The 144,179-nt window shown below is 45.9% G+C and overlaps 2 protein-coding genes across 2 annotated transcripts in view; both read left to right on the top strand.

The window, feature by feature from the left end:
• TMEM108 (transmembrane protein 108) overlaps window positions 1-24,717 on the top strand; it is a 748,210-nt gene extending 723,493 nt beyond the window's left edge. Inside the window, exons 4-5 of the mRNA XM_078664438.1 lie at window positions 18,374-18,528; window positions 24,384-24,717. Coding sequence (XP_078520564.1) covers window positions 18,374-18,528; window positions 24,384-24,503 — 275 coding nt within the window. The 3' untranslated portion in view covers window positions 24,504-24,717. The remainder of the gene's footprint in view (window positions 1-18,373; window positions 18,529-24,383) is intronic.
• Window positions 24,718-63,943: 39,226 nt separating this feature from the next.
• BFSP2 (beaded filament structural protein 2) lies at window positions 63,944-101,057 on the top strand. Its single transcript, XM_078664439.1, has 7 exons — window positions 63,944-64,505; window positions 74,757-74,839; window positions 77,663-77,819; window positions 92,701-92,862; window positions 94,920-95,048; window positions 98,465-98,685; window positions 100,611-101,057. The coding sequence occupies exons 1-7, from the start codon at window positions 64,053-64,055 to the stop codon at window positions 100,612-100,614; spliced, it is 1,209 nt and encodes a 402-aa protein (XP_078520565.1). The 5' UTR covers window positions 63,944-64,052; the 3' UTR covers window positions 100,615-101,057.
• The last annotated feature ends 43,122 nt before the right edge of the window (window positions 101,058-144,179 follow it).

Below are 144,179 nucleotides of genomic sequence, written 5' to 3' on the forward strand. Positions count from 1 at the left end.
TCTAAAATAAACCCCAGGTCTAACCAATACATCAAAGGTCCAATATATTCAACTAATACACACCCTACAGTTTCACATACTAAAGCATCATGGTTTAAATAACACAGAATTTTTAAATATCAGCCAGAGTAGGACTGGGTTTAGAGCCATTTACCTGCTGTCTGATGGAGATTTGCATATTCCTGCCTCAGTAGCAAGCTTCTTTCTGCCGCAAGATCATTCGTCTATTACAAATAGGTCCAGCTCAACCACTTTGTTAGATCTAGGAAGTCAAGACAGTGGGTGGATCAACTAAGTTCACAAAATTCTCCACAAGGCTGCACTAATACTCTGTGAGCCCTTAAAAGCCCTTGACATGGCTTTTGCCAACAGGATATCTTGAGGTAGGAAATCGTAGCCTGGGATAGGCTAGGCGGGGTAAACTTTGCTTCAGTTAAAGTTATTAAACTTGACCCACCTTCACAATGGGCAGGTTTCTCACAAAAATTAAAACTTACATAATTTATTTTTTTGCTTTGTTTTATTTTAGAATTTTGAGGAGTCACGGTCAATCGAGTTGAAAGTAGCAGAAGCTGCAATGTTCATCCATAAACCCAAAAGGGACCATTGAATTATAGCCCTATTTCCCTCTTCTATACAGTTGTTAACATCAACAGAGAGATTCCTGCCTCCAGGTGAAAATGGGCAATAGTGAAATGAGTCAATACTGAAACATTTCAGTTTTTTGAAGTGGCTCCTATCGACCAATAACTCCAGACTTCTTAGGCATAGAGTTGAGAAGGTTCATCAGATTGACTCACCTGCACCTGTTGTTACCCTGGAAGCTGAAAAAGCATTTGACCACTTTGGTCCGAATATATGACAATATAACGCGTGGTGTTATTACGCGGTAGGTAACAACGCAGTTGTTAGAACGACCGCGTTCTTACCACGTGTGGCTTTACATAGCAAGTCGTTTCTACGACTTGCGCTAGATGGCGCGCTGGACTTAGGAATAGTATAAATTACTATTCCTACTCCAGTTAGCTCAACAGAAGGGAAGGTGTTGGATTTAAAATCCAAACCATTCCCTGGTGTTGCTCGCCACCTAGCGCAGGTCGTAAAAACGACTTGCGATGTAAAGCCACGCGTGGTAATAATGCGGTCGTTGTAACGACCGCGTTGTTTCCTACCTGCGTGGTAACAACAGCGTTGTAACCGCTGTTTCCCCTTTGGTCCGAGCAATATCAAAGTAACGATGAGTCTCTATAGCCTCTTGATGGCTAACAGTGGTATCCTTTCCAAAGTTTTTGGCCTTGTAGAACTAACGAGGTAAGGTGGTTTGTTGTCTCATCTTCTGTTTAGTGGAAGGACATTCCTTTTCTTGCTTTCACCGAGGTGCCTCCCATATCTCTACTTATCCCTGTCTCTTTTTTGTCAAGACTCTACGAACAATTTGATACAGATACTCTTTGACTGTGGACAAATGTATTCGTTTTGGAGTAATATCTGACACGCCTTTTTGGATGCTTTTAAAATAGAAAGTGTAATCTCTACTGCTACAACCTGCTTAGGTTTATTTACATCTGTCGATTACTCAAATGACATCTAGAAAGATTTATTCTGGACATAACTTCTCCTATATATATTATTCAAATATATTACAACATAATCTATAATCATCAATAAAAGAGTTCTTATTTGGTGGATATAGGTCAAATATACGTGAAATATCTTTGCAGATAATTTGGAATGTTATAAAAAGAACTTGATTAGTGCTGCTAAACTATTATGAAATAAACTGAGCAGCTATAAATAAAAATAATAATACCCCGACGTTGTAACACTATTACTTTGAACTCTTAAAATCCGTCCGGGATACCCAACTGAACACCAGCCAAACAATTATCTACTAGTACTTAACCTCATTAGGTGGATAAGATATCTATAGATCAGGTGTAAGTTCGTCTGCTTCACCACCCTCTAAAATTACATTATACATTTAGATTTCTCCTATTCAAATGTGAATTCAACGAATGAAAAAAATTACATTTTAGATCTTAACATTAAAGATTTCATCTACTTACCGATTAAATGATAAGCCAACATTGTATTTTTTGTTAAATGTATTCAATGGATACTATCACTCTATAATATTTATGTTTCACAATTTAGAAGATGCTATATTATTTAATCCACTGTCAGATTACAGTCAATAAACATGATATTTGTGGCTTGTCTGGTTCAGTTTTTCATTTCTATACTATACTAAACCAATAAAAACACTTGAACAGAAAAGCTCTGGTTGAAGGTGGGCAGAGATGGGAAATTGTTCTGTTCTCAAATGTGGGTAATAGCCCACCTTAATCCAAGGCAACATAGACTTTCTCCAACGTGGATGCCTGCTGCCAAATATTCCACCCAAGAAAGGCAGAAGAGCTTGTGAGCCAGCTTGGAGAGGCAAGAGGGTGAAGCCATTTCATCTGACTAGTGGCCACCGCCAGATCACCCTCACCCATGGCCTGAAGGAGAGAATGGTGTTTGAGACGGTGATGGGTCTTTACCATTTCGCGTTTATGCCGTCTGAGCTGAAGAAGCCCGCGACAATTGTCAGCATGCATGGCAATCATGGCCTGGCTGCGAAATGGCAGGGCCCTGAAGTGCTCAGTCTGATGCAAATACCCACCCACAACTACATGCAAGGACATGATCATAAAAGAGTGCCAGGCACCAGGCGCTGACTTTGGGTGGGGGCATCGTGTTTGGAGTATATTATGGTTTTAAAAGCACCTGCTGCGTCATTCCTGGTCTCCAAGAATGTTCAGGCAGCAATAAAAATGTCAAGCTAACTCTGGTGATTAATGTTCTTCCTAGGGCGAGATCGGAGGTTTGCTAGTGGAAGTTTTGAGACATGGTGATGTAGTGCAAAGGGTTAATGTGCCTCCTACAAAGAACATGTACCATTCAGATCACAAAGTGCCTATAATGTAAATACATCAGTGGGTTGCTGCTTTTGTCTGAGAGATCCTTTGTTACTTGCAGTTTCTAAGTTATAATCCTAACATAGAAAAGTGAGCTATTAACAGTCATCAAAGAGCTGCTTGCAAACTGCAAAATAGACTACAGCATTATGGTTTTTTACCCACACTTTCGTTATCCTAATGTTGGAAAAAGTGTTCATTTGAATAAAAATCAATTCTGATTATTAAAGAGACCCCCAAACATGATGTTACATTTGAAATTCTTAGTTTGTGCTTCTCCAGACCAAGCAGTCAAACTATCCTGCCCACCGGTATGGAGGGCTTGACTCCTTCACCTTGTAGTCCTCTGTTTAATGTAACATTTCCTATACATTGATTCACACTCGTGTGATTCGTTGTCTCTGTGTAATGTATGTGATGTAAAGCGCAATAACACACTGGTATGAGTGATGGCTACGCTATAAAACTGATAAATGCATCTGAGAGAGAGTGGTTATGGAGACTTGAGGGGCGATGTTAAAGGGTGGTAGTGAGAGAATCCACGGCGGAGGTGGTAATTTGTGGGGCACCAACAAACATTGTCCACTGAGCTCCACCAGTGCTAAAGCCATCCCTGGTGACAGCAGTTCGTGTTGTTGTTGTTGGGGGCCTCTCATACATCAGTCAGTCCCTGTCCCCTGTTGGCCCGGGTCCCTCACATGATGTGAGTGGTCTGGAGTCTTGATGCTCTCCTGAGTTTGCCCAAGAAAGCAAAAGACACAGAATTGATGGATGCTTGTTTCCAGTCCAGGGAAGACCTGGTTAGGTAATTCAAGACGGACTGATCCCATGAGGCACAGGGTCAAGACTGATTTGCATATGGCTGAGTCTGAACTGAGGCGGCGAAGTGAGCTAAAGAGCGATGATGGATTCAACCCAGATTTGTGACTTGGGGTGAGTGTCTAAAAAGTTTCAGTGCTCCGTCCATCATCTCCTTGTGTTTGCTTTGTTCGCCCTAAGTTGGCAGGGTATGCCCGGACTTGGGTCCCTTGCTCACTTTGCCACTGGATTCAAGCTAGCCTGGCTGATGAGGGGTGTTACCCAGAAACCGGTCCCAGAATGCTTGTTTCAGGTTCAGGGAAGACTTGGCTAGGCAGGATTCAATCCAGATTTGTGAATGGGTTGAGTGTTTGAAAAGTTTTAGCGCCAGAGAGAGGGGGGGGCACCACACAGGCTGGCAGTAGGCAAAATGTGTTTTGTTTTTCTGCCGGCCCACCTAGCATCAGTAGGCACCAAAGGAGTGTGTTGTTGGGAACTCACACATCCTGTTAGGGCCATGTCCCGCAAGGCAGAGAGGCCCTTGATAGAGAGATGCTCTAGGCAGCATCATTACAATTTTTACAAGCGTATAGCCAGAGGGGCCAGTCTGAGTTACAAGCGTGAAGCCAGGGGGGCCAGTCTGAGTTACAAGCGTGAAGCCAGGGGGGCCAGTCTGAGTTACAAGTGTGAAGCCAGAGGGGCCAGTCTGAGTTACAAGCGTGGAGCCGAGGGGGCCAGTCCGAGTCGTCAAAGGCTGGAAGGCAGGATTCTGCCGGGCTGCCCAGCAACACAGATGTCCAGGCAGGTCCATTATGTTTTCCTGCCTCAGTTCGGGCCTCTCACATCCTGTTTGGGCTAGATCCCACGTGATTTACATGTTTCTCTCGTCTTCATCGCTGGATTTTGCTCGGGAGAAAGTCTCACTCATTGTCATTGTCATTGAAATGTCACTCATAATTACACTGAAATTATGAAAACCGTGGCAGCTATAAACAGGTTTTCATTGGCATAGGGCTGAATGGGGCCCTCTTGATGGGTTGGGAGCCCTGTGAAGGGTTGGGGTCCCTGTTGCCACAAGCGCTGTGGGAGCCCGTGTTACGCCACTGGATAGCAACGTTGTCATACTACGTGCTTAAAGTGCTTTGTCTTCCGAATTAGAAATAACCCGATAACGCCTGTACTCTGCTGCCCTCTACCGGTTTCAGGCTCCTTTTACAATGTTACAATGTATATTTCCGCAGCCAAAAACACAGTGAGGGTCTGACGCTGGATGGACCTTAAAGCCAAAATCAAGGGTGTGGGCCGATAAGACAGGGTTATGCGATGCCCCCTACACAAATGATATCCCACCAACATTCAAGATAAAATTGTGTGCAGTCTAGTGTCAAAAATAATTATTGTCAGCCTGGGACTTTAAGCCTGATTGCATTGTACTCTACTGCCATCTCCTGGGCTTTTGGTATATCACACTTATTTTATTTTAGATTTTATATTCCCGTAAAGCAGCTGAGTTTAGGGATAAAAACTATGTGAATGTGGATCTTTCTGGCGGGCTAGGTTTCTCATTGGAACACGTGTGAAGTGAACCAGTTTGTCATGCTAGAATATTTCTCTAAGGCGAGAAGATTGTCAAATTCTTGGTGATAAAAACGCACCTAGCAATAAATATTCACGCAATGTATTGATTTATAGGTTAATCTGGCATTGTGGCTGGTCTGACAAGTCAGTGTGGCTGGTCTGGTCAATCATTGTATGGAGTTTTTTTGGCTGTTAGCAGTTTTTTTTATTGTCTGTTTTGCTGTTAACGTCTATGATATTACCATCAAAATTGCCTGCAGCATTGCATGCATACTGTAGTATCAGCCCCGAGACATGGGGTGATGGGGCACCACCATGTAAAAGGGGCAAAAGGCAAAACCAGTGCACGCGGGCAAGCAGTTATTCGTCCTATGTGCAGACCATGTATTATTATAAAAGGCGGAGCTGAGGAGTCAGTACTGGACGAATGCACTGAGCAATTTAACTCCTGGCTCCTGTGCCTTTGTTAACCCGTTCCATGCTTGCGTCGGCCAACGCGCGACCAACTGCCGACGCAGCCCCGACCACTGTGTCGAACGCCCGCACCGCGGCAGAATGTCCACCGCGGTAAACGGGTTAATGCCACGTGTGTGATGCGCACATATGGGCTGCTAGACCGGGCCGACCTAGGAGCGGTCGTTCATCAGTTGACGAGTCTATACTGGCGATGAGGCGGAGCTCTCCTGGTGCACAATAATTATTTAAATCTATATAATGAAATTACTTCCCACCCTATTCCCCACAACCCACTATGGAACTAAAAACACAAAGTTAAACTTAAAATAAATTAATATCCAGTAAAATGTTAAAACATATAGTAAAATGACAAACAATTGTCATTAAAAACACTAAAATACATAACGTTATTAATAATTCTATATTTTTGTCAACTATATTTTTGTAAATGATATTTAAGACGTCGATATTTTTCTAATCGATATTACCAGTCAGTCGATATTCTTGTCAACGATATTTTTGTTGGCGATATTTCTTCCCCACAATATTTTTGTGGCGTCATTTATGTCTCTCGATATTTCCGTCAATATTCCTGCTCTGCACCGCTTTTGTATTGTATTGTTGCCTTTGTACAGCAGTTATGACCCCTTTGTGGAGCTCTGAACACGCTCACTCATACAGATAGCTAGCTACACTGTGTAGGGTGTGTGGTTGGAAGAGAGTTGTTTTTCTTTAGAATTTTTGTGGGAAGTTTTGTTGGTATACCTGACCAACACAGAGGTGTGATTATCATTTTATGGGACACAAATCCTGGCCGATTGATGTAATAAGAACTAACACATACAGGCAGCCTGTCCATAATGGCAACAGGATGGTGAGTGTGTGTATGACAAAAAAGAGGGATAATCAGAGAATGGCCAATAATCCACATGGCAGCATGCACTGGGCAGAGCTGGTACTGAATGACTGAAAGGATGCCAAAAGGGAAAGAAATAGAACTGCTAACATGAAGAGAAGACAGACACTTTTTTTAAAGGCAATAATTCTCTCTTCTCCCGGGCAAAGCCCTGGGGCCCAATGGCCTCCCAATAGAGCTCTACAAGTTAAAGCCGGACGCCCTTAGTGTACACCTCAAACACATGTTTGAAACCAGCAGAGAGGCGGGACTGTTGCCACTAGACCAACGTCTTGCAACCATAGTGGCAATTCCGAAGGAAGGGAAACCTAGACAGTCCTGTGCCTCCTATAGACCAATCTCGCTGCTCAACGCAGAGCCCAAAATCTTAGCCAAAACGCTTTCAAATCGGCTTCAATCGGTCCTACCCACCCTGGTCCACCAGGATCAGTCGGGGTTCATGCCCCGCCGCAACACCGCACTTAACATCCGCCGCCTCAACGGGGTACTCGGGCAACGCCATAAGTTACAAGACGATGCGGTAGTGGTCTCGCTTGATGCCACTATGGCGTTTGACACCTTGGAGTGGCCCTACATGATGGCAGTACTTCGGAAATTTGGCTTCGGACCCAACTTCATAGCTTGGATCCGCCTTCTCTATACGAAACCCCTGGCTCAGGTGCTTGTAAACAACAAGGTATCCGAGGTTTTCACCTTGGAAAGAGGGACCAGACAGGGCTGCCCTCTCTCCCCCCTCCTATTCGCGCTTTCCCTTGAGCCCCTCGCGGCCTGGATAAGGCAGGATGTCTACCTTAAAGGGATAGCCTGGGCGGAGGGATGGGAAGACAAGATCTCCCTATACACCGATGATATCCTCCTATACCTCTCCAAACCGCGCAGATCTATCATGGCGGCACTGGATATCTTCACGAGCTTCGGACGTAAATCCGGATTTCGCATCAACTGGAACAAATCTCACTTATACGTACTCCATGGCGACCCCCCACTACTCCCGGCCACTTGCCCTATCGCAATGGCGGAGGACGGTTTCAAATATCTAGGAGTCTTTGTCTCCACAGATAAAACCCTGATGTACGAAAAAAACCTACTCCCACCACTAAAACGGCTCCAAAGTGACGCTAAATCCTGGCAGCAACTTCCATTGTCGTTGCTGGGCAGAGCCGCCCTTTTTAAAATGATGGCACTGCCACGATTTCTTTATGCATTACAGAACTACCCCGACCTGGTACCCAATTCATATTTCGTAGCAATTGAAGCGGTGCAGCGTGCCCTCCTCTGGGCCGGGGCGCCCAGGATCGCACTGCGCAAACTCACACTGGGATGGTACGACGGGGGGATAGCCCTCCCAGACATCCGTAAATATTACTGGGCCGCACACCTCTCAGCGATAAACCAAGGGACATACAGTGATGGAGACGACCCCGGATATGGGATGGACAGGTGGTTACTGCCGGCGGGGAACTATGAGATTGCACTTTACTCCAAACCAGGTAAACACCAACTCGCGGGGCCGACAAAACACTCCGTACAGATATGGCACATTGCTCAGCAGAAACTCGGGTGGTCGGATATCCTCACTATGGGTACTCCTTTATGGGCCTCCGAAAAACTTGGGAATTTGGAACACACTAAGGGGTTCCATAACTGGGACCTGATAGGAATATCACAAATCAGAGACATCTGGGGCCCTAGAGGAATATATACATTTGCCCAGCTGCAGGAGACACACGAGCTTGCACGCACCGAATACTTCAGATACATGCAGGTGCGACACTCCCTGCAGGCGAACATACCACTGGGGACGACACTACCTCAGGCCTCCCCACTCGAGGGCAGACTACTAGACGGACACATGCCAGAACACGCCATCTCTCTCACTTACAAAAAATTAATCAATACTCCCCCTGACACGCTCCTTCCCCTAAAAGAGAAGTGGGTCGCTGACGGGCTTGAGATAGATGAGGAAGAATGGTCATATGCTCTGGCCTCCCCACGGGAGGTGGCGATATCCGCCCGACTAATCCAACTGAAAATATTGCATAGAGTTTATATTTCATGTACAAGAATACAAGCGATGGGGAGGGGTGGCGAAGGGTTATGCAGGAGGAGATGTGGTGGGACGGGCACCTTTTTCCATATACTATGGGACTGCCCGAAGGTACAGAGATACTGGAGACGTGTGGTGCACTGTATGCATGAGGTGTGGGAGGTCGAGATTCGCCTAGAGGCGAAGAGATGTCTCCTGAACATCTGGGAGCCCACGGACCTGTCTCCGAAGGGGAAGATCTGGGTAACGCTTGGCCAGATGGTGGCAAAGAGGAACATTGCTAGATTGTGGGGTGCCCCAATCCACCTAAGCTGGCGGACTGGCAAAGCGACATGGACTGGTGTATGCTGCAAGAAAAGACTGTATACGCAGCACGGGGGTGCCCTCGGAAATGGGGGGAAATATGGACATGCTGGAACGAGTTTAGAGGAAATATCTGCGAGCCTCCACAGGCCCCACAGACTGGCTCGGAAGACATAGACTAAAATTGATCCTTCTAAGCTGGGCATGTGAGAAATGTACTAAACTGTTGATGTACTATGGATGCCATTCAAACTCAAGAATGATGTACCTTACTGGCCACGTTTGTTTCAATGCTTTAATAAAAAATAATTTAAAAAAAAAAAAATTCTCCCTTCTACTAAACAAATACACCCATGAACGCAGAAGGAAGAGGAAGAGCAATCAAGGTTGGCAACTGGAGCAGAAAACTTTAAAAGCCAAAATCCCACCTACTACTGCTATGCCAAAGGAATCCACACTGTTGGGCAGGCCTTCGCACTCCAAGCCACTATGAAGCTCCCGAAGGTGGAAAAGCACCGTGCTTTTCATAAATCCCAGGTACCCTTGCTCTTCCTAGTTTAGTTTGGGAGGCACCCTCCACCTTCATGTCTAATGGTGAATAGCACTTCAGGGTAAAAAAGTGTGAATGTCATCATTACCGTCCTAACGCATGGGCAAGCGGAGTAGTGTGGCTCACTGGTTAGAGGCGGCAGACCCGAGAGCAGAGAACGGGCTGGGACCAGGGTTCGATTCCCGACATGGCAGGGTCTTGGAACAGGATCAGCGGACTTGATAATTCTCGCCTCGGTGCCTACTCTATCCAGGGACCACACTCGGTAACTCTGGGCATTAAGCTTGCCTCATCTCCACAACGGCCCCTCACAAACGTCAGGGATGCCTGGTTTCACCTTGGAGACTCCCAGGAGGAACTATCTCACAGGGAAAGCCAGGACGGGTTCCCCAGCGGTCTATAGCGCTACGAGGCCTGCGGTGCGGGTAGCAGTGCGCTTTACAAGACACACTTTCATTTCATTCATTTCAAGCTGGGCAGTTGCCCAGTGTCCCCACGAGCATAGGGGCCTCATGCAGATCAGAATTTAACACTAATTTTCCATTAAACATTTTTATTCCTGTGAGTGGTTGTGTAGGCAGGGCCCAGTGCACTACTTTGCCCGGGGGCCTATAATGCTGTTAAGAAGGCCCTGAATATCATAAAAGGAGACTTCTCCTGCTTCTATTGTTTCATATAGAACAGCAGCTTGTCAGGAAGGCCAAGGGCACACTTTCTGAACTTGAGTGCATGGGCATCATGTAGAGGTCCTGCAAGGTAGTAGCTGCTGCCCATGGCTTGCTCTTTGCAACTTTTGCCACTGTCTTTGTAACATTGACTTGGGCACTGCAGGACTGCACCAGCAAAAGAGTGTCAAATGGGGCATACAGTTCACTTTCTATTGCTCCCACCTCTCCACCAGCCCCTACTCAGCCCCCCAATAGCATCACAGCTGATTCTGATTTGCTGTTCATGAGCTAGGGAAGGGGCAAAGGGTTGGACCATTCTGTTGAGAGAGAAAACAAAACACAAAAACACAGATCTTGCCAGGAAGCCACACTGCCTAAGCTCGCTTCCAAGTAGGAGCCTAGCCTTCTATGGGTTTGCAATAGCTGCTGGCAGCTTTAGCAGTGAACCAGGCAGGAGCTCCAGCCTGTGCTGTGCAATGATGAGGGTGAAGGGCTGCAAGTGTGCATAGCTCCCTTTCTGCTATAGGATGGTGATGTATGTGTGCCAATGGGATCCCTAACAATGTTAATAAATGTGCTAGACTGTTCCCATGAGGAGCAGGGTCAAGACTGATTTGCATATGGCGGGGTCTAACTGGGGTGGCATGGTGAGCAAAAGAGCAATGGATTTAGCCCAGATCTCTGGACTGGGGGTGAATGTTTGATTTGTTCTGCATTCTGCCCATTATTTGTGTGTCTTTTGAATTTTTAACTCAACATCGGTCACTGTGTTTGATCTATGCAGATGTTTTTATTTTTCCTACAGAAGTTTTAGTGCCTGAATGTCAGCAGCAGCCCCGTCCAATGCTAGTCACTCCTACATTGAATGGGTTTTGTTTGGTGCAAGAGTAACCAGTGTTGTGCGAGATTACTGATGACATTTTTAGCTCCTCCCAGCACCATGGATGCAGCGGCCTTGTCAGTATGGTCAGTTCTTGCATAATGTAGGCCATGATAATATCCTGGTTTGCCCCCTGGATATCAAAGGTAGCACATCAAGGTATACAATTATGAAGAACAAAATATTGGATCCAAAATATTGAAATTTAAGTAGAGTTGATTTTCTTTACCTACCTTCACATATACATTCATAGACAATATAAGTATATATTCTTGGTACAAATATGTGGAGTATAGTAAATATATACTTCCCTTCTGTGCGCTTACCTTTCGATCTTTGGTTAGAGGTGGACGGACCTCGTTGAATTTCACTCCACGGAATTCTGTGTAATTACATGAAAAGTCTGCGAGATTCCGTGGAGTTCCATGAATGTGTGTAAATTGGCACGTCGCACTGTTCACACTGATATTTAGCACCAGGAGTCTGTTCTGTGCTGAAAAATCAGCACCAACTGCACCATGCTACGCGCAGCATCTTTCTCACCATGAACAAATGCTACCGCACGCAACCGCCTGCGTTGGGAAAATCTCACCGGGTGCCCTCCTAGCGCCCAAAAATCACACTAGGAAATGCAAATTCTCACTTGCGATCGACAACTTACCGTTGGCGAGCTGTGGGTGAGAAAAAACTCTATGCCAACAAAAAGAGAGATAGGGAGAGTTATCGACCACTCTTATTCCCCGGTTAAGTCTGTTGAAACAACAAAAGAGTGTCCTCTGGAGTCTGAGAGACCACAAATAGGAGCAGAAGAACAGAAACTGGCCTCACTTGGATCAGTTAAGAAAGCCCTCACTCACCACCTAGTGGTGACATGCTTCATCATTGGGCCCCACTAAAGAGGCTGAGTGCCTCTTTAGTGTGCTTCAACGCCAGATCTACTGCGGAGCAGGTTTTGTGAGTTTGGGCGTGCAGTGAAAGTAAATTATTTTATAGTGAGGAAGTTAAAAAGATGTCTTAAGTGTATCCAAAAATTATTTATTATCAGATCACTAGGACATATATTTAAAATTAGGTGTAGGAAAGTAGTCCACAATTAATTGTGTGGTTGTTTCCAGAGTTAGTTATTTGTCAGTCAAATTTGACTGAGAAAAAACTCTGCCACTACCCGATTGGTGTAATTTGACCGGAACTCTGCTTTACATGCATAACGTGGAGTGGCCAAAACTCTGCCAACTGGGCAGGCAGAGCATAATTTATTGCCTATCCCTTGTTTTGGTCTTCAATATTGTGTCCATGATATTCTTGTATCTTGATGTTCTTAGTCTCGATATTCAGACTGTAATGCAGCCTGCATGGAGAACGGGCAAAGTGCGCATGACTGGTTTGGGTGGCCCGTAGAGTGTCGACCAAACAGTTCCTGCACACTTAGAAGTGGATAAACCACTCCTCCCCTGCCCTGCTCGAGAGCAGAGCAACCCTGCTCGCAAAGCAGCACGAAGCATACAATGATAATAACCATAAGTTATTATTATTTTATGTTTCTTCTTCCTCGCACTGCTTAAAAGCAGTGGAGCAACGCTCCTCCGCCATAGCGGAGGAGCCGCCACTGACAACAAATCTGAAACATCGACACCCTTCCCAGTTATCCACCTAGGATGCCCCATATGTCCTACCTCTAAACAGATTAATCTGGCAAAGTTGATATAAGCCGCTGCAATGGGCAAATCTTAAATGCTGCTGAGATCCCCATAATCAGCAAAAACTCATCTCATGAAGAAACCTAATTATGAAAACTCAAGACCTCATTAATTAATGCTCATACTCAAATTTGTCAAACCTCAAAATAAAGCAGAAAAAAAATGCTAACTAGACATCTGTAAAAACACACGAACCCAAATCATCCACTCCACGAGCTTCAGTCAGGCTTGAAAAACTCAATAGGTATGAAAGCCATGCTGATGTTACTCATCACACCCTCATCACCACACTTGAAGAAGACTATTCGGCGTCCCTAGTCCTCCTTTATTGGTCTGTAGCCTATGATATTGTATCTCACCAGATGCCTGTCAGATCGGGCAGGCGGAAGGTCCTTGAAGTAGATTTCAGTGAATTAGATTGTTAATCTCAAGCCAGTTAATAGATCTTTCTATGGACTTTCTGGACTGGCATTAAACAACTATTTCTACAGTTTTCACATAGTTACTCCTTACTTTTTTATTTTTTTATTTTTACAGAGTATTATATAGCGCGAACGTGATCTGAAGGTATCAGGTATCAGAACGCTTTACATTAGCACCAGTTGCGTTACACAAGTAATGAAATGAAATGAAATGAAATTGGGTTTTGTAAAGCGCGTTGCTACCCTGAGGCCTCGTAGCGCTGTGGATAGGTGGGGCCGGATAAAACCGTCAGGTTATTGGCTGAAGAGGATAGTTTTCAGACTCTTGCGGAATTTTTGAAGATCGGGTTCACTGCCAGTGTGAGCGACAGGGAATTCCAAGCAGCGGCAGCGTTCCATGAAAAGGAACGACCACCCCACCTGGCACGTTTAATTTTCTTAGTTGAGGCCAGAAAGGTTGTGCTGGAGCGCAGTGATCTCCGTGGGTGGTAAGGAGTGACTAGGGAGCTGATCATTGCGGGGGCTTTTTGCCACAAGGCTTTGTACATTATGCACATCGCCTTGAATCGTATCCTGGCCTGAATAGGCAGCCAGTGTAATTCCTTCAAGGCGGTGGCGCCCGAGTGTCTTCGGGTTAGTCCAAGAAGAAGACATGCTGCCGCATTCTGGGTTACTTTAAGTTTTTTTATCGTGCTGACAGGTGCACCTAAATAAAGGGCATTCCCGTAGTCCAGACGGGACAGGATAATGGCCTGGACCATTATCCTTCGGGCGTGACAAGGGAGGAGGGGGAGAACTTTCCTCAACATTCTCATTAGCCCGAAGCAAGTGGCGGAGAGTTTGGTGGCTTGCTGATTGAAGCTCAGGGTGTCATCCAGCCATACGCCTAAGCTTTTAATCTGTTCTTTTGGCTCGGGGGAGGGGGTGCCCATGCGTAACGGCCAATCAATGTTGGGTCTTGGTACAGCTGTTTTTCCCAGGAACATTAGCTCCGTTTTGTCCCCATTCAGCTTTAGATGGGACAAGGCCATCCATTTTGTTACTGCTTCTAGACATCTGGCCAGTTTGTGGGGTGTGTCTCCTGGCTGGTTCATGGCACCACTAGTTGGGTGTCATCAGCGTAGGGTACGATTCCAAATCCATAAGGATGCACGATCTTTGCTAGAGGCTCCATATATGCGTTAAAAAGTGTGGGGCTTAGGGAGGACCCCTGGGGCGCTCCCTGATTGAGGGGCCAGATTTTAGACTGCGTGGCTCCCTCCGCCACCTGAAACTTCCGATCCTTTAAGAAGGACCGTAGCCACGTAATGGCTTGTCCTGCCACTCCAAGCTGTTTTAGGCGGGAGATTAGAATGTTGTGGTTCACGGTATCAAAGGCGGCACTCAGGTCTAACAACATAATTGCTGTGGTGCCGCCTTGATCCATGTGCTTCCAGGCTAGCTCTGTTACTGTGAGCAGGGCGACCTCTGTCCCCAGTTTTGGGCGGAAGCCTGCTTGAGAGTCATGGAGTAGTATGCATTCATTTTTGTAAGGCACGGGGTGATTAAGTGATTTGTCCAGAATCATAGGACGTTGCGCGTCTTTGCCGGGATTCAAACCCGGTTCCCCAGATCAGAGGTTGACCACCCTTGCCGTTAGGCCATTTCAACGAGTGCATGCGTTCATGTGCTAAAGTCGTCAAGATTCACCACCTTCAGTGCTGAGCTTAGACAGACAAGACTTAGATCAGTTGCTGTCTGGAGGGTGGACCTGGCAACAATTCAAACAAAAACATTTGGCTAGGGTCTCCCTATAGAAATACCATGTACATACATACATACAAATATACATTTATCACCTTCGCTGCGGCGGCTATTCCGCCGCAGCGCTAAGGGGGCTGGCGGGCCGCGTGGCGCTCACCCCTGGTGACGGAACCGCTCCGTCACCAGCCTCGGGTGAGCTGTGCTGATGACGGAGCGGTTCCGTCATGGCCCCGCCCACTCTATAGAACGCGCTGCGCAGGCGCGAAATCAGCGCCACGCAGGCACGTCGGGCGGGCCATGACGGAACCGCTCCGTCATCAGCACAGCGCCACCGCGGCTGATGACGGAGCAGTTCCTTCATCAGCGTTGAAGAGGTTAAACGTGCATACATTGTTACATCACAGAGTGTCTGGATCAGTGCAGCACCTCCCCACCTCGGATTGACCAACACCTGGGATGCTGCTGATGGAACATACACCATGTGCCTACTCCAATGCCTGTGTGCTGTCCCAACCCCAGAAAAACACACAGGTTTTTCTTAAGACGCTGAAATGTTCCTTGACCCCTTGATAAACATCAGGGGCACTTCCATCTGAAAAAGTTAAAGCTTTACAGGGAGATCTAGATCACTGGTGTCATTAGAACCAAATTAAAGTAATGCCTTTTAATCGCTGTTGCCCAAGACAAAAGACATAAAACAAAAACCCTTAAATAATTTAGAACCAGATAGGGAAATTTACTTTTTTCGTGATTTAGTCATGTACATTTCCACCTGGTGAAAAATCTGCATGAGTAACTTTTTTTTTCATAAGAGTAATCATTAAAATTAAACCTGTCATAGGATTTCAGAAATACTCCTGGACACACTGTGAATCCTAAAAACTCCAATTTGATGCAAAGTAGGATGGAAATGAAAAGAGTAGAGTTCTGACTTCTTCAAACCCTGCTCTGTGAATCAGGCCCAGTGTCAATATATTTTGTGGCGGGGCCATCATGTGGGGGCAGTCATGGCTCTTTACCTCTGGCACCGCACATTTTGAGGCCCGCTCTGTTGTGCATCTGTGCACCTGTGCATGCATCAGGCTCAAGTTGAGGCCTGAAGGGGGCCTTTTATCCCCATTCGATAGGGTCCTCCACATAGCAACTACTGTTGTGCAACGGTGATGAGGGAGCCCACCTTAACGCTCAGGTCCAGTTAGTGGGCCAGTGAGACAAGAGGAGTCCCAAGTCCTTGGATTGGTTTACTTGGTGTGGTGGAAGTCTTTGGGTGAAATTAAAAGTCTGCCTTATTCCAAGGTCATTATACCCTAATTACAGTCCTAATAAAGCAGAGGGGAAAGGAATTCTGTTTGTGATGAGTGCCCGTCCACCAAACTAAATCAAAGGTAAGGGAATGATTTAGAGTTCGGCAGATAGGATACTCGGTCACAGTTGTGAGGGGTATCCCGTCCACCGTAGTGCATTATATTCCATGGCACTTGTAATACAGCAGTCGGGATATCCATCACATTTGTGTTGGAGTAACCCATTCGCCAAACTCTAAATTAGGCCCTAAGGGGCAGATTTACAAGGTCAGGCGTATCTCTGCAAATCAGCAGGGATGCGGCAGAACACTTGCGACACGCAAAACCACCCGTGCGCCACTACTGATGCGCCGCATTTACAATGCGGCGCGCCGTGGCGCACAGATGGACAGATGCATGTCATATTTCCCGGGGTAAAGGCGGCGCATTGCTGGAGTCATATCGCAAGCGCGACGCTGCTCCAACAAGGCTCGGGGGCGCCCTATGCCTAACATGCTACGCCACTCCTTTTGCCTGCTTCAAGCAGGCGCAGGGATTTGACGCAGCATGGCCGTAAAAGTAGTTCAGTGAAATCTTGTAGATTTCACTGCGTCACTTTTACGAGGCGTACCTGCGAGGGAACGCCCACCCTGCACCGGAACATCCACATGAAACCTGACACAGGTTTCATGTGGCACAGGGCTTTACAACGTGACGCATCTCCCTAGATGCTCCACGTTGTAACTAAGGCACAACGTGGCACATGGTTTACGCCGCCGCTGCGTCACAGAAGTGATGCAACAGCGGCGTAAATGTGTCGCAAGGGGCTTGTAAAACTGCCCCTAAGTTTCCTGAATCATGAGTAGTGATTTTAGAAGCTTAATCTCAAACGACTTCTGCTGCTCTTTTAGAGGTGGTTTTTGCAGACACTGATGCATAAAACACACCTTAGAAGAGAAGGGGAAGTTCTACCCCACAGTCTCCGGTTGCAAAGAAGACAATTGTTCATGAAAGTGCTATGGAGAAGGCGAGGATTTGGCATTAAGTTTCATGAATCGCAAAAAGCGTAGGGCCTGATTTAGCTTTCGGCAAAATGGTTGCTCTGTCACCTTTATAATGGAGTAACCCATCCACCAAACTATAAACAATGCTCTTAGTGCCAAATCCTCTGTCTTCCCTCTTCCCGCAGCATTTGAATTAGTGGCTACATTTGAAAAGGCTCTAAAAGCTCACCAGCAGCTATCGGGTCACCCACAGCAGGGGCTCTGTTGGTAAATGCCGCTTCCTGGCACAGGGTAGCAGGCTATGGTACAGCCAGAGGACAGCAAACCCCTGAGAAACGAGAACTGTGAATGCATTTTGCCTTTATTTCTCTGTTTCTCACCATGGATGTCAATTCACCGAAATACCTGGGGTAGCAGAAGTGACATCACACACCCTTTGCCCACCACTTTCACTCACACACACATAATTACACATACTCACAAATTCACACATATACTCTCTCTCACACATAAACACACTCACCCACAAGCATGCACACAACATACATTTAAAAGCATTTTTACTTACCTCAGCTGCCATGGAAGGGCATGTTCCAGCTTATTGTACCCCATTTTTATTACACTATAAGGCAATAATATATTTTATTTATTTACCTTTGGTGTAATAAAAAAAATGACAGAAAATAAAGAGTGGAGCCCCACCTGCCCCTGTGTTCCTGGCACTGAATTTGCCACCTCTGATGCCAGGAGTCGCAAAGGCAGTGATAGGGATAACAAACGGCAAGCCAAGGGTCGCAGCTGCGACCCCTAAAATGACATCCATGTTTCTCACTTTCTTTGAGTAAGGTGTGGGGGGTTCAAATCCGATAGAAAATGTACATTTTCTCAGAATTCGCATCCTCTTTTCTGCCTTAACAGAAATGTCCAGTCCTATTTGGTATTTCCTTGCACAATTTCAGAATTATATTATAAAGACTGTTCTTTCTTTATGAGCAAGAAGAAGCGTTTCCAAGATGTTTGCAATGTTAGGGTGCAGTGAGTAAAGCCTCAATCTCTTTCTTTTGCCAGCTGTTCTGCTAACAGTGTGCTGTATGAGGAGGAAGAAGAAGGCGTCCAACCCTGAAAATAACCTCAGCTACTGGAACAACGCAATAACCATGGACTACTTCAACCGGCACGCGGTGGACTTACAGAGGGACATCCAGTCCCTCGACAACTCAGAAGTGAGAGCTTCACTATCATTAGTTCCAGTAGCATTAGCTGGAGTGACAGCGGCAGAGCAAATAGAAGTAGTTGTAGCAGTAGCTGTGGTACTTGCAGCAGTTATTAACATGTTAGTATAAGCAGTACTAATAGCAGATGTGGGAGTGCTCGTAGCTTTAACTATCCCTCTAGTGTTAGCAGTAGTAGTAGTTGTAGTAGTAGTGGTAGTAGTAGCTGTGGTATTAGTAGTACTACCAGCAGCAGTACCCAGCAGTATTTTTAAAAATTCTTTTTATTTGGAAATATGAGCATAAAACAGAGATGTCTATAGATACATACTTTACATCAATTAGTGAGTTCTATACAATACTCATGGCCAACAGTGCGTCTGGTTCCATTCGTAGTGTTTTCCCGGCCCAAACCTCCATATGATAACGGTGACTCCAAAGCCATTGGATCAGCCCCATCAACTGGTGTGCACAACATTCCCCTGCTGGCATTCCATTTCCCCCATACCTTTGTCCATTTATGGGGACATCCCCTTCCTTCATAGACCACCCTCTTCGCCTGCATACACCAGTCCATGTCTGATTTCCATTCCCCTAGTTACCGGGTGGACTGTGCTTTTGCAATATTTTGTTTGGCCACCATAAAGCTCAGCATTACCTACAGCCTGTCGGTGTTCATAAGGTTAGTTGTCTCCCATATATTAACTAGGCAGCATTTCGCAGAGGGTGATACGTTTTCGGTATACATTGCCATGGTACAAGATACAACTGCAGCCCAAAATTTCTGTAGTACAGGACAGTCCTACATCATGTGAAAAAATGTGCCTTCCCAGCCACATCCTTTAGGACACAATGGTGACTCAACTCTACCCATCTTAGTAAGTGTTGTACATTAATAATAGGTCCTATCGAGGATCTTGAGTAGCACCAGTCTAAAACAAGAGAGGATAGCTACTTCTTTAGGGTATGCCAACGCTTCCTGCCACTCATCATCTTCTACCTGCCCCAAGCCGTCTTCCCACCATTCCCGGGGCCTAATTAGGGAATCAGAGTAATTATTCAGAAGTTTGCGGTAGGTCAAAGAAATGGTTTTCTTGTACATCCGGTCATCAAGCAGTCAGTCCTCTAGTGGGAAAGCCTCGGGAGTATCTCTCCTTCCTGAACCGCCCCCATGAGGGCATGTCTAATTTGCAGGTAGCGTAAAGTCTCCAGAGGCTCTAGCTGATATTCTGCCTACAAATCACCAAAGGATTTCACTTCCCTATTTGCCCATAAATCACCCACTCTCAAAAGGCCGGTCAAATCCCAATTGTCAAAACCCTGGTGCCCCCACCCCAGCAGACCCAATTGTGCCGTGTCCCGTAGCTGTGTGCCCTGGGTGGCCTTGTCCCGCCATCCCGGCACCCCTGATAAGGTGTGCCAAAGTTTGATTGTTGAGGAAGTGGGAGCGAGGGGTGGTGTATGTTTTTTCCTCCATAATTGGCTCTGAGGTGACCCCAAGGTCTAATATTTCGCCTATCCATTCTATATGCAGGTTCCTCTTGTGGGAGATGGACCTAGTCATTCAGTACTGTTAGTTCTTATGCCCAATATTCGTATTAGAGGGCTAGGACTGCTATCCCATCATCATACCAGCTCTTTATCAATTTTGGTAGGGATATCCCAGGGGATCCCACATCCCAGAGGAGTGTGCAGACAACAGCGTCAACACTGAGAAGTATGGGGGGGGGGATCAAGTATGGTGTGTTATGGAGGATATACAAAAAGCAAGGCAGTGCCATCCTCTTAAACAATGACGCTTTTCCCAGCAGAGAGAGGGGAAGGCTTACCCAGTGTTGCACATCGCCTTTAAGGAATCTCAAAGGGGGCTCCAAGTTGTACTCATAAAAGATGGTTGGATCCCTAGTGACGAAAATTCCCAGATATTTAAAACCTTCCGCCACCACCCGGGCCCTACAGTCCCTGGGAAGGCGTGGGGCGTCTCCACTAAGCATGTATATATGGGACTTGTCCCAATTTGTTGTGTACCCGGAGTATTTGCGATAGAGTTTGAAAATGTGAAGTATTCTGTGGAATGTGGTAAATGGACTCGTCACATAGAGGAGGATTTCATTGGCATAGAAGGAGATCCTATCCTCCCAGTTTCCAGTCCACTTCAATCCTCTAATCATCGGGTCTCCTCTTATCCAGACTGCCAGAGGTTTCAGTACGAGGGCGAAAATCAACGGAGGTAGGAGGCATCCCAGTCTTGTACCTCACTTTAGCAGGAAGGTTCCGGACGTACTGCCATTCACCATTACCTGCGCCAGTGACTTTTCGTACAGTAATTCAATCCAAGTTAAGAATTTCAGTCCGAACCCCCGCTTCTCCAGGACCACATGCATAAATGGCCACTCTATCATGTTGAAGGCCATCTGGGCATCTAGCGACACCACCACAGCATCTTCTTGAATTGAAGGTGCCCATCCCAGTACTCCATGGCAAGCATCGCAGGTTGAGTGTGGTGTTTCTGCCAGGTATACAGCCAGGCCGGTCGGGGTGGACCAGCCTTCCTATCACCTGGACTAACCGGCTCACCAGCAGCTTGGCCAAAGTCTTGACCTCTGCGTTCAGTAATGATATCCATCCATAGGATGAGCAGTGGTCAGGAGGTTTACTGTGGATAACTATTATCTTGCCCAGTCTCTGGTCCACAGGAAGCTCCCCTGCTCCCAACCCTTTTGGAACATTTTCAGCAGGATGGGGGCAATTTCGGATGTTGTCAATTGGTACAATTCATTATGGAGGCCATTGGGGCCCAGTGCTTTCTCCACATTTAACAACCGGATTGCTAGTGAGATCTCGCCTTCTGTCAGGTCTTGTTCAAGGAGGTCTCTATCCGCCAATTCGAGGTGTGGAACCCTCAGATCAGCAAAAAATGTGCATGCCTTGTCGATAGTGGCCGTCGAGGAGGGTGAATACAGCTCAGCATAGTAGGCCAAAAAGGCGTCCGCTAAACCCTGTCTATCTCGGACACCAGCCCTTCTGCATTGAGTATTTCAAGCACCCATCTTGACATTGTCTCTTGCTTACCTAACCAGGCCAGGAGCTTGCCTGCATTATCCTCCACCTCGTAAAGCTGTGTTGAGTCGCCCTATGCCTGGCTCTGGCCGCCTTTTCCACTGTATCCTTATATTCCTTGCTTTTGATGGCTGATCGATGTGGCACCAGCGGGTCCTCCTCTGCTGGTAATTGGGCTTCAAAGACCTGAAACTCCCCTTCCAGGGACTCCAGCTGTGCTGCCTTATCTTTCTTATGTCCCATGATCAATGCAATACCCTGGCCCCTTACTACTGTCTTGAACGCCTCCCATAGTATCCAATTCGTTCTCCTTAAAGTAGTGCTCAGTGGCCTTGTAGAGGCCCTTTCGGGTTTGCGGCACTTTGAGTTACCAGGGATTGAGGGGTGCCAGGCGTCTCCTTTCCGGTTCCCAATGGCCATACGTTGCACATACCGAGGAGTGACCGGCGATTCCCCTCACCAGGAGTCGTACATTGCTGAAAGCTGAAACCTGAACAGGAGGTCCAAATATGTAATCAATGCGGGACAAACTTCTGTGTGCACCCAAGTAGAAGGTAAATTGACATGCCAAAAGGATGAGGATGTGCCATACATCCACCAATCCCAGTACCCACATAAATTCAGTCAGGGCTTTACTGGAGGTCTCCCTATGACGTTGGGGCCAGCGATCAATGTCTTTACAGATAGCTGCATTACAGCCGCCTCCCAGTATAAGTTTACCAACGAGTAGATGGAGTATAAAGGGCCCTAAGTCTGGTAGTGAAGGGACAGGAAGCCTAGGAGGGACATAGATCGAGGCAATGTTGTATAGGTGACCCTCCCAGTGTCCCGTAAGTTCTACAAAATACCCTTAGGCATCATGGGTAACCTGCCGAACAGTAAATGAGAAAGAATTACGAAGGAGGATGCCCACCCCTCTGCTTCCTCTCATGTATCCTGCATGGGCCACCAGACTATACCCCCTCGTATTCAGGGCATCATACGTTGTGCCCTGGATGTGCGTTTCTTGGAGGAGGACTACGTCAGGGAAAATCTGTTTCAAATACTGCAACACTGCCCCTCTTTTAATTTTGTCCCCTTGGCCATTCCAGGATAAAAAATTTAACTTATATTTCTCAGCTGCAGTACTCATTTGGAATATATTATGGACTTCAGGACAACCAATGCGGGAGGGCCCACCTGATCCAAACCTCACAGCAAATTACCCCATGGACCGAAGGGGGAGAAGCCTATATTTTGTGGACAAACTCAATGGGGACTGGAACAATTCAAATGGCCAAGTTGGACTCTGTAGCCGCAGAAGTTCATCTTCAGTGCCTTTAACCCCTTGCATGCTTGCAACGGCCGGGAGCCGTCATGCGTCACGGTAGGCGTGTGCGCAGGACAGCCCCCGGCTGTCTGAATCCCACCCACTCTGTAAAACCCCAGCGCAGCATGAGAATTCGAGCCACACGCAAGGGGTTAACACCCATGCTAAAAACAATCATGACTCAGAACTGTCCAACCCCCTGTTGCAGGGATTCTGCACATACACAGACCTATGTGCAGGATTATGGGACCTTGGTGTATCGGGCTTAGACTTCCTACCACCTTAGTACCCATGAGCCCAGGACCAACTAGCTATAGTGTTCCACTCGCTCTCCTACACAAACACGGAGAAGACAATGATTGGACAACTCAGAACACAACACTCCCGGATCTCTCAGGAAATGTGGTAACAAGACCCACCTTTTCGCTCACACTCTCGCTTCTGTCCACAATAAGATCTGACCGAGACACAAATATAGTTCAAAATGTGTATTTTAACCAACGTGCTCTAACATGCAGTATACGTGCCACAACAAGCAGAAAAATGCATAACAGTAATACAGTTAGCATCACAGCCAGTCCATACATTATGAAGGGAGATGTCATCTTATAAAAACAATGTAGAAAGAACTATAGTGCCTCCACTTTTAGATCAGTTTATTTCGTCAACGCTAATTTTTATCTAATAATATGAAAATGTCTTTTCACAACACTATAATTTTTCTTATGAATTAATTGTGCATTAAGAAATAATTGGCTTAAATATTTGTTTTATGCCCCTCTTCCATCTCTGTATGGATTGGTATAGTATTCTTTCAATGTTTTGCTATTTCTATGGTCGATGGGGCACAATATGCAAATGAGGCTGGGAAGAAGACCTGTTGAGGTTGCGTTGCCGAAATAAACGGATCTAAAAGTGGAACGCCGTGTGCAAATTCTTCGTGCCCACTGATCCGTGAGGCACCATATTTACAATATATATATATATATATATATATATGTGTGTGTGTGTGTATATATATATATATCTACATACATACATATACATATATATATGTGCATATATATCTATAGCGAAAGAGAGAAATAGATATGCATATATGAAACACTTGGTGTCTTTAGTTTACTATACCTTTCTATAAAACACTGTCTTTTAAGTCTCTTTCATTCCTTTACTCTTTACCTATAACTGTCTCTCTCTCAGTAATTCGCTTTCTCCTTGTCTATCCATATACCTCTCCCTGACTCTTATTCTTTCTCTCTCTCTCTCTCTCTCTCTCTCTCTCTCTCTCTCTCTCTCTCTCTCTCTCTCTCTCTCTCTCTCTCTCTCTCTCTCTCTCTCTCTCTCTCTCTCTCTCTCTCTCTCTCTCTCTCTCTCTCTCTCTCTCTCTCTCTCTCTCTCTCTCTCTCTCTCTCTCTCATTCTATCGCCTATGTTGCTCTCTGCTTTCTCCTCTTTGGATCTAGTATTCTCTCTATAACATTCTCTGTTTTTCCTAGGATCATCTATCTGAACCCCGCTCCCCGGCCAATGGTGACTACAGATCCAGCGGGATGGTCCTTGTCAATCCGTTCTGCCAAGAAACCCTATTCGGCAGAGACCACGTTTCTGACATATAACGCCGGCTTCCGCTTCTGCTCCTTCCCTTGTGTTGCAGTTCAGTGTCTATAAATTATACAAAATACTCAACATTATACGCATACTCTCTTTGTGTAATCCTGGGCCTGTCAGACACGTTCTCGGCTTTCTTTTCCTAAGAATTGTTGACATGTTTTTTATAAGTGTAGTCAGACTTTACAGGACACAATGTGGCTTTATAAGAAATAAAGGTATTTCTAAGCAAAACTGCAGCTTGACTTATTTTCTGCGCATCTCCCTTCCATAGTAATAATCTTGCCTATGAGCTTTCTTTGATAGTAGTGATGAATAGCTACACCAATATGCAACTCTATTAGTACTCAGTCCTCTGCCGGTACAACTCCCTCCTGAACTGCTGGACTCCGCCGGACCTCGAAAGCAAATCATAGGTCCTAAGAACTAGCGCTGGACTAATCTAGAATGGGTTATTCTAACTCCCCTACTAGTAACTGACCATCCTCTGCTACCATCCGATGGAGAACTGGGCCCGTCTTACCATTTATACTGCAAGGGACCTTTTATAGTTGCCTGAAAGGTAAAGAGGAGTTAACATCAATCAAACATTTCTGGGCAGATTTACAAGCCTCTTGCGCCACTTTTGCGTCACTTTTCCCATGTTAAAAGTGACGCAAAAGTGGCGCAAGTGGCTCGTAAATCTGCCACTTCATTTCACAATGTAATTTATTTGGCGACACATTAAGGACCAGGAATCGATAAGTAAGTTTAAATGAATTTTATTACAAACTAAGGACCAAACTGATAAAAATGAATCTCAAGAACATATTGTTGAGATGCAGAATCACCAAAGGTATAACCATACGATACGTCAAATAAAATTAAGTCTTAGTAGCATAAGGCATACCAGAAATTCAGTTGCAGCAATACAAAAGATAAGAAATAGAATTGGAGGATCAGTATACAGGTTTTGATTTCCCTGTCTATGCATGAATAAATCTAAAGTCGCCTAAACTAGTCCTAAACTAAAATTGAAAAGCTAGTGAAACCTAGCTAAATCAGGGAAAGCAGGAAGATGTCAGCATAGTAGAGACTTCAATGAGTTTCTTCAAATAAGGACAATGTATAGCATAAAGCCACACAATACAAATATGAGCAGAAAGGTCTAAACCGTTCAGAGTTCAAAGGGTATCTGCTCTAAAGACTATAGTGTGACCACTGATTAAACCCTCGGAACATTCAAGAATTCTACGTCATCAATTCCAGCAGTTTTCCCCCTTCTGACAGTATAAATTTGCAACTTCACTTGATTTTACCATCCTACATTTTGAACATCAAGACGACCTTGGAAGTCTCCCTGCTCCTGATATAACATGAATAGGAATCTTAATTTATTTGTAAGGGCCATACCTTTTTGCCAAAAGTTCTCCTCCCGGACCTCCATATTTCTAATATACAATCTGCATTTCACTAGCAATGAAATCATATGAACGCACCTGCAAAAAGAAAGAACATTACATTGCAAGCACAACTTTCAAGTTGACGGTTAAACATTAGGGACCAAGAGCCATATGTACCAAGCCTTTTTCCCATTTCCAAACAGGCAGATTCTCAGAATCGGCCCGTTTGCAGATTGGAAAAAGCAATCGCAAAATAGAGAATTGCAAAATTTGAGATTCTCTATTGTGCTAATGCAAATAAGGAATTGCTAATTGCGATTCCTTAAATGCAATTCTGGAAGCACCAGAAATTTGCTATTTGGCCTTAAGGAATTGCAAATTACCACCATCTTCAAGTTGGTGGTAATTTGCGATTTTCTTTAAAAAAGCACTTTTTAGATTTTTTTTAAGTGCCATATGTTGCACATTCATGCCCTTAGAGCACGTATGTGCAAAATGTGCACACATGCAGCTGTGTGTTATTTTGGCACCCTTGAAACCTTAAAATTGCATTCTCAATTTGCGTTTCTCTAATTGGTAATCTCAAATTGAGAATGTCTTGCCATTCATTCCTAGAGGCCTCATAGCCCATAGGAATGAATGGGAAGGTATTCCTTATTTGCGAATCTAAATTTGCAATTCTTAAATAAGGAATGTGTAGGATTCGCAAAAATTTCAGCAAATCCTACATACATTGCATTTTGCAATTCTCTAATTGCGATTCACTAAAAATCGCAATTTGAGAATCGCAAATCTCTTTTTTTATACATATGGCCAAAATGTTTAAGGAGGCCTTAGGTGAAGCTAATTTAGTAAAACATTCAGTGGGCATGCTAAATACATGGTTATATATGCACCTATGATTATAGAATAAATGTAAACATTAATACATACGTACACAATAAATGCAATTTCAGTAAGAGCAGTATAACACAAAGTACACAAGTATAAGTGTAAACGAGAACTACAATTTGTACATGATGATGGAAATATTAGAGCACACACCTACATGAATGACTACTTTCTACAGTGAATACAATCCAGCAGTATGTTTTTTGCTTCACTTTATTCTAATGATGGTAAGGCACACAGTAGATAATTTGTGTTTATGTAAGTAAGTATTGCTTCTTTGATGAAGTATAGGGGTGGAGCTTAAATTGTGCGTCTCAGGTAGTCTGATTGCTTGCAGAATGCAACTCAATGTTTACAACATAGCTTATATTTATTTTGCATTCACAGTTTCGAAAAGCTTCCCAAATATTTGCAAACTTCATAAAGGTCAGCTTTAAGAAGAATTTCTGTTTAAAATCTTTTGAAATACTATTTGTGCACTAAAACCTAGATATGCAGAGATCTTTTTCTGCAAAAACCTACATTTCCAGAAAAAATCTCCCAATTTAAAGGACATATCTTTTGCACCACTTGCAAAGTTTTAAATTATGGGGGCCTATGGACAAGCCCCTATCACCACCACAATGTCACTTTTACGACGTTGTGGTGGTGATAGGGGCATTGCTTTATTTACAAGGCAGCTTAACATGGCTTAACGCTGCGTTGTAAATAAGGCCCCCTTTCATACTATGCTTAGAGTGTAAGGAGTGGACAGTGGGTGTTGAGGTGGGCATTCAACCGCAACACCCATTGATTTTGACACTGCCCCTTATATTTACAAGACGATTCATGAAGGGGGTGGTGATGGACAGAGCATCTGAATTAAGCAGAACACTCCTACCCAGTCAAAAGATCAGGGCTTGATCCATCACTGTTTTTTAACTCACTGCACCATCCCAGTTCAGAACCTGGCTACATGCAAATTAGTCTGTCCCTGGCCCAGTGCATCATGGGAACAGGTCAGACCAAACTACCAAGCCAATTCTTCACTGGAATGGTAACAAGCTTCCGGGGACCGGTTTCTGGCATTACAGCCGTCTTCGGCCCGGCTTGCTTGAATCCTGATGGTGCAGTGAGCAAGGGACTCATGTCTGAGCATACCCTTCCACTCCTATAGTGGCCAAAACGATTCATAAAGTGGGTGGTGATGGACAGAGCATCTGAATTAAGCAGAACACTCCTACCCAGTCAAAAGATCAGGGCTTGATCCATCACCGTTTTTTAGCTCACTGCACCATCCCAGTTCAGAACCTGGCTACATGCAAATTAGTCTGTCCCTGGCCCAGTGCATCATGGGAACAGGGCAGACCAAACTACCAAGCCAATTCTTCACTGGAATGGAAACAAGCTTCCGGGGACCGGTTTCTGGCATTACAGCCGTCTTCGGCCCGGCTTGCTTGAATCCTGATGGTGCAGTGAGCAAGGGACTCATGTCTGAGCATACCCTTCCACTCCTATAGTGGCCAAAACGATTCATAAAGGGGGTGGTGATGGACAGAGCATCTGAATTAAGCAGAACACTCCTACCCAGTCAAAGGATCGGGGCTTGATCCATCACCGTTTTTTAGCTCACTGCACCATCCCAGTTCAGAACCTGGCTACATGCAAATTAGTCTGTCCCTGGCCCAGTGCATCATGGGAACAGGGCAGACCAAACTACCAAGCCAATTCTTCACTGGAATGGAAACAAGCTTCCGGGGACCGGTTTCTGGCATTACAGCCGTCTTCGGCCCGGCTTGCTTGAATCCTGATGGTGCACTGAGCAAGGGACTCATGTCTGAGCATACCCTTCCACTCCTATAGTGGCCAAAACGATTCATCAAGGGGGTGGTGATGGACAGAGCATCTGAATTAAGCAGAACACTCCTACCCAGTCAAAAGATCAGGGCTTGATCCATCACCGTTTTTTAGCTCACTGCACCATCCCAGTTCAGAACCTGGCTACATGCAAATTAGTCTGTCCCTGGCCCAGTGCATCATGGGAACAGGGCAGACCAAACTACCAAGCCAATTCTTCACTGGAATGGAAACAAGCTTCCGGGGAGCGGTTTCTGGCATTACAGCCGTCTTCGGCCCGGCTTGCTTGAATCCTGATGGTGCAGTGAGCAAGGGACTCATGTCTGAGCATACCCTTCCACTCCTATAGTGGCCAAAACGATTCATAAAGGGGGTGGTGATGGACAGAGCATCTGAATTAAGCAGAACACTCCTACCCAGTCAAAAGATCAGGGCTTGATCCATCACCGTTTTTTAGCTCACTGCACCATCCCAGTTCAGAACCTGGCTACATGCAAATTAGTCTGTCCCTGGCCCAGTGCATCATGGGAACAGGGCAGACCAAACTACCAAGCCAATTCTTCACTGGAATGGAAACAAGCTTCCGGGGAGCGGTTTCTGGCATTACAGCCGTCTTCGGCCCGGCTTGCTTGAATCCTGATGGTGCAGTGAGCAAGGGACTCATGTCTGAGCATACCCTTCCACTCCTATAGTGGCCAAAACGATTCATAAAGGGGGTGGTGATGGACAGAGCATCTGAATTAAGCAGAACACTCCTACCCAGTCAAAAGATCAGGGCTTGATCCATCACCGTTTTTTAGCTCACTGCACCATCCCAGTTCAGAACCTGGCTTCATGCAAATTAGTCTGTCCCTGGCCCAGTGCATCATGGGAACAGGGCAGACCAAACTACCAAACCAATTCTTCACTGGAATGGAAACAAGCTTCCGGGGACCGGTTTCTGGCATTACAGCCGTCTTCGGCCCGGCTTGCTTGAATCCTGATGGTGCAGTGAGCAAGGGACTCATGTCTGAGCATACCCTTCCACTCCTATAGTGGCCAAAACGATTCATAAAGGGGGTGGTGATGGACAGAGCATCTGAATTAAGCAGAACACTCCTACCCAGTCAAAAAATCAGGGCTTGATCCATCACCGTTTTTTAGCTCACTGCACCATCCCAGTTCAGAACCTGGCTACATGCAAATTAGTCTGTCCCTGGCCCAGTGCATCATGGGAACAGGGCAGACCAAACTACCAAGCCAATTCTTCACTGGAATAGAAACAAGCTTCCGGGGACCGGTTTCTGGCATTACAGCCGTCTTCGGCCCGGCTTTCTTGAATCCTGATGGTGTAGTGAGCAAGGGACTCATGTCTGAGCATACCCTTCCACTCCTATAGTGGCCAAACCGATTCATAAAGGGGGTGGTGATGGACAGAGCATCTGAATTAAGCAGAACACTCCTACCCAGTCAAAGATCAGGGCTTGATACATCACCGTTTTTTAGCTCACTGCACCATCCCAGTTCAGAACCTGTCTACATGCAATTTAGTCTGTCCCTGGCCCAGTGCATCATGGGAACAGGGCAGACCAAACTACCAAGCCAATTCTTCACTGGAATAGAAACAAGCTTCCGGGGACCGGTTTCTGGCATTACAGCCGTCTTCGGCCCGGCTTTCTTGAATCCTGATGGTGCAGTGAGCAAGGGACTCATGTCTGAGCATACCCTTCCACTCCTATAGTGGCCAAACCGATTCATAAAGGGGGTGGTGATGGACAGAGCATCTGAATTAAGCAGAACACTCCTACCCAGTCAAAGATCAGGGCTTGATACATCACCGTTTTTTAGCTCACTGCACCATCCCAGTTCAGAACCTGTCTACATGTAATTTAGTCTGTCCCTGGCCCAGTGCATCATGGGAACAGGGCAGACCAAACTACCAAGCCAATTCTTCACTGGAATGGAAACAAGCTTCCGGGGACCGGTTTCTGGCATTACAGCCGTCTTCGGCCCGGCTTGCTTGAATCCTGATGGTGCAGTGAGCAAGGGACTCATGTCTGAGCATACCCTTCCACTCCTATAGTGGCCAAAACGATTCATAAAGGGGGTGGTGATGGACAGAGCATCTGAATTAAGCAGAACACTCCTCCCCAGTCAAAAGATCAGGGCTTGATCCATCACCGTTTTTTAGCTCACTGCACCATCCCAGTTCAGAACCTGGCTACATGCAAATTAGTCTGTCACTGGCCCAGTGCATCATGGGAACAGGGCAGACCAAACTACCAAGCCAATTCTTCACTAGAATGGAAACAAGCTTCCGGGGACCGGTTTCTGGCATTACAGCCGTCTTCGGCCCGGCTTGCTTGACATTGTATGACATTGTTCTACATTCTGTCCATCAACTGTGTTTTTTGCAATTTCACCCAGAGTGTGCTGGGGATGCTCAGACATGAGTCCCAGGCTCTCCACACCACTGGAGTCAAGCTATTCAGGCTGAAGAAGGCTGATAGCCAGAAACCGGTCCTTGGATGCTTGATTCCGGTCTGGGAAAGACATGGCTTGGTAGTTCGGACTGGACTGTTCCCATGAGGCACAGGGTCAGAGCTGATTTGCATATAGCCAGTGTCTAACCCAGGATGGTGTGGAGTGCAAAAAAACGATGGATTTAGGCCCAGATCCTTGTACTGGGGTGAATGTATGACATTGTTCTACATTCTGTCCATCAACTTGTTTTTTTTGCAATTTCACCCCGAGTGTGCTGGGGATGCTCAGACGTGAGTCCCAGGCTCTCCACACCACTGGAGTCAAGCTATCCTGGCTGAAGAAGGCTGATAGCCAGAAACCGGTCCTTGGATGCTTGATTCCGGTCTGGGAAAGACATGGCTTGGTAGTTCGGACTGGACTGTTCCCATGAGGCACAGGGTCAGAGCTGATTTGCATATAGCCAGTGTCTAACCCAGGGTGGTGTGGAGTGCACAAAAACGATGGATTTAGGCCCAGATCCTTGTACTGGGGTGAATGTATGACATTGTTCTACATTCTGTCCATCAACTGTGTTTTTTGCAATTTCACCCCGAGTGTGCTGGGGATGCTCAGACGGTCCTTGGATGCTTGATTCCGGTCTGGGAAAGACATGGCTTGGTAGTTCGGACTGGACTGTTCCCATGAGGCACAGGGTCAGAGCTGATTTGCATATAGCCAGTGTCTAACCCAGGGTGGTGTGGAGTGCAAAAAAACGATGGATTTAGGCCCAGATCCTTGTACTGGGGTGAATGTATGACATTGTTCTACATTCTGTCCATCAACTGTGTTTTTTGCCTTATATTTACAAGGGCAGCGTAAATAGGAGGCAGCACCAAAATTAAGAGAAACAAGGAGGAATGCTTTATTTCTCCTCATTTTAGCTTTTTCCAAGTGTGCTGCCTTGTGCTGCACAAATGGAAAAGGCAAAATACCTTGGATTGTTTATGTACAAGAAGGTCCTACGTCCTACACATAAACAATCTTTTTTTTTAAATGCCATTTTGTGACTTTTATGTGTGCTGCATTAAGCAGCAGACATAGAAGTGACAAATTGGCATTTAAAGATTGTTAATGTACAGGAAGGGGGACCTTCCGGTACATAAACAATCTTTCCCTTGCACACATACACCCTTGCACTATGGTGCAAGGGGTCCTGCGTTGGCGATACACTGCTAAGTGAAACTAGAATGAAACTAGATCTTATAAAGCGAGGACTTAGCCCAAGGGCATGAAGGCGCTCAAGCAGACTATACATAATGGAGGCAGAGAGAGTTAAGCTGCAGACTGAGTGAAGAGCCATGTCTTCAGAGCTTTACGAAACAGTAAGTGAGAAGAAAGGCCGGAAAGATCATGAGGATGGGAGTTCCCAAGTTTGGCAGCAACCGTAGACAAGGCACGGCCTCCCCACCTAACCTTGCTGAACCTTGGTACTGTAAGCAAGTTCTTATCAGCCGACCTAAGATTCCTAGAGGGATCATAACGATGTAAAAGTGTCTTAATTCCCTCTAAGTGTAGCACCAGCGCAGGGGGGAACGCAAGACTGCACCATATCGTTGTAAATATGGTGCAGCCTTGCAGCTTTGTGTTAAGCCATAACGGCTAATGCCTCACTCTGCCACTTCTTTGAACATAAGTCCCTTAGGGCCAGATGTAGGTCGCCAAATACCGGTCGGTAACGGCCGATTTCGGCCGTTACCGACCGGTATTTGGTGATTGAAATGTAGGGGGTCTAAAATTTACAGAATCGGTAAATTTACCGATTCGCTAAATTTACCGATTCTGTAAAATACCGAATCGGTAATTTTACCGAATCGGTAAATCTAGATGTAGGTGGCACTGAAAACAGTGCCACAGGCCCTTAAGAATTCGTTATTTACCATGAAAAACTATTTCATGGTAAATAACGAATTCCTGTATACATGCACACCTGTGCATGTACACCTGTGCCATGTGACACACATACATGCCCTTAGGGCATGTATGTGTGCCACGTGGCACACAAGCAAAAATGAGGGGTGCAACAGGGTGTCAAAGTGACACCCTGTCCCCCTTGACAATTCGGTAATTTTACTGAATCTGTATTTACCGATTCGGTAATTGACATTGATTCCTATGGGCCTGTAGTAATTACCATCATACAGATTCGGTAAAAATTACCGAATTTTTACCTACATCTGATTTACCGAATCTAGAATACCGAATCGGTAAAATTCGGTATTCTAGAGTCGGTAATTCAAATTTACCTACATCTGGCCCTGAGTTCGTAAAGTGTACTCAAGCAAAACTTTGCAACTTTGCTCACACCTATCAATATCATGGATATATATCCCCTTCCTTCACTAAGGATGGTGTAACTACATGCACACTTCATTTATAAATCCAGTCTAGATATGTATTTTGTAAACCTTGGCAGTCCCTATTAATGAAGCATGATAAGCTGGCCTGGAGTGGTGGGGGTCTAAACCCTCAGCACAATTAACCAGTCATCTTGTTTATGATGGCACCAGACTACCTGGCAGACTGCCTCGTCGACTGTAGCTCAAGAAGGTTTCTTAAAATTCAAGAAAACAATAAGCAGTTGTGCCAGAACCTAAACTGCAGGTGTATGAATTCAGATCAGCTTCTTTAACTGAACCTTAAGGGTGGGGCTGATGAGAAGCCAAAAGCTAAACAGCTTGTTGGTGAATGTATCTGTGTCTGAAAAACAGACTCAGTAAACAATAAGCAGGCACTGTCAATGCACTTAGAGGTAATACAAATCATACCTAAAAGAAATCCAACATAAAATAAGCATGGGGTGGCACGCTGACAATACTGACTGAGGCTGGATTCTTCTTTGCCTAGAAGTTGCTTTGATTTTCAAGGATGACCTATTCATACGCTTGCAGGTGGGAGTTCAAGTTTGGTGCTCAGTCCAACCGGAGGAGCTAATCCACCTCTGTGAACTGTGCTAATGTCTTCCCCACAGGTTGTCTTGCATGGTGATGGCCAAAAGGGGTCAAGATCCCTAGTCCTCTGCCTGCAGGCTGATGGACATATATAACATGAACCCTGCCACCCTAACCTCAGAGTCTCATGTTGGCTGCCGCTGAAGGATGTACATGATCCCTGATTTCCATCCCCCCCCCCCCTCAGGGTCTCATGGAGATGATGGTCAGAGGTGGACATCATGGCTGGTCCTCTTTAATTCCTTATCACTCTGGATCGAGCACAGTGACGAGCGAGACTGAGAGCAGGAGTCACTGATGACACAAACCAGTCTCATGGTGCAGGGCCGTAATATTGCCTTATAGCCCGTCATAGCGGGATATACCGGCTATTAAAGTCCCGCTCCAGAGCTTTAACAAGGGAGCGGGACTTAAAGAGCCGGTATAGCCCAGCTACGAAGGGCTATAAGGCTATTAGAACATTCTGCCACTAGAGGGCAGAGTGTTCCAACAAATAAAACAAAGGCCTCTCGGAGTTCGAGGGGTTTAAATTCCCACGGGCTCCGAGAGGCCTTTGAAAACCACATTGGAATGTTGCTTTGCGGGCCTTCACTGGCCCATAGAAGCATGGAGCACTCCATTGTCATCAATGGTGATTGTGGTCCAGATGGCTACAGTTTGGCCAGACCCAAGCTTTGGCCACTGAAATATCAAAAATTGAGAATTTTAAAAGTAAAGAATATCAATTTAAAGAATTTTCATGTACTGACCTTCTTCGGTGATAAATAGCACAATGTTTCAGCGAGGTATCTTTGTGTTACAAGAAGTTATTGTAATAATGGACACTGGGTATACTTAGTAAATCAAATTGATAATCAATGTTAAGACCAAAAAATAACTGCAATCACTAAGGAAGGTATACTTAGCAAACCATGTAAACAATCGATGTGAACAGAAGCTACAAGGAGTCATGTTCATTGCAATTATGTCACTTCCTTTCAAGGTGGTTCTACTGTAGTCAAAAGATGTTAGTGCAAAAACAGGTCATACAAACACAAGAATGAACTTTGTGCAATATGGGCTCACTCAATGGATGTGATATGAATAAGGTTGCCCAAAAGTGCATATGTAAAAACACAAGGAGTCAGCCTGTTCAAATGTTGTAGAATATGAGGGAAATAGTGTCTGTTATTATATATGTGATCTACAATGTGAGGTATTTTGAGTCAAGATAGCTGGGCGCGGTGATGGCGTTTCCACCCCTTCATGAATGGTGGGTCATCATCAGGTCTGGAAAATTTCAAGCCTGATCAAGAAGTTTGGAGAAGTGGTGAAGAAAACTGAGGCTGCTCTGGATGTTCAGGAGGCAGCGTATCATGAGCTGCAAGCGCGAAGTGGAAAACAGCATTAGTTGCAACAGTTGGTTGGAAAAACAGTCTTACAGCCAGATTCATCAAGCGAAATGCGCTCGCAAAAGGGCCAGATTCTGGGAATCTGGCCCTTTGCAAGTGCAATTTTTGCATTTGGGATTCATCATCCCAAATGCAAAAATCGCTAATAAAGAATTCGCAAATTTGCGAGGATTAGCATTTAAGGAATCTCTATTAGAGATTCCTTAAATGCTATTCATGAAACATTTAAAAATTGCGAATTCGCAATTTAGGACCACTATTTACCACGAAGTCAAACCTCGTGGTAAATAGCGAAAACTTAGAAAAATGCATTTAAATGCATTTTTCTAAATTGCATGTTACACACACACATGTCCTTTGGACATGTGTGTGCACAACATCAGTGTAAATTCACATTTCAGGGGTGCTACAGGGTGTTCTTTGGACACCCCTGCACCCTTGAAATCGCATCCTTATTTGCGATTAGCAAATTGCTAATCGCAAATAAGGAATAACTCCCCATTCATTTCTATGGGCCTGTAGTCCAATAGAAATGCATGGGGAGTTATTCCTTATTTGCGATTAGCAATTTGCTAATCGCAAATAAGGAACATGTAGGAATCGCAATATTTTTTGCAATTCCTACATGAATTCCGTTTTGCAAGTCCTTAATAGCGATTCCTTATGAATCGCTATTAAAGACTCGCAAAACGGGTCTCTGATGAATCTAGCAGTTAATCCAGAGTAAAGTGAGTGCCATGAGTTGCAAAAGTTGTGACCTACTGCTTCAGACACTTTCACTGCATCCTAAGGGATGCTGACTCTCTGCCTTGAGGCGGATCTGTACCTTACACATCCCTCTGTCTGGTCTGTTCCCCGTGGTGAGCAGCCTTTAACAAAATATGCATGTTTTTCAAGTTATAAAAGGCATGATGTGTGGCAACTTACAGATGCTTCTTTACTGAATTGTTTCTTTTTAAGATTAATTGGCACACATCTTAAATCATATGTTTTTTTGTCACTTTGTGTCTTCAAAAGTGCCACCCACTGGGAGCTGTTGACGGGCTCTTGTTTTGCCTCACCTATTGCATTACATTTTCAGCGCAATTTTTTGTTCAGATTTTTTTCAGTTTAATGCTTAACTATCGCCCACAGTGTGTGGTCCATTGGTGCACTTACCTTTTTAACACCCATTTTGCTTGTTTACTGTTATCGTATACATGTGTCATTTTTGACAGTCTTTGGTTCGCTGCTTCCCTCAAATGTTGACAGTGCTCCTGACCCATTAAATAACCAAGCTCGTACCCATCTGGACTCATCCATGTACTGGCCAATAATATTCTATATTTAGTAGCCCTATCGCTCAACTCCTGTGGTCCCATTGCCGGTGTATTTTTAGCTCCCTTTATGTGGACCACTCATCATATTGTGAGCACCCTTGAGCACCGATCAGCTGCTTCTTATGTGTTGTGAAGCAGTATATGTTGCATATTTGCAAAGTGTGTGTTTTATCTTTTTTTTTCATTACTGTGTGATTAACTTGGTAGATGTAGTGGTTGTGTTCTCATTTGCATAGTGTTTTATCATGTGGGGTCATTGTTTTACATGGGTCCTCCTGCAGGAGGCACATTTAGGCACTAACCCCCAGATGCATCAAGCACCTATTTTGCAATTCCTTATTAGCGAAAAATAAAGAATCGCTAATAAGGAATAGCAAAATGGTATGCAAGAAGAAATCACTTTAAAAATAGCGATTTCTTAAAATTCCTTAATTGCGATTCGGAAATTGCGAGTCGCAATTAAGGAATACAGGCCCATAGGAATGAATGGGAAGAATTTTCAATTTGCGAATCGCAATTAGCGAATCGCAAAATGAGAATGCGATTTCAAGGGTGCAGGGGTGTCCAAAGGACACCCTGTTGCACCCCTGAAATTGATGTGTGCACATATGTTGCGCACACATATGCCCTTAGGGCATGTGTGTGCGCAATATGAAACTTTGAAAAATGAACTTTAGTGCATTTTTCAAAGTTTTTGTAAATTACCATGAAGTTGTACTTCATGGTAATTTGCAAGCCCTATTAGCGAAATCGCTATTTTTTAAACTTTAATGCATTGCATCTGAGGAATCTCAATGTGAGATTCCTTAAATGCAAGTAATCGCAGTTTAGCGAATTCTCAATATGCGATTTTTGCATTTGGGATGATGCATCCCAAATGCAAAAATACCGGTCCCAAAGGGGCAGATTCTGAGAATCTGCCCCTTTGCGAGCGGTTTTTAGCTTCATGCGTCTGGGCCTAAGAAGACTACTTCTTTTGTTCTCAAAATGAGAACTCTACTTCTCTTTATCCAGCTTCAGTGTCAGAGGAGCTGTGATTCAGAAATACGGTGCACTACTCCTCGGTGAATGAGTTTTCTGATCCTGATGGTTGACTACTCGCAGTGTCCGTCCTACTCTGTGAACAGCATTGTGTAATTATAACTGTATATCAATCAATCCGGGTTCTTATAGACGAACGCCCCTAATAACGAACCACCCAGTGGAGTAACGCAAAAAGATTGGCCCCCTGCAGTCTGTGAGGAGGAACCCCAAGTCTCCCATATCTCACAGGTATCCTTTGGCCTTTGGTTTAATAGGGCCCCTTTTGAAGGGCTGAGGGCCCCATAGAGGGTTGCAAGCCACCCCGCACTGCAGGGGCCTGTGTTCCACCCCTGGGACCACCACCGGGGTTTAGTTTATCTTAGCTATGAATGCCTTGCTTGATAGATAGGGCCTGAATCCTACGAGTTATTCTAGACGGGTGAGGCTCCAATGTGGATATTGGATGTACATCACTCCTTAGACACATGAAGCTTAAAAAGGGCTCAGAGAATGTCTTCTTATTTTATTTATCAAGCCATGTCAGCCATATAAGGTTAGACTGTTGTTTCATTAGCTCTGTGATTACACATAGGGGGGTATATTTACGAGCCCCTTCTGCCGATAGAGAGTAACTTTTGGAGCTGCTCCGGCGGCACAGATTACAAACTCATATCTATGAGGCCACGCAAAGCCACTATAAAATTGATACTTGTATAGCGCACTACTCACCCGCAAGGGTCTCCAGGTGCTTGTATGAATATCGCTGTGGAACCCATCCTGGCTTTCCCTGTGAGGTGTCCACTCCTGGGCACTCCCAAGGTGGAGGCCAGACATCCTTAGCGTTGTGGGGGCCGTTGTGGAGATTAAGCAAGCTATTGCCCAGAGTTGCAGAGTGGGACTCCATGATTGGAATAGGCACCGAGGCGAGAATTATCAGGTCTGTGGAATTTTGAGCCCAAGACCCGCCGAGGCGGGGAATTGAACCCTGGTCCTGGGCTAGACCTCTGCATCAGGGTCTGCCGCTCTAACCATTGAGCCACACTTCTCCACTATGCGTGGCTTTCAATGGCCTCAAAGATATGGAGTAACGAAAGGTAGCTCAGATCACTGTGTAGCCTTACTCTGCACTTGGGAGGTGTTGCATGGGCATTGCAGTGGGTTTTCCCATGCAATACCCATGGATTTTGACACTGCCGCAGATTTGAGTGCATGTAAACCTGGGAAAGCGCCGAAACCTTACTCCTCACAAGGTGAGGCATAACGAGGAGAAATTACTTTATTTTTCCTCGTATTTTCCTTTCAGCACACACACAGGAAAACGCCTCTTAGAGTTGTTTCTGTATAGGAAGGTGCCCCTTCTTGCACAAAAACAATCCTGCCAACAACACAGGCGCCCTTGCACCATTGTTCAAGGGTGCCTGCATTGGCACTAGGCTGCCGAAATGGCACCAGCACAGGGTGAAAGCTGACTTGCTGCTCTGCCCTATGCCAAATCCCCATATATGAGGGCCTAGGTGTCAAACAATGAATATTTACCACATACACTGTCGGATCATTCCCCGGTGGTAGTGGACCTAGAAATAGCAATGATGCTACCGTTTAATGTGGACTAGAAGTATTCCTCACAGTTTTACACGGCTAAGTACATAATGAGAAGGTTCTGATTCAGATTACTGAGTTTTTTAAACATAATCTGACTCTGTTTTCTATGCACCAGAGGCCTTTAAGGTGTATCTATAGAGTATGGCAGTGGCTAAGCACTATGGGGTCCTGAAAGATAATATACAACAAATACTTACACGAGAGGCTGAACTTGCCGCACTTGAAAAGCAGCATATAGATGAACCGACCCCCACTCCACACAAAAAGCAAGATAAACAAGTCGCTCAACGTAGAGACCGGGCTGACAAAGAGGTGAAAATCCTCTGCATGTGTGTCCTGGCACACCAATATGCGGAGGAGTAGCATCTTGGAAAGACCTTACCAGAGTTAGTTAGTACAGCGCATTATCGCCCACTGGCAATCGCTGTTTTACCCACTCAGGACAGGGAGAGAGTCTCATCCAGGCAAGAGATACTTGTTGTATTTGCATCTTATTATGTTGAATTGGCCTGTCAGATACCCAGTGAAATATGAGCCTGTCTGAATGATGTCCCTCTGGACTGGGTAGGTCATGAGCTTAGAGGGCCTCTCGAGTGACAGTGAAAATATTAAAGCAATTGGAAGCTTTCTAGGAGGGAAGGCTTATGGAGCCAGTGGGATCACTGCTGAGTTCTTTCAAAAGCCATCCTGAATCCCATCAGCAGGATGTCTATAATGAAGCACTTGAAATAGGACAATTTCAGTACTCCTTAAGACCAGCAAAGATGACACAAAGTGGAAATCTTATTGTTTTCTGACTTTGCATAATATTGAGGATAAAATACTTGCCAAACTTATTGCCACAAGGCTGCCCCCTTACATGGATAAGTTATTGCTACCCGAACATTCAGAATTGAGAACAGAGTGGGTCAAAATTGGCAAACACTTTGCGCGAGAACACAACAAATTTCTTTTGAGGTCAAGCTGGTCTTGACTTTCTTGGATGCTGAGAATGTCTTTGACTCTTTGGAGTGGCCCTTCCTTAAAATCATTTGATAGAGGATGGTACTGCAAAGGTACATCAAAAGCCTGGTGCAGTTGTTTAATACAGAAGCCAAGGGCAGGTTGCAGGTGAATGATACTCTTTCTGCATACTTCCTGATCAGTAGGGGCAAACTACAAGGGTGCCCTCAAGCCCCATTCCAATTTGCACTGACACCAGTAAGGTAAGGTGAGGCACGGTCACTACCAGCGAGGGATTTTGTTTTCTCCAGGAAGGTGTTACTATCACTCAACACGGATGACAATTTGCTAGTCATCACAAACCCCAGTGAGAACCTCCCAGATGTTGAGAAAAATTATTGGAACTGCTATATAATCAGAGCTCTCAATTAATTGGGACATAAGAGAGGTGTTCTCTCTTCCAAACACTGCTAGGCTTGATACAGAATGTCCCTTGAAATGGTGCCCCTCCTACATGATATATCTGGGGACAAAGGTCCAACGTGATGTACAAGGCTTGATCCAAGATAACTATGGCCCCACGGTTGACAAGTTGAAGTCTCTGGTAGAAGTCGCTGGATCATACTAACATTGTCAAAGGCAGGATGGATCGCAATCATATAAACAGTAGTATTATCCACATTGCTGTATCCGTCCTTAAACAGACCGCTTCAACCGAACTTCCATTTAAACAATAAAAAATGTTATAAAACAATAGATGATTAGATGATGCATTAAATCACATTTCATATGCATAGCAAAAAACAATTTATAGCATTACATTACTCAACTTAGATAATGTTGTCTTATGCTCAAAGACCAAACACAGATCCTAACCAAAAACAAAAACATTCTTAATTTCTGTGATGGACGCACTGGGGGGGGGGCAACCCATAGAAGAGAAGGAGCTTCACTCAGAGATAGTTAATATGGAGGAGCGTTTATTTTTATAATGTCAGAAAGCTAAAGGAAACAACAGGATTCTCGGGGTTCCGAGATGGCAACCAAAGTCTTGTTAGTTCTGGACGCTTTTTCTTTCCGGGTCCGGCCTGTCTAGGTCCTTTTAGAGCAGCGGTCCACGAGTCATTCAACAAAAGGCGTCAGGGTCAGAAGGCACTCAAAAAAAGGGAAAAGAGACCCTGGGTTACTGGCGCTACCGGTACTCCAGTTATGAAAGAAGGGGGGCGGGGAGTGAGGGGATCACCTACCACAATGTGAAAAAAACAAACTTCACTGATAAGCGCTCGTGTGTATTCAAACGGGGGGTGCGATACGGCTCACACACGCATGTCCCTTGACCACCCTCAACCACCTCTACCCCTTCCATCCCTGTGAAAAGACCAGTCCCCTTAATCTGGCCCGTACCTTGTGGAGCCACACTTCTCCGGTAGCGTGGCTAGGCAGAGCGTTGTCTCGTTGGCCTCCCGGCTTTCTCTCCTCCTGGGGTGACGCGGCTTCCAAGTCCTCTCTCCTCGATTCCTGGGGCGATGCAGCTTCCACGTTCTCTCTCCGCTGTACACCGAAGTCCTCTCGAGGCTCGCTGGACGTCTCCTCCTCTCCTGTCCCGGTCGCGCTGGTCTCTTCCGGGTGACGCGCTATCAGCTCCTCCGTGGCTCCCGATTGGAGGGAGATCGATGACGTCACCGGCGGAGTTCCCTCCTCCGAGAAGGCCCACGCTGCCTTAAAGGGACCGTATCTGTTCTGTACTCGGGGTGGAAAGGAATACGGGTTAAAGTCTTCATCCGACCCGTGGCAGGCAGGGACCCCCTGACACATCCCTCCCCCGGGATTTCCCCGATCGGGGGAAAGAGGAAATCAGGACAAAAAGTCAGCGTTCCCCTGTTCCAGGCCTTTGCGATGGCGGACCTCAATCTGAAAGGGTTGTAGAGCCAAAAACCACCTGAGGATACGATCATTGTGACCACGGTTCCTTTGAAGCCAAGTCAGTGGGGCATGGTCCGTATACAAAACAAAGGGCCTCCCCTCCAGATAGTACCTGGGTTTGTCTACACTCCAGCGGACCGCCAAACACTCCTTCTCTATAGTAGAGTAGGCCAGTTCTCTGGGGAACAGTTTACGGCTGATAAAAAGAACCGGTCTTTCCAACCCCTCTGAATCTTCCTGAGAAAGGACCGCCCCAATACCCACTCCTGAGGCATCCGTCTGGAGGATGAAGGGTTTTGTGAAGTCCGGAGAAATCAAGACAGGTGCCGTGGTAAGGACAGTTTGTAGTGCCTGAAAAGCAGTAGTTTCTTTGGGAGTAGGGGCTGGTAACCTAGGAGATGACTGGGTTTTTTTCAACAGATCTGTAAGAGGTCCAGCCATATCTGCGAACTGAGGAATAAACCTCCTATAGTATCCCATCAGGCCCAGGAATGCTCTCAAATCTCTTTTGGTCTTAGGATAGGGGACTTCCAGGATAGCCTTCACTTTCTCTGTTTGTGGTTCTATCATCCCATTACCTAAGACATAGCCGAGATACTTCACCTTTCTGAAGGCGACTCTAGTCTTTTTGGCATTTATATGGAACCCTGTTGTTCTTAGACTAGTGAGTATCTTCTCAAGATGTTTTGTATGGTCTTCCCACGTCTTACTGTAGACGACGATATCGTCCAAGTAAGCGGAAGAATATTGTTGGTGGGAAGACAAGACTGTATCCATTGCCCTTTGGAACGTCGCCGAAGCGCCGTGCAGATCAAACGGGAGAACAGTGAAATGATAGTGGCCAGAGGGCGTAGAGAAAGCTGTTTTCTCTTGGTCTGCAGGGTTTAGAGGAATCTGCTAATACCCCTTGGTGAGGTCTATAGTTGTGATATACCAAGCTTCACCAAGGCGTTCTAGCAGTTCGTCCACGCGAGGCAGTGGGTAAGCATCTTGTTTGGATACCCTATTCACAGCTCTGAAGTCTATACAAAAACGAATACTACTGGAGAACACCAGTTGCTATGTGAGGGTACAATCACCCCAGAGCACAACATCTGGTTGATCTCATCTTGGAAGGCACTTCTTCTGGCTTCGGAGACACGGTAGGGCTTTTGTTTAACTACCGTCCCGGGAGGAGTAGGTATGGACTGCATCGCTATGTTTGTTTTTCCTGGTTGGTCTGAGAACACATCTGAGTAACGGAGCAGAAGAGATAAAACTTCTTCTCGTTGTCCTTCTGTTAAGTCTGGGTTTATAGGAGTGTCATGAACAGTGTGAGGGGCAGTTGTGATGGTATGGACCGCTTGGGGAGGTTTTCCCAACCATTTTTTTAACAAGTTTATGTGGTACATCTGTGTTTTATTACCCTTAACTCGCAGGATATACGTGGTTTTACCGATTTTCCTGAGTACCTCAAAAGGTCCTTGCCATTCTTTCCTGAGTTTATGCGTGGAGGAAGGCAACAATACCAAAGCCAGTCACCAACGTCAAGTTCCCTCCATTTTTTTCCCTTGTCATAAAATGTCTTTTGTTTGTTCTGGGCTATGGCGAGATGATCATGGGCCAAAGTTCTAAGTTTATGAAGTCTAGTTTGGAGTTGTCGTGTATAGTCTAGTAAGGTCTCTGCCTCGTGTGCTCCTTCCTTTTACCAACTGTCTTTGGAGATTTCTAAAAGGGTTCTTGGGGTCAGACCAAACAGCAATTCAAAAGGAGAGGTGCCTAAACTAGCTTGTTTTTGGCTCCGAAGGACAAAAAGAGCCAAGGGTAGCAACTGATCCCAGTTCTTACCATCCCCAGACAAAAGTTTCTCTAAGGTGAGCTTTAGGCTACCGTTGTATCGCTCGACCAATCCATCTGTCTGGGGATGATAGACAGATGTTTTAATGTGAGTTGTTTACAGACCTGTGTCATTAAGCGTGAAACAAAAGGTGTTCCTTGGTCTGTAATGATTTCACGAGGAAACCCCATTCTAGAGAAGACCTCGACGAGCTTTTGAGCAATGGCTGACGATGTAGCTGCCCGGAGGGGATATGCCTCGGGGTAGCGAGTGGCATAGTCTACTAAGACTAAGGCATACAGATGACCCCTCGCAGACTTAGGCAACGGGCCTATAAGGTCCATTCCCAACCTATCAAATGGTTTACCTATGATAGGTAATGGATTCAGAGGAACCGCAGGTGGAACATAGGGGTTACGCCGTTGACAGATCTGACATTCTTGTCAATAGCATTGTATCTGTGCATATACTCCCGGCCAAAAGAAGTGTTGTAAAATGGCCTGCCCTGTCTTTTCTGCGCCTGAATGTCCTGCAAGTAAATGTGCGTGCGCAAAAAACAGTATCTGGTCCCTAAAGGCTACAGGTACCAGAAGCTGGGGAACTGCATCGGGTTTAGCCAACCTATACAACAACCCGTTTTTCTCAATGAAAGTAGGATAGGTTCTATGTACAGGGTCCTGAGCTGAACGGGCTATGTGCCAAGCGTTGGTGAGAGAGGCATCGTTTAGTTGTGCGGTCCTGAAATGGGTATCCCTAGCCCATGGTTCGGAAACAAGAAGATTGTCACGTGGAGTGCACTGTAAGGCGTCAGACATAAGGGCGATGAAGCCCGGATTGTCGGTTCCTATTATCACTGGTTCAGGAAGCGTAGCCAAAACCCCAACCACTACTTCTGTTCTAGTTCCTGCGGCAGTACAGAGGCTAATGGTAGCTAATAGATACTCCCTAACGTCCCCATGGACGCACCTTATGTGAACACTTTTCCCTGGCATTAGGCAGGACGAGGGAACCAATTCTTGTCTTACTACCGAATGTCTACATCCTGAATCTAGTAAAGCACTAACCACCCTCCCATAAATGTTCACACTCACATAGAACACTGGTCCTGTCTCCTGGGCGTATAGAAGAGAATGTGGGGCGTAGCTGACATCCATAGGTTCTTCTGCTTTCTCCTTTTGTTTTTTCCGGCAATACCTCGCTATATGGCCCCACTTGCCACAGTCATAACATTGAGGACCAGGGTTAGGCTGAAAGTCTGGTTTGGGTAGACGTGGTCGTGGAGGTTCTATCGGTACCTTTGGGTATTTCTTGTCGAGCTTTCCAGGTATAGTTTTACAGGTTTTCTCTGGTTCTCTTAAGGGGGGGCGTCCTTGGGCCCGGGCATAGGAAGTAGCCATTTCGATGGCATGTTCGAGAGTCAGGCCTGCATGTTGCTTCAGCCAATGCTGTGTCCCATAGGGTAACGCCTCCAAAAACTGTTCAAGATAGATCTTATTCATCACCTCTTCCATATTCCCTTCCTGTGGCTTGAGCCACAGGTCAGCAGCTGCTTTTAGCTTGTAAAAGAGGGTCTTGGGAAGATCTCCTGGGGTTCCGCGTTCCTGTCGGAATTTAAGTCTGTGGGTCTCTTCATCCACACCCAGACGGTCGAGGATATACTGTTTAACCACGGCATAAACAGAGGTGCCGTCCTTATTGACCATCTGGTAGGCGGCCTGGGCCTCACCCGTTAAAAGAGGGGCGAGGTAAAAGGGCCACCTGTCACCAGGCCAAGCACTGGCCCTAGCAGCTCTCTCGAAATTCAAAAAGAAGGCCAAAGGATTGTCCCCTGGTGTGAACTTTTGTAGAGGGACAACCGTTCCTGGGGGAGGGGCATTTGTCGAGCTTTCCAGGTATAGTTTTACTGGTTTTCTCTGGTTCTCTTAAGGGGGGGCGTCCTTGGGCCCGGGCATAGGAAGTAGCCATTGCGATGGCATGTTCGAGAGTCAGGCCTGCATGTTGCTTCAGCCAACGCTGTGTCCCATAGGGTAATGCCTCCAAAAACTGTTCAAGATAGATCTTATTCATCACCTCTTCCATATTTCCTTCCTGTGGCTTGAGCCACAGGTCAGCAGCTGCTTTTAGCTTGTAAAAGAGGGTCTTGGGAAGATCTCCTGGGGTTCCGCGTTCCTGTCGGAATTTAAGTCTGTGGGTCTCTTCATCCACACCCAGACGGTCAAGGATATACTGTTTAACCACGGCATAAACATAGGTGCCGTCCTTATTGACCATCTGGTAGGTGGCCTGGGCCTCACCCGTTAAAAGAGGGGCGAGGTAAAAGGGCCACCTGTCACCAGGCCAAGCACTGACCCTAGCAGCTCTCTCGAAATTTAAAAAGAACGCCAAAGGATCGTCCCCTGGTGTGAACTTTTGTAGAGGGACGACTGTTCCTGGAGGAAGGGGCATTTGTTCTTCCTTGTCCCAAAACCGCCATGAGTTGGTTTTGACCCTCGGCCAACTTCACGAGAGTTTCTGACTGTGCTTGTATGGCAGTGGTGAATGCTGTGCGGTCTGCTTCAGCCTGGGTGGATGTTTGTCCAATGGCCCATTCAAGTTTATCCTGGCCCTCCTTCATTTGTTGAATGAGGGTCTCCATCTTGTATCAGAGGACGGTAATGCTCCTATCTGGCTCGCCACTTGTGATGGACGCACTGGGGGGGGGGGCAACCGGTAAAAGAGAAGGAGCTTCACTCAGAGATAGTTGATATGGAGGAGCGTTTATTTTTATAATGTCAGAAGTCTAAAGGAAACAACAGGATTCTCGGGGTTCCGAGATGGCAACCAAAGTCTAATTAGTTCTGGACGCTTTTTCTTTCCGGGTCCGGCCAGTCTAGGTCCTTTTAGAGCAGGGGTCCACGAGTCGTTCAACAAAAGGCGTCAGGGTCCGAAGGCACTCAAAAAGAAGGGAAAAGAGACCCTGGGTTACTGGCGCTACCAGTACTCCGGTTATGAAAGAAGGGGGGCGAGGAGTGAGGAGATCACCAGGGACCGCTACCACAATGTGAAAAAAACAAACTTCACTGATAAGCGCTCGTGTGTATTCAAACGGGGGTGCGATACGGCTCACACACGCATGTCCCATGACCACCCTCAACCACCCCTACCCCTTCCCTCCCTGTGAAAAGACCAGTCCCCTTAATCTGGCCCGTACCTTGTGGAGCCACACTTCTCCGGAAGCGTGGCGGGCGGAGCATTGTCTCATTGGCCTCTCTGCTTTCTCTCCTCCTGGGGCGACGTGGCTTCCAAGTCCTCTCTCCTCGATTCCTGGGGCAATGCATCTTCCGCGTTCTCTCTCCGCTGTACACCGAAGTCCTCTCGAGGCTCGCTGGACGTCTCCTCCTCTCCTATCCCAGTCGCGCTGGTCTTTTCCAGGTGCCGCCCTATCAGCTCCTCCGTGGCTCCCGGGAGGGAGATCGATGACGTCACCGGCGGAGTTCCCTCCTCCGGGAAGGCTCACGCTGCCTTAAAGGGACCGTATCTGTTCTGTACTCGGGGGCGGAAAGGAATACAGGTTAAAGACTTCACCTGACCCGTGGCAGGCAGGGACCCCCTGACAATTTCCTAGAGGGTACTTTATCCAGAAAGGAAAATGTCTTGAACTCTCAAACATTACTGAAGAAAGAAATCAAATGCTTGCTAGAATTTGCTTGCTAAACTCCTAATAATACTGTAGTTGGGGAAAGGAGACCAATCAGAGATGGACCTGTATTAGTTGGGGAAGAGTTTTATAGATTGAACCCTAATGACAAAAGCATGTGCCCATTTCAATTAGCTGCATTTGAAATCATGCTAACAGACAGGAGGTATCTTCTTTGAGGGGGCCAACTCATACACTACTTACTTACCTACTTATGACTACTACCCCTCCTGAGGTATAGGCCACAACACAGGACTGTCCAGCCATCCATCTCTTTGCTGGGCTTTTATTTCAGTCTGACTCCAGGTTTAACCCATCTCCATTCAGTCAGCTTCAAGGCCTCACCGGCAGGAGTTTCTTTGCCTTCCACTTTTCCTTTTCCCTGCAGGGTTCCAGGTCAGGGCTTGGCTGGTAGAGCTTGATAAAAAAGAGGGTTTCCCTTTTCCTGGTTTGAGACGATAGATCAGACTGCAATGAGCAGTCCTACTATCAAGACGTAATTTACGGTACAGCTAGGAGTATAATCAGATATGAGGCACCCCACACAGTAACAAATTTGCACATAGAAGTTATTCAAAAAATAATAATATAGTTTCACAACAATTGGAACAAATTTCAGAACTCATTAAGTAATGAGACAAGTGGTAACAAAAAAGCAGATAATAGAGGTTATGTTGATTAAAATTATTCCATTTTATTATACTAAAGGATAATATTTTGCATTCATTGACATTCTGTTAAAACAGATTTTCACATACATTTTATTAAAAACATAACAAAAACTTTTTTTAAAAAGAAAAAGCACAATGCTTTTCCTTTTTTTTAAAAACAGATTTTCACATACATTTTATTAAAAACATAACAAAAACTATTGTGCTTTTCCTTTTTTAAAAAAGTTTTTGTTATGTGTTTAATAAAATGTATGTGAAAATCTGTTTTTATAGAATGCCACACATTTCAGGTTTCAATGAATATATTTCCCATCTAAGGGTTTTGGATGCACTCCTTACAGTTATGTGCCACTTTCTATCCAGGTACACGCCAGAGTTCGAAAGGGTTCCACCATAAAATAACCATCACCGCTGTCTAGGACTAACATAGTATTACGTGTCACAAAGACACTTTGGGCCCGACTTACTCTTGAAGTACGCCTGGTTTACTACTGCAATTCAAAAGTAAGCCAGGAGCACCATAGGAGTAAGTAATAGGTACTAGCAACAACAGTTTGTGAGCTAGGCCCCTTGTTTCAAGTCCTATGCCTGGTCCCTTTGGTCTATCAAACTAGTAAACATTCATGTGTAAAAGGAATGTAACCTAACCTAACAAGTGCCCAGGGCCGGCGCTAGGCATGTGCAGTGTGGGCAGCTGCCCAGGGCCTCGCGGCTGTCTAACTGTGATGGGGCCCCCCCACGAGCCCATCAACCTTTTTAAATGGTGCCATTGTAAGACTGACCGGTGGGGAGCCCCCTCCCTTGGGGTTTGCAGCCGTGGTGCAGTGTGCGAGGCCCACGGCGGGGGCTCCCCCCTCACCTCGGCCCGGCTGCCATGGACAGAAAGTGCAATATGACACCCCATCCCTTTCAGATGCTGCAGAGTGGGCAAGGCGGGTTTGTGGCCGCGATCAGCCTAATCGCTGCATCTGCATAACAGCAGTTAGGAACTGGCGTGAGGTGTGAAGTGAGCCCTGCCCCTGCATGAATGAAAGCAGAGCATCCTGCAGGGCTCACAACGCAAAAACAGAGAGTGACCTCACCACAAAAGGCGCTGCTCCTTCCATGAAGGGAGAAGACAGAAAATGGATAAAGGGCTTATTATTCTTTTCTTTTTTTGAAACTCTGTTTTTTTTCTCAAACAAGCACGTTCATCCAAAACAAATATGAAAGGAGTTAAACATAAATATTAACTCCAGTTATAAGCGCTGGTTGTTTTTTATTTCCATGTAATTTACATGAACCGAAGGTAGACTGAGCAATTTGGTCTTTAAAAGTTTAGTGGAGATGCTAACATTCAGTTAAGGGGAGGGATGTGGGGGTGACCCCACATCCATCCTTATCACCCCAAGGGGAGTGCAATGAAAATGAACCCTCCAAGATACACCCAAGTAATATAACCCCTCCAGCCACTCACCATTCATTGCTTCATGCATCTAAAAAGTAACACGAGAGCAGTTGTGTAACACAAAATGGTTGGGTCCATCTCTGCAGAATGTGATAATGGGCCCCAGAGTCTCCCACATCTCACAGATATTCATTGGCCCCCTGCCAAATGGGAGCCCCCCCCTGGTGGGATGGGGCCCTCAGAAGTGTTGTGGGCCCAACTGTGCTGCAGGGGCCTCTATTGCGCCCAGGCACAAGACGTGAAGCAAGGTAAGAGGCCGGAGAGAAGAGTTGTGAATAGCAGGGCATGTAGGGGAGAGGTGGAAGCTTGAGAGGCAGAAACAGCGATAGGAGGGTAGAGGTGAGAGAGAGATAAAACATGAAGGGGGAGATTTTCAAACCTTTTGCTCTGGTTTTGCGTCACAAAAGTGACGCTAACCAGCGCAATTTTCTTTTGCTGCTATTTTCTTTCCCGCGAAAGCTTGTTTTGCGCTGGAAAGCACCCTCTAAGTAGTGCAAAGCAGCGCAAAGCACTGCTTTGCATTACTTTGCGCTGAGGGGGTGGTGCATGGGCGCTCCCATGTAACCACCCATGCCCTTTGATGCAAAACCATATTTACAAAGATTTGTGAACTTGGTTTTGCGACAAAACTTAACGGCCGTTAAAAGGAGGTGCTAACAAGAGAAATGCTTTCATTTCTTGATGCTTTTACGACTTTGTATGCGTGCTGCACTGCGCAGCACGTATGCAAAGTGATAAAAGCTTTGTATTGTATCCAGCATAGTATTTTACACAAGAAGGGTACCCTTCTGTACAAAACCTATGCTACACTCATGCACACACCCTAGCGCTTTAGCGCTAAGGTGTGTGCATGGCGCACAAAGCTGAAACGAGTGACGGCGCAAGGGAAAGGGGAGGAGAGAGCCATGTGTTTAAAGATTTGGTGCTCTCCTGCTCCTTCCCTGTCGCGCACTGCAGCGCAGCCTCATGGGGGGAGGGCTGCGCTGCCTCAAAATCTTTTTTTCAAAATCTCCCCTAAAGAGTTGAGCATGGAGGGGAGAGGTGGACATGAGGGAGGACGAACCTGTGAACAAAGTTGAGGCTGAAGAGAAAGATGAAAGGCAGTGCTTGGATAGGAGAGGTAGATCTAAGAGAAGCAAAACCATCAGGAAAACTTAAGTGTCATAGAGAGGGAATGGTGAGTGTTGGATGTAAGAGGGCAAGACAACCAAGAGCAGGTAAGAGGCTGGGGTAGAGAGGCAGGGGAGAGGTAAATTTCAGAAAGGTAGAACCAGTGAAAGAAGGCTAGAGACTGCAGAGAGATGAGAGGTGAAGGGCTCAGCAGGTCGGTAGGAGGTGGGTGTAATATAGGCAGAATTTGTGAGAAAGGTAAGAGACAGTACTTAAGATAAAGTGAAGTGTAGAGCATGGAAAGGAGACATTGATTTATGAGACAAATAGTGAGACAAGGTAAGAGGTAAGGGGATCAGAGAAGAGAGGTATATGTAAAGGGGACAGACCAGCAAAGAAATCTTAGGAGGCTGAAGGAAGAAATGAGAGGAGAATGGCAGTACATGCATGGGGTATGTTGATGTAAGAGAGGCAGAACAATCAAGAAACCTTATACAGAGAAGAGAGGGAATGATGAGAGATGGATGTAGAAGGCCAGAATCTGTGGAAAAAGGTAAGAGGCAGGGGGGAGATGAGGCATACAGCATGGAGGAGAAAGGTGGATATAAGAAGAACATAACGAGAAAGAGAAGCAACAAAGCTGGGGATAGCAGAGAGATTGATGTAAAAGGGGCAGAATCCACGAAATAAGGTTTGAGGAAGAGATGAGAATAAGAGTAGAGCATGAATGGAAATAGGTGGTGTAAGGGGCAAAATCTGTGAGAAAAGATTAGAGTGTTCAAGAGGATGAAAATCGAGAGAAGGTGTAAATGGGGCAGAACCAGTGACAAATGTTATAAGGATGGGGGGAGAGGAGCAGTGAAGGTAGTGTACTTATAAAAGTCATAGCTATAAGAGAGACATAACCAGCAAGAGTACATAGGCAGAGTGGCAAGAGAGCGAAGTGGATGGAAGAGAGAAAAACCAACAAGAGATAGAGGTGAGATGAAGAGTCAGAGAGGTGGGGAAGGTAGATGTTCGATGTGCAGAACCAGAAAGAGAAAGTTAAAGGCTTGGTGAGAGATTAGAAATGAAGTGTAGCTCGGGGAGGTAGAGCTCGATGTAAGAAGGGCAGAGGAGAGAGGGAAGAAGGAAGGGGAGAGGTGTATGTAACGAAGCAGGAGCAGCAAGAAAAGATGAAAGGAAAGGGAAGAAGTTAAAGGCATGGCTGGATTTAGGATGGCATAACCAGCAAAGAAGGTAAAGACTGGGTGGAAAGTTGAGATGTGAAGAGTAGGGCAGGGAAGAGAGATGTGGATTTAAGAGGGGAGGAATCAGCAAGTGAATATGAGAGGCAAGGTAGAAAGATGAGAGGTAAAGAGTAGAGCATGGAGGTGTGAGGGTCAAGATGAATGTAAGAGTGGCAGAACCAGAGAGTAAAGGTAAAAGGCTTGGGCATTGGGGAAAGATAATGCGTTAAAAGGAGAGCATGCAGAACGAGGTGGATGTAAGAGGGGCTGAACCAACAAAAGAAGAAAATAGCCTGAGCAAGAGGTGAGGTAAAAAGTAAAGCACAGAGGAGAGAGGTGAATGTAAGTGGGCAGAATCAGCAAAAAAAAGTAGGAGGCTGGAGGAGAGGTAAACGTGTCTTTGAACAAGCATGTCCTGCTAAGTACATTAAGCCTTCTGCCAAAGTTTTCAATTACCTGTCTCTTTACTTTCCAAGTAGAAAGTGTGGCTTAGATTTGCGGAGTGTGTCATCCTTCACAAAAGTTTGTGATCTTCAACCATCCTCAACATGTCTGCGGAATTACAGCCTGCTCTCTGCGTACTCTTACTACTCTTGATCTTTCTATTAAATCTAGCTCCCATTTGGGACCCTTTCCTGCCCATTTCATGAATGGATATCTAAACATCATAGCCCCTGTCCTGATCTCCATTTGCAATATCGCCCTTGCGTTATCCTCTGTCTCAACCAATGTAGAAAAAAAAAAAAAAAAAACTAAAAAACGGTGTTTGTTCCTCTGCTCAAAAATCCTTAAGCAGGCTCAAAGCTTCTCAGCATCCTCTAACATCTCTTTGCTGCCCTTTTCTGAAAAATCCTTGAAAAATAAGTCAACTGACAAATCTGTTTCATATAAACTAAATTACTTAATCACTTGCTTGTTGTATTCTGACCTCTCCATAAGTTGTAAGCCTTTCTTGCTGTGTCAGACAGTTTGTGCCTGATTCTTGATCAGGAAGGCAAAGCAGCTTTGATAGTACTAAATTATATTGTTGAATTTATCAGTTTCCCATCCGGTGCTTTTTGAATCAACTGAAACAACCTAGACTTCAAGGTATTCCCCTAATGTGGCTTCAGCTCTATCCTTTCTGAGAGGCCTGGTCTCTAACCAAGACAATGTTTTGGAGTTGCATGAAATCAGTTGCTTTTTGAATAAAGACAAATTCATTAAAACTAAATAGCAAAACATCAGACATCCCATCTTTAAGGGGCCTGGTACCATACACACTGCTCTTTGGTGGCTTCTGGAGCTGGGCCAATCAACCACCATGGTTTTTTTTCGTCCTCATTTACCACTTTGGTTTTGTTTCCATGATGAAGTCCAGAGGTATAGAAGCGAGAAGCTGTCTCAGTTAATTGATAACTGGTAGGGCCCAATTTAACACTCGATGCTCGTCCCTCAGCTCCTCCAGCCTCAACCAACTGTAATCACCAGACAAAAAGCAATCTAAAGGTGGAGAGTTTTTCCACAATGATGTCACGCCCTGGATTAGGTCTAGGTGGCTTAATCATTGGACCCGGGGGGGAAAAAAAAAAAAAACCCGGACACTCAGTGAGCCCAGTTTAATAGTTGCCAAAACGCCCTTTTGTTTGAATTACCAGACCTACCCAGGTCTAATCTAGAGACCATCAATGCGGAGGTGTACCAATCTTCGATTGTAGGGGGCAAAGAGTCTTTCCATTTTCTACATATCTCCCTTCTGGCAAGCAAGATAGAGTAGAAAACTAGCTTCTTCTCTAAACTTTGGACACCATCCAAAATACCAAAGATGACCAGTGGAAGATCAAAGACTATATTCAAGTTCAGGGATAATGACAAAGTTCTTTTTACAGCCTCCCAAAATGTTGACAAAATGGGGCATTAAAAAAACATGTGACAGTCTGAAGCGGCCACCAAACCACACTTAGGGCATGCCACCAAGCTCCCCTGAGTAAACTTTGAAAGCCTTAGTGGAGAATAATAGGCTCTATGGATGGTGAAGATATGATTTCTACGGAGCCAAGATGGTTTCACTACATCCCACAACATTCCACAGGATAGGCTCCAAATCTCTTGCAGATTACAATCCATTATAGTGGACGACCAAAGCTCTTCCGGTAGTGAAAAAACACCATCCCTTTCTTCCATAATCAGCTTGTACCAGGTTGAAATTTCCTTTTTGGCAGAAGGTTTGTCTACCAAAAGAGATATTAGCTGGCTGTGTCCACCTAGGGGAAATTTATTTCCACGAGTTGAACGAGAGATATATACACGGGACCAGCTAGATATTTGCATATGCTTAAACCTAGCAAAGTAAGGGCCAATGATGTTTCTCAGGCATTCCCACGGGAGCAGTTCCCCCTCCATGAATAAATCACCCCAAACAGCCAACCCAGCATCCTTAATCGGGGCCGCAAGGCTTTCACTCAGCCAAGCCGGACTCTCGGGGAGATCCCATAATGGGGTTCTACTACTGTAGTACCCTACTTTAATAGTTTTGGTTAGCTGTGCCCACATTTTAGCCATTCCCTGCAGAATCTTCAGCTTAATTTTTTTTTTAAACTTAGGGTCTCCAAATTTGAACAGAAACCCTGATTGGCTGACACCTTCTCCTGTAAGAAGGGTGGAATACAAAGACCCTGCCCCATACTCCGATGGATTTTTTAAGAGCATTCTGGCATGAGACAGTTGGAATGCCCATGCATATGTCTGAAAATCTGGGGCAGCGATTCCCCCTTTTTCTCTACGCCTCCTCAACTTTTTCCAAGAAATCCTTGAAAGGCGCTTACTCCAAATGAAAGAACTAATATCAGACTGTAATTTAATTATTAATGAAGGATCAAAATATAACGGGATTGTGTTAAAAAGAAAAGAAATTTTGGGTAAAACAGACATCTTAATTAAGTTGACCCTTCCCAAAAATGATAAAGGGAGTTGTGCCCATGACTGTAAGAATTTACGGCATTCCTTAGCTACAGCTACAAAGTTTATATTGGCGATCTGATTGATATCCTTATCAATGTTGACACCCAAATATCTCATCTTATTTCCAGAACGTAATGTAATATTTGCTGGAACCTGATCTACATTCCATATCATCATCTCCGTCTTATCAGCATTGATCTCGTACCCGGAGATTTCCCCAAACTCAGAGGCCACCTTAAGGACTGCAGGGAGTGCAGTGTGTACCTCCGATGCATACACCAGAATATCATCGGCGGGTATACAACGTTTACCACGCAATTTTTACAACGCACTACCATTACAACGAAACTTTTACAACGCAAAAACTTTTACAACGCATACCATTACAACGCAAGATTTTACAACGCATATACCTTTACAACGCATACCATTACAACGTAAGTATTGGTAAGTATATAATTATTTTTAAAATTTTATATGTTTGGGTTTTTGGGTAAAGGGGTATTTTTAGGGTTTAGGGTCAGTTTTCAGTTTTTGGGTAAAGGGGTATTTTTAGGGTTTAGGGTTAGTTTTCAGTTTTTGGGTAAAGGGGTATTTTTAGGGTTCGGGGTCAGTTTTCAGTTTTTGGTTAAAGGGGTATTTTTAGGGTTCAGGGTCAGTTTTCAGTTTTTGGGTAAAGGGGTATTTTTAGGGTTCAGGGTCAGTTTTCAGTTTTTGGGTAAATGGGTATTTTTAGGGTTCAAGGTCAGGTTTCAGTTTTTGGGTAAATGGGTATTGTTAGGGTTCAGGGTCAGTTTTCAGTTTTTGGGTAAAGGGGTATTTTTAGGGTTCAGGGTCAGTTTTGGGTTTTTGGGGTAAAGGGGTATTTTTAGGGTTCAGGGTCAGTTTTGGGTTTTTGGGGTAAAGGGGTATTTTTAGGGTTAAGGGTCATTTTTGGGTTTTTGGGGTACAGGGGTATTTTGTAAAAATAAAATAAATTTATATTTAAATTAAATTAATTAAATAAAATTAAATAAAATTAAATTATATTATAATAATATTAATAAATTTATATTAAAAAAATTATTATATACTTACCAATACTTACGTTGTAATGGTATGCGTTGTAAAGGTATATGCGTTGTAAAATCTTGCGTTGTAATGGTATGCGTTGTAAAAGTGTTTGCGTTGTAAAAGTTTCGTTGTAATGGTAGGCGTTGTAAAAGTATGCGTTGTAACGTCATACATCCTCATCGGCGTATAGGGCCACCTTTCTCTCCCACCCCTTATACATGAACGATCTGATGTTGACATTATCTCTTAAGCACTGGGCAAATGGTTCAATGTATAGATTGAACAGGAGCGGGAAGAGAGGGCAGCCCTGCCTTGTTCCTCTCGAGATGTTCAGTGGCTCAGTTAGGGCGCCGTTTACCAAATTACGGGCATTGGGGTTCTGGTATAAGAGATCAATTGCCCGCTGCGTTTTTCCACCCACGTTGAACTTGGCCAAGGCCTCCGACAGGTAAACCCTGTTCACCCTGTCGAAGGCCTTGGTTGCATCCAACGTGAGGACCGCTAAGGGAAGGGACTCCAATAAGGTCATATCGATCGCCCCTATTAAATCATAAGTTAACTCGTATAACTGTCGTCCCTTCACGAATCCCTTCTGATCTGAATGAAGTATTTCAGGAGCCACCGTTGCGAATCTTTTAGCAAGTATTGTGGTAAAGATTTTGTAATCCACATTTAAAATCGATATGGGTCTATACGAACCACATGATGTAGGTGACTTTCCGGGCTTTAATATTAGAGTTATAGAGGCGCTATCCCAGGATGGTGGAGGGCGAGTACCGTCCTGTAGGATTTGGTTAAACAGCACTGTCAAGAAGGAGACTAATTCTTGCTCTAATACTCTATAAATTTCAGCTGGTAGACTGTCAGGCCCCGCCGCCTTCCCCTTTTTTGCATTTTGAATGGCCTTTCTAACTTCTCCCTCTGAAATTATACTATCTAAGAACTCACTCTGTTCTCTTGATAGGGCCGGAAGGGCGATTTGATTCAGCCATTCCCTGATTTGATCGGGTTCAGCAGTTTTATCTTGATGATATATATCCTGGAAGAACTCTCTAAAAGCCTGTCTTATGTCCAAATCTGAGGACCGTGGAACGTTATTGACCATGATCAAGTCTATATTATTACGAACTTGATCCGTTTTGGCTTTCCAGGCCAAATACTTCCCTGCGCCTTCGCCGTATTCAAAATGGGCGATCTTACTAGCATCCCATCTTTCTTGAATACGCTGGTTTAAGATTGAACTTAATTGGCCTTTTAAAGAAAGTAGCTTATTATGGAGGCATGACAAGAAGGTTGCCGAGGAGGCCAAGTTGGTATCAATGTCGTGCTGGACTTTAGCTATATTAGCTTCGACTGAGGCCACCGCCTCCCTATATTCCTTCCTTCTATAGGACACCTTAGAGGTAATGAGGCCTCGTAAAAATGCCTTTAGGGAATCCCAGACGATACCATTATCAGCTGACCCAACATTTTCGTTAAGAAAGTGCTGGACTTCAGTTTTGAGGAATAAAATATCATCGGCGTGGGAAAGCAAGGAGCGATCAAATGTCCAGCTCCTAGTTGAAGCATTGAAAGCCACCAAGAGCTCCAATACTACAGCCGCGTGGTCAGATAGATGTATGGGAAGATAATGGATGTTCTTTACTCCTTCAACTAAACGGTGACTGATCAATACAAAGTCAATCCGAGATTGATGATGGTACTTGTAGTTTCTAAACGAAACTCCCTGCTGGGTCCCTGACTTTTCCCTCCAAATGTCCACGTACCCGAACTGCTTCATTGCATTAAGCAAAAAAGTCCTGGATTTTGAAGGGATACTGGAACGGTTGTTTTGCGACTTGTCTAAAGTTGGATCGAGTACAATGTTGAAATCTCCCACAAATATTACTGGATCGGGAAAATATAGAAGATGAAAGAAGATTGTCTCTAATACTGAGGGGTCATCTTGATTCGGGCCGTAATAACCCCCAAAATATTTATTAAGGCTATAACCCAACTGCCACCTGGGTCCGCCATGGAGGTTATCAATCTAGCCTTTAGTTGTTTTTTAAAGATCAAGGATACTCCCCTAGTATTCGTGGATTGGGAAGTGGAAACCGCAAAGTCAATCCACCTATTTTTCTTTACCGCTATGTCTATTTCAGACTGAGCCAAGTTAGTTTCCTGGAGCAAGATGGCCTGTGCATCTATATCTCGAAGATACTGAAACAATTTTCTAGCCCTGGGTTTGGTCCGCAGGCCATTAATGTTCCAGGAAAATATTTTTAAGTTAGCCATAGCCATAGAAAAAAGAGACCAACCAGAATTTCACCCAATAATGACACTGATACCAAGGAATGCCGTTATGCCAGTCTAACCAAGACAAGCTCAGCTGAAAATCATGAGGCACCAACTGAACTTCATAATAAAAAATCATAATGTGATGACAAATGAGGACTTTTTTTGCTTTTAACCCCCCCCCAACCCGTCCTCTCCCCACATTACCTCCCCCCCTCCCGTGGAGAACCCTTGATGTATCTAACCGGATCAAATCCAGTAGATGGCACCCCCCTACGAACCCCGGCTGGCCCACCCGGACCCAACCCGAACCCGATACCCCAAACCAAATTTTGGATACCCTTGTGACCTACTTATGTGCAACTAGATACTACATTTTTATGTTTAATTTTTTCATTTATGTGTTTATGTGTATATATTTTTTTGATAAGTGTATTTTATTTTTCTCATCAAGCATCTTTTTTATTTTATATCTAGGTGCCGTGAATAAATGGGGAAGAGACCCCTACTTACTCCATTTTACTCCATTTTCCCGGGGGTACCACCTTCCCCTATACCGAAGAAGCCTTATTGCCCAACTCCAACATAAGCTCATCCGTTGCCTGCACTGTCCTGATGTTGAACATTTTATTATTGTGCATCACTTTTAATGCAGCGGGAAATGTCATCTGAGCTGTTGCACCCACCTTCCTGAAGGCGTGTAGGCGCCTACCAAACTCCCACTGCCTCTCGAGTGTGACCCTGGCCAAATCTGATCTTATGAGAAAAGAAAACCCCGTCCCTGATAGGGATTTCTGTTTAAGGGCTAGGTTGAGAATTTGCTCTTTAAGAGCATATGTATGGAAATTGACCAAGATCTTACGCGGTTTAGGCCTTTGTGGATTACGTCTAAAAGGTTCTCTATGTACCCTTTGAATGTCTGTGGCCAGCTCCTCCATTGAACAGTTAAGGCTTAATGAGTCTTTTAGAAGCCGAGTAACAAACTGTTTGATCTCTGAACCTTCTGTTCCTTTGGGCACATTAAGGACACGAATGTTACTGCGTCTGGCATTGTTTTCCAACACCTCCATCCTGTCCAGAAGGGCTTGATCTTCTCTCTTCAGCTTAACAACGTCTTCCTCGACTTTATCCACGTGAAGTGACAACACCCCCATGTTCTCTTCCAGTGCGCCAGTTCTTGATGCCAGGCCATCTAATTTGGTATCTAGAGATTCATAGTAGCTCCTTATCTCTGCTTGCTTAGCTGAGGACTCCTCAAACCCTCTCTTTATATTCTGGGAAAGAGTGGAGAACATTGCCATCAAAGATGCGGCTGAGATGCCAACTATAGGGTCCCCTGGTGTCAGACTAGGAGAAGCAGATATATCGCATTGCGGCTGTATAGTACCCAAGAGCAAACGCTCTTTTGTACCTTCGTTCTCTATGGGATCTTCATCCCTTCCTCCAGTTACCGACTCCTGATTGGAATCAACTAAAGTTGCCGAGACCACAACAGCACTGACAGAAGTTCCTGACTCTACCTGCTCTCCCTCCTCTGTACTCATACCTCCCACCAGGCTGCAGGAGCTACTCATGAGCTGCCTCTCTTCATCTAACACTAGTGATGAGCTGCTTGTTGCTAAGGAGGCAATCGTATATCCTGGGGACACTAAGGTATCAGCAGGAGTTTCAACAGTGGATAGTATAGGTGCCAATCCTTTGTCGGTGGGGGCTGAGGCAATACCCACTATCAAGGCCGGGGCCGAGGTCAAGGCCAGAGTATCCACGGGGATAGACGCAATAACTGGTGCTATACTCTTCTGGGGTATCTGCCCTATCTGTACTATCTGCACATGCTCCGTCGTTGAGGGCAGCCATATCCTGATTTTTTGAAAGGTGCAACACTTGTGGTAAAACCTTGAAAAAGGAACGTAAAGATGGGGTAATTTTAGAGCCTGTTTCTGCTGCAGTGTTAATAATTTTGGCGTTCGCCGTTGTTTTAACGCTGTTTGAGCGCGTACACTTAGCCTTCACCTCTGTTGATAGAAAGGAAGAGGGTCCCTTATACGTCAAAGGGGCAGCCTTGGATAGCGTCTTATCTAACGTCTTCCCCCTTTTCCGAACACTATGCCCCTTAGATCTATGTTTAGTCTGGCGGGAGGAAGAGTTTAGTTCTTGGCTACCCACCTCTTGAACACTCCCCTTACCGTTTCTGGGACCCCCCTCATCAGCCACTTTTACGATGGAGACCAACTCCCCACAGCCCCTCGTAGAGACTCCGCTTGACACGCGCACCAGATTGCGTGCTCTCCTACCCCTTCTCAGCTCCAGGGCGGCTGAAGACCACTGCCACAAAACCAACGGAGAATTCTTGTGGCTCGACGGTTTGTTCACCTCCTCCGCTCTGCAGCCAGGATCGAGACCCGAAATGCCGAGAGACGCCGCAGAAACGGGGTCACAGCATCCAGGCATGGAAATGCTGAAAAGACTCCCCGCCCGGGGAGATGCACAGGAGCAAGAATGTTTGCGCAAATGCGTAAATATCTCAAATCGCGGCAAACTTCGATTTTTTTAAGAACGGGCAGCATACTCCGGTATTCTGGCTTCAGTTTCGTGCATTTTCTGTCGGATCGGATTGAGTCAGGTCGTCGGGTGGGACACAGCGGGAGCCCGCTTCACGGAGCACCACGGCAGCTCAGCCGTCTGCCGCCATGTTCTCCCAAGCCGGCGCTCACCATGGTTGTGTCAACAACAAAATCTTTGATTTATTTTCCAATGTCTTCTCTCTGTGTCTGGACACACAGTGTGTTATCTACTTCTACTACATCCATATGCAATACCAAATCCTGCATTTTCACCTGTCATTAAGCAAGACTATTCTACAGTCAATTATCTTCTCACAACCAGATTATGCAAGTGTTCCCTGTCTTCTATGCGTTTGGTACCCTTCAGATCATTAAGAACAGTGATAGGATTCTAATCTGAGGCTGCTCTAGATACTCTTTCTGCTGATTACCGCAACCAAATGATCTATCAATTTGCCATTGTGCACTGCATAAAAGTGTCTGCTCATTCTTCAGCACTATATTAGTCCTTCCGTTTATTCCAGAATTCTACACTCTGTAACAGCCATGCTCCTGTGCCCTCCTAAAATTAGGAGGAAAGATAGTGGAGGTAGATCCTTCTCCTTTCTAGCTGCACAGGACTCGAAATGTCTCAGTCTTGAGCTACGGTAATCTTAAATCTTCTGGGGAAAAACGTAAAACTGGCCTTTCAATACATTAGTATAGCCTGTACCTTTTCCTTGGAAATTCCTTAGCGCCAGGTTACCCTCTTGGTGTGGTATTTTCATTCATCTCTTTCCATAAAACAATAACTAAATAAATTTGCTTTATCTGCACAATTTGGTGTAATTTAACAAAACAAACCTGAGGAAAGGGGAAGGAGAAGAAGCCCAAATATGTTGTAAACGTAGTTTGAAGGAAGGCCTATAAGTATCTGCTCCAACGTGTTTTAAAGTTTATCATTTGTCAATAACTGTCCAAGAAACTAGAGCCACTAGAACACTAGTTATCCTGTCCCAAATAGTATTAAAATACATTTACCAAGATGCTGCACAGTGTCAGTCTGGTCATGCTCCCAAAGATAGCCTGATCACTGTCAAGTGCAGAATGACAATGGGAAGGCCTGGGCAGCACCAGATGGAGCGATGTGAGGCTTGGGAAATTACTGCTTTTTAGCAGTACATTTTAAATTAGTCTTGCTTTGGTGGTGAGAATAAGTGGCAGTTTACAGTAAAAGGGGGATGCAGAGGGGAGCTGACTTCGGAGCGAGTGGCTCATTTCCATAGAGTACATCATCACACATGGAGCCATTAGCCAGTCACTGAGCCTAGGTGAGTGGGTGGCCAGTAGTTTTAGGAAGGCAAATATAGTATTGGCGATTGGAAGGACCAAAAGTTTTTGATTAGGTAGCCTGGGGCATGACTGGAGTAATTTATGGATAATGAACATGGTCTTTCAAGGGTCTTGCATTCAATTGTCTCTTTAACCAAGATCCAGTGCATTTACCTGAGGGTAAGTGCAATTTGGTTGTTACTTCTTAGGATAAATTTGAGTCAAGCGACGTGTCTGGACCCATCGCAATTTGGCAAGTATTTTCTCAGCTATTAAGGATATATGACTTAAAATGTGACTTCAAATCTTTAAAAATGCAAAGGTCAGGGATTCTGGGAGAGTTATTTTGAAAGTCAAACACCGCCTCCCCAACCTATTCCACATTGCTAGATTTCATTTCCTTGTAAGGGAAACCTGCATTGAGTCTGCTAAAATAAATCCCTCTTATTTTGTTGCTTTAATTTACTACTTGTCTGTTTTGTGACTGGCTCCCATTGTAGCTTTTGGCAGTTTTTTTCCCTGGATACACATTCTTGTCCCTATTTAGCCATCTCATCTTTATATCTTTAAGTTAGTTCTGCTCTTTTCATCTCTTAAAAATGAAGTTTGAGAGTAGTTGCCAGGTTTAGGCATTTAGTTTGTGGGAATGGTCTAGCTTTTGGTGCTCCTGCCACCCAACCTGTGTATGTTTTCTGTGCCATTTCATCCTCTTATTTGTGCTTTCTGTTTACTGGAGCATTTTCAGGTCGCTCAGCTTCTTGCAAATCTATTTCAACAGTGCCAGAAAATGATTAGTCAGTGGACACTTCTTATGATGTAACTTGCTGTGATACGACATATTATGCAAATTAGAGGGGCCTCACATATTCCTATCCTGCCCGGGGCCCCACGAATCCTTGGACCGGCCCTGCAAGTGCCAAGCTCTGTGACCCATCGACAGACTCAGCAGAGAGTCCAAGAACTGACCAATCACAGTGCCGCATCTGTCTACAGAGGCACTTTGTGAGTTGAGGGACTGTGGATCCTGGCCACACTGGGTACGTCATTTCCGGTGCGTTGAGAACTAGCACCTTTGCATGACCTCGAAACCCACTATCAAACTAAATATTGAAGGAATTCTGTGAAAGCGTCACAGTGAACCTTTCACAGAGTGGCTTTAAAAAAATTGCTTTCGTCTTCGCATAGTTGGCCACGACAGTCTTTACAGCTACCAGAGCAGACATCTTCGTTCTGCTCTAAACTGCCGAGAAAAGTACTTTCTGTCAGCTGTTGCATTGCAGCTCATCGCTGTCTCGAAAGTCTGCACGTTTGAGGCCCGTGATTGCTACATTCCGAATAACTGATGCGCCACATTCTTTGAACATTTGACTGCAGCTCAAAGTGATGTCAAAGGGGCCTTTGTTCTCATTGGGCAGTGAGGCGCACTGCCAGCGACACGTGACGGGCACGAGGCAGACGGATCATTCCTGAAGCGGGAATCTGCTGAGACAGGAAAAAGCACCACACAATACATTGAACCCCCCAGTGATATTCACCGGCGTCCCTGGGCAACGTTCTAGAAACGCAGATGACCAAACAAAGCTCAAAGAAACAAAAAAACACAGAATCTAGCTATCTTCATCAAAGCTATGGTGTGAGTGGGAGCAGAGCATTGCTAACGCGTAGAGGGTCAACCAGCTCAGTGAGGTTGAGCCAGGCTTCGTGATGCCTTTACCACGGCGTAGGTCTTCATTCTTGGGGCAACAGCCCTCCTCTTCCACAGAGAGCGCTGGGGCATCCAACCGTAGGGTCAGTCTTGGCTATGCCACAAGTACTTCCAGGTCCCCTGGCGTTTATGTCGGGAGTGTTCCCGCTGGGGGTATTAGCAGTTTAGGGACCCGCGTGTCCCGCCGGGCCCTTGGTATCAGCAGCGTCTTCATGCAGGGTCTGCGCAGCACCTGCCCGGCGCTGCCCTTATCCCAGAGCCTGGAGAAGGGGAGAGGGGCGACCTTCGAGAGCCTCAATGGGTGCCTGGTTGAGTACATCGAGAAGGTGAGAGCGCTGGAAGAGGTCAACCGGGAGTTGGAGGAGCACATACGCGTCTACCTGGATAAGAAGTCGTCCAGTGTCGGCAACTGGGGGTCCTTGAGAGAAAATTGGGAAGGTATATACCACCAAGTAAGTAACCATGCCTTTTAGTCAACCAATGCAGAGAGGTTATAGTTTAGAAGACCATGTCACTGCCATCATGTGATGTAAAATGTTGGTGATTCAAAAAAGTTCTCCTAAAGGTCCTGATGCATGCATTAGCTTCTTCTTTCTTTTTAGCAGAAATTGACCGTTTGTTTACTAGTCACCCTTGCAAGCCAAAAACAGGCATGACAATAAAGTTCACAAATCAATAGCTGAAAACCACAATAAGGATTTGGATGTGATAGTCTATTTGGGTTACAACACAATTAAGTAACAAAGGTTGCATATTGTGGACTACTACTGTGAGGGAAAAGGGGACGGTTGATGGTGACAACCATGTTATTCATCGTTAATATTGGGGAAATCATTCTTCCTGGTTGAATCTTGCAGGGGAAAAATGTGCAATCAGTCAGTTTTTCAATCGCAATAACAACTACATGTAGGCATTAGAACGAAGCCAACTCTGGATTTAAAGGTACTCGTTTCGGCTGAGCTTTCTACCTACAGAATAATTTGACAGACCATTAAAGACTGGTCATGTATGCCCTGATCCTCGCGTAAGAGTCCACTAGCTGCCAGTGTACCACATCTCATCCACGTGGTAATCCTGAACTGTTATGGTTGCCTAGATGCTGGTGGGGTGAAGGTGGAAGAGACATGGTAAGACTGCCCTACAACTTCTGTGGACTTGGGCACTTGCTTTGAATTTTAAACCTGGTACATTCACTAAACATTTTCAACATACATAAAACATATGTTTTTTAATGTCTTTGTCAAGCGCACAACTGGTCTATGGACAATAAACTTGATCTTATAATGTCACAGAGAGGGAACACTGCCCTTTATTGCCAAAAGCTGGTCTTCTGACAACCCATCTACTGCTTATGATGTCATAGACAAGGACATCTCTGCTGGGATGGCAAGATCAGTCTACTGAGAAGAAGCTTATTGCCCGCGACGTCATATACATGGAACACCATCCTGTGATGACGACAGCAGGTCAAATGACAATCCTCTTGCTTCTTGTGATATTGTAGAAAGAACACTGTCCAGCGCGACAGAGAGCTGGTCCGCCGACATGAACTCTGTCCTTTGTTGCAAGGGCTAGACTACTACCAACCCACTTAACGGGCAAGAACGGGTGGGATGGCAACCCACTTACTGCTTGTGATGTCACAGATAGGGAACACTGCCCTGGGATGGCAGGTGCTGGTCTATTGATGTCCCACTTTTAGCTTGTGATGTCACAGACATGGAGCAGTGTCCTGTGATGATGACATCTGGTCTATTGACAACCTACTTATTGATTGTGATGTCATAGACCGGGAACAATGTCCTGTGATGACGAAATCTGGTCTATTGACAACCCACTTAAAGACGGTGATGTCATAGACAGGGAACAATGTCCTGTGATGACGAAATCTGGTCTATTGACAACCCACTTAAAGACGGTGATGTCATAGACAGGGAACAATGTCCTGTGAAAGCGAGAGCTGTTCTACTGACAATTCCTTTACTGTGTGTGATATATTTGATAAGGGGCACTGTCCTCCCTTTCCACCTCACCATTCTTTCTCTACTTCATCTATCTATAACTTGTATCTCATCTCGCTACATCACCAATTTGTAAATCTCCATCCTTCTCTCTATTTAAATGCTCTGTCTATCTCTCTTTCTGATAACAGCTATGTCACCTCTTTCTAAGACCTTGTACCTATTTTTCTATGCCTCAACTTACTTTCTGTCTCATGCTTCTCTCCTTATGTCACTCCACCTCTTCTACCACACCCCTCTTTCTCTACCTTTCACTACACCTCTGTGTACCAATTCCATCTCTCTTCACTCTGTCTACCTCACCTCTGTGTTCTGTGTGTACCTATTCCAACTCTATCTTTATTCTGTCTACCTCGCCTCTGTGTGCTTCAACTCTTTCAAAACACCTCTCACGTTAATCATCTCTCACTACTACTCTCACTACTACTCTATGTGCCTCCCTTTACTCGCCATCCTTCTCTCTACCTCATACCTACCCCTCGCACCTCACTGCTCCGTTTGCATCTCACTTCCCAGCATCTGTCCTTCATCTACATCACCCCTTTCACAAACATCTTACATCACCTTTCAGGCTCTACCGCTCTTAACCCTCTACTCTCTCTCTCTCTACTATACCCCTTAGTGTAGCCCACACCTCTCTACATTTCCTACCTCGTTTCTCTGTCACTCTTCCTACCTCTACCTATCTCTACCTCTCTTTCTATACCTACTTTTCCTCCTTCTACCTCTCTGTGCCATTATTTCTGACTACCTCAGCTTTCTCTCTTCAGCTCATGTCTCTCCTTCCCCTGATCTCTGCCTCTGTTTCACCTGTCTCATTACATCATTCTCTTTACCCCTCTGTCTCTCTCCTATTTCTTTCCACTCTCCGTTATTCTTACTCCGCAGAATTGGAGGTCGCTTTTTTGCCAGAGACACGTACTCATAGGCAAAGAGGGGAGAGAAGGCAGGTGAAGTTAATGAAGAAGAAAGTTATCAGATTTCACATAATGCAATCAAGAAAATCCTCAGAGAAGGGCTTCATTCATTTCATGAAGCTTTATTCGGTTCAAGTAGATGACCATAAAAGCACAAACAAGATACAAGATGTTAAAACAATTATGACGTATTTCATCTCATCATATCATCAAAGGTAAATGTTAAAATAAATGGACATGTCAATAAATATTACAATTAAAAAATCATACTTTTCCTAGCGTTGATGCATTGATTTAAGAACGTCGCAGTATAAAAACAAATGTCTGCCGACTCCATATTAAAAATTAAATTCATGGCATGTGTAACTGTACATACACCATATTTAACAAATAAAGGTTTCAAAAAAGCAATACGGAATTGTGTGTACAGTTTACATAACAACAGGAAGTGCACAGTGCTCTGGGTCAATACATCATCACATCTGCAAGGCCCAGACGGATGTTGTTTAATATTAGGATGGGCAACTAGATGATGGACCATCCCAAACCGAAGCCTAGTTAACACAAATTTGTGAGAATTCCTAGTTACCATATTTACTTGTATTTACCAATATGCGGCAATGAAAGCTATAATTTCAAATCAGCATCCACTCAAAATCTACCAATTTTTTATTTACCATGTCTTTGACGCAATTGTACGAAAGGCAGGTTATTTACTGAATTCAATCTAAAATATTGCTGTTGCAAGACAAAACAAGCGTTTGCAATGCAATCGGTCTCGCCTTTGGGACCTTATATGTATTTAGCTATGCAGCACATTAGCCTCGGTGCTGAAACATCTATTGTTCTTTAACATGGAGGGAAAGTAAGCACCAAACTGCGTGACACCCAGGTATGGGAACAAGTGGAGAGAAATATTGCCTTTCAAGGGCTCAGACTAAACTTCCCAGTATTTATTTATTTTTTCAGCTTGTAAAGCGCGACAGCTACCCAAAAAGGGTTTCCCGGCGCTAAAAATGAAGGCTAGCGTGGAGTACGGTAAAAGGAAAAATTACTGGTTAAATAACCAGGTCTTGACTGCCCTCCGGAAACGGTTGAGACAGCGTTCTGCACGAATGACCAGAGGGAGGGAGTTCCAGAGCCTAGGACCCATGAAGGCGAAGGACCTCCCGCCCATCCTGGCAAATTTAACCTTGGGCACACAAAAAAGTTCTTGGGTGGATGATCTCAATATGCGGGTAGGGGAGTACGTTGACACCAAGGATTGAAGATATCTTGGTGCCGTGCCTGCTTTTATTTTATGCATGTAACATAAAGCTTTGAACTTCACACGATTCTCCACTCTGAGCCAGTGGGGTTCCCTGAGATGTCGTGTCATGGGTTCATTCCTCTTGCAGCCACAGAGTAGACGCGCCGCAGCGTTTTGGATCATTTGAAGGCGGCGGGTAACCGCCTTAGTGACCCCCAGATAGAGCACATTACCGTAATCCAACCGGGAGGTCACCAAGGCGTTGACTACGGACCTCTGAGTTTCCGGTGGCAGCATCCACAGTATCTTACGCAACCAGCGCAAGATAGAAAAGCAGGTGGCCGCTACTTTCGTCACTTGCGTCTGCATTGTTAGGCCCTGATCTATGATGAACCCCAGGTTGCGGACGTGTGTTGATGCTGAGGGGATAGGCCCCATTTCCACCGGCCAATGTTTGATGCCCCACAAGTCGGGCTTACTCAAGAGAATAAGTATCTCTGTTTTTTCTCCGTTGAGTTTCAACATATTTTGACTCATCCAGGAGGCTATTTCGCTGAGCCCAGATTGAAGAAGAGAGGTGGGGGACATATCTGATTGGGTGAGGGAAAAGACTATCTGTGAGTCGTCCGCATAGGAAAATAACGTGAGGCCAGCACGTTTTGCAATAAGAGCTAGTGGGATGACATACAGATTAAAAAGAAGAGGGCTGAGAATAGAGCCCTGAGGGACTCCAAATGGAGAGGCATGGACTTTGGATGTCGAGGAGTGGGAGAAGACTTGGAAAGACCTGTCCGACAAAAAAGATTCAATCCATTTCAGAGCCTTTCCACCGATGCCTAGAGAGCTCAATGCTCTAAGTAAGATGGTGTGGGAGATGGTATCGAAGGCCGCACTGAGATCTAATAGAATCAGTGTGGCTGTGTCCCCTCTGTCAAGCATCAGGCGGAGATTCTCAGTGACACCCATGAGAGTCGTCTCCGTCGAGAAACCTGGGCGAAACCCTGATTGTGAATCATGCAGCAGATTGTTGTTTGCGACGAACCTTGCCAGATGCTGGTAAATGTGCCTTTCCAAGACTTTGGAAAAGATAGGGAGTAGGGAGATTGGCCTGAAGTTGGCAGGGATTTTTGGATCTGCCATTGGTTTCTTTAGTAAGGGAGAAACCATGGCGTGCTTCCAACATGTCGGAACGCTGGCCTGATGTATTGAGGCATTGAGCGTGGAGCAAATCCTGTCAAGCTGAGGCTCTTCCAACAGTCTGAACACAGAGACTGGTAAAGGGTCGTTTGGGGAGCCAGATTTAATTTTAGCCAGATGTAACGATAACGAGGATGATTAAGGTCCGGCCATTCCTCCAGTAGTGTATATGAGACCGGCAACGAGCTCTTGGGGCTCTCGCTGATGTCAATAAGAGGGGGCCTTTTGTCTTTGTGTTGTTCAGCTATATTTAAATAGATTAAATATGTAACTGCACTCGCTACTGCTGCAGAAGCATTAGAAGAAGTCAATCATCCAATCAGTATATTTGTAGAGCTTTACTTGTCACCCTTGAGAGTGAGAATATAGTGAGGTTCATATCCACTATACTGACTCCGAAATATTCCGGAATAGTGAAGGCTCATAAAAAAAAGTGAGGGAGACAAAGATGCAAGAGGGTGTAGAACAAGCACAGAGCTGGAGGCCAAGTGAAATCTATGTTATTCTTATGGCTGGAGACATGGGCAGGCTAAGGAGGCCCAGCAGTCCTCATCTACTGGCGGAGTCTAAAGTAAGATTTGGAAACAGCATGTTCATGGCTTGGTCATCGACGCTGTCCACAATAGATAAATTCTACAACATAGGGCCCGATTATGATGTTGGTGACCAACAGTTGGATGCAGTCTGCCCAACATCTGCCATTGGGGTCCACCTGCAGCATTACGACGGGCGGAAGTATCAGGTGGAGGGACTGTCCGCTGCGCTTACGACAGGCTTGATGAGTCCATCGGCACGTCAATCAATCAATCAAGCTCTACATACCTGTGAGGGTCTCAAGGCGCTGAGGGGGTGTGGGGGGATGCTGCTACTGCTCGAAAAGCCAGGTCTTGAGGAGTGTTCTGAAGGTTAGTAGGTCCTGGGTCTGCCATAGGAGGATGGGGAGGGTGTTCCAGGTTTTGGTGGTGAGGTGAGAGAACAATCTGCCGCCGGAGGTTGCTCTTTGGATGCGGGGGACTGTGGCGAGGGCGAGGTTGGCGGAGCGCAGCTGGCAGTTGGGGGTGTAGAAGCTGAGTCGTCTGTTGAGGTATGCTGGTCCGGTGTTGTGGAGTGCCTTGTGTGCATGGGTGAGGAGCTTGAAGGTGATCCTCTTGTTGACGGGAAGCCAGTGTAGGTCTCTCAGGTGGGGTGTGATGTGGCTGCGGCGAGGGATGTCGAGGATCAGGTGTGCAGAGGGGTTCTGAATGCGTTGAAGTCGTTTCTGGAGTTTAGCCGAAGCTCCTGCATAGAGGGCATTTTCATAGTCCAGCCTGCTGCTGACGAGGGCCTGGGTGACGATTCTTCTTGTTTCGGTGGGGATTCACCTGTAGATCTTACGGAGCATGCGGAGGGTGTCGAAGCAGGAGGACGAGACAGCGTTGACCTGCTTTGTCATGGAGAGAGTAGAGTCGAGGATGAACCCTAGGTTGCGTGCGTGGTCGGTGGGTGTTGGAGCTGTTCCCAGTGCGGTCGGCCACCAGGAATTGTCCCAGGCCGAGGAGGTGGAGGCGAGGATGAGGACCTCCGTTTTGTCCAACTTTAGCTTCAGTCGGCTGTTCTTCATCCACTCGGCAACGGCTTTAATTTCTTCGTGGAGGTTGGTTTTGGCTGTGTGGGGGTCCTTGGTGAGGGAGAGGATCAGGAGATGATGTTGAGGTCATGCAGTCGGGTGACATGGGTGAGCGGTGCCATGTAGATGTTGAACAATGTTGGGCTTAGGGATGAGCCCTGGGGTACGCCACAGATGATCTTGGTGGCTTCGGAGCAGAAAGGGGGAGGCGGACGCTCTGGGTTCTACCGGAGAGGAAGGAGGTGGTCCAATCCATGGCCTTGTCTTGGATCCCAGCGTCGTGGAGTCGTGTGCGTAGGGTGCGGTGGCAGACAGTGTCGAAGGCGGCTGACAGGTCCAGGAGGATGAGGGCCGCGGTTTCTCCTTTGTCCAGCAGGGCCTGATGTCAGCTGTGGCGGCAATTAGGGCAGTTTCGGTGCTGTGGTTGCTGCGGAACCCTGACTGGGACGGGTCCAGGATGCTGCTCTCCTTGAGGTAGCAGGTCAGTTGTCTGTTTCCGGTCTTCTCGATGACCTTTGCCAGGAACGGGACCAGGGAGATAGGCCGGAAGTTCTTGAGGTTCTTGGGGTCAGCCTTGGGTTTTTTGAGTGAGGCGTTGATCTCGGCGTGCTTCCAGCTCTCTGGGAAGGTCGCTGTCTCGAAGGAGATGTTGATTAATTTCCGGAGATGGGGTGCGATTGTGGTGCTGGCTTTGTTGAAGATGTGGTGGGGGCATGGGTCTGACGGAGATCCGGAGTGGATGGTGTTCATGATTTTGATGGTGTGGTCGTCGTTTGTGTTGGTCCAGGAGAGCAGGGGGTCGGTGTGGATGGTGGCCGTGGGGACGGAGGTCTCAGTGGTTGTCGGGCGGTCATGACGTTGAAGCTGTCGTGGATGTCTGCGATCTTGCGATGGAAGAAGTTGGCCAGGGAGTCGCACAGGTCTTGCGAAGGAGGGATGTTGTTGGTGTTGGAGCTGGGGTTGGAGAGTTCCTTCACGATGTTGAAGAGCTCTTTTCTGTTGTGTGCGTTGTTGTCTAGGCGGTCTTTGAAGGAGGCCCTTTTGGCGGATCTGATGAGGTGATGGTGTCTGCGAGTAATGTTCTTTTGTGCTGCGTAGCTGTCCTGTGTCTGTTCACAGTGCCATTTCTTCTCTAGGTTTTGGCAGCAGGTTTGCTTGGAGGCCTGGAGGTCTTCAGGGAACCAGCTGGCTTTCTTGCTGGTGTGTCTGTTGGAGGGTTTCTTGATCGGGCGAGAGTGTTGGCGCAGTTGTCGATCCATTGTCTGAGGTTGCGGGAGGCGGTGTCGGGGTTGGTGGGGTCGTCTGGTGGGCTCCGGGCGAGGGTGGTGGTTAGCTGGTCTTCGGTGACATTGCTCCAGCAGCGGCGGGGGTTCTGTTGGGTGCGGTGGTGCATGGTGGGTTTCCGGAAGGTGAAGTGGATGCAGTGATGGTCGGTCCAGTGGAATTCGGTGGTGTGGTTGAAGGTGACATGGGAGCTTGCGGAGAAGATGGGGTCAAGCCTGTGGCCAGCAGAGTGGGTGGATGTTGAGACGAGTTGTCTGAGTCCGAGGTTGGCAAGGTTGTCGATCAGGGTGGTGGAGTTGCGATCTTTGTTTTTATCTCAAGGTGGAAGTTCAGGTCCCCGAGAAGGATGTAGTCTGTGGAGGCGATGGCTTGTGTGCTGACGAAGTCGGCGATGGAATCGCTGAACTGTGGCCGGGGTCTGGGGCGTCTGTAGATTAGGGTTCCTCTGAGGCTGGTGTTTGGAGCGGTGTGGATCTGGAAGTGCAGGTGTTTGGCGGTGCTGAGGGTGTCGTCGGTGTTGGTCGAGACTGAGAGTGTTCCTGTGGACGATGGCGATTCCTCCTCCTACTCCATTGGTGTGGTCCCTCCGGGTGATTTTGTAGCCACCCGGGTTGGCTATGGCGATGTCTGGTGCAGAGGAGGGGTTCAGCCAGGTCTCCGCCAGGAAGGCGACGTCAGGGGAGGTTGAGTCGAGTAGGTCCCAAAGTTTAACGCCGTGTTTGCGGGCGGAGCGGATGTTGAGAAGAATGCATCTGAGGTGGTTGAGTTTTTCCCGGTGGGTGCGTTGGTGGATCAGATGCTGGTGAAGCTGTAGTTTCAGCAGGAGAAGGGTCCTTGGGTGTGCTTTGGGGCGGCCAGGGAGCAGGTGTGCGGTCGTCCAGTGTTGAGTGCGTGGAGGGTGCTGGCATCGTAGCGGAGACAGGTGTTGTGGCGTTCACCATAAGAAGGGGAGGTGGGAGGGATGAGCGGGCGCACGAATGGGAGAGCGGGCCGCAGTGGACACAGCGGCGGGAAAAACAGGGGCAGGAACGGCGAAAGTAAATAGAAGAAAAAAGGGCACAGGGCACAGAAAATAAACAGGGAACAAGGAGGAAAGTAACAAATAATACAGGAGCAATACAATTACAGCAAAAACGGGTGCAGGAATGGGAAAGGAAACAGCAGGCAAAGGCACAGGGCACAGAAAATAAACAGGGAGCGAGGAGCAAAGAAACAAAGAATACTGAAGCAATACAATTACCGAAGGAACGGCGAAAGGAAACAGCAGGCAAAGGGCACAGGGCACAGAAAATAAACAGGGAGCAAGGAGGAAAGAAACAAATAATACAGAAGCAATACAATTACAGCAAAAACAGGGGCAGGAATGGCGAAAGGAAACAGCAGGCAAAGGCACAGGGCACAGAAAATAAACATGGAGCAAGGAGGAAAGGAGCAAATAGACAAATAATACAGAAACAGGCAAACAGGGTACAAGTGTGGAAGGAAAACGCGAGAAGAAACACCGTAGGCAAACCTGGGCTCAAACCCCTACCTGCCTGGTAGAGGCACAGCACGGCAAATGGCACACCAGAGCTACGGGGGGAGAGAGCAGGTCCCAGGCCGTCAGAAACAGACATAGTCCCATAATGACAGCAGAGCCAGCCTTGGCACCGCCATCGGGTTTTATGATGTCACTTTCCAACAGCCTTTCCACGTCAGCCTTTCTGACATGGAAAGGCTGTCGGAAAGTGATTTTGTGGGCCCCTAGCATGGCCCCTTCCCTCCTGGTCCTCCACTATGGGCCTGGAGGGCACCTATGGTGCCCCCCTAAACAACCCTCCACCGTGTGGCAGGCACCGCACAAGCTGCCATTAAAAAATTGATGTTTAAGACTGATCCATATTATGCGTCGGAACTGCCGACCTATGGTTGGGCGATTCCAATGTGCAATGGTGTCCACCCAACATCATAATCAGGCCCATAGTTCTTAATTCACCCTCATTTAGGTGTATCCTGCCTTGCTATCATATACACCCATACACAATGCCAAAAGCTGGAGATAGACTAGAGTATCGTCGCCCGCCCTGCAAACTTCCTCACCCTCAAAACAATTGTTCACCTCCATTGGCTTCTGAGGTGTCCCACGCCAAAAACATGCACCACAAGACTTTTCTTTTACCTCTGTTGAGTGGCCATAAGTCCAGAGGTGATATTCTAGCACAGTGGCTATCTAAATGATGTCCATCATGACAAATTACCATGAAAAATGATCTTTCTTGGGTCCAAGTGCATTGTCATATGATGAGAATTCTAGAGGGTGTTAGAAGAGCTTGCTACCCACAAATACAAATAAAAACAACCTGTGCTCAGTTGGGTAAGCCTTACTGAGGGAGAGATATTCTTTTGCACAAAATAGTGACTTTAGGAGCAATGTCATTGTCTGTTTTCAGGTGAGCGATGCTGTCCTGGACAATGCGCGCCTCATGCTGCAGACAGAGAACATCCAAGCCTGCGGTGAGGATTTCAAGGACAGGTACAGTATTGAGTGCACATGTTCTGCACGTTGTTCACCATTTCATGAGGTTGTATGACAGGTTTTTAAGCCCCTGCAAAAAGAAAGAATACAAAGGCTTTATACAAACATTTACTAGAATAGTTCTATATTTTCTTGCACTGAAGTGTGAGAAAAATGAGCAAAATCTAGATTTTCTTCCACAGATGCACAAAACCTTCCGTAAGACAAATAACTAAAAGAGACTTCTGGAAGGTTACATGTAAATGTACATAATGACAGACATGAATAATCCATGGAAAATGCACAGATTCTGTTAGTTTGTAGACAAAATGCAAAAAGAAGCATACAGATCTCCCCGGAAAATACTACACATCATATTGAAGTTATTTTAAATTTACACAGAATCCATGAATTTGAAAAGCAATAGTTGCTAATTGAGGAAAATGTGAATTCGTCGAATATTTAGTTGATTTTTTTAACAGATGCCTGTTCAGGACTCAAATGTATTCAGAATGACTGTGGAAATGATACATAATGCTAAATGCTTTCAAATATACCGTTCATGAAAGGTGTATAATTATTTAAAATAATGCAAACGAATACAGCCCGATTAACAAATCCATTTATGCATTGTAGCTCACCTTGCACATGCAGAGAGCTTGGTTTATGAAGGCAGATCCCTTCATTTTTTCACAACATGTGAACTAGCATGCATAAATAGGTTTTTTTTGTTGCATGATTTACCCTAGTTTGGGGTAAAATTTTCTGGGGTTATAGCTACTTAAGTGGATGGGCGAGGATGCTCTGGAAAGATTGTGCACACCCCAAAAAGTTATGAGTTTGTATGCATTAATAAACTTCTTCTCAGCCAATTCATACCCTGGAAAATATTGTAGATTTAATTCTGTCAAGAGCAGGAGTTAATCTGAAACCAGTGCTTGAAATGGAAAAATATAGCAAGCGCTGCGAGGCCTCTGGGTAGTTATGCGCTATACAAGTGCAATTTTTCATTTCATTTCATAAGTGCAGGTACTCTATAACAGAGTACTTGCTTGTTTCTGAGAAGTGCCGGTACTCTCCAAATAAAAGTATAGCATTTCTCTTGAGAAGTGCCAGTACTCTCCCTCCCAAAATAAAAAAGTCCTGGTACTCCGTACCGGACAGTACCGGCCCATTTGAAGCACTGTCTGGAACTATTTCCAAGGGTGGGAATAGGAATGTAACACACTCAAAGTTAACGGAGGTTTTGGGGAAGGGGTTCTTCGTGGCATACATCTTCCGTTGACTAGAAAAGGGGGTGGGAGTTTTGCAGTACATTTGCGCTCACACAAGACATTTTCAGGAGTCTAATTGTGCACAAAGCCGGACTGGCCATAGCGGGCGCTGGGCGTTTTACTGGTGGGCCGGAAAGGTGGGGGCCGGTTCTTGAGTGGTGTGGGCCGTTTTGTTACTGGGGGCCGGTTTTGCAGTAATGTTGCAATATTGCCGCCCTGTAACAATAGCGGAAGTAGTGCTAACTAAAGCGGCAGCAATGCTGCTTCTCCCCAGCACCCTGATAGTGCCCCCTCCCATCCTCCTGCAGAATTGCCATGGCTGGTTTGTGTTCCCAGTCCCGCCCTGATTGTGGAGAGTGTACACATATGCATAAAACAATGCCTTTGCATTAGTGTAAATTGGAATTCACAAATGACTTCCATGGGAAAACCTACAACCTTTAGGTGTTGCAGCTTCCCATGAGCATTCCTGGAGACCATTTTGGGTCCCACAAATTAAAAATCTACTCTGAAACGTAGGTGTCAACCTGCAAGAAGATTTTAAGTTGCTTTTGTGAACCTAGGGGCATATTTACTAACATTTCACGCAAAACAGCACAGTAAGTGAAGCTGCTTTGTGGTACACAAGGAAGAGAGCAGAACTTCACAATATTTTAAACTTGATGGCGCAGTTCTGCTGTCCTCTAGCCCTGGCACACTTGTGGCTGAATTGTGCCAACACAGGCACCTTGCATCATGTTGCAAGGGTGCCTATGTTGTGGTCAGGATAGGTTTTGTGCAGCAAGGGATACCTTCCTGCACAAAAAACTATAATTTGAAGCTATTTCCTCTTTGTATGTGTGCTGCACAATGCTACACGCATACAAAGATGAAAACACTAGGAGAAATAAAGATATTTTCTCTTGTTATACCAGCCTCAGGTAGGCACACCATTTTGGCGCAAAGCCATGTTTACAAGTCTTTGTAAATATGGTGTTACGTCGATTATGTGTATTCACAGGAACACCCCTGCACTACCCATGTAAAGGCTACCTGATACAGGTAACACAAGGCAGCACTATGCACAGCCCTGCAATACGTCTTCTTTTTCTTTTTACAAAGCCACGCAAATCGGGACTTATGTCGCTTTGTAAATCCAAAAATAGATTTTATGTTGGGGTGTGTAAAAAAAAGTGAGGTCCCCAATGCAAAATCTTTGTATATTTGGGCCTCAGGCTATAGAGCATAGGAGGATACAAAGCTTCTTTGGAAATAGCATGGATTTTTTTAAAAGTCTAAAATGTAAAGTGTGTATGTATCTTCACAACACTGTGCATGAATCCCAATGCAGTTCACACAGCCTGCATTCTCCATTTTCACTCACCTGATAGATTACATGTCGTAACAAGATAAATCACTGGGAGACTGTCTTTCTCTTTTACAAATTCGACTTGTGCTGCATAGCTTCCACCTGAGGGCAGATCTAAGAGGAATGACATTGAGAAATTATTTCTGGTGCCCAGAAGGCAGGCAGGGTCATGGCTGTGGCATTGCAGATCATGCATTTCTTGACATCCTGTCCTTGCAGATATGAGAACGAGCAACCTTTCCGAAAAGCAGTGGAAGAAGAAATTAACTCCCTCTACAAAGTGATTGATGACGCTAATTTGACAAAAATGGACCTGGAAAGTCAAATAGAGAGCATGAAGACGGAGTTGGCTCTGCTGTCCAGGAATCATGAAGAGGTGGGTTATAGAGGCACTCAAAAAGTGGAAGTTGTCGCTGTGTGTCACACACTTCTGCTGTTCGGCTCCGGGAAGAGTCTTTCTTCTATGTTCATGCCACTGGGCAAATCATGTGGACAATATACTCATGGATCAGCGTCATTTCTAGTAAAGTTTTTTTTAGGGGGTACACGATGAACTACGAATATCGACCCTCATTTCAACAGGCTCTAGTGCATTTCAATTGAAGGCTCAGACTGCAGATGCTTTTTTCAAATAAGTCTAACTCTTTGCATGGAATAAATGTATGTTCATGTATCCCACACATACTAAAAACTGAGGGGCATGTTACCACACCCCTATCGCCACCACAACATCACTTTTGTGACGTTGTGGTGGCGATAGGGTCATCGCCCTATAAGGTGGCTAAAAGCCATGTTAAGTGGCTTAACGCTGCCTTGGTAATAGGGCCCTTTTCACACTAAAATTAGCGTGAAATGGGTGTGCAGTGGGTGTTGCGGTGGGCGTTCCACCGCAACACGCATTCACTTCGACGCTGCCACCTATTATCAAGAGAGGCGATAATACGTGGAAGCACTGAACTTAAGACCAGGAAAATCCTGGTCTTAAGGTGACGAAACTAGGAGAAATGCTTCATTTCTCCTCGTTTTTGCTTTTTCCATGTGTGCTGCCTTGTGCAGCATACATGGAAAAAGCAAAATGCCAAGGTTTGTTTATGTACAGGAAGGTGTCCCTTCCTGTACATAAACAACCCTTTTTTTAAATGCCATTTTGTAACTTACATGTAAGTTACAAAACGGCATTTTAGGTTTGTTTATGTACAGGAAGGGGCACCTTCCTGTACATAAACAAACCTCCCTGCTCGCAGACACCCTTGCACTCTGGTGCAAGGGTGCCTGCGTTGGCGTTAAGTTGTGAGACTTTGCGCCATCGCAGGGGGAAACGCCAGGCTGTTCCATATCCTTGGTAATATGGTGCAGCCTTGCTCTTCCGAAGTGGCGATGTGAGGCGTTAAGCCAAGGAGGCTAACGCCTCTCACCGCCACTTCCTAGATAATATGCCCACGAATTTCTTCTCAGCACTCTCAAGTTTATAGCAGCTTAGGAGTAGAACTCTGACGCGGCGCGTTTAGGTTCACACACATCGGTAAAGTGGGAAGTTGGGTTTCAAAACCAGCAGACGTTTAACACTGTGGAAGTTGGTTGATAAGCCTCAGTTCCTCCCCACAGAATCACTAATGTAATCTCACAGTATTTAACAATCAACGCACAAGTTGGAGAGGTTTCAGTAATGTGCAGGACAACAGCTGCAAAAAATAGTTTGACAGCAGGCTTTTCCCCACAGGCTGCTTCATAAGTCACCTGGGGAGTGAAGCATGTACATTTAGGGGCAGATTTACTAATACTTTTCTACAGAGCCAATTTTAATTTGTGATGGAAAGTAGCCCTAAAGACATGCAAAGTAGCTGAGTGCCTATTTCTGCTACTTTGTGGCAAGGGGGTGTTCCATGTATAATACATGGGCATTTCGATGCAATTACCCATGGCTTTTGATGCAAAACCCTCTGTACTAAAAAGAGGGAAGATTTCCACCAAAAGCTAATGCCTCCTTGATGCAGGCATAAAGTCTGCAAAAAGTTTTCTTTCACCTTTTCAACTTTGTGTGTATGCTGCACTTTACAGCACATACACAAAGTGTTAAACTCATGGATGACATTTAGGGATCACCAAAGGGTCGCGGCTGCGACCCCTGGCTTGCCCTGTGATACCCTTAGCACTGCTTTTGTGACCCTTAGCCTTAACATGGCACATTCAGTGCCAGGACCCCAAGGGCAGCTGGGGATGCACTCTCTTTATTTTCTGTCAATTGTTTATTGCACTAATAGTGAAAAAATAAAATATATTATTCACTAATAGTGTAATAAAAATGGAGTACTATAAGCTTGAATTTGCCCTTCCATAGCAGCCGAGGTAAGTAAAAATGCTTTTAAATTTTTTTGTGAATTTGTGTGTATGTGTGTGAGTGAAGGTCATAGGGCGTGAGATGTCACTTCAGCTACCCCTGGCATTTCGGTGAATTGACGTCCATTGTTAAACTGTGCCCAAGCATAAGTTGTTGTACTGAAAGGGTATCTTCCAGAACAACACCTATATTTGACATAGTGTACATAGCATTGCAGTATGGTGCAAGCGTGGGTGCATTGGTGCAAAGGGATATAGGAAAGCAAAACCATCTCCTAGCAGATATGCTCGCTCCCTTTCACACAATGCAGCACAGCAACTTTTATTTCTGGACTGCATTGTGTGCCAACTTAGTAAGCCTGCCTCTTTGTGTCTTATCTTTAAAGCAATTTGTTACCAACATTGTATCCACCAGTAACATCCCTACTTGTGGTTGTACTCTCTAACATAAAATTAACTGCATTATATTTTTCTGGGGAGGCAATGGCTAAATAGCTTTTCATTAACAATTCCTGTGTAAAGGCCTGATAATTCAAGTTACCGAGATCGGAAGGATGGAAGGCTGAGTCAGCCTACTGACATTCCAACTCACAACTTGGATGTTTTATACTGGAGTCAGGATTGAACATTGCACTCACTGAGCTGCCTTCTCAGGGCTTTTACACTTGAATTGCCATTCCTAATGCTTGTCTACATTGCAATGCTGTTTGCTGTGGCGGTGCAATTGTTGACGTTTTATGGCAGCAATGGGGTGCGTGAAATGTCATGTTGCTATGGAGCGCCCTGTCGAAGAGGAAGGGGGGAATCTATCTACCTGTTATTGTAGACGTCAGAGCACTCAGCCCTGCAGTCTCCTATATTAGTCTCACACACACACACACACCCCACACATACACATGCTCTATAATGTTTATCAGCACTGGCTCACAATGAGCAAACACTGTTTACAGTTTTCATGAGTGCAACATTTCAACCCCCACTCTATGATTCCCCCTGTGTTTATAATTCTGCATTCATATCAGAGCCTCATTGGACATTTCACTTTTTATTTATGCCTTTTTGTTGATTACTTATATATTTCATTAATATGTTTTACATTTGAGGTGCATACATTCAATTGTTTAGAGTTTTCACTGTGATTTGGGATTATTGGATTGCATTTAGATATGCAGAGGTCAACATTTGCCCTTGCTAGAATTATTGTGCTGAATGTTGAGTTACCTAATTTTACCCTTAAATAACTTGGCAGGAAGTGCTGTTCATTTCTTATTTCCTTCCATACCTGGAAACATTTGGTTGTGCATTTCTCTGAGATGTGGGCACGACTGAGAGATTTTATAAAAATGTATTTTATGATGCATTATAACCACACAAAAAAAGTATTGCACTGTTCTTTGTTTTTTTACAGTTGTGGGCGCTATTGCTTAAGCAATCTATATATGATAGTCAAAACACTCATACCACCTAGATGTGGGGCCGGGGACGGTGTTGTCCTCAAGAACAGATGAGGGAATATGTCCCTAAATACAAGATACAAAACAGCGTTTCAGAATACAGTCATTTGTGAAGAATGACTCCAAGAGTGAGTTTGAGATCAATAACTTAGAAAACCATGAAGGTTTTATAAAATATTAAAGTGTAATGCAGGAAAATGAACAACGTAAAGGAAGCAGCAGTCTTGTGAGTCCGTTAAAAAAAATGGAAATCTATTTCCACGAAGGCTCTCAGAATCTAGGTTAAAAACCAACATTAAGCAAAATCTGAAAAATAGACTAAGAGCCCCATTACGAATTTGGGGGTCTGTGGACTGCCGTCCCAGCGGTGGCCATCCCACGGTGGTGAGCCATCAACTGTATTGCAAGTTGGGAGTGTTGCCTACACAGGGACCGCCGCTGGACAGCCGGCACCACCAGCACACCGCCGAAGTCACAGGCGGGGGACGGCAGCCTCCATCAGGCGGTACAGAGGCACAAGACCGCCATCTGCATTACAAGTTAGCTTTCCCACAAGCTGACCACAGCGACGAAATACAAGTATGTGCATCAGTACCAGATACCCATTACTGGGACTGCCCACATAAGGCTCGGAATCCGGCAATGAAAAGGTGATATTTTTCAACATATATCATGCATATGTGTGCATCCGACACATAAAGCAGCTGAAATGTACACAAAGGCATCAAAACATATTGAAATACAGTGCCAAACGCCGCAACACGGCTGCAGTCACACTGCCGGCCCCTCGAGAAACTTATAATACAACGGTCGGATGGCCAAAGGTGCAGCGGTCTCCTAGTGGTCACAGACACGGTCCAACAGCAGTCGGACAGCAAAACTCGTCATAAGGCACTAAGTCACAAAAGGTGCTGCAAATCAATAGAGTACCAGACAGCATCCTTAGTAGAAGCCCAAAAGTCTCTTGTTCACCCCCAAATGTGAGGGTTTATTTAGAAAATTTCACCATAGAAAATTATAGAAACTGCACGGTCACCATGGTGCAAGCAACAGTTTCATTATTTTGACAATTCACATTTTAAAACATCATATAACCCTACCATCCCACTATGTGAATATAGATTTTACCCTTTAGACCTTATGTCATCCAGAGGTGTCGTAAAAAACTAGTCAGATAAACAATAGAAAAGAATCAGGAGTGGTTGCTATACAGAGTGCTAGCAATAAGAAGCCTTGGAAAGTAAAAAGACGCTTCCTCCAGAGAGTACTTTGAAAACAACATGTCATAAAAAATTAACAGTGCACAGTGTGCTGCATGTGATGTCAATGAGAAACAAACACACACAATTATTATTATAAAGATGCATTACAGGTCTAGCTAGAATTAGGCCATGGAAACAGTTTAACGCATCACAATTTTTTGGTTCAATTGTATGTAACTCATAATATTAAACACATATATTTCTAGTTAATGAAAACTCGAGTACAGTGTATGTGACATAAAGCATTATATTCTGCTGCAGAGGTCAAAGGCCCTGAGCCCCAATCACCAGTCAAAGCCGTAGACAAGAACCTATAGCAGAGTAAGAGGGCCTTCAACATCCGGTTTAGCCCAAGGCAGAAGGGCTATAAAGCTATTAGAACATTCCCACCAACTGAGGGTAGAATGTTTTATGTTAAAAAGGGAAAACAGAAAGACATATATTGGAATGTTGGAGCAGAAGGTCTATGCCAGCCAAAATGTTCTCTGAGCCACTTCATTGTCTTCAATTAAGCTCTCAACATTCCAATGTTCTACTATTGCCTTATAGACCATCATAACGGGCTATGTCAGCAATGACAGGCCCTCTGCAGTGTTTTATGCCCGAGCAGAATGTGAGGGCCCGTAACAAGGGAGCAAGCCTTTAATGGCCAACATAGCCTGATATGGAGGGCTCTAAGGCTATTAGAGCATTCCACTCATTAAGCAGCCTCTTGGGAGACGTAGGGGGTTTATAAACTTTCACGCCACTGAAGCTTGGGGGCCCTTCACATCTCTTGCTGTGTGCGTGTATCTGACAATAGTTAGAGCACACACAGCAGGAGTTGTGAAAGTGGGAAGCGTTTGGCCCCCTATTCTCTTTGGGCTGTAAATGTTCTCCTCTTTGTGTGGCTGACATGAGGGAGACAGGAGCTGGGGAGAATTTCCACTCCCTCCTTCTGAGGTTCCAGTGACACTAAGAGAGATAGTAGGAAAGAAGCAGAGGTTGTAGAGGTCCTCCTCTACAGCCTCTGCTTCTATCATTCCTTTGCACAATCCACATAATCTGAGGAAAGACAGAGGACCCGATTCACAGAATGAACTCAAGACTAAATCCTAAACTTACTACTATTTGATATTCACAGAATGCACTTACTACTTTCGGGATTCACAGAGTGAACTTACTACTTTCAGTATTCACAGAATAGATTTAAGACTACTAACTTTACGTCCGAACTCGGGCCGGAAATTCCGGCCCGGAGGCGGAGTATCCGGCTTGGGGGCGTAGCTTGTGGCACGGAGGTGGAGCTTCCTGCTTGGGGGTGGAGCTTGTGGCCCGGGTGCGGAGCTTGCGGCTTGGAGGTGGAGCTTCCGGCTCAGAGGTGGGGATTTAGCCAAGGCTGAAATCTCCACCTCTGGGCTGCAAGCTCCGCCCCCAAGTCGGAAGCTCCGCCTCTGGGTCAGAAACTCCGCCCCCAATCCGGAAACTCCACCTCCGGGCCGGAATTTCCGGCCCGAGTGCGGATGTAAAGTTAGTAGTCTTAAATCTATTCTGTGAATACCAAAAGTAGTAAATTCATTCTGTGAATCCCGAAAGTAGTAAGTTCATTCTGTGAATCCCGAAAGTAATAAGTGCATTCTGTGAATACCAAATAGTAGTAAGTTTAGGATTTAGTCTTAAATTCATTCTGTGAATCGGGCCCAGAGAGTCAGGGGGTGTAGATTAAGACATTGGAAAGTTGACAGCAGTTGACCTATTCCAGTGTTTATAGCCCATTGCTGTTCCCTTATCATCAAAAAAACTGCCCAAATTCCAATTCTAAGAAATTGGATTATTATTTTGGTGGGTGTCTACCTACCTCAAGGAACACTCACAACCCTTTTGAGAGTGAACCCTCAAGGTCAATAAAGTAACCAGACCTTAAACCCCTAATAGCTATAGCACAGAGCAGACAGGCTTAACCTCTGGCAATCTGTACATTAGTTTTGTCGTTCCAAACAGTAGAAAAATCAAAATGCAAATCAATCAAATTTTAATTTCTAATACACAAAATGACACCAAAATGACAAACATCCAATAAAGGGAACTGGAGACATGATTTTTAAAAAGTTTTAAGTATGAATGGAGCCAAGAAGCTTAAGGTACCAATGATAGTCAATAATCGCAGTATTTCTGAACCTAGGCGCAATTTGACGCTGACAGCTATGGAGCACAAGTTGAATGCATCAGCCAGGTTAGTCCTGGCCAAAGATTGTACCTTCTGATTGTAGTCCTTTAAGTATTAAACCACCACAGGAGTACACCTCTAAAGCCCCCAGGTTTAGTTGCCACTGGGCAGATTCAGGAAAAGGCCTCCTGTAGCTTGTTGTGTACCCCTGTAGCTTGATCTGAAGGTCAGCCTTATGACACTTGGTGTCCACTTCTTTGTCCTGGTTAGGGCTCTTCTCAGGTTGCAGACAGCAGGTTCAGTCCTCTTCTGATGTTCGTCAGGTCAAGCAGTGCTCTGAAGTTGGTGCCCAGAGATGCCACAATTATGCGCGGTATGAGCTAGTGGTTGGGAATAACTCCTGCGCATTCCCCAAGCCAATTGGGTAAAAGTTCCTGGGGCCAACTCTTTCCACTTTGGGCATTTTCAAGATGGCAAATGTCTTCGGCCACACAAAACTTGGGCTATAAGGGCTGGTTGTGTGTGTTTGTGTGTGTGTAGAGTGTACTATGGCAACCCTAGTGTTCTCCCACCTTTAACACTAAAGGCCCAGTTTGGGGCAGCCATTGTACCCCCAATAAATCCAGAGGCAAAAGTCTGGTATAGCTAAGCAAGGTTTTCTAGCAACCAGACAGCTGAAAAACAAGAATTGCCTTTGTATCATGTTTCCCTTCTTTTCAAGCGAATTCTCAGTGTTAAGAGTGAAAAATCCAAATCTGCCAATCATGCAATGACATTCAAGCAGAAATTGACACTGCAATGTCAAAAAGGATGTTCATAGACCCACCTTGCAAATTGTTCCATGTTCAGAGGAGTCATTTCTTCCCATTCAGGTCATCATATTGTTGGCTCCCAGGAAGCATTTCACACCTTTTTCACTTCTATTTAAATGCTAATTACTGGCTAGCAGAAATAGTAGAGCAAATGCAACCTCCAGGAACTTAAACTGGCTTTCCCTTAATATTTATTAAAAACCGATTTTACCATGGAATTGGATTTTTTAAGAACCATAATAATTATTTTTCTAGTTAGTTCCATTCCCAAGATACAGTATTAGGATGTTAAACTTTACTCTGGTTTTCTACTTCGAACTGCTATGTCAAAGGGTTTATTTTGAAAAGTCAAATTGCAGTGTTTAAACTGCCATAACCATGCTACAGTGGTAGGCCTGAAGCCATGTTTCACATTGTCACTGTAGTTGATAGTACAATAGGAGCAGCAGTCCACCAGTTACAATTACCAGTTACAATTAACTTACAGGCCAATGCAACATTTTGTATCATATACTAGGCGCTTATAGATAAGGTAAACATGCGAATTAGGAATTTGCCAGTTTGATCATGTTTAAAGATGAGCCAGGCTTTCGATAGCCAGCCCATCTGAACCCAGCTTTCCATGGCCAGCCAATCTGAACCCAGCTTTCTATGGCCAGTCAATCTGAACCCAGCTCTCCATGGCCAGACGTTCTGAACCTAGCTTTCCGTAGTTAGACATTCTGAACCCCACTTTCTCTCTAATTACTGAAAAGGGCATTTTACCTCTAAGTTTCTTACTCAAAGGCGTCAGGACAGGGTTACTCTACACTGAGTTTGCCACTCAACCCATCGCTGGAATATGCTCCACTGTCAGGGCCAGACTGGACGTAGAGGGTATCTGGCATTTCCCCAGTGTGCATGAGGGGTGTGGGTGTTTTTCTGGCTTTGGGGGCCAGTTTTGTCACAGAGGGCCGGTTTTGCAGTGCTGCAATATCTGTTCCCAGTCAGTATCAAAAGTGGGAGTGGTGCTTTTTGCTAGCACCCATCCCCCCGGCCAGCTCCCAGGGCCGGTCAGGCAGTAATCGGCCAGGGATGGTTGCTATTCCCAGTCTGGCCCTGTCAACTGTCCACTATCAATAGATGGAAATGCACACATTCCAAACACACAAGAGCCTTTTACTACTAAACTTCTAGGGGCTTATTTACAAGTTCCTTGCACTACCGGTACATCACTTTTTCCCATTTTAAAAGTGACGTACCGGCAGTGCAAGGGGCTTGTAAATAAGCCCCCTATTATCTAGAGCTGTCTCGCCTCTCTACTCTCATGACCACCACTTACCACTCAATCAATCAATCAGTCATTTGTTAAGCGCACTACATACCCGCGAGGGTCTCAAGGTGCTGGGGGGGAGGTGGGGGCCGCTACTGATCGAACAGCCAGGTCTTTAGTATCCTCCTGAAGATCAGCAGGTCTTGGGTCTGTCGAAGGCTCAGTGGGAGGGTGTTCCATGTCTTGGCGGCGAGGTGGGAGAAGGATCTCCCGCCGGTGGTTGTTCTTCGGATGCGCGGCACGGTGGAGAGTGAGGTCGGGGGAGTGGAGCTGGCGGTTGGGGGTGTAGAAGGAGAGCCGTCTGTTGAGGTAGGCTGAGCCGCTCTTGTGGAATGCCTTGTGTCCGTGGATGAGGAGCGTGAAGGATATCCTCTTGTTGACGGGGAGCCAGTGCAGGTTTCTCAGGTGGGGGGTGATGTGGCCGTGTCGTGGTACATCGAGGATCAGTCGTGCCGAGGCGTTTTGGATGCGTTGTAGTCGATTGATGAGCTTGGTCGGGGCTCCCGTGTAGAGGGCGTTTCCATAGTCGAGTCTGCTGCTGACGAGGGCCTGGGTGACTGTCTTTCTTGTATCTGTCGCGATCCATCTGTAGATCTTGCGGAGCATGCGGAGGGTGTAGAAGCAGGAGGAGGAGACGGCATTGACTTGCTTGGTCAATGAGAGCTTTGAGTCGAGGATGATTCCCAGGTTGCGTGCGTGGTCGGTGGGGGTAGGGGCTGCCCCCAGTGCTGTTGGCTACCAGGAGTCGTCCCAGGCTGACGGGTTGGAGCCGAGGATGAGGACCTCCGTCTTGTCCGAGTTCAACTTCAGACTGCTGATCTTCATCCAGTCGGCGACGGCCTTCATTCCTTCATGGAGGTTGGCTTTGGCAGTGATGGGGCCCTTGGTGAGGGAGAGGATCAGTTGAGTGTCGTCAGCGTAGGAGATTATGTTGAGGTCATGCTGTCGGGCGCGTGTGCGAGCTGGGCCATGTAAATGTTGAACAGTGTCAGGCTGAGGGAGGATCCTTGGGGTACTAGAGAAGAAATGGACCAGAAAGGTCACAAAAAATGGGGGGAAACGAGTGGCACAGAGGCAAAAAGGTCACAAGAAAAGGCAGAAAGGTCACAAAAAAGGGGGGAAAAGAGTGGCACAGAGGCACAAAGGTCACAAGAAAGGGCAGAAAGGTGACAAAAAACGGGGGGAAATAAGTGACACAGAGGCAGAGAGGTCACAAGAAAGGGCAGAAAGGTCACAAAATAACAGGGGGAAACGAGTGGCACAGAGGCAGAAAGGTCACAAGAAAGGGCAGAAAGGTCACAAAAAATGGGGGGAAACGAGTGGTACAGAGGCAGAAAGGGCAGAAAAGGTCAAAAAAACGGGGGGAAAAGAGTGGCATAGAGGGCAGAAAGGTCCCAAGAAAGGGCAGAAAGGTCACAAAAAACGGGGGGAAACGAGATGGCAAAAAGATCACAGAAATGCAGGGGCAGCTAAGTAACAGAAGACAAAAACGGGCAGAGAGACACAGGGGCCGCGAGGGGAGCAGAAGGACAAAACGGCCAGAGAGACACGGGGGCAGCGAGGGGAGCAGAAGGGAAACCGGGCAGAGAGACATTGGGGGCAGCGAGGGGAACAGAGGGAGAGAACGGGCACAGACCACGTACAGGCAGCGGGGGAGACAGACAACAGCAGTCACAGACACAACAATGAAAATGCAGTCACTACAACAGGATCAATGAAAGAAAATACATTCAATACAATGGAGAATGAGCAAACTTACGGCCTACCACTGGCCACCAGGGATGATGTGCAGGTGGTAGCATGCGGGTGGAGGAGGGCCTCGAACTTCCTCAGCAGCGTCAGCTGGGGCAGGGACACACAGGTGGTGCTGTGCTGAGGGGGAGCGACCTACCTGGAAGGGTCAAAGGTCAAACCACTCACCCACGGCTTCATTGACGTCTGCCCCTGTCTTGTTGATTGCCACAGCTCCCAAGCCGCAGTCAGCATCCACTCAGTCTGCCCTGGCAGATTCACCAGCTTCTTAATATTGGACCCACCCCCTGTCGGCATGTTGTGGAGCCCAGTTTGGTCTCATGACATCAGGGAGGGAGGGTTGACAATCCTAGATTCCTTCTCTGACTGGTGCAATTATATTGGGGCTAACACCAGACACCTCTACACCCTACCAACCTACCACATTCCTCGGAAGGAATGTGTCATCAGAACAGCCCAGCAGGCACCTGAAAGGAAGCCTAAGCTAAGCCCGGGAAGGGAACCTCCACCCCAGGGCACAGGTCCTATAAAAGGAAGTGGGGGGACTAACCTAGTTAATTAGTATGCAAGTGACATTGCAACACGTGACATCGTGGCGCGTGATATCGTGGCGTGTGACATCACAGGAAGTGGCATCACAAGAAATGACATCAAATCTAGGCCCTCATATATATTTTTAGAAGGCGTATCATGAGTACATTTGAGCACAGTTCGAATATGCTTGCAAACCCTCCTGATTTAGGCAGAAGATTCACTCTTTTGTAGACTACACATAAAACAATGTTGCCTTTTGTCAGTGTAAAGCTTCCTCTAGCCATAGTGCTTTACAAGTAAAAAAGTGATACTTAAATTAATACACCACCTCCGCAGGGGTAGTAAGCACTATATAAATGCTATTTATTTTGTGCAATACTGTGTAAGACCATCACATCTGACATTCTTACAGTGCTTGCATTTCTTGTAAACAGGGACTGAACAAAGTGAAAAGTTGCCTCTCAAGTATGTGTGAAGCGCTAACAAGGTGTGAGCCTTTGTTTCCCCTCTGCTGCATTTACATTAGGTGTGAGGTGGCTGACTGCTGCCAGCCAGAAGACTTGAACAAAAGGAGGCCTGATGACCCCTCAGTTTCGGCCTTCGTTATGGGCCCCTGGGCAAAGCACTACGCTCCGCTCGCGGAGTTTGCGAAGTTTTTGCAACTTCGCACTACGCGAGCGGCACGTAGCACAGTGCGAACATGCGTAGTGCAGCGTAGCGTAGTGCAGCGCTCATTTTTTGCTTGTTCGCGGTCCTGAACGTCATATTCGCGACCGCAAGCAAGTAAAATGACATCCCGGCGAGATTCTCAACGCGAGGAGGTCAGGTTTCTCATTGTGAGTGGTTGCGCATGCTCGCGACCGCTCTCAATGAGAAACTACCTGTTCGCGTTGAGAAAGCTGCCGCTCGAGTAATAATCTCCTCGAGCAGCAGAAAACTACAGCTCGCACTGTGCAAGATGCCGTTTTCAATGCTTGCACAGTGCCGGATGCTTGTCCGCACTGTGCAATCATTGAAAACGCATCTTGCACAGTGCGAACATGCTACTACGCAGCTCGCGTAGTGCTACGTGAAGTTCGCGTAGTGCGAAGTGCACTTCGCGTAGCTTCCCGTAGCGCTACTTCGCGAATTACGCCCACCCTTAAGCAGGAGTCAGAAATGAGACAGCCCCATTCCGTCCCCACCTGCACGTTGTAGCGGATCGAAAGCAGACAACAACTTGCAGGCGCTGCTCAATGTGTCCCGGTGTTTAGAAATTACACCAGGACGAATTCAGCATCTTTTTCAGTGGGGCCCAACTTGTTGGCAGTGTGGACGGCGTCCACCCTGTGAAAAAAGTGGTTGGACGCCGTTCACCCGCGTGTACCCCCGGCACGTGCCCTGCTCCACCCCCGTGCCCAGTTGCTGGCTCTGCCTCATCTATTCGTCTTTCATGAGGATGGCGGCGATCACTGTTCCATTCATGTCACTCCTGTGTGAGACACTGTTCCCAAAGTTTGCAGTGACTTTGTGAAAACATCCTGAGACGCTCTGCTTGACTTTCGTGGCACGTTGCCAAGGCTTGAATACGTCAAGTCATCAGGGAGTGCTGGAAGTCCTATTTTATGGTGTATGCCTGTGTCACGAGGGCAGTGAAGGGGATAAACACAACAAGATTAAAGGCCTTTAGATAAACATTGCAAGTTCTGGCAAAGCTAATATGCCAGACTATGGCAAGTTAATGCAATATTTAAACTTGTATTTTAATATATTGTAGGCTTATGCGACAAAAATAAAAAGACCGAACTAAAAACCGAAAATATGCCACCGCATACAAGTAGTGGGCAAACACAAGCAATACAAATTGGAAATGTAAAAATATTTAACCATCGCAAAGAATTTTAACATAACATTATGGGTGCTTCCTAACAGGCTCGTGCACTTAGAACAGAGATAGAAATTCTTTAAGATGTAATGCTTAACACAGGAAAATGTAATTGTATTAGCACAAAGAAAGCACATCTATTTGCTCTAAAGCATGGGTATTCGCAAACATTATTACAGGAGCCAAAACGGTTGGTCGGTAGTGTGACCGAGGGCTGCACAGTTACCAGCAGGGGGTGGTCGGGTCGTTGGTTGGGGGGGATAGGGTGGGTGTAGGGGAAGCGAAGCATGTACATCTACTGGCTGAATTGAATTGCACAATGTGGAAACAGATAACCCGGGAACAATCCTGGCTTTCCCACTTGACTAAATTGTGTGATCCTGGGCAATTGTTTCATTTAACTTTCCCTCCTTTTCCTTCATTTTCACAAATAAGATGACCTCAAAATGCATGACTTCAGAATGTGTGCTGTATAAAAACCTCTCCATGTATGATAGCAAACAGGGACGGACTGAGAACCAAAACCGGCCCTGGCAAAGTGCTCAGCTGGCCCACCGGGGCTTGGGGGTGCGGCCGAGCTGTTTGCCACAGCCAGTTTTGGCCGATTTCGTTACAGCAGGCGGTATTGCAGGTGCGCTGCAAAAATGGCCCTGTAATAAAATCGCCCCCTAACCTGGCGGCCCACCTGGGAAAATTCCCGGTGCCCGCTATGGCCAGTCGGAATGGTAGTTTACCCCCAGACTGGCCCTGATAGCAAACCCACCCCAGCTACCCAAAGGGTGCACATAACAACTGACTTGCCTCGGAGTTCATTGTTGGCATTGTTGCCAGGATGGTGGTGAAGCGTCAATGTTTCTAAATTCATGTTTGAAAACTTGAAACTTTAAAAAAAAAATACTTCTCAATACACTGATAGAATCTGATTTAGTAAGGTGAAAGTTTCTGCATGTTGATGAAGTACACTTCTTGAATTTTGAAGAGACTATATCGAATTCTTACACACATGCTGTAAGATTTCCTTGTAAATGAAGGTACTCCTGAAGTTAAGTGGTGCAGGGCTCCCTAGTTAATTCCTCTCTTTATCGTCACATAACATTTAAATAAACCTTTGTCCGTTTATTTAGCATATTTTTATTGTTAGTGCTTTGTCCAGTAAACAGCAGCGGTTGACCAGAGGGCCACACGTAAAGGTGAGGAGGACCGCATGCGGCCCCCGGGCCATACATTCAGTATCGCCGCTCTAACATAACTTAATTTAAGACATCATTTAAAGACACAAGAATGCCTAGAAAAAGAGGAAAGGTTCAAGAAAAATTATAGGATGAATAAGGTATTGGCCACTAACCCTGGCACTGAAGCACACTTTTTTAAAAGCAGATGTACATGTGTGATCAGGCTATGTTGATCCTTCACAATGCTGAAGTGGGCTGACCCGTTGCCCCATGCTGTGGCGGGCAGAGGCAATGTGTGAATGATAGGTGAACAGGCCAATGAGGTGAAAGGCTGTCCCAAATTCTTTCTATGTATGCATATATGTATCTATTTTTTTATTTATAGTTTAATATTAAATGAGTCTGGAGAAAGAGTTAAAGCTGTCCCTTGGCCAGAGTTGAAAACAATTCCTGATGAAAACTCAGAAAGGATTTCTGAAGTTGGCCGAACACCCTGTTGACATTTGGTAGGGCTCATCTAAGGCTACAACGTGACACATGTCAGTGCACTTGTGGATATTTCTTCACCACACTCACAGTGGTAGTGAGATCACATGGGCATGTTTCTTGCAGGATGTGAAGATGCTGTACAAACAGCTCGCTGGATCTCAACTGGAAGAAGTGAACACCCCCATTGGGACAGGGCTGGACGACATCCTGGAGACAATACGGATCCACTGGGAGAAGGACATAGAGAAGAACCGCGCCGAGACCGTAACCTTCCTGCAGGCCAAGGTAAGCGCAGGCTGCTGTCTCTGACCGGCCAGCATCTGTTGGCGTCCCACATGGGTGTCCATGATAGGTCCATGAGAGCAGGATCCGGGCCAGATGTTCAAGATAGCAAATTAATAAATTCAAAATGTTGTTATTAGGTTAATTGTGTGTAAGTGTATCCCATGTGGGTATCCTGAAAAGTTAGTTTGGATCCAGCCCTTTCAGGGCCTATGATGGATACCACAAGTGAATCACAGTGTTTTAAATACAAACCGTGGGGGATTTCCATTAAATACAATTCTGCATTCAGAACATTTTATTTCAAATGTTGAAGCTGGTTCTTGTCCTTAAGGGGCCCCACTTCAGTTTCCTTTTCCAGGTCTGGCAACTGGAGTGCAAAACATGCTAACTACTCGAAATCTACATAGCAAGTTAAACATGTATGCATACAACTTCAAGGAACTACAGTCTTGCAGAGAACCCAAGCAGGCTCTTCACCTGCTCATAGTACTAACTATGGTCTACTCGCAGTTTTAAATGATCAGAGTCTGGTAGGAGACCAGGTCAGGATTAACCCACTCATTTGTGGAATTGTCATTAAAATATGGAGGGGCTGGAAATCTCTTCTCTCTCCTGCCTCGTCATCTTTGGCGTGTACATTGTACGCAATCGATAGTAAAAACCTTGAAGGGGAACTAACATCAAGGCAGTCCTTCCAGCATTGTATGACATTCATTTGGACTTGGGTGGGAAGTGGCTTAAACTATACCCAGGAAAATGGAAGTGCTAGTGGTAAATGAGAAACGTAGTTTCTGGTTTGATACCCACTTGTCACCTGAGATGGGAGATCTTCCTTCCTCAATAAAATCTCTAAAAAGTCTAGAAGTAAAAATGGACCCTGAACTGCTTATTGCTGACCTAGTTGCCTCAGTTGTTTCCAGCTGTGCCTTCGACCTCAAACCTTTAAGGAAAATCTTACTATCCCTGAAAGACCATTGCAAATTGCCCTTATTGGGTCCTGCCTTGATAATGTCCATTCCCTATATTTTATAATTCTAATTTACCTGCCTCACAAACTCTACGTTATTGGGCATCTTGGTCGCTGGAGCCCCCAGAATATCTCATGCCTAGCACCACATTTATCAACAGCCTTAGTGACTCAGTTTAAGGCTCTCTGTATTGTCTATGTATCTCTTAACTGATAACATAACATGTGTATTTGTAAAGTGCACTTTCACCACTATGGGTATCTTGGCACTGAATAACAGATGTTTGTTGTTAGCCAACTCAATGGTACTCATTTTATCGACCTCAGATGGATGAAAGGCTGAGTGGACCCACCAGGATTTGAACCTGTGACCATGAGGTCAAAGACAGCCCCCTGCAGTAGACACATTAGTCCACTGAGCCACCAGACCCAGCTAACCTTTCGTACAAGTATTATTCACTTCCAAGTTCAACAAAAGCAGGATAGGAGGACATAGCTCCTCTGTGTGCTCGGCCAGACTCTGGAATTCTTTAACCAACAGATTTACATATCATAAGCTAATGTAGCCCCTTTAGGGGGATCTTTGAAAACCTAGTTAATCTGCCAGGCCTTAAAGATTCTTGTCAGTTTATTGCTTTCTATAGTTTAGTGGTCTAGTGCCAAGAAATCTATGATGAATAAACTCTCTATAAATATTTTTAACATAACTCGTGAATCTAGAAAAAAAAAATCAACATTAGATTGGGCACAATAGTAAATATTTACCTCCAAGTACTATCGCACATTTTCAAAAAATGAATAATTAAAAACATCTACACGCTCGGTCGAACAATATTTTCCATTTATGTTACTTTTTAGCAATTTCTTCTTAACACTTATATGATATTGAAATATTGAAAACCATACTGATGTTTTTGTACGATCATTCTACAACTCTCACACTACTACATCAATCATAATGTGAAAAACTGTAACACTTTGATGAAAGACGATATTCTGACCCTTGTAAGTCACCAACAGCATGATCATTATATTCCACAAAGACATTGTCATGGCATTATTTACACCTTGTACCTGTTTGTATCCACAGGAGTCAGATGTTGTACCTGCCGCGCGGAGCCAGGAGGAGGAGCAGGTTGAGGTCCTGCGGGAGGAGTTCCGCGGCACCGCGTGTAAGATACAAAGCCTCCAGGCAGAGACCGAGTCCTTGAGAAGCTTGGTAAGCAATGTTCGACTCCAGGTTATTGGAGTGTCAGGCAGGAGTCAAATCTCACGCACTGAGTCTCTCTAGTCACTTCCTTCAGCAATGCAAATTCTTCTGATCCATTCGCCTCTAGCCTCCACCCTGCAAATAGTGTATTTGTATTGCATTTTAGTGTTTATTCGTTCCTACCCCTAGGTGGGGCATTCAGGGAGGCATGTTAACGTCCTGCGACTGCTTACCTTGTTGATTATTGTCAGCTACAGCAGTGAAGTGCCTACAACATGTTACCCCATGACTATGGTAGCCACGATTTGCTCCCTTGTGGTCATGTGACTGGACGTTTGTTGGTAAGTCCCAGTATCCATCACCTGAGCCTGTCTCTGCAAACCTCTTAATGTATTACTGGTTGGTTCAGACATGTTCCTCAGAGCTGCTGTCAGATGGTGCCCCCTGTCGCTTTGTGGAGAGCTCTCTGCTTTTGTTCTGCATGGCAGTCAGCAGACGCGTGACTACCTGCTTCAAACTAGAGGACAAATAGTGCAAAGTAGGCAATGAATCCATAGGCAACACCGCCTACCTTCGGAGTTTTCACCTGGAATGGAATTGGCACCATGGTTGTAATAACTGCCTGTTTCTATTGTGTTGATCCATCCACAAAACCTCCGTCAGTGCCCTTGGTCAATCTTCACCTGTGCTGTTGCCAAGCCTGGATCTCTGCAAGTCTTACATTACCAGAAACTTTGGCAATTGAATGTTAAAGTGAGCTAGCCCTGTAATTACCTGGTCCCATTTTCCACCATGTTTTGTGTATTTGAACAATGATCTGGAAATAGTGATAAGATTTGTTTTGTGGCCTATCTCCACGGTGCAGCCCCACTTCTTCGGGATAATACGAACTTCATTTCCGTTTTGTATTGGTTTGTTTTCAGGTGATCCCCAGTGCCCTGTCTGAAATCCTTGCCGAACCATTTTTGCTATGGTGGAGCCCCCGCATTTCTCCCTTTCAGTTTTAGTGGGTGATTTTCCTCTACACCGGCTACAACCCAGGGTTTTTGATATCAGGGAGGGGTTCCCCACTTTGGTTTCCCCATAAATCTGGGTTTTTTTGTGCCTCAGTGTCCTCCTCTTCCCCGGCTTCTCTCGGTGTGCTCTTGTGCAGTTGCAGAAGAAGAAGCCTGGGGTAATGCCAGTGACGAGATTGTGGCATGAAAATATATTCATACCTTAGAGGTTTCCAAAAAACTACCACATGAGCCATTGCACTGAGCCGAGATACTGGAGACATGGTCTTGTCCCTGATCAGGAGATATCCTGGATATAAAGTTCTATATTGTTTCGAATCGCCCCACTCTTATGTTGTTTTAACCATTTCTGCATATGTGACAGTGATGATGAAGATTCTTCCTGTGTTGCAGAACATATGGGTCTTTGCAAATCAAGGCTAATTTACAAAAGTATTTATGAGTACTGGACATAGTACTACAGGAGTATTCATTTACATATTTTTCATGCCCATCTGAATCAGCCTAAAAATGTCCAATTGTCAATTAGTAGAAGTGCGAAGAAGGAACAGTCTTTCTATTTGTGTGAATAATCCTTTAATATTCCTATTTCCGATGTTTTGGGGTCTATTCACAAAGGCATGAAGGAGTATGTAAAAGAGTACTTGAGGAGTACCACCTTATGGACTCCAAAATTTCTTTGTGAGTAGGCAAATTTATTTTAATAAACAGACCTATGCCTTTGCTGTTAGATAACGGCTGCTCAGTAAAACAAGTTAGGCGCAAACTTTACAGCATCAATATGCGTAGAGGAGGTTTGGTTGTTTTTGTGCGGTCTTTAAATTCGGCTCCATTAACCGCGCCATTGATCTCACGCTGACATCCATTTTGATCAACATTTTCAAGTGTGGATGCTCAAGTTGAAACATGAATCAAGCGAGATGATTTGTCCTTAGTTTTAAATTCAGGCGAAGATAACTAGAGGAACTCCAACTTCCACAATTATTTACTAATCGAGTGAGGTTGCTGGGAAGCTTTGAAACACAAATCTTATGAATGGTTGTAGGTGTAAACTAATGATTTGGAGGCTCAAGTGCTGCAGCTTGGATATGATTCTCCAGCATCGGTAAACAATGTGTACCTCTATTGTAATACACAACTGACGCGATCCTATCTCTGCACACTTTTAGAGGGCGCAACCAAAAGGTTAGTGATATGGACTTCATAGATCTGTGAACAGAATATATACAAATCAGGCATGATATGTGTGATAAAGAGAATGATGAAGATGAGAACCATATACTTGTTTTGGAATGGAAACTTGGATTAAGTACAGTAGTCCCATATTTGGGCACTCCCTTAAAGTCTCAACTAGAATGGCCTGCCTTAGGGCAGAAAGTAATGGATCAATAATGGGGTTAACACATTTGTGGGGTATAAATTGATTTACTTCATGTTAAAAACCTACAAAGCCAACTCTGCGGCAACAATACGCTTTGAATCGGATTGTGGGAATATGCAAATGTTGTTGCCAATCTAAATAGAGGAAAAGAGATCCTTACGTTGCGCACCCACATCCCTAGCAAATGTATAATGCACTAAGACTTGGGGCTCACAAATATCTCTGATTTGGTTAAATGTGCACTCCTGACACTGTGGATATGAAGCTAGATAAACACAGAGTAGTCAAAGGGGTGCATTGCCTGGATTGCTATATGTGGAAAATGGTCTGGTGAACATCGCTCACAGTGACTTGTTTACAAATTCAACTTCTGTTTCGACAGCGGATAAGACTGCTCTAACCCAAATGTATATGCAGATAAGACTGGTCTAGCCAAATGCATATGCACCTAAGACTGGTCTAACCAAATGTATATGACTATAAGTGTTACCTCCTCGGAACAAATAGAGTTAAAAAGAACCAATGGTTAACACAACTTTGGGTCTGGATTATAAAACAAAAACCACTATGGCAGACAATTGTTAGAGAAAGTTAGATTTCTTATTAGCGTGCTATTGATTCACATGAGATATATAGTAGAGTGATAACATTTGCTCTTCTGATAAATGGCCCTTGCCTACAACAATGCATTAAGTTTTTGTGCTTATTATAAGAAACAAAGAATATATGGTAAGCATTTAATGCCAAGGATGGACTTTACAAGATTCAGACTTGCTGTCTTTATTACTGCAGCTTTTTCAGTCTTGCTTACTGCAATATCAGCAATGAAACAAATGAATAAATTAAGTAAGCTATGGTAATAGGATGATATTTTATGGATAATTAGCCTCCCTTTGTATTACATTAGATGATTCTGTAGTTTAACAATGAGTGTTGATACACACAAATGTTTATGTACTTGTGATGTTCAATGACTGTATGGCTACTTTTTCCAAATGGATTTAATATGATTACCTGTATTGTTACAGAAAAGGGGATTGGAGAACTCCCTGCATGACGCGAGGCACTGGCACGACATCGAGCTGCAGAACCTGGGCTCCGTCATCTCCAAGCTGGAAGCTGAGCTGGAAGAGATCCGCAGAGACACCGAGCAGCAGCAGAGAGACCGCGAGAACCTGCTCAGCAACAAGATGCAGCTGGAAAAGGAGATTTCCGCCTACCACTTCCTTCTGGATGGAGAGGAGAGGAGGTAGCTTGCAGCTAGAAGTCTTCCTTTGATATCTGTTTAAGTAATTAGGCTGAGGTGGAAATATTCTTGCATCTTGTCTTTATTCCTTATTCCCAGTTATGTGAGGTATCTCAGGGGGTCAGGCCGCAGTATGTGAGAGGTTATGGAAGGTGGTGAAGGGTGGAGTTAAAAATAGATCATAGCTTTCATAAAACCCTTATTTAGAGCATGGGCGTCAATTCACCAAAATGCTAGGGGAAGCGGGAAGTGAAATTATACGCCATTTAACATTTACTTTGACTCACACACACATACACATACATTTACACGCTCACATAAACACACTCTCACTCGCAAGCATGCATACAACATACTTCCAAAAGCATTTGTTACTTACTTTAGCTGCCCAATAGAGTCATATTCCAGCTAATTGAACTCCATTTGTTTAAATTACACAGTAAACAATATTATTCACTATTTGTGTAATAACAACATTGTCAGAAAACAAGAAAAGTGAAGGCCCAACCGGCGTCCATTAGGAAGAGCTGCCCCTGTGTTCCAGACACTGATTTTGCCACCTCTGTAGCCAGGAGTCACTAATGCACTGCCAGGGGTCACAAGGGGCAAGCCAGGGGTCATAGGTGCAACCTCTGAAGATCCCTAAATGACGTCCATAATTTTTAGGTGAGCTCTTCATGATTCCCTGATTTGTGCATGACAACATGAAAGGTTTCAACATGGGTGATTGGAACACACTTGAAGTAACATTTCAGAGTAACCCAGCATTTCCCAAGCCAATGGATTCTCATGAGACATTCATTATTTATGTATGAGTAAGCTTAAAGTATAGAGTACTGGCAGTCCTCATGCCTTGTTCTTAACTAGAAAGCCTATGTATTGGTTGTAGTCAATCTGGGGCAGGGAATTGTACTTAAACATTGGGAATACAGAGGCAGCTGGAGTGAGGCATTACCACAGTCCCTTTTCCATTTCACCTCTGTTAGTAAAAGTGCAAAGAAGGCACATTCATTCTTTTTGTACTCTTTGTATATAAATATGCCCTGAATATTTCCATTTTGTCCCAATTCTAGTTGATTTTAGGCTACCTACATTTGGAAACATAACTTTATTAAATCCATCCTTTGTGCTGCTGACCTTCACTGCTGACAGTGAATAATCCTAGATGAAGCATTAAAAGTTTCTCTGCCAGTGAAACAATAGGGCTGTCTCTGGGGCAGAAGGCTGAGGGGAGTAATCACTGGCAACTCACCTAGGAATGTGGCTGAAGGCCAAAGAGCCAAAGATGACACCTGGCTTGTGACAGGACTTTGCCCAGTGTGGCCTGGAGTGCAAGAAGCATCTCTTTAAGGGAACCCTTGCAGACATTTGTCTCTGTGCCCCTATGGAGGAAACTTGCTCCAGTACAACTAGAGGGGTTGAAACCTGATCTCCAAAGGGCAGGACCTGTGGAACTAGAAGCCCTGAAGAATGGATCCAGACTCCTTTCCCCTGGAAATGTTGAACATAAGCTAGCGACATTCATCAACATGCCCTGGCGGTAACCTATCTTACTACCAATAACACACCATTGAATGGGCTCGTTCACATCACGTTCACCGGCCACACTTATTTCCATCTACATGCAGTTTCACCAATTAGTATTCCTGAAGTCCTCAAAAAAACATTTCCTGTGCAGTTTGCCTAATTCTCTCTGAACTTAACTTATTATCTAAATTTCCAGTCTATGTTGCATTCCAGATGAGAATGTAATTCACCAACCAGGTACATTAACTATATTATTACCAACTTGAAGGTCAGTACGTTACTCACTTCCACTTTCCTCAGTTGCAAAGAACCATGGAATGCCTGTTGTGAACAATGATGTGCAAAGCTGGGAGGTGCACTGGCCCTTGGTTAACATTCTTTTTTTTTTATTTTACTTCTAGATGATTCTACAGACACCAGTCCCTGTAAAATATTGAAGAAATACAACATGTAATTTAAACTTCCTGAGGAATGGTTCTGTGATTTTCTGAGTGCAACAACACAGCAAACTTTTTTGCCAGTTTGCTTTGATTCAATTTGACTAGGATGTAGTGTTGAAGACTGTTTGCCTGAGACAATTCTCCCCAGTTGACGTTCATGCAGTGCACATACAGAAGCTGTTGTACTTCTCTGTTTTCGTGTGGATGGCAAGCACTCAGAATGGACGCAGCTCTCCGGAAGTGTTCAAGAATCGTCCAGAGGTTGGCACAAATGTGACATCATTCACCAAAATCCGAAGCCACAAATAAAAGTCTTCTATTGAAGTTCCCAGGTCCACTTACAGGGTTCTGTTTTCCTGCACTGTCAACATGATACTGGCCTATAATTAAAAAACACAAGCAACACCAGTCTGGGCTATATATTTGATAGCATACAGTGAACTATTTGTGATATGTTGTGACTGTCTATCATGAAAAGTGCATTTTATTGTTTAACATGAAGCTCTTTAGACAAGTGTAGTCCAGCTATCCAAAGGATACCAAGAATGCCAGTGTTGGAGTGACTGAGCAGGATTCTGTAGACATGATTGGCTCCTTTTACGGCTGGATGGACTGATAAACTTGTCTGTCAGCCACCCTGTAAGCAGAACAACTTGAAAGGAAAGGTTTTACAAAAATACAGGGATTTTCTTGGATCCAACAAGTTTTAGTGTAATCCTAAAAAAACATCACCTATGCCCTTTCAAAGTTTTACTTTTACCCATTACCTTAAAGTCATTGTAGAAGTTTTCTTACTTTTATCAGGCAACCCGAAAGTCGTAAATAAACCGTTCTTTTTCTGTATTCACTGGGTCTGTTGCTATAAACTGATAACGCATGTTTATATAAAAAATGTTCAACAATCTCTCTTCTTCGAAGTAGGGAGAAGGAAATTAAGATGAAAGAATGATTTTTTCAATAGACTAACATTATGCATTATCTTTTAATTGCCACTGCTACAATTCAACACAATCTAGAACCTGAACACAATACTCCAGAAATAGTCCCATGCACATAACATTCCTCCTCTTTAAAATGCGGCAACAACTTTTTCTTTACTGTAATTCTTCTTTATCCTCCTAGAATCATGCTTCTTATTTTTCCTTTGTCTCACCTTCTTTTCATAATAGGACTCTAGAATAACAGAACAACAGATTCAATACTTTTAGCAAATCCAATACATACTGTAATACTTTCATAACAACTTCAAATATCAAAACAGCACTATTATTCATAATAATTTCCCCTTAATTTATTTTCCTTTATTACTTTTTTTTAATACATATATATACAGGGTTGAGGAGGGTGGGATAATGTTAGCCTCCATGTCTTCAACCCTTTGGCTGCTAGGTCTTTTCCCCCATTTGTAGGCCTTATTTTGGCTATTAGGGGTAGTTCGCGCTTAGGCCCCTGTAACTTTTTGCCCACATAAGGTATCCACGCCGAATTTGCGCCCTATTTTTTCAAACCTCATGAGGATTTCAAAGGTACCTAGGGTTTGTGGATTCCCCTGTAGGGGGCCCAGAAATTAGCCAGAATTCAGCAAAGAATTTATTTATTTTTTGGGGAAAAGTGCTGCATAATAAAACGTCTGGTTTCTTTCCTGCAAATGGTATCGACAAAGGGTTTGTGGTGCTGAAATCACCCTCTTCCCAGCTTTCAGGGACAGGCAGACTTTTATCAGAAAATCAAATGTTTGGCATTTTACTGGGACATAGCCTATTTTTGCTAATTTTTGTCCTTTCAACATCCTTCCAGTTAGTGGTACAAATAGGTGTGAAAACAATAATGGATCCCAGAAAGCTATACATTTCTGAAAAGTAGACACAATTCTGAATTCAGCAAGAGCTCGTTTGTGTAGAAACTAACAGTTGAAAATAAGAAATATTGAAAATGAGTTGAAAAAAACAGCCATTTCTGCCAACGTTAACACCTGTAACTTTTTCTACGTATGACAGATTTTTTAAAGCAATATACCGTTACATTTGCTGAACCCTTCTGGTTGTAGGACTTGTAGTCTCACTAAGAACCCGAGGAACCCAGAGCCAATATCTTAGCAGCGCCTTGCAATGGTTTTTCATTGTGTACCAATTCATTAAAAAAAATATATAGAGTGAATAATACGTATCAAGGACACCTATGTATTTCGGAAATTATAACAAAATTTGGAGTTTCTACGCAGTAGTTATTTGCACATCTTTGAAATTGTGAGTACCCATTCTAGCATGTGAATTATAGGAACATTTTCAAAGTGACTTCTTTTTTACACATTGTCTTACATTTGGAATATATAGAAAGTCAATAGGTAATAACAGTTACTCTACACGTCTGTGTTCCTCTAAGTCACCTGATAAAAATGGTACCTTACTTGTGTGGGTAGGGCTAGTGCATGCGACAGGAAACGGCCGGAATGCAACATGGACATATCACATTTTTCCAGTGAAAACTGACCCTTTTTCGCAATGTGCCTAGCTGTGGATTTTAGACCCTAGCTCAGCCAGCACCTGGAGAAACCTAGCAACCCTGTACATTTTTTAAAACTAGATACCTAGGGGAACCCAGAATGGGGTGACCTGTATGGTTCTCACCAGGTTCTGTTACCAAGAATTCATTGCTCACCTCAAACGTTGTAAAAAAACATATTTCCTCACATTTCTGTGATGGAAAGTTCTGGAATCTGCGTGGATCCACAAACTTCTACACACCCAGCATTCCCCAAAGTCTCCCGATACAAATGGTACCTCACTTGTGCAGGTAGGGCTAGTGCCTGCAACAGGAAACGGCCCGAATGCAACATGGACAAATCACATTTTTCCCGTGAAAACTGACCCTTTTTTGAAATGTGCCTAGCTGTGGATTTTGGACCCTAGCTCAGCCAGCACCTGGAGAAATCTAGCAACCCTGTACATTTTTGAAAACTAGATACCCAAGGGCACCCAGGATGGGGTGACCTGTATGGCTCTCACCAGGTTCTGTTACCCAGAATTCCTTGCACACCTAAACATTGTAAAAGAAACACATTTTCCTCATATTTCTGTGATGAAAGTTCTGGAATCTGTGTGGATCCACCAACTTCAACACACCCAGCATTCCCCAAAGTCTCTTGAAAAAATTGTACCTCACTTCTGCCGGTAGGCCTAGTGCCCGCAACAGGAACCGGCCTAAAACTCAACCTGGACACATCACATTTTTCCAGTATAAACTGACACTTCTTTTGCAATGTGCCTAGCTGTGGATTTGGAACCCTAGCTCTGTCGGCACCTAGGGAAACTTAGAAAACCTATACATTTTTCAAAACGAGACAACCTGGAGAATCCAGGATGAGGTGACTTGTATGGCTCTCACCAGAATTTTTTTTTAATTGAAATTACTTTTATTTGATTTAGTTTAAATCATAAAAGGGTGGCGCATCCACCAATATACACAATGTACAAGGATGATTATATCAATGCATTAATTTAACATGAATCTCATTAAAATTTACAAGGACGATTATATGAATGCATTAATTAACATGAATCTCATTAAAATTTACAATAAAACAAGTTAAAAAGGATAGAAGTGGGTTGGTGATCTAAAAGAAGACTAGTACCGTAGATCGAATCCAGTGATTCCAGGATAAAGTGTTTGGTGCTGTGAACTAATAGTCTGCAATAGAAAAAAGTATTCATTTGTACTTTATCTAGGCTGGAGACTACTACTGTTGTTAATGTCCTAATATTTCGCCAGGGTGAAGTATGAGGGGCTGTAAATAAATGAACTTCAAATTCTTAGATGCAATTTATCACTTTGTGTCCCCAGTTAATTCTAACTGGCAGTCCCTCTTTTCCAGTTCCTTTGCTGCGATAGTCAGAAACGTTATTGCCTTACAAGCCAGTTGTACTGTCGAGCCTCCTAGGCATTTGCTTACAACAGTTCTACAAGTCCTTATTTGTTCTTTTTTCAATAGTGGCCGTAGAAGGGTTTTCCGTATGTGTAATAATGCCGGCAAATACATAGTAGGTGGAGTACTGACTCTTCTCCTTGGCCACACAGGCGGCAATCCATCGTGGGCCAAGCCCGTGTCCATTTTGGAGTAAGATCTTTGGATGAATACACACCCAGTCTCAATAAAATTAATTTCCGCTTTTTTTTTATTTGCGAAATGTTCTGTCAGGTATGGTTGGGCACCAGTCAGCAAGTACCTCAAGAACAAACACCAGCGAGAATGTGCGATTCATGTAATTAAACCTACAGTGACAACGTAGCATTTCCCCACCCACTGTCAGCCCACCAAAGTCTGCATTCGCACAGTAACCATCAATACCAGCAACATCTAAAGCGCATTTCCACTTCCTTCCAATGGCAGCTCCTGATACATAGTCCTATACCACAGACCACAGCATTCTTTGTCTCCCTAAGACTAACCGAATGCTGTCGGTGAACGCTTCTCTTTCCCCTTCTTTACTAATAACTAATGGAGGATAACAAAAAATATATATATTATTTTCTTATGCAAATAAAGTATCAAGCACTTGCTGCCCGCAGTTCTCACCAGATCCACGCGTATCAATATTCTGCTATCGCACCATCCAGTCAACCCTAATATTATCTGGAGATGTTTTTTATCCCTTCCTTGAACTGGGAAAAGCAATACCTTGCACAAAAAGTCCCTTTAAAACCTGTGCTACTTATACAAGCACTTACTTGTTTTACTAACTGTCATTTTAAAGCAAACAGGTAACTCATTCTAGGATTGGAATTACGGCTTAGAAGTGTGGAAGTTAATACTGAGACGTAGAATGATTTTTTGCATGTCTGCCACACACTCGTTCTTCCCTGCATACTCACACTTTGCAACAATAAAATTTAGATTAACAAATTGTTCAGAAATGTACCGGAAGGTAAAGTAAACCACCCATATAATTTTTACAAAGAAAAATAGACAAACGTCCACTTTATACCCCATGACATAAAAGCCTTTGCATGCACAGCTTGGCCAAATCCACGCCACCTAATTCAGCCCTGCCAAGTACCACGCATCTGGTGTTAGACTAACGCATTTCATTGTGGTGATCCGCATCACCGCACTGAAATGCAAAATCAAGCATAACAGGCATTGCGCCTCCTCGGGTACCAGTGCTGCTAATCAATGCTGGTGTGGTATTACTTCCATGTGGCCGCCGTCTGTTTCCTGGTGCTTCCCCTGTCTCCTAAACGCGAAGCAGTAATTTTTGTTATGCAGCTGCCTCTGTGGTAGTCCTGTAATGAATGTCCCTTTTCTATGCCACAACATTTTTCCATATTTCTGTAGTGTGTCCATAAAGTTAGGTCTCTCGAGGATTTGTTGCAGGCGCTCGCACCATGCACCGGCAGCCCTACAATGTCAGCCGCTTCGAGTGCGACATCTGCAAGGACTGGTTCCTGACTGGCGTTAGGGGCTTGAGAAGGGCACCGGAGCTCTGGAGTGGGTGATTTTGTGACCCGGGATAACATCCACCTCCCTGCGGGAAGAGATGTGCAAAAACTGAAGCTCTGCATGGAGAAGCCGGGATCTAAGATTCCAACACGATGACACCACAGCGCTGAAGTGCCCAATTTAGCATGACGCCGAACTGCCCACCCCCTTCAGAATCTGAAGGGGGTGGGCAGTCCGGCGTCATGCTGACTGACATGCATTGTCAGACCAGGGGGTGGCGCGGAGCACATAGCAGGCAGCAGCACAACTGCACATGTTGGGTTTAGGTCGGAGAATTTTTCCGACCAGTCCAGTCATGCGTGTAGTGTCCCAGTTACAAAGGACACAGACGCAGATAGATAAGTGTCAATCTATCTTTATTTCACGTCCTCTCTTCTCCTAATTCAGACCACAACTGCCTCTTCTTGGGCATGCTCCTCCTCTTCCTCTGTCCCTCCCTCATCCCGCCTCCTGACCGAGGACGTCCTAGTGCCCACAGCATAATGCAGACATTACATCTCCCCCTTTCTTAACAAAATGAGCTAGTCCGGACTTCTTTCAACATTTAGCAAAAAAAAGAAATGGCACATAGTTACAGTTCTTCAAACAGACGACTCGGTTTCTTAATGATTTGGTGGGGACGGGTATGGACTTCTGGACCGTCAGATTCTCTTCCATCAGAGATCACTCTCGACATCTGGTCATTGGTTTCAGCCTGATTAGGTATCATTTCTCTATTGACAAGACCAGTCAGCAGTTCTTTGACTTGAGGGCTGCATGTCTGAAAGTGCGCCACATTCCGGGTGATTCTTTTCTCATCCGATTCCTTAGTGATCATAGTAAATTTTTGTTTGGTGACTACTAGTGTATTTTCATGATAACGACAGTCTGTTTTCCTTTGCTGTTCTTGTTTTACTAGTACCCACTCGCCTTCATGAATCAGGGAGGGTACTGCTCGCCGACGGCGATCCGCATAAGTCTTCATTTTTTCCTTATTGAGTCGGTCAGTGACAGCTATGTCATCTAGATCAGAGTCTTGTGACACTGCTCCAGCATTCCAGTCAACCATGGGTATTCTGGTGCGCACCGGCCGGCCCAACATCAAGGTCGCGGGGCACTTGCCAGTAGTGGAATGGGGCGTGTTTCTGTAGGCTCGCAAAACTTCATTGAACACCATTTGGGTGTCTTTCCGTGACAGTTCAGCCTGTTGAATGGCTATCTTTAATGTTGACATAAATCGTTCTACCATCCCATTGGCCTGAGGCCACAGAGGTGTAATTTTGCGATGTTTGAAATTAAGATGTTTGGCAAAATCCGTGAAGTCTTGACTGTTGAATGGAGGCCCATTGTCTGTTTTTACTATTTTGGGAATGCCCCAGGCGGCGAACACTTCATCCAAGACAGGTATGGTGCTGGATGCTTTTGTAGACGCAACAAGTTGGGCAATAGGAAAACGTGAATACTCATCCATGATGACCAGGATATATTGTCCAGATTTAAATGGACCAAAAAAGTCTACAGCAACATGCTGCCACACACCCTCCGGCAATTGGGACATTTGCAGTGGTGCGGGAGGATCAGGTCGACTAACCAGTTGACATTGGGGACAGTCCTTCAATGTGAGCTCTACCATTTGGTCTAGCACTGGGAACAAGACCCGTTCCCTCAGTGCTCTCTTGGTGGCTACGATGCCTCTGTGGCCTTCATGTGCCAGATTAATAATGCCTTGCCGTAAGTGTCTTGGGATAACTATTCGATTGTCTCGTAAGAGCAGGCCATTGGTGGCTACCGACAGTTCCTCCTTCACGTGCTTGAAAGCGGCAAGTTCCTGTCTGTCAATTGAACTGTTGGAAGGGTTGTCATCTAAGTGCCTCCAGTCACTGTTGTGTATGCGACGCTTTACGTCTTGTAGGGTGACATCTTCAAGAGTGGCATCCAGGATGGATTCCTGTGTGATGGCTGGCGGCCGAGCCTGATCTACCACAAAGCATACATATTCTTCGGCCACGGATGGGCTGGACTTGGTTGTCTCTTTGGGATGCCTTGACATGTAATCAGCAGGGTTTTCCGATTTTCCAGGCTTGTGCACAATCGTGTAAGTGTATTCTTGAAGGCGAAGACCCCAGCGTTCTAGTCTTGGTGGCATCTTAGCTCTAGGGTTGCCAAAGATAGTAATGAGGGCCTGGTGATCGGTAATTAATGTGAAGTGTTTTCCATATATAAAGATGTGGAAGTGCTCACAGGCCCACACAACAGCCAAGCTTTCTTTCTCGGGCTGTGAGTATGCTTTCTCCGTCTCAGTCAGGCTTCTGCTGGCATAGGCAATTATGTATCGTTGGTCACTTTCGGAGTCATATTGAGCTAGAATAGCTCCCAGCCCCACGGGACTAGCGTCAATAGTGATCTCGGTATTCTTCTTCGGATCAAAGTAAGCCATGTTGTCAGCTGACTCCACAGCCGCTTTAATTTCGTTGAAAGCTTGTTCACAGCCCGCAGACCATTTGAACGGGTGACCTTGTTTGGTGAGTTGTCTCAGGGGATAACTGATGGTTGCATAGTCCTGGATGTACCGGGCACAGTAACTGGCCATCCCTAGAAAGGAGCGAACATCTCCAGCATCACGAGGACTGGGGGTATCATTCAAAGCAGCCACTTTGTCTGGATCCGGTCTCATCCCCGCCTGTGAGAAAATATGGCCAAAGAACTTCAACGTGGACTTATGGAACTCACACTTTGCTTTATTTAGCGTGAGGTTGGCTTCCATTAATGCATGACAGACTCGTTCCAAGGCAATGACGTGTTCTTGTGTCGTGGACCCGTACACCAGGATATCGTCACTGTAATTTAGTGCGTTAGGGATGTGATGAATCGTTTTTCAAATGGCTTCTTGAAAAATTTCAGCGGCAAAAGACACGCCAAAGCCGAGTCTCTTATACCTGAAGAGACCAATGTGCGTAGAGAAAGTCGTAATGTAACGTGACTGCTCCTGCAGCTCTAGTTGGTGGTACCCTTTATTAAGATCAAGTTTGGAAAATATCTTTGCTCCGTTAAGTGATGCAATCATGTCACTGATATGTGGCCCGGGGTGTCTTTCCCGTTTAATGGCGTTGTTGGGCGCCCTCGTATCAACACACAGACGGACTTTGTCAGTTTCACCCTTCTTTGGCACGACGACTATGGTAGAGACCCAGGGTGTAGGTCCTTCCGTCCTTTCAATGATGCCAGCTTGTAGTAGATCCTGTAGTTCCTGTTCAACCGCTTGTTGTAGATGAAAAGGAATCCATCTATGGTGTTGGGCTATTGGAGCTATTTGTTCGGTGATGTGTAATCGAATCTGACAGTGAGCCATCTTTCCCAGGCCAGCAAATAATTTGGGAAATTTCTGAACCATATCAAGTTCATCATCCACCTTGTACAGAATGTCCACTAGTCTCAGCCACTCGGCAGTCGGGAGACTCAGAAGGCAGTCAGCCTCTGGCCCTTTGATGACATGAATATAGGCAGGAATGGTGCGATCTTGATATGTGAGATGTGTTGAAAATTTTCCCAAGCAGGGGAGTGGCTTTTTGGACATCCAAGTGTAGACTCTCACATGTGCAGGACTTAGTTGTGGTGGTGGCTTCATCCTCTGATATTCCGCCACTGGTATGTAGTTAAGCGAGGCTCCACTGTCCATCACAAATGTGGTCCAGTGCGTGCCAACCTGAATGCTGAGCCGAGGGAATTTCTTCAGACGATCGGGGTCAGCAACCATACATATATATTCCTCGCTGTCCTGCGAGATGGGAGACAGTGACATTGAGTCTTGAGACGAAGTACGTCAGGATCGGTAACTCCGACGGGACTGACAGCTGGAGCGTGATGATCCCGTTGACGAGTCTCTATGATCACGTACTGCTTTGACATGGTGACATGTGCTCGATTGTCGAGAGGATCTTTCCTGATCTCTCTGTTTGTCCTTCCGGTAGGTTCCACATACGTTCTCGAAGTGGTTCTCTCCACCACACTTCCTGCATTTTTGACCCATGGCGGGACATCCATCTGAGTGAGGAAAGTCATAGCCACAGCGGTAGCATTTGAGATGGCGCTCCCGCCGTCTGTTATTTCGACTGGAGCTGCGACGTCGTCGGTTCACAGATTGCTGTTGTATTTTGGACCGAGATGACCTCGGTTTCGCCGGAGAGTATCTGCGTGTGTTGCGAGATTGAAGTCTGAAAGCTTGTTCACGCTTTTCACTTCCATCTTTTTGGCATGTTCTTCAGCCTGATCATGCACCCGTGTCATCTCATCTATTTCATCCAGCGAGTAGCTCTTCTTTAACAGCTTCCGCCGCTGTGACTCTGACTGACAGCCTTCGATGACTCTCAGACGAAGGGCATCTTCCGTCGAGAAAGAATCAAACTCGCAATACCGTGCCAATCATCTGAGACGTGTGATGAAAGCGCACATGGGCTGTTCCTTTTCCTGAGCAACTAAGTTAAACGTGTAACTCTCATAGTCAATGTTCCTTTTGTGCAAGAATTTTCGGTTCAACGCTTCACACACATCAGCATAAGATGCCGCATCAGCCGCAGGTAATTCCCTTATGATTTTGCCGACATCTTTACCTATTAGATTCCTTAGGGCTATCAGCTGTTGACCAGCTTCCGTTACGTGTGAACCCTTCATGAAATCTTCAAAATCTTCAAGCCACTCCTTCCCACGAAGACCCATACCTCCTCCTGTTTCGAGGGCCAAAGGTTCAGGTGTACGCAGAAACGACACTCCAAGCACGGCCATCTGTCCAGCATTGCCTTGCGCTTGACGAGGTGGTGAGGTAGCCATGGTGAGGAAGTGTCCTTCTGTCACGTCTGTCCACCAACTGAGACGACAGCTCCTTCCGTTGCTTCGGATGAAGCACACTCCAAATCTCCATTGGACATACCTGATGAACTGGCGAGGGCTTGATTCAACCAGTACGCAAGAGAGCACACCCCTGCCGTATTTGAAACCGCTCGGTTGCCTTTCACCAGTGCCTGACGATTGTCCAGCTTATTAGTCGAACGTACCAGTGCTTGATCAATTTCAGTTTTTTTTTTTTTTTTTATTTGCCAATGCTTGAAGAATTTCCTAGTTCACAGATGAATTTACCAAGGCTTGATGAATTTCTGATCTTTCCAATGTATTTGCCAATGCTTAATGATTTTCTGATGTTTTTCTGTTACGTTTACCAATGCTTGATGCTTTTCCTGATGTTTTCTGTTACAGTTCCAATGCTTAATGCCTTTTAGGGACTCTGCCTGACTCCAAAATGGCCACCGGTACTCCCTCACAGGGGATTGGTGCAGGCGCCTGACTTAAAGATGGCCGCCACAAACTCTCGCGCCCCACGAGATTTTGCCTTCAACACACCGGCAGCATCTCCTCCAGCCAGCCGGACATCCCCAGGGACCGGAGCAGGAAGAGAGGACACTCACGGCACCACGCGACTGGGGTGGGCTCCCAGGTCGCTCTCACACTGTCAGCCACGCGGGACCTCCGCGATGCCTCAACGTCGGGGGGGGTGTCACAGGTGCCCCACGCACTTCTGCGTCACTCCAACATCGGGGGGGCTCACAATACCCCGTATTTCTGCAGCAGATCAGACGCGACCGGGGTAGGCACCCGGATCGCGATGTGCCTCAGGGAATGCGGTCGCAGTAGGCTCCCAAACCGCGCGAAACAGATCCTCGCTAGGCACCCCACGCACCCGTGAAGTGCTCCCAACGTCCACAGGGCATACAGCCACACCGCTTGGGTCTTGGCCACCCTCGTCGCCAGCTGTAGTGTCCCAGCTACAAAGGACACAGACGCAGATAGACAAGTTTCAACCTATCTTTATTTCACGTCCTCTCTTCTCCTAATTCAGACCACAACTGCCTCTTCTCAGGCATGCTCCTCCTCTTCCTCTGTCCCTCCCTCATCCCGCCTCCTGACCGAGGACGTCCTAGTGCCCACAGCATAATGCACACATTACATCGCGCACTAGTGTTAGCTGTGGCTGGCGGCTGCGCATTAGGAGAGCAAGGGTTGATCAATGCCACAACCCTCGGTCTCCTAATGGGCGGCAGGGCAGCGAGTATCCCTGCTAAGCCAATCCTGGCACTGCTGGAGCAGCGTCAGTCTTGGCTGAGAGGGGTTGCCAGTGACGCAGCTGTTCCTGTTGAAGAGCGCCAATGCTGGACCCCGGCCCAGGAGCAGAGGCAGAGCGGACCCGGTCAGGTACGTTTTTATTCTAATTTTCAACTACCCCGGCCCCCTCGCGACCCTCCGCGAGTATTGCAAACCGCGACTGTGTTTAATTATTTTAAGAAGTCGCGTCCATACCAGCTCTTTTTCCAGTAAAATATTTTTGTACTGAAGTTTAAAAGGCCAAAATAAATGGATGGAATACTATTTAGATAATGTCCAATCCACTGGAATGAATTCAGGGCACGCTGTGCCAACTGTGATTCTGTGAGTTGTCTGGCAGATTCATCACACTATCATTTATTTCATTTAGTCTAGGTTTTATAGAGTTAAAACCTACATGCCAGGGCACCAGTGTGCGGAATAATTAGTACTGTCACAAAGGCACACTTCACGATTTGTTCCATCTTTAGGCACTAATAGTATTATTATTGTTAACTAACTCTGAATCAACCTTGGAAAGATGCAACGTTTAGTAGGCACTGCAAGATGTGAAGCTGTAGTCTTCAGTTTTCACACAGATCTCTACAGTGGGTGCTATTAGTCCACTGACGCATTTTAAAGACAGTAGGCGAAGACATAGGCAAAAACTAAAGATCAGCCGACCTAAGAACTATGCTGAATTCAAATAGATGCAGGACATAGATTGATGGTGAAAGTTACTCATGAGTTAAATGGTTGCCAAATGGAAACTGTCAAGAAGTGATTATTCATATGATCTTTTTTAAAAGCTGATGGATTTGTTGTCGACCACACCTAGCCTTCATGGCTGTGAGTATAGTGTTAGGGTCATTTATCGAAGCACAGCACCTCCTTTGTCCCCGCCCCCATCACTGCAAACAGTTACTCTCTGCTCTTCCCAGCAGTGAACTGTCCAGTTGTGAAAATGTGCCTGTTACATACAGTACATCACTGCCAGAAGCATACCGAAGGCCAATCACTTTTTTGATGTGTGATCCTTAGAGTGCTCAAAATAAAAGGGTTTTGGTGATTGAAATACAATATATAGTTGTTTAATGCAAAATCTAGACTTTATTCCCCACCATGATGAAGTGACACCTCAGCACATGCAGGGATACACACACAGACACTTATGAGCTTTATAACTTGGTACAGGTATTAACTAACTCAGACGCGCTATTTTTTACAAACGTTGACTGTCTGCACAAAGCTGCATAGAGGCTGATCTTGTGCACAGTGCTGTACCAGAGTTGGCAGGGCACACAGTGCCAGACAAGGGCAGTTAATATTTAGTAATGCACAGAGATTCAGTAAGAGGGGCCGCTCATCTGCTTCTTGACTAACCGCCAATCGCATTGTACCAGGAACTGCTGAATCCCATCCCCCTCTGCCTCCACTCTCTCCACGTTTGTACTCCCGCTCATCCCTACTCTCTACCGCTACACCCTCACTCATGCTCTCCAAGCTTTCACTCACTCTCCACTGCTCCTTCACTTGCCTATAACTCCTCTTCTTTCTGCCACATTTTTCCCTATCTTCTCTCCATCTCTCTGCTTCTTCTCGGCTGTCCATTCCCCTATCTCTATGACTAGTCATTAGACCCGCCGGTCTCTCTCTCCACCAAGTCTTCCATACATCTTACGCACTTGCTTTCTCCCTCCTTCCTAACACTTTTACAATGTCCCACTCTCCCAGGTCTCTTTCTATTACATACTTTAGCCTTTTTACACTACGCCCTCCTTCTTGCTCGTCCCTCTCCTAATTACACTTGTGTTTTCTCCCATCTTCATCTCCCCTTTATATTCCCCTCCTTCTAACACCTCCTCCTTCCTGGGCCCGCACCTTCTCTCAGCAGACTGCCCCCTTCACACACTATCCTTTCCTCCCATCTCTCTTTTACCGCTCATTATCTAAAATTATTCTTGGGGTGGAACCCCCCTCATCCCAAATGTTCTCAGTTGGGGTTGTTTGTTTTCTCACTCGCGATATAACACTCATTCCCCAATTGTTACGCCCTCCCACTTTCAAAACTCACCAGCCGCCACTGTTCACACAACATATTTACACTTAGCTGCAAAAGATATATTTACCCTCCACAAAATACAACTCTGTAACATGCTGCATAATTCTACTTCGCACAATTATACACCACACCATGCCACATAATTCCACACGTCACACAATTCCAAAATTCATCCCCACACAATTCATCACACAACATAATTACACTCCACATAATACCCCTCAGCACTACATAATTTACCTCCACATAATTATTCTCTACTCCATATAGCATAAATACACTCCACATAAATCCAATCTATGCCACGTAGCAACATTCCACATAACTATACTTCACACCATGCTTCATAATACCACTCAACACAATTTTCACTCAACAGCGTACACTTCCACGTCACACAAACATGGTCAGCGACTAGCTGCCGCCTCCCCCCCAATCCGGCACCCAATACCCAGGAACGTGGACACGAGACGTCTTTACTTTTTGGAAGGCGGGCGCTAGTCGCCCGGCCGTATTTATTAAAGTATAAAATTAAAAAAGGTTTTAATTGCATAATCACCAATTTATACAAAAATTCAGCAGGACATTTAGGTACATACTTCTTAGCAACAAGTTTGAGAGCCTGACTTTAACAAAACTCTAATACATGTTGTTGCCTAACTTATACTAAACATCCTCATCTAGAATTTTTGTACATTTCTGGCCATATGGCAGGGTCACTACCGGTGTCAGGTCCTACAAGCTGCGCCTCCCCTCTGGATGTGCGCATGCGCAGTGTTACCCCGGGAATTGCCCGGTCTACGCCCTGAACTCCATTTACCCACTAAAGGAGGGCCCTTACTCTGCGCCGGTGGCGTCATGAGTCCACGCGCGCGGGGTGGCTACCAGCCTAAGGAAAGCGTGAACTACTCCTACCCGCGCTCCTTTGCTTTGCAGCATCTATTACCTTGCCCCTGGAGTTGTGGGAGTGGCCCGCAGGCTCCTCCCCCTGGGCGGGAACCTCCATAGGATGATGCCCGCCCCCTCAGACCTCAAATATGTGCTCACCGATAATGACCTTACCGCATGCCCCATACCTAATAAATACGACGGCCTATGGGAAAAAATTCTAAAGGACAGCTACACTGGCTAATAAATAACAGTATCAACGTATAGCTACAAAGGGAAAAAAGGCCTAACGACACATGGCATTGCAATACAATTTGCTTCAGACATGTTTCGCTAAATAACAGTATCAACGTATAGCTACAAAGGAAAAAAGGCCTAAAGACACATGGCTTCAAATACAATTCACTTCACACCTGTTTTGCTAAAAAGGGATAAAATTCCTAGACAAAAGCATCAACAATATACCAACAGTTCCATCTCTGTTATCCTGTGAGACCCGTGGACCGTACCCTCAAAACTTACCATTCAACCAGACATAAAAAACTGCTACAAAACTTTTGTTCCAAGGGATGGTGGGTGGGAAAACAAAGAAGCCCCGAGCGCGGGGCACACCGTTACGGCGAGGGAGCGTCCAGGGACAAGGGGGTCTCCTGGGCGCTCCCTATCTCTTTATTCTCGAGGGGCCAGGTGGCCCCTCCTATCGCCCGCCCCCCCTGACCCGGACCCACTTCCCAGGATCCGGGTCAGGGAGGCCGCCAGCCAACCGGCGGTGGGCCGCGCCCCCCAGGGCACGCCCCCACCGCCGAATGGCGACAAAGGAGAGAGTGGGGGCGACGGTCGCCGCGCCGCCATGCGTGCGGGGGGGCCGAGGGCCCCCCCTTTTCACATGGTCAGCGACTAGCTGCCGCCTCCCCCCCAATCCGGCACCCAATACCCAGGAACGTGGACACGAGACGTCTTTACTTTTTGGAAGGCGGGCGTTAGTCGCCCGGCCGTATTTATTAAAGTATAAAATTAAAAAAGGTTTTAATTGCATAATCACCAATTTATACAAAAATTCAGCAGGACATTTAGGTACATACTTCTTAGCAACAAGTTTGAGAGCCTGACTTTAACAAAACTCTAATACATGTTGTTGCCTAACTTATACTAAACATCCTCATCTAGAATTTTTGTACATTTCTGGCCATATGGCAGGGTCACTACCGGTGTCAGGTCCTACAAGCTGCGCCTCCCCTCTGGATGTGCGCATGCGCAGTGTTACCCCGGGAATTGCCCGGTCTACGCCCTGAACTCCATTTACCCACTAAAGGAGGGCCCTTACTCTGCGCCGGTGGCGTCATGAGTCCACGCGCGCGGGGTGGCTACCAGCCTAAGGAAAGCGTGAACTACTCCTACCCGCGCTCCTTTGCTTTGCAGCATCTATTACCTTGCCCCTGGAGTTGTGGGAGTGGCCCGCAGGCTCCTCCCCCTGGGCGGGAACCTCCATAGGATGATGCCCGCCCCCTCAGACCTCAAATATGTGCTCACCGATAATGACCTTACCGCCACAGGCCAGCATTGTTAACCGACGATCTGGCCTCCCCCTGCCTAGGTCTACCCGACAAAGTTCTCCCTTTAGTAACCCCTTCCAGCCAGGCCCCGACATCATCAGACCACAGGACCCTCCCTTCCTCCGTCACATGGACTCCCGTTACCAGGCAGAGCCAATACACCCATTACCAGGTAGAACCAATACACCCATGTTGGATCATCTGCAAGCCGAGTGGGGGCTTGAACTACTTTGTCCCACTGTGTGTTGATCCCCTTTATCGAGTGATTCAACACCCTGACCGAGTCCCTGCCACCCCGGGATAAGTTGAGACCCTACTACCGTGCCACCCAAGTCCTGAAGACCCACCCACAGTGGAGAAGAACCCATCAATGAGTATTCGCCTCCCCAGTGTGGCCAATTCAGCCCCCCCCTAGGTGAAGTATCACCGCTGACAGGAGGTCGGGCTGCTGAGCTATAAGTCCCTGAAAGAAGCTCCTGAACTGACCATGGCACAGACCCTCCAACCAACTCTTCCCTGTCCTGCGTCCAGCTTGTTGTTTGTGCTGGCCCATTGTAGCTCCACCACCTCTGGTGATGAGTCCCTCCCCTGCGTGACAGGTTTGAGAAAACTGCAGCCACCAGGAAAAGACCAGAAAACATGGGTGACAAATTCCCACTTCCACCGTAGGGAATGGGTAGCACTTACACCTGCCAGGAATACCTGGGCCCTTGGTGTCCTCTTTCTCGACGTTTGCTTCCCATTTTTTGTCCACCAGCTGTTGATGTTGCGGTGCGGAGCACTCCTCCGATATCCGCCATGGACCCAGCCGTGACTGACGTAAGTATCCCTTGTGCTGTCCACCTGTTGCAGCCATTGTAATGTGGGGCACTCCAGGTATTCACCATGGACCCGGTCATACATAAATTGGAAAGATAGACACACACCATTAGTGTTCCGGCAATAACTGCTGTACACGCATTAAACTTACATTACCATCAGTCGCTAAGTTTTAGATAATCTTAGTGCCAGGCCACCACACATTAACACGTCCACGGAAAATGTTAACCCTGGTAGGCTGTAAAATTGGCCTCCCATTTTCACCATCATTGTTACACGAGAAAGTTGTGCTGCGGGCGAGGACATCGCCTCTTAATCCTGGTTTTCTACCCACGTCTTCATGCATAGAATCTTATGTGTAAAACAAGACAGCCTACTTAACAGTGCAGCATCCCAGTCTTTAGCTAAAAGAATTAGCACAGCCCCATCTCCGCCAGGCCATACGCTGGCCCAAGGACCGTTTCCGCTCGCCACTTTGGCTTCTGGGAGATATCATCCCAGCCAACCAGACATGATCACATGGATCCCCAGAACTATCTGATGCCGCAACCAGGCTCTTGGGCACCTTTTAGGTGCGACATCAGGGTGTGTATCACTATCAGGACCCCAAGTAGTCTGTCCAAAGGCTCTAGGCCCTGCCTCTATGCCATTCGAGGTTCCTCCACCATGTTATTAATACGTGGCTTTGGTACCCCCCTAGAGCTCAACGTATATGGTGCTAAAATTACAGTGTGCTATATAAGTTTCCACACTGTAAATATTCGCCTCAAATCTCATCAGAGGCTCAACGTATCTTGTGCCAATTTACTTGTGTGTGAACTAAGGTTACTGACTGAACTAAAGGGGTGTGTTTAGTACAAATACACCTATTCGTTGGCATACCCCTGTTCTTTTCCATTTACTCATTCCTGAGATTAAAGACTGGTAAAACAAGCTGCTCTATATTCCCTCATGACTTGGCTGAAGGCTGCACGCAATACAGCTAACCCTAGGATGGCTCACTAATAATGTTGACTTTAACCTATCATCCATGAAGGGTCCTATGGACAGGTGCAATGTTTGGACTGGTGCAATGCCCCCCCTCGAATAGTCAACAGCACCTCATATGGTGCTTACCTCCACAGTGCAATAAGCCATTGGTTATACCTTATTCGTGAATGGTTCCATGATTGTTCTAACTATCACCTCAGCAGACACCAATGATAGTCATTCTAGAGCGTCAAAATTTGACTTAGGTCAATGGCCGTTCTTTGCGTAAGCTAACTAAGCAGCCACCATGGCTTGGATAAAATATTGCAAGTGCCTGGAGCACATCAATAAAGGAGCCCAGGGATGAACACAAAAAGGCATATGGAACCCGGGCATCACGGCTATTAAGGAATGTATTTAACGCCCGCACCCGGGTGATCCCAGGAAACTTGTAATCACCGTGCCAAAGTTTTACAAACATGGTGCACATGAAACAGCCTGCACTATTCCCAACTCTGAACTGTCACAGTCCGAGTGTGTGTAATTTGAGCGTGTGTACCATATTCACCCCTGCGATAGTGTAGATCCCTACATTTCTGTTTGTACGACCTTGTAAACAGCTCTGAATTCCATGGCACTCGTTCTGCACACTCATCCTCCGTAGGTGTACGCTACTTTCGCAGATGAGTCAGTAATCCAGCGCAATGTGTCTGGATACCTATATATGTACGACTAATTCTATCCCATTGTATTCTATGTGTTTTATAAAGCGCTGATTGTACCCGAAGGTGTCAGAGCACTGTGACATAAGACCCGTCAGAAGAGTAAACTGTGGTAGGAATAGAGCAAACAAAATGTAGCATGAAACCGACTGGCCAAGCAAAAGTCACCCAGTCTGACCAATGTTGATGGCTCGCGAATTTCCTGGCGAGCAGTAGCAGGCCGGATAATCACACAACACGTGCGAAAATAACACCATTTCAAACCCAGTATGCACATGATGTACTCCCTGCGAAGCAGAATTAACCCAATGCGACCAATTACCAAGAACAAAATTGCCTTTCCAGGCAGGGTCTGAGAAGGGGGGGAATTACTTTACAGGGCACAGCTTCACGAAATAGTGAAAACTGAATCCAACCCAACCGCAATAGCCCCAGCGCAGTATTTTTGCAATAATGAAGTACAAACACTGCAACCCAAAAAATTAGCAGAACACATCACCTTCCCCTTAAAAATGTCACCCAATTCGGTAACAGCCAAACCCTGCCTAAATTTACTACAAAAGACATAACAATGTTCTGTGACCTGGGACATTCTGGTGTGTGTTTAAAATTACTTCACGCTGTTCAACAGCTTTATCCACGCAGTTTAACAGCTTTATCTTAAACGAAGGGCATTTAAATGTGCTTCAGTCTCTCGCAGTGCGTATTTCTTCTCTTCCTGCGCATTTAAAATTGGGAGTTTTGACCTTGAGCAGACGTCTGGATTTCATAATTCCCTGCTTTAACATAAAGGCTGCTGCATAAATGTTTAATGAATCGGACCTTTAAGGCTTCTGGGGAATGGAGATTTTCACTCCATTAAACCTGGTCTTCCTAGGCTTATTAGCTGGTAATTTTACCCCCGGATTGAAATATAAAGCGTTTTATGCTCAATATAATAAAAAATTGCGTGAAAACTTTACTCTTTATTAATGAACATTATATGCTTCTATCTGGCGGAACCGTATCTGCCAACGTATTCTACTCTTTCTACACATGAAAATGAGACTTGCCCCGGTGCAGGAAGGCGCTGGGTGACACTACCCGGCTTAGAGAGGCGAGGGCAGATGCCTTCCTCCCAATACTGTATGGAGTAACCACCATATACCGCTCTACCACTGGAATACCCCTCCAATGACCCCCTTTGCTGGTTTCTGGCCCAGATAAGATGCGGTCCCAGTGGAGAGTGGTCATTTTGAAGAGCATGTTCAAAGGCCTGTCTCCTGGCCATACTCATGCATAGGAGTCAACTGTTAGTATTCCTTAAGCCCAATGTTACAGTTAAACATATTCTTCTAATGATTTCCTCAATAGAGAGATAACTCATGAACAAGTAAGGTGAATCAACACGCCGCGTGGGTGGCGAAACCAGACCAGGCAGACGCAAACAGGGTAAGTGTGAGTGGTACACACCTATGCAGGTTTTAACCCTGTGGTCCCTCTGCGATGATGCAGCAAACATGCCACGCAACACCGCCCTCGCAGAACTCTGGGGACCGTAGCTGGTCTCAACAATATGGTCTTCGCCTTGTTGGTACCACAATTCATCAGCTGGCCCACTACATATATAAATATTCAGACGACAAGCAATTTGCTCTGAGTCATCGTGGTGTAATTGTTAGTGTCCCCCACAGTTAAATGGAGGTATTCTAAACATGGCAAGGGCCATACTGTATTCCCTGCAGGCTGAAGTTTACATGGAGCCATATCTTAAGCAGGGCGAATTTAACGACTGCTGTTTATGTAAACTGTACCTATTAACATGAAAAAACGCAAGCTAAAAATGTTGGGATCGAACCCTGAAACCCTGGGCTGGCAGGCAAAGGCCTTGCCCCTAGGCCACGATGTCTACCTTCCTACAGTGAGTTGCAGTTGCAGGAAGATTGCGGGCGCCGTTTCAGTTCATTGTGAGAGCCGGGGCCGCCCCAAATACACTTTACCACAGCCAGGAAACGGAGTCATATACCACTCTCCCTAAAAGATCGATAATCCTGGCTCAGTCAGGTGAGAACCTGTGGCCGGCTTCAGAGAGAATTCACTATGACTTATCCTTGGAGTACCCCTGGCTTACAACTAAATTCCAGACGTAAACCTCTGAATGAAACATAAGATATGGTCGCAAAAAGCTGTAGTAAACCATGCAATTTAAGCAAGAACTCCCGGAAATAATTCGCCAGCCGGGGACACTTTGCAACGGTAACACCAGGCAGTAAATCAAGAGTTTAAATTACACTCGCACAGCATGAATTCCAACAGCAAGGATCAGGATCGTATATTGGTATTTAAACACTCCTGGGGAAGCTGTAGCGGCGCCTTCACCGCACGACCCAGGCACTAGTGTAGTAACAACCCTCCCGGTATGTGCCCAAGACAATACACGTGCGCATAAACAGCGTTTTGTCATACCCCTTTTATGTACTCCTTGTCTAAACAAAAAGACGTCTTCGCGCTCTTTTCGCGCTACGGGGGGCTCCCTTGGCGTCTTGCCATATATTTTCATATCGTTCAAACCAAGTTCTGAACAACACAATCACCACTTGATCAGACACAATCACAGAGGCACAAGTATGGCAGCACGGGGAAATCTTTGCATCATGGGGCATCGAGTTAACAAAGACAGAGCCTCCCCGCTATCCTAGCACATTGCAACCACGGAAAACAAAGCAGAGCATGTTGAAGGGAGTCATGAGCCCTACCATCCCATAATAATCGAAGAAGGACAGTAAATAATGAAGCACTTCCTTGTTACACTTTCAATACAGCAAACAGCCAACGCACCCCCTTTGAAGAAAACAAGCTAGTCGGGCTGGCAGAGATAGACACAATAGGCAAACATGATACCTTACGCAGGCACCGAGCGCTCCGCTTACCAATGAGTCCCCTGCCTCACGTTTACGGACCGGCCACCAGGAGCGGCTACCGCCGCCTCTCCTCCCCGACTTGCGTCCCTCACGCGCTGCTCTCCTCGCCGGCTGAAGTTCACGCGGCGTTGTTGAGCGTTGTTCCTAGTCTCGCTCAGGCATCGCGAAGTAGAACACCGTCGCCTCCGCTACCGCCGCCGCTGCTCTTCCCTGAAACAAGAAAGGAAAACCATTATAAAAACAAAGAAGCCCCGAGCGCGGGGCACACCGTTACGGCGAGGGAGCGTCCAGGGACAAGGGGGTCTCCTGGGCGCTCCCTATCTCTTTATTCTCGAGGGGAGTGGCCCCTCCTATCGCCCGCCCCCCCTGACCCGGACCCACTTCCCAGGATCCGGGTCAGGGAGGCCGCCAGCCAACCGGCGGTGGGCCACGCCCCCCAGGGCACGCCCCCACCGCCGAATGGCGACAAAGGAGAGAGTGGGGGCGACGGTCGCCGCGCCGCCATGCGTGCGGGGGGGCCGAGGGCCCCCCCTTTTCATTCAACTCTACACATTTCTATTCCACACCACATAATTCAACAACAAACTACATAATTCAAACCAACAACACAATTACACAACATACATCCAATTTACACCACGAAATTCTACATCATGCTACGATATTTAACAGCACAGCACATAAGTAAACTCCACTACATACTATTCCACAACACATAATACCATTCCAGATAATCGCACTCCAAGACACACAATCCCACTCCATGACACACAATCCCACTCCACTTAATTCCAGTACACTCAATACCACACACTTACTATCCACATAATTACACTGCACACCATGCCACATTATTTCACTACACAGATCCAATCCACACAACACAAATCCACAACTAACAATTCTAACCCAAACCATATATGACTTACATATATGCAAATGCATATATTGCAAAAACATATATTGCAAATGCTTGATTACCTTCCAATGGGTCCCAGCAGATCCTGTTCCTGGTGGGAGCTGCAATCTTTCTCCTGCTCCTGTCAGCTCTGTGCTGCCTCAGAGGAGCAGAGCCCTGTGGAGAGTGCTGTCTCTGGGGCCCCCACCCCCATCCTATTTCCGGCCTGGCTCGTGGCTCTGACTGAAGAGAAACAATGTAAGTTGATACTTTGTTTCTCTTCAGTCCTGGGTCACCGGGAGCAGGTCAGAGCAGGCTGCTTTAGAGGGAGAGAGGTTTGCTTTAGAGCAAAGCAAGCCTCTCTCTCACAGCTCTCACCCAGGGGGCCCCCTTCATTTACTGAAGACTAGGGGCCCCCGCCCTGCCGGGGCTGCAGGGGTGTTTGTTACGCCCCTGGATTGAGAAGGCCACCGGAGCTCTGGAGTGGGTGATGTGACCTGTGATAACCTCTGCCCCCTGCTGGGAGCTATATGCAAAAACAAACGCTCTGCATGGAGGAGCCGGGATCTAAGATTCCAACACAATGTCACCACAGTGCTGCAGTGCCCAATTTCATTGCTTTTTTGTTGTTGGGGAAACGGAAATAACAATGAGTAAGTATTAAGGGAATAACACGCAGGAGTCTGTTTCCAGGCTAATTCCGACTTGTTTTCTTCAAAACTTTCACATGGCGGTAATAGCTACTTTCAGCAGCAGACATACCGGAATGAAAAACAAAAACATTAATTGTGAAGGTCCCGTAACTCCTGTGACCTTGGTGTATTGGTAACTCTTAGCTGTGTCAGAGCGTGATTTCTTCAGATGCAAGATAGATTCTCCTCTATCACAGGTCGTGAACATTCTGCCTTAAACACTCTACGTACCTCATTATCTAAAGTTTTTCTTCACCATTCCTTTATATATATAATTGCTCACGTGCTCCATTGGTCACCAATCTCCACTTCTTGGGTGTCTAATTTTAAATGGAGAGAACATCTCCTCGCCCAAAGGATTTCTAAGGACCTCTTTTGAATTTGCCCCTAAATTTTCCATAAACTCTTCATCAAATTCATTATCCTGGGTAATATCCCGAATATATTCATCTATTCCCCTGCTCTCATTTGCAGGTGACCCCATTTCAAAGTTATTAAACTCTTCATCCATTGTGTCATTCAAGACACTACTTCTTTGTGTGCCGCTAAGGACACCCTTTCTTTTTGTGCAGCTTTGGACACCTTTCTTTTTCATGGAGTCAAATCCACCTTTATTTCTTTTCCTTATATCCACTTCCTCTATGTATTTTGTCTTTATCAACCTTTTACCACCACTTACTCTTCTCTCTTCATCCTCTGATAAAGCAAAAAATTCTTCACCAGATTCTCTGTCTTTCCTCTTTTTCTCTTCTAAAATATTATCCAAGGTTTTCTTAACCTGAACTCTAATTTCTTGTTATATTAACTTTTTAATAACCTCCTCAAGGCATTAAGGTTCTTACTCAACATCTCCACACTGGGCCCTTGCTCAGCATCCATCCTTATTTCCTTAATAAAATAAATTGTTTCTCTCAAAATATTGTTCTAGCTTACCAAATTCCCAAAATAATCTATCTCACAAAAACTAGTGACTCCTGGCTCGAAAAATCACTTCAGCTTCAAGTTTGTTATTCTAACTGTACATTCAAATTATTCACCAGCCTAACTCGCATTCATCTTAATCTGAAAAAACGCAAACTAAAATGGCAGTCGTAATCTCGCAAGATCCCGGCAGCCGAATCAGCCTCTTTCTCAGTTCCTTTAAGCAGTACATGTGATACACAACGTACCTGATCCAACTCTGCTTCTTCCGTCTGCAAGCGAGTTTGGTTGTCTACCTGCGCATCTTGTGCTAAGATCCCGATATGTGTGCGCGCGTTGGCTGCTCATAAATAAATACCTGCACACGTAGACTACTGCATCGGGCTCATGAAGCGTGAGTGCTCCAACGGACACTCATAACTTCAATCACCTTGCGACTATTTTAATGACCTATATTGCAATACGGTACCCTTTACCAAATAAAATAAATACCCCTATTTTTCCTACATGTTTTATATGAAATATTTAACTACACATTTGATATTTTAAAGACTCCAATACCTAAATATCTTAAAGTAACTATTTGAATTCGAATATAAAGATTGCTTCTATAAATTTGAAGCTTTCCTAATTACAACACACCAATAAGATCCACAAATCAATCATCAACAAAACATATATATATATATATATATATATATATATATATATATATATATATATATATATATATATATATATATATATATATATATATATATATATATATATATATATATATATATATATATGTATGCACATATATATATATATGTATTACCTACTGGCGGTCGCCAGTAGGTATATATAGTTAGGATTTTTTCTCTATGGGTTTTTTGAAAATTCTATGTCTAATAACTTTGGCGTTTGTGGACGGAATTGGCTGAAATTTTCAGGAAAATGGCACATTTTGTTTCTGAGCAGCCCCTGAAAATTGGGGGGGGGTTCGTCCAGGGGGGGTCGAGAAAAAAGGGGGGTCCCAAAACGTGTTTTTAACATTGAGTTTTCCATAGGGCGGTTGGCCTCACTTTTAGCCCGAACGGCTGAATGGATTTGCACGAAACTTGGCAAAATTGTAGGGACTGGTAGCCCGATGTGCCTTTTGTAGGTCTCAATATATGTGCTACAGTGGATTTTGAGAAATTAACGTTTAAAAAAAGATATATATCTGTAACAGCGGACCGGGCAGCGCTCCAGGACGCGTACTTTTCGCGCAACGGAGCTTTGTGAAGCGAAGCTGATTGGTTCTCCGGCGTCTGTCAACATTCCAAACAGTCCGTAGCGGCCGCCATCTTGTCTCTCGGTAGGATCGAGAGACAAGAGGAGGCCAAAGCGAAGGGGCAAATGACCATAAGGGGGAATAGTAGATCCTCGCTGACCCCCTAGGTTTGATGTGGAGGTTTTAAAAGGGCCCCGCGGGGCAAAAAAAAAAAATAATAATAATAATCGAACGGCTGAATGGATTTGCACGAAACTTGGCAAAATTGTAGGGACTGGTAGCCCGATGTGCCTTTGCTAGGTCTCAATATATGTGCTTCAGTGGATTTTGAGAAATTAACGTTCAAAAAAAGATATATATCTGTAACAGCGCACCGCTTCGCGTACTTTTCGCGTTACGGAGCTTTGCGAAGCGAAGCTGATTGGCTCTCCGGTGTCTGTAAACATTCCAAACAGTCCGTAGCGGCCGCCATCTTGTCTCTCGGTAGGATCGAGAGACAAGAGGAGGCCAAAGCGAAGGGGCAAATGACCATAAGGGGGCATAGTAGATCCTCGCTGACCCCCTAGGTTTGATGTGGAGGTTTTAAAAGGGCCCCGCGGGGCAAAAAAAAAATAATAATAATAATAATCGAACGGCTGAATGGATTTGCACGAAACTTGGTAAAATATTAGGGACTGGTAGCCCGATGTGCCTTTGCTAGGTCTCAATATATGTGCTTCAGTGCATTTTGAGAAATTAACGTTCAAAAACAAGATATATATCTGTAACAGCGCTCCGCTTCGCGGAGATAAAATTATATCTGTATTACCTAGCTGTTGCTAACACCAGTTAGCGACGGCTAGTAGGAGATAGCGACCATCTTGGGCCCCACTTTGCATGTGAGTGATATTTATCACTAATGACATGCAAAGTGGGCATGCCAAGATGTTAGCGACTGGAAACAGTCGCTAACATCGCTATCTCCTATTATCAACTTTTGGAAATATTCGAGATAAGCGCGAATATCTCCAAAAAGTAACAGCTGCCCTGAGCAGTTCTTAGCCATGTTATCCAATGGGAGGTGGATAACATGGCTAAGAGCATTAGCTCGGTAATGCATGAATATCGCGGAGTTTTCAGCGATATTAATGCATTGCGGTCGTTTTTTATCGTATTTGCGATAAACCTTGATAATAGCAAGGTTTATCTGCGATAATTTCTGACGGTAAAAAAATCTTTGCAATGCATCGCTAGGGATAAATATCGCTTAACTTTGGTAATATGCCCCAACGTCTGTTAACGTTCGATTCGAAGGAAATCAGGAAGTGTTGAAAAACATTGTCTGCGCCATCTTGTCTTTTTTCAAATGCCACACTTTTGTCGTGCACGGCAGCCATTTTAGATGCCTTGACCAGACCCACTCTGTCCACGCTGTCGATCCTTAGCATGGCTCCCCACCCTCGCAAGCATCTCACCCAGGCAGTGGTCACCCTCGCTCTCTGTCTTATGCATGGGTAATAAACCTCCCCCCATCTGCGCTGCTCTTCCCTGAGAATCACACCATGTGCCCGCCCGACACCTCCCTTTCGCCCTATTCACTACCGCACCCTCTGACACTCCTTTTCCTCTGTGTCCGATTGTCCAGGCCGGTCCTAGGCTATCAGCTAGCCCTGCAGATGTAGTTTATGGCCACAGCTGTAAAGAATCACCCCTCTTCAAAGGAGTTATAGTAGATCAAGGCCCACACTCGATGAGATCCGTCACAGCAGAAGCGTTGCTATTATCTGAAAACCATCCTGTATTGTGATTGGGGAGGGGACCGAGCGTGAAGCGGAAGATTCCAGGGATGACTCTTTGTACATCAAAGTTTTTACAATTATGTGTCACATTAAAAATATATAGCACTCCGACAAAGTAGTAAGATTATAAAACTTTAATAATTTATAAATATATACAAGAAAACAAAAATAGTAATAACATATAAACATTTTTAGGGAAAAACAACGAAGTAGCGGTCGGCTGTGCGAATAGTCCCAACGCAGCACAACGTCCAGATTTCCGGCGTGGGGCGTCGCGGGGGGTGGGTCATCAGTAGCAAACTGTTGTGCGAATAGTTCCAAGGCAGCAGAACGCGCCGAAATCTAGATGACACGAAAGTGATGTCTAGTAAGTTGCCACCCAGCAAATAACGGCGTGGGGCGTCGCGGGGGGTGGGTCATCAGTAGCAAACTGTTGTGCGAATAGTTCCAAGGCAGCAGAACGATGGCACCAAGGTGATGTCCAGTAAGTTGCCGCACTGGTTTTGGTATCCTACAATGCTGCTCCGAATAACGGCGTGGGGCGCCCCGGGGGAGGCGGCGTGAACGGGCCTCTCCAGGTGGAGTGTCATCTGTTGTAGTGGGGCGCCCCTTTACCGTTTCAGTTGCCATTCCGTCCGTTTTTGGTCCACTGTGTCAAAAGCCGCAATTCAGCTGAGTTGCGCCCACTCTTGCGGTGCAGCGATAGGCGGCTGTCACAGGACTCTCAAAATGGCGGCAGGCTCTTTCCTTTTTGGGCCTGGTCCACTGAAATGGCCCTGGGACACCTTGGAAATCGGACGCTTGTCTGCTAGGTCTTGGACCCCATTCTCGAAAGCGTCCCCTCCGCCTTGAGAATTCATCAAAAGTTTTGGGGGCCCCGACTCCTGCAGGCTTCTGGTGGGGAGCGGCTGCCATGATTGCTCGCGGAATGACCACGACGGAGCTACGAGATGGTGGTGCTCTCATGCTGACGCCAGTTTAGTCTGAAACATCCAGAAACAAGGTGGGGCTTTCGTCGTTTGGGAAAAAAAAAAGTTTTCATCCAATGAAAAGTGTTGTTTTTAGGTCATATGATCAAGCCTTCCATCATTAGGAAACCAAAAGTAAAATGAACCAATGAAAAGTTTTATAAACAAGTCACATGACCTGTTATGCGGCATAGGGTATAAAATGCGGAGAAAATACGTTGGCACGTGAGGCGGCGTCAGTAGCGGACCGATGTGCGAATAGGCCGAAGGCAATACAACGCGCCAAGATCCGGATGGCACCGAGGTGGTGTCTAGCAAGTTGCAGCACTGGTGTGGCCATCCTACAATGCTGAAAGTCGGCGTGGGGCGCCCCGTTGGCCTGTGAGTTTGCGTCAGTAGCGGACCGATGTGCGAATAGGCCGAAGGCAGCACAACGCGCCAAGATCCGGATGGCACCGAGGTGGTGTCTAGTAAGTTGCCGCACTGGTGTGGCCATCCAACAATGCTGAAAGTCGGCGTGGGGCGCCCCGTTGGCCTGTGAGTTTGCGTCAGTAGCGGACCGATGTGCGAATAGGCCGAAGGCAGCACAACGCGCCAAGATCCGGATGGCACCGAGGTGGTGTCTAGTAAGTTGCCGCACTGGTGTGGCCATCCTACAATGCTGAAAGTCGGCGTGGGGCGCCCCGTTGGCCTGTGAGATGGCGTCAGTAGCGGACCGATGTGTGAATGGGGCCGAAGGCAGTGCAACAATATTTTCGGAATAGAAGACACCACTAGGCGCTGAGATGCCAAGATCCGGATGGCACCGAGGTGGTGTGTAGCAAGTTGCCGCACTGGTGTGGCCATCCTACAATGCTGAAAGTCGGCGTGGGGCGCCCCGTTGGCCTGTGAGTTTGCGTCAGTAGCGGACCGATGTGCGAATGGGGCCAAAGGCAGCGCAACAATAGTTTCTGACTGACACCACAAGGCGCTGAGATGCCAAGATCCGGATGGCACCGAGGTGGTGTCATAGTTGAGAGTTCTGAGCAGCGGTTGTAACACTGTCTGAAGCTTATTTGCAGCTGCTGCAGCTTCACTACGCGTCAAGATCCGGATGGCACCGAGGTGGTGTCTAGTAAGGTGCACTGGTGTGGCCATCCTACAATGCTGAAAGTCGGCGTGGGGCGCCCCGTTGGCCTGTGAGTTTGCGTCAGTAGCGGACCGATGTGCGAATAGGCCGAAGGCAGCACAACGCGCCAAGATCCGGATGGCACCGAGGTGGTGTCTAGTAAGTTGTCGCACTTCTGTGGCCATCCTACAATGTTGAAAGTCGGCGTGGGGCACCCCGTTGGCCTGTGAGATGGCGTCAGTAGCGGACCGATGTGCGAATGGGGCCAAAGGCAGCGCAACAATATTTTCTGATTTGAAGACACCACAAGGCGCTGAGATGCCAAGATCCGGATGGCACCGAGGTGGTGTCTAGCAAGTTGTGGCACTGGTGTGGCCATCGTACAATGGTAAAAGTCGGCGTGGGGCGCCCTGTTGGCCTGTGAGATGGTGTCAGTAGCGGACTGATGTGCGAATGGGGCCAAAGGCAGCGCAACAATATTTTCTGACTGACACCACAAGGCGCTGAGATGCCAAGATCCGGATGGCACCGAGGTGATGTCTAAGTTGCGGACTGATGTGCGAATGGGGCCAAAGGCAGCGTAACAATATTTTTTGTATGGAAGATACCACTAGGCGTTGAGATGCCAAGATTCGGATGGCACCGAGGTGATGTCTAGCAAGTTGCTGTACTGGTGTGGTCATCCTACAATGCTGAAACTCGGCGTGGGTCGCCCCATTAGCCTGTGAGATGGCGTCAGTAGCGGACCGATGTGCGAATAGGCCGAAGGCAGCACAACGCGCCAAGATCCGGATGTCACCGTGGTGGTTTCATAGTTGAGAGGCACTTCATCTGCAGTGGGGCGCCGAGATCCGGATGGCACCGAGGTGATGTCTAGCAAGTTGCTGTACTGGTGTGGTCATTCTACAATGCTGAAAGTCGGCGTGGGGCGCCCCATTAGCCTGTGAGATGGCGTCAGTAGCGGACCGATGTGTGAATGGGGCCGAAGGCAGTGCAACAATATTTTCGGAATAGAAGACACCACTAGGCGCTGAGATGCCAAGATCCGGATGGCACCGAGGTGGTGTGTAGCAAGTTGCCGCACTGGTGTGGCCATCCTACAATGCTGAAAGTCGGCGTGGGGCGCCCCGTTGGCCTGTGAGTTTGCGTCAGTAGCGGACCGATGTGCGAATGGGGCCAAAGGCAGCGCAACAATAGTTTCTGACTGACACCACAAGGCGCTGAGATGCCAAGATCCGGATGGCACCGAGGTGGTGTCATAGTTGAGAGTTCTGAGCAGCGGTTGTAACACTGTCTGAAGCTTATTTGCAGCTGCTGCAGCTTCACTACGCGTCAAGATCCGGATGGCACCGAGGTGGTGTCTAGTAAGGTGCACTGGTGTGGCCATCCTACAATGCTGAAAGTCGGCGTGGGGCGCCCCGTTGGCCTGTGAGTTTGCGTCAGTAGCGGACCGATGTGCGAATAGGCCGAAGGCAGCACAACGCGCCAAGATCCGGATGGCACCGAGGTGGTGTCTAGTAAGTTGTCGCACTTCTGTGGCCATCCTACAATGTTGAAAGTCGGCGTGGGGCGCCCCGTTGGCCTGTGAGATGGCGTCAGTAGCGGACCGATGTGCGAATGGGGCCAAAGGCAGCGCAACAATATTTTCTGATTTGAAGACACCACAAGGCGCTGAGATGCCAAGATCCGGATGGCACCGAGGTGGTGTCTAGCAAGTTGTGGCACTGGTGTGGCCATCGTACAATGGTAAAAGTCGGCGTGGGGCGCCCTGTTGGCCTGTGAGATGGTGTCAGTAGCGGACTGATGTGCGAATGGGGCCAAAGGCAGCGCAACAATATTTTCTGACTGACACCACAAGGCGCTGAGATGCCAAGATCCGGATGGCACCGAGGTGATGTCTAAGTTGCGGACTGATGTGCGAATGGGGCCAAAGGCAGCGTAACAATATTTTTTGTTTGGAAGATACCACTAGGCGTTGAGATGCCAAGATTCGGATGGCACCGAGGTGATGTCTAGCAAGTTGCTGTACTGGTGTGGTCATCCTACAATGCTGAAACTCGGCGTGGGTCGCCCCATTAGCCTGTGAGATGGCGTCAGTAGCGGACCGATGTGCGAATAGGCCGAAGGCAGCACAACGCGCCAAGATCCGGATGTCACCGTGGTGGTTTCATAGTTGAGAGGCACTTCATCTGCAGTGGGGCGCCGAGATCCGGATGGCACCGAGGTGATGTCTAGCAAGTTGCTGTACTGGTGTGGTCATTCTACAATGCTGAAAGTCGGCGTGGGGCGCCCCATTAGCCTGTGAGATGGCGTCAGTAGCGGACTGATGTGCGAATGGGGCCAAAGGCAGCGCAACAATATTTTCTGAAGAGAAGACACCAAAAGGTGCTGACATTCCAAGATCCGGATGGCACCGAGGTGGTGTCTAGCAAGCTATGCAGTTGAGTTGTGTGCGCACTTGCGGCGAATAGGTCGAAGGCAGCATAACAATGTTTTCTGAATAGAAGACACCACAAGGCGTTGAGATTCGGTTACCACCGAGGTGATGTCTAGCAAGTTGCCGCACTGGTGTGGCCATCCTACAATACTGCTCCGAATAACGGCGTGGGGTGCCCGAAGGGGGGGGGAGCCGGCGTGAATGGGCCTTCCTAGGTGGAGGCTCGTCTGCTGTAGTGGGGCGCCCCTTTACCGTTTCAGTTGCCATTCAGCTGAGTTTCGGCTGCTCTTGATGCTACAGCGACAGGCGGTTGCAAGAGGACTCTCAAAATGGCGGCCTGTTCTTTGGATTTGGGCCTGGTCCACTAAAATGGCCCTGGGACACCTTAGAACTCGGACGCTCGATTTTTTTTCCTTTCCTGTACATGCAAAAAAAGGTAAATGCCCGGTACGTTACACGCTTCATCTGCCACGATGAACTCTCCAGAGGAACCGAAAAAAAATATAGTTGTGGTAACTATACCATGCATCGTCATATGGAGAGGTGGCACCAATTAATTATAGTGCTGCATAAAAGAGAGATTTGGAGGAGAACCCCTGACCTGCTAGTACATTCATCAAAGAAGTGGCACTGAGAGCTTCAGAGGCAAGGGAAACGGTCCCAAATATTTAGAAGAACTTTGGAAAGATTAAAATGACATGTTTAGATTGTGGCAAATTAATTTCATGTGGACAGATGAGTGTTACTCTAATAAATACAGCATATGAACATCATCATAGTCGATGGTTGGTAGAGACATTTTGACTATATCCTGGACCTGCCCGTCCTCGCCCAAAATGGCGCCGGAATAAATGGGACTCGTAACTCCTTGTTGTGTACTGGTTGCAGAACCTTGAAATCACGAGATACGTATGCAGTTTTGAAGCACATGGCGGGCGGGGACGAGAATTGATTGAATATTTCGACATCCCTATTGATATTAAGTTCTGATGTGTTATTGACTACTGTACTGTTGAAAGTTCGAATTAACGTCACCCATGGTACTTGCCCGCAAATGTATATCTAGATAATTTTATTGTAACTGGCCCTGTCGTATTTTAATTATAAAATGTACGTCCACCGATTCCGTAACTGTTAGACACCTTAGTTCTTGCAACCTAATGGCCCGCCCGTTACGTTCCTCTACAGTGTAAATGTCTATTCATCATATACGATTACAGTTTGCTCCGTGGCAGGCCCACGTGGTTATAGGCTCGTATTTGTATAATAAAAATTTTCACAATAAAGGTTTTTAAAAGAAAACATGGTAGTAGTATATACATTGGTAAAGTTTTTAATAATAGTGACTGTTTTAGAATCATTAAAAGGCAAGTGAAATAAAGCAGACCAATTACATGAAGGGTAAAAGGTATAATACGAAGGAACGCAGTAAAGATAAATGGTCAAGGGCTGTTGTGTTTTCTATTCCTGCAACATAAAGTGATCGATAAGAATCTCATATTCAGGCGTATCGGCGACTAAGACAGCAGGTCGACCCTCTTTTGCTCAACGGCTCCGTCATGGGACGAAGAAACGCTCTTTTTCTCGAAAAAAGAATATATTTTACTTGCAGGACAGTTGTAAAATTTCCGGGAAAGTACATTAGCCTGGAACATTATAACATATATTTAAGAAAAAATAATGTTCGGAAGTAATGAAAAGCGTAATTTTTAGGTCATATGACCAAGCCTTTCATCATTACAATAAGAAAAGTAAAATGAACCAATGAAAAGTTTTATTAACAAGTCACATGACTTGTTATGCTTACGTTACGCGCTGCCGCCCCGGATGACTTCCGGATGCGCTAACGCGGCGCGTCATATGACGCATTACGCGACAACGCAGGTACAGAATATAGTCAAAATGTCTCCACCAACCAGCGGTCGGAACACAACCCCTTTCAGCAGGCTAAATAGTTCTGTTAAATGACAACAGAAGGGACAGGCAACAAGAACCATCAGTCAAAGAGGGGAGGGCTAGTTCTTCTCTACCGGGTTACATTGGGGCGCTACCGGAACTGATCGAATTGGTAGTCTACAGTGTTTCTGGATGTTTCAGACTGAAGCTGGGGTTAGCATGAGAGCAGCACCATTTCGTAGCTCCGTCGTGGCCATTCCGCAACCAATCATGGCAGCCGCTCTTTATCGTTATTTTGGGCGGGGTGGGTGGCGGAGCCGAGCTGTTTTGCAGCCATCATTGTGTGGAGTTCAGTTCATCTCACTAGTTTTGTATTTGTCATGAGGGGTTGTTCCTAATGTTTCTATTTTAGCGAGGTCAAAAAGAGATCCCATTAGTGGCCTACTGATTTTGCTCGATTCCTTTTCTTTTTTTTTACACGATTTTTCGTTATCTGCAAAGACTAAACAGAGTATTGCGACTCTGTGTTTGTTTGTAAATAGAGAATGAACCAAAGAGAACTAATTCTAAAACAGTAAATACTTGGATAACAATCAATCAAATGGAGAGAGAAGCAGGCACGACGGATTACAACGGGGGCAAAGGCCTGCGTTAACTACCTTTCACTATCTGCAAAGAGAGAGTACTCCTAATAGAAATGAGGGGGGGGGGCACCATTCAAAGCAGATCAGTGTGCATAAACACGAAAATGTTTTCACTTACCACGTACTTGACATTCGACAGCTTATGATATTTGCTATTAAAAAACCATTGAAATTCACTGAAAAAACCATAGGTTATAGACCATATATAGTTAGGAATTAGCATTTACAAAACCTTGAAAATTCACTGAAAAAACCATAGGTTATAGACCATATATAGTTAGGAATTAGCATTTAAAAAACCTTATTTTACTCACACAAAACCATTGAAATTCCATATATAGTTAGTTGCACTAACTATATATCGCGCAGCCGCAATCCACTGCTGATCATGTCACATATTACATCATTCATGACATGGTCAGTGACATCACTGATGACATCACTGATGACATCTCAAATGACATCACTGATGACATCACTGATGACATCTCAAATGACATCACTGATGACATCACTGATGACATCTCAAATGACATCACTGATGACATCTCATTTGACATTACTGATCACATCACTGATGACATCATTCATGTGATAATACGATGAACCTCTTCAGACTCTAATATAACCTTAGATACACTCAGTGTAAACAGACACTCACAGACTGTCACTCATCCATGGAGTTACTCAGACACTTAGTCAGTCATGCAAAGAATCAATCACACCTCCATTTCCTCAACTATACAGTTATACACACCTTACTTATTCAAACATATACTAAAACATATTTACTCACTTATACAATCCTGGATACAAGTTCACAATGATCCATACAGCCACTCACACATTCACTGGCTCTTATGCACAGTTATTTATATATGTCAACTCTCACATGTACTGTATTTTACATATGTACTTACTTTGACATGTAGCACTGAGATATCCATTCACTCACCAATACACTCATGCACACAGTCAACCGCCCATACAGCTGTTTCCACATGCACTTTTGAACCCATACATCTAGTGAATCAACTGCTCACACATCTATGCAGAGAGTCATACACCTCCCAGCCACCCACACACACGCTCAGTCTCCCATACAAATGCTTGGGCAACCAATCAATAACCCATATAGTTAATCATATAGCTACTGATCAACACATGCAGCAGTTTACAGAACAACAGACATAATGATGCACAAATTAAGACAGTTTAGTCACTAACCCATGCACTCAGTGAGACACATTTAATCAGTCACTCATACAGTCAGTCATGCCCCTACTAAATCCTTCATCAAGACACTTATACATCCACTCATTCTTCAATATGTAAGACATATTTTAACTTTACAGAATTATACAGTCACTGGATGTAGTCATCAGTGATGTCATCAGTGATGTCATTTGAGATGTCATCAGTGATGTCATCAGTGATGTCATTTGAGATGTCATCAGTGATGTCACTGACCATGTCATGAATGATGTAATATGTGACATGATCAGCAGTGGATTGCGGGTGCGCGATATATAGTTAGTGCAACTAACTATATATGGAATTTCAATGGTTTTGTGTGAGTAAAATAAGGTTTTTTAAATGCTAATTCCTAACTATATATGGTCTATAACCTATGGTTTTTTCAGTGAATTTTCAAGGTTTTGTAAATGCTAATTCCTAACTATATATGGTCTATAACCTATGGTTTTTTCAGTGAATATATATATATATATATATATATACACAAAGTTCCACAAGTGCCCAAGACTTTAGAATGCACTTTCCCTTGGCAAAGCTCCGTTATAAGGCAGCAGTGCAGACTACAAAACATAGGCACAGTCAAATAGCCTTACGCGTTTCAAACAGCATTTCTGTCTTTGATCACAGGCAGCGAGCGGCAGTCAAATGAAAAGGCACAAAGACTGCTGCTTAAATATCACAAGTACCTTTAATGGCCCCAGGAGCGGGCTCACTTAATATTTGCAGATGTATTATGGGAGCAGTAGTCTTTTACATAAAGCCTCCGTTTTTAATAAAGTTTGTGCTGCCTCTCGTAATATATATTCACAATTCAGCCATAAGTGGGCTCCCCATGAAGTGTGTACTGCGTTGCAACATGAATATTTGCCATACCAATGGTCCGAAGTTGGCTCCCATGTGCAGGGCCACCAGCCCACTTTTTCGGCGGTATGCAATCCCCACGGCTGGACCGCCGCGTTTGATACATAAAGTTCCACAAGTGCCCAAGACTTTAGGATGCACTTTCCCTTGGTAAAACTCTGTTATAAGGCAGCAGCGCAGACTACAAAACATAGGCACAAGTATAAGTGGCTGCATGGGTTGGTGAGTAGCTACATGAGTGTCTATATAGGTTATTAATTGGTTTTTTGAGTATCAGTATGAGTGTCTGAGTGTCTGTATGGTTTGGTGGGGGTATTACGTAGTGCATAGATGCATGAATGAGGGAGTCACTGTTTGTATGTGTTGAAGACAGCATGTGTGCAGGACTGTATGGGTGGATGAGTAACTACATATGTTTTAAACTAGTATATGTGAGTATTGGCGTATATAAGTGAGTATATGTGAGAGTGTATAAATTAGTATATGTTTATATTATTGAATGCTTAAGAGAGTAAGTATGTGTAAGCTTCTGTAGCAGTAAGTGTGGTGGTGTGTGTATAACTGTATATCCAATTTAATGGATGTTTGATACTTTGTTTGCATGTGTGACTATGTGTGTGAGTAACTCTATGGATGAGTGTGAGTGTGTAACAGGATGTATAGATGTATGAGTACATATGATGAGTGAGTACATGCATGAGTGACTGTATAGGACTGTTGGTGAATGAGTGGATGTGTGTGTAGATCTTGGAATTACTAAATGGGTGTGTTGAGAGTGGTATTAGTATGTCCATTGTTTTGAAAATGTTAGTTTCTATTTTTGAGTGTGTGTATCAAAGGTTATATTAGGGTGAGAGGAGTTCTGCCACCTAATCACATGGACGATGTCATCAGTGATGTCATGAATGATGTCACTTACCGTGTCATGAGTGATGTAATATGTGACATCATCAGCAGTGCATTGTGGGCGCGCAAGTTATAGTTAGCTGAACTAACTAAAATGGGGGAATTTCAATGGTTTTGTACGAGCAAAATGTCCAACTAACTATAACGCCCCTGAAACCTATGGTTTTTTCAGCAGCTCCCTGGCGCATACTAGAGGTACCTGGAGGACTATTTGGCCCTCAGGGTCCCTCACTATTGAAGGGGAATTAGTTACCCAACTTACAACTCTCCAGGGGGCGCATTTGCACAATGGTGAAGGAAGGGGGCGGGACCTGAGGTGACATGTCAGCAAACATGCCCTGTGGCACATTTTAAGTTGGGGAATTAATTCCTCTTCAATCCTGAGGGTCCCTGGGGGCCAACTAGCCCACCAGGTACCTCCTGTATGCGCCAGAGAGCTGCATTGCAGAGAGTTGTTCAGAGGCCACGCCCCTTTTTACAACACTCTGCAACGCAGCTCCGTGGCGCTTACTGGAGGCCACGCCCCCTCCTTGCAGTACTCTGCAGGCGCGTTTGCAGTTGGGTAACTAATTCCCATTGAATACTGGGGGTCCCTGTGAGCAAATATTTTCATAAAGCCCCGGGGGGTGGCGGTCCCAGGGGTTCTGGGGGGCCTTTGAGACCACCACCCATTTATTTTCTAAGCCCTGGGGGGTGGCGGTCCCCGGGGCTGGGGGAGGTGAGCCCCCGGCACATATTTTTATAAAGCCCCGGGGTTGGCGGTCCCCGGGGCTGGGGGCCCCTCAGGGCCCCCCCCTTACGATAAAAATATTGCCCCCGGGACTTGGCCAACCCGGGGGCTAAATAGTAACGAAGTGTGGGAGCCCGCGCTTCGTTTTTTTTTTCCGGCCAGATCCGCGTAGGATGGTGTAAGGATAACCACATAAAATTCTGAGAGGCCTAAGAATGCTCTGACCTCTTCCTTATTTTTTGGTGAGGGGGCTTCCCTAATTGCCGATATTAGCTCTTTTTTTGGTTTTATACCATTCCCATCAATTTCATGCCCCAAATAGGTGACTTTATTGGCAGCAAACTTGCATTTACGCAGATACGCTGTAAGTCCATGATGTTCTAGCAACCCTAGGACTCTGTTAAGTTTGGCATCATGTTCACCTCTGCTTTTGCCTGTTACCATGATGTCATCTTGGAAAATTAAGAGATTTTTTTCCCCTTTAAAGAGTTCACTCATCAACCTCTGAAACATTGCCGCAGCGGAGGCCAGACCAAATGGTACTCTCTTTTTTTTTTTGTAAAAACCTCTATTGTGGAAAAGGAATACAGAAACAGACCTACAACCACCAAGGCCGGTCAAACATACGAAATAGCAAAAACAGAGCAATACACCGCTCATCAGCCGACAACCCGAGGGTCCGGCAGCGTGACAGTATGGTGTGACTCGGAACATTTGGCAGATGAGGATAAATAAAAGGTTTTCATGTTTTTATTATATACAAACAAAGAAAGAAAACATAAAAAAAAGAATCGAGGCAAAAGTATCAATATCAGTCCTGCAATGTACCGTAGGGGGGAGACAAACGAAAAGCAAGCATCAAACAATCGTAGAGGCGGGGAGCGGGGACCAAGAGCGAACAGTACTTCACAAAGAACAGAAAATCAAAACACTGGAACGTACAGTCAAGGAGAACTCGGAGGGTCTGGGGGGTCAGCAAAGGGAGGGTCACAAATCTCTCCACGGTGCGAATTCCACTGGCCCCAAATCCTCCCCCACTTCTTGGGCCTACCTCGGGAGATGTACACAGTTTTTTCTCTAAACATGCACCAATTCATGTTCTCCTCCCAGGTCGAGACCAACGGTGCCCTATGAGACCCCCAGAGTTGAGCGATATCTCTCTTTGCAATCATGTTGCCCAGCGTGACCCATTGAGTCTGAGCAACGGTACAGTCATTCGGTTCCCAAACATTCAGCAAACAGCGTCTGGCCTCAGGGAGTAACCCGACACCCGTCACGTCTCCCATCACCGCGTGCACTCGATTCCAAAAAACCACGACCGCCGGGCATTCCCACACAATATGGAGGAAGGTAGCAAGCAAACCACAGCCACGCCGACATAACCCATCCACAGAATAACCCATATGGATCAATCGTGGAAATGTAGAATCTTGAGCTGCACCAGTCGGAGACGCGCCGGAATAGCGACTTCTTTTGGGGAGGATATTGCAGCCTGCCAGTATTCATCGTCCAATTCCAGACCGTCACCAGTCCACGATTCTCGTAGCTGTACAAGAAGGTCCGAACGGGCATTAATAAGCTTTTTATATATGAGGGAGATAGTGCTGTCAGGGACATGTCCATCCAGTACTCTATCTTCCAGAGGAGAAGACTCAGGGATCGAAGTACCAGCAGGGAAGACCGAGGCAAGTGCATGGCGGACCTGAAGATATCGGAAATATTCCCTATCACTCAGCTTATATTCCCGTTTTGGCTCATCAAAAGTTTTGACTCTGTCAACGGCCCAAAGATCACCCACCGTGCCAATACCGATAAGGTCCCATCGATCGAATCCCTTCGAGGACCACAGACCACCCAGTCTCTCAGCAGCATACAGGGGAGTCGCCTTAGTCAGTTTATCCGTCCAGCCCGTGGCCGATGTTGCACTGTCCCATACACGTATCGCCACCGCAGTGGGGCCCGTCAGACTCCTCCTGGCGGTCCTGGAGTACAGCGCTCTATTATAATCGCCCCCCGGTAGTTGCCACCTATCCATATCATAGGCAGGATTAGGAACAGGACCATACATGGCATGGTTAATAGCACTCAACTGTGACGCCCAATAATAGCGCTTGACATCCGACAAAGCTATACCACCGTCATACCAGGGCAAAGTCAATTTCGCCAACGCTATACGCGGCCGACCACCCCAAACCAATTTCCTCTGAAGGCCCTCGATTTCAGGGAAATAACCGGCCGGAACCAGATCGAGCGTGTTCTGGATGGCATAGAGGAATCGGGGAAGAGACATCATTTTAAACAGGACCGCTCTCCCTAAAGGAGACAGAGGTAATCCACACCACGCCACTACATCCGACCGAAGTCGGGCAAGCGGAGGCAGTAGATTCCGCTCAAATCGTACCCTGGGGTCCATAGAAATGTAGATCCCCAAGTACTTGAAACCAACACTGGAGACAGGTATAGGGCAGAAACGGGGCAAAGACGGATGTCCACCTGCAAGCGGGTAAATACAGGATTTAGCCCAGTTAATAACCAAGCCAGAGTTCTTCCCGAAAGAGCTCAGGACGTCAAACAGAACATCCAATGACTTACGGGGAGAAGTAAGATATAACAGTATATCGTCGGCGTAAAGCGACACCCGATCTTCAAAGGTAGGGGACCACCGTATGCCCCTGAGCGAGGGTTCCCAGCGGAGCCACGCGGCAAGGGGTTCAAGAGCGAGCGCAAAAAGAAGAGGCGACAGGGGGCAGCCCTGCTGCGTGCCACGCCCGAGGACAAAAGGGTCAGAGGCCCTTCCATTAACCACCACCTGTGCCAGCGGTTGCTCATACAAAAGCCTAACCCACCCGATAAACTTAGGACCAAAACCAAACTTGGCAAGGGCAGCCCACAAATAAGGCCATTCCACCGTTTCAAAGGCCATCGAGGCGTCAAGGGAGACCAAGATGGCCGGCTCCTCAAGAGACCCCGCCCTCGCCAAGACACCATGAAGGCATCGAAGATTGAGTGCGGTATTACGGTGGGGGATAAACCCGGACTGATCAGGGTGCACCAAATCGCCAATCACCGTAACCATGCGGCTCGCCAAAATCTTAGCGAGAACCTTAGGCTCCACATTCAAAAGCGAGATCGGCCGATATGACGAACATTGTTCCCGAGGCTTTCCATCCTTATGGATAACCACAATGGATGCCAGTCTCTGATCCCGGGGAAGAAGCCCGAGATCTCGCGACGCCAAGAACATCCGACGAAGGTATGGCGCCATTTTGTCGGGACACAGCTTATACAGCTCAACTGGCATACCGTTCGGGCCCGAAGCCTTCCCCGAGCGAAGCGCACGGACAGCGAGCGCTACTTCATCGGTAGGGAAATCCGCCTCCATAAGCTCCCTGTCCAAGTCCGACAGACTGGGCAACGTTATATCTCGGAGCAACAGGTGCGAGTCCTCATCGGGTCTCTCTGAGACCGACGCGTAAACCTTCCGAAAGTGCTGGGCAAAGACCTCCACTATCTCGACAGGGTCCACCACTCGCACACCATCCACTCGTTCAATCACGGGCACCACCCGGTTCAATCTATCCCTCCTGTCAAGCCAAGCAATCAGTTTCCCCGCCTTGTCACCCACATCATATAGGCGCCCCTGCTGCTCATGATTCATCGCCTTAGCCACATCAGTCACCAGAGCTCTGTATTCAGACTGTTTAAGCGCCAGGGAGTGCAAGCTACCAGGCGTAGTTCCAGACTCCATCCGCCCCTCCAACTCAGAGATATCATTTTCCAGACGTACCACTTCCATAGTTCTGCACCTCCTCTCGCTGGCAATCAAAGAGAGAGTCTGACCCCGGACCACAGTTTTACATGCCTCCCATAAAGAAACAGGGGAGGATACTGACCCTTCATTCTCAGCAAAATAGTAATCCACACATTTAACCACTTCCGTACCAATATGGGGGTTACGAAGATGCCACGGATTAATAGGAGCGATCCGACCCCCGGATTCCAGCCGCACGTCAATAGTGAGCCAGAGTGGGCAGTGGTCCGAAATCCCCCTAGCCAAATGCCTAATTTCCCTCACAGAGACCATCTGTGTCGCTGGTATAAGGATGTAGTCGAGAGACTACCATGAGCCCCCGAATAAAAGGTGTATTGGAGGTGTCCAGGATGGAGTTGTCTCCAACAATCCGCTAATCCCAGTGTGTCCAAAAAATTCCCCAGCCATAACTGTGATGCGGGGAGGGTTCTACGGGGGCTACGATCCTCCTCTCCACTGACGACCGAATTAAAGTCGCCACCCACTACCAGCAAGCCATCGGGGAGTCCCAGGACTACCCCACCCAAATCAGAAAACGTGGTGGACTGAAGACCAGGGGGGGCATACACAGACAAAATGGAGATCGTCTTCCCCTCCCAGCGACCCACCACAGCGGCATAGCGGCCCCTATCATCTAGCACCTTATCATCCACTTCGAGGGGGAGGGAGTTTCTAACCAGGATACCCGCCCCCCTCGACCCAGTGGTGAATCCAGAGTGGGCCACCAAGCGGTAACCTCGTCTATTCAATGCATGGCACGTATTACCCACAAGATGCGTCTCCTGCAGTAAAACAATATCCGGGGATTGTCGCTTCAAGTATTGCAAAACTATCCCCCGTTTTATCCTATCCCCGAGACCATTAACGTTCCAGCTCAGTACCCTCAGCCCCCTACCCCCCATCCCAGACAAGAACAAACAGTCCTCCCCGACACAGAACAGGCACAAATGATAAAATAGCGACCAAATCGTAGCCTCGGAACAAGCAAACAAGAAAAGACCCCCCCACCACCCCCCTAGGAACCCTCAACACACAACCCCCCACCCTGCACCCCTGCGGTAGACCAAAAAGCCACCCCAACTTGCAGTGTGCCTGTCGCCCCATTAAACTAACCTACAAGAAGAGAGAGAAAAACGTCCCCTGAGGAGGAAGAGTCCCGAATCCCTCCACCCCCGGGTATTTACAACGTAGAAACATCGCCGATCACAGAGCCACTGCAAAGCGTCCAACAAATTGGCTCGTCGGCACAGACTCACTACTCCTGTTCTTCCAAGCCGCCCTCGGCGCCCCCCAAGCTCTCCGGATCGATGTGTGGCGTCGGCAGTGTGTCCAGCCAGTCACTGGCCCCCTCGGGGCGATCAAAGAAAAATGCACGTTCATTATATTCGATCCTCAGGCGAGCCGGAAAAAGCATGGCGTATTTCAGTTCCATGTCCCTGAGACGTCTCTTCACCCCCGTAAAGCCCATACGTTGCTTCTGCACCGCCTGCGTGAAGTCCGGATGAAAACTGATAGACACGTTTTCAAACTTTGTGGGACCATTAGTACGGGAGGCCTGCAGGATAGCGTCTCTGTCCCGGAAATTAAAAATCCTGGCTATTATAGGCCACGGAGCGGCACCAAGCTTGGGCTTCCCACCTGGAATCCTGTGAGCACGCTCCACCGCAAAAAGATTACTAAGGCCCTTTGGTGCCAAGTGGTTCCGAATAAGATCCTCCACCAAAAGGTCCGTAGGCGAGTCTATAGAGTCCTCCGGAACACCGACGATGCGGACGTTGTTGCGTCTGGCCCGGCTCTGGAAATCATCCAGCCGACGGGCGAACGAATCCCTGGCCATACGAAGATCG

Source organism: Lissotriton helveticus, chromosome 10, assembly GCF_964261635.1.
Source record: "Lissotriton helveticus chromosome 10, aLisHel1.1, whole genome shotgun sequence".
Classification (NCBI taxonomy): Eukaryota; Metazoa; Chordata; class Amphibia; order Caudata; family Salamandridae; genus Lissotriton; species Lissotriton helveticus.

What these genes read in the sequence shown, in the direction of transcription:
- BFSP2 (XM_078664439.1), top strand. Translation starts at nt 64,053, where the DNA reads ATGCCTTTACCACGGCGTAGGTCTTCATTCTTGGGGCAACAGCCCTCC. An exon ending in GGGAAGGTATATACCACCAA is followed by an intron (nt 64,506 to 74,756) that starts GTAAGTAACCAT and finishes GTCTGTTTTCAG; the next exon opens with GTGAGCGATGCTGTCCTGGA. An exon ending in TAACCTTCCTGCAGGCCAAG is followed by an intron (nt 92,863 to 94,919) that starts GTAAGCGCAGGC and finishes TTGTATCCACAG; the next exon opens with GAGTCAGATGTTGTACCTGC.